This window comes from Rousettus aegyptiacus, unplaced genomic scaffold, assembly GCF_014176215.1.
Source record: "Rousettus aegyptiacus isolate mRouAeg1 unplaced genomic scaffold, mRouAeg1.p scaffold_m13_p_3, whole genome shotgun sequence".
In the NCBI taxonomy this organism is placed as follows: Eukaryota; Metazoa; Chordata; class Mammalia; order Chiroptera; family Pteropodidae; genus Rousettus; species Rousettus aegyptiacus.
In genome coordinates, this window is record NW_023416306.1 from 56,346,856 (window position 1) to 56,491,034 (window position 144,179).

Below are 144,179 nucleotides of genomic sequence, written 5' to 3' on the forward strand. Positions count from 1 at the left end.
AGTCATTGAATAGGGTACCATGCTTCCCCCAAATAAGTAAGAATTAAAGACACAATCCATAGGCAAAAAAAAAAAAAAAAAAAAATCTCATTATTGCTGGCTTGTTTAACCCTTGGAACTGATCACATTTAAAGCAGCAATTTACCTGATAACCTTCATCAACTTCATTACTCCAATCATTCATTCTAAAACTATTCTTATCTGCATATCATGGCAACTTTCTCAAAATCTTAGAAAAATATGTCCCTATGACCTAGCTTTTGTCTGTAGGTTGGCACCTACTCCAATTCCATGCAAAGAAAAGACCAGAGTCATCACTACATCTGTACTTAAAGTATACAGGAGAAAAGTTCCCAGGATACAGCTTCATCAGCATAACATCAGATATAGATTAACACTGATATAATTTTCAAGAAAATAACATTATTTTTGCATGTGTTGGTACTAGCTGTAGTTTTCTACTTTGACTTCTCCACTGATACCTTTAAAAGAGGGAGGACAAAAGTTTCCACTGAATTGTACATTTCAGGTGTCATGTATTGATATTATTAAGAAAAGGATAATTGATGTCAGAATTTTTAAGAAATCAATTTATATACTTTGACAGAAAAACAAATTACTGGACTTACTACATAGTCTTAAGTTTGAGCCCTTATCTGTAGACCCATTCTGGGTCTCAATTTCTACATTTTAAAATGAGTGGGTTTAACTAGGTATCTCTGAAATCCCATCTAAGTCCAACATCCCAAGATTGCTAAAGACTTCTGATGAGATGGAATGATTTTTTTAAGAAATTACTAATCATGAACCCCTCCCATGAGCCCCTAGTTTCTTATATACTTAATTCCCATCATTTGCTGAGAGATCAAAGAAACAGTGTTCATACAATAACTGATATTCCAAAATTTATTGATACCTAATTTTGAAAGGCATTGAGACATAATTCCCATTTAAAGACTTGAGTTGTAAAACAAACTATCTTATGGCCTTAATAGAGCTCCTTTATAAACTGTTTTCCCTCTCCCTGGGTGTGCACTATTGATGTAGTCTGCGATCTAGCTAACTAAGTGCATGGGCACATAGAAATAATAGTGGGCATGGATCGATTCTACTGTTTTCTTGAAATCTTGGATTTACCTTACTTTCCTATTTTTATAAATAATTTATCATTGCACTCTGTTGAAAACTAATTCATCAGTAGTAAGCATTCATTAAGATTTGTCTGAGGAGGTCAGGGAGCAGGGAGGAAAAGGAAGAAGAGGAGGAAAAAAGGAAGGGGAACAGAAGAAAGAACAATCACACATTTGTGCATTGCTGGTGAGAATGTAAAATGGCACAACCCTCATGGAAAATAGCATGGAAGTTCATCAAAAATTTAATTCATAGGATTACCAGATGATCCATCCATTTCATTTCTGGGTATATATGCAAAAGAATTGAAATTAAGGAATCAAACAGTCATTCATACACCAATGTTCATAGCATCATTATTCAAAATGGCCAAAAAAGTGGATGAACAAATAAATAGATAAACAAAATGAGGTATATCCATATAATATTATTCACACTTTTTTAAAACATGAAATTCTGGCACATGCTAAAATATGGATAAACCTTGAAGACATTATACTAAGTGAAATAAGCCACTCACAGGACAAATACAATATGATTACACTTACATGAGGCACCTAGAGTAATCAAGTTCACAGAGACAGAAAATAAAGTAGTGGTTTCCAAGGGCTGAGAGGAGGGAGTAATGGGAAGTTATTGTTTTAAGGTCCAAAGTTTAGTTTGAGACAATGAAAAAATTTGGGAAAGAATGGCGGTAATCGTTACACAATGTGAATATATTTAATACCACAGAACTGGTACACCTAAAAATGGTTAAAATGGTCAACCAAAAAATATATTCACAGCAGTATCAAAGTTTTCTTATGATTCATTTTTATTCCCCTCATCTGGGAAATGCACACTCTATTTCAATGTTACCCCATGCCAGGAATTGTCAGGAAATAAATGTGATGTTCCAAACAATTCCCCCATGGTTTTAAAAAGAGATGAAGGAAAAGAAACAGCTGGTTTAAAAGCAGTCATCGAATCCTCCACGTGAGTCCCACGAATGGACTCGGCACACACATTTAAATGAAATGAAAACAGGTACTAGAACCAAGCCAACTCTCCCAATAGAATGGGAATATTTATTTTTAAGGTTATTGCCAATTCCATATGAGCTTTTGGTTTCAAAATACTGTTAGATTCAAAAAGAAAGAGGACCTCAGACCTGGATTAGCAGTCAACAACAGAGTTGAATGACAATGAGATAACATAGAAACTGGAATTTGAAATTCTGCTACAAAATGGTCCTGGATCAAATTAATTATCCAGCTAAACCAAAAAGAAAAAAATTCTACCATGCTATTAAGAATAAAGGCAATGTGGAGATAAATTATCCAGATTGCTTTTCATATTGATTAAATTGCCTTATTGAGTATGAAACTCTGCTCATTTTGTTTACGGCCAAAGGCTAACAAAATCACAGGATGTCAGAAGAGAAGGGACGATATCATGTTACTCCATCACACCATTTTGGAGATAAGAGCTGACAGATTTTAAATGACTTGCTTAAAGATATAGAGCAGAGTCCAAATAGGACCCGTCTTTCAATCTCCTACCTAGTTCATTCCACATCACACATTTAAATAACTACACCAAAGATTAATATTGGGAAAATAAAAATCATGTTCAAATGCAAAAGAAGAAGATTGTGCTTCCTTTATTTAGTTATTTTGCTAATACATAATGCTAATACATTTAATGAAAAATAGTTCTAAAATGTAGTATTATGGCACACAGAAAAAAAATGATATAATGCTTGAGTGTTTATCTATAAATGATAGTCTCTGTACACAGACTTTTTGAGGATTCATTGTTTTTCAATGTTGATATTTTACACCCTTTGTTTAAAAGTCAATTGGAAAGGAAGACATAATGAAGTCTTTAATGTCTGGGATTTTGATTTTTGCATTTAGTAACATATTTATTGTGAATATACAATCGAATACAGAATCCTCTTTAAAATTTTTTCTTTAGAGCAGCCATGAATTAATAGACACCCATTTTTAACTCATTTTACTAAAGTTTTCCAATTTCCCTAAGGCATTTAAAGAGTCTATAGAAAGGGTAAGAGTGAGACTGTGTGTTACCTCGAAACTCTACACTATGTTTTTTAAATGTTTGATAATGCCTGTTACCATTATAAATTCTCTTGAAAATGAAAATAAGACTACCTAGAGAATAACTGGTTTACCTCAAACATTGTTTAAAAATATAATGCTCGAGCTGGCCAGAAAATATCAGAGAACAGAGCACTCTAGCTGGCTTACTCCCAAAATTACTGTGATATTCACATTGTCTGTGGATCCTCACTAGGTGGAGCACAGACATGGAATCTTTTACGATCAAATCTGAAAGGATCTTCAACATAGTGATCATCGCCCTTATTTTAAAAAAGAAATAACATTCGTAATTTCACAGCTAATCAGTAACAGCCCAAGGACTAAAATCTAGCCCTTTTGGCTCCCAAGACAGATTCAGTCGTTTCCCAAAACATCTCATTTTCTCATTAAAAAACAATTATAGATTAAAAAGTCTTACAAGGTGGGCAATATGTTTGCACTATAGGCAAATTCTTTTAAATACTAATTTCATAGAAAATCTGACAAGAATCAATTACAAAAAAATGTTTTTAGTAAAGTACATTTGATGTCATAGAAAAGGATAACAAAAAAAATTTTAATCTGATCGGTATAATCTGGCTTCATTTGTCACATTTAGATAAGTCTTGCACCTGACATAGAATAGCTGGATATTTAGAAAATGTGAATATTTAAATAAAATACCTCATAACCTTAAAATACCTGCTGTTTGCTAAAACTCAACAAGAACTAGCTTGAGTAGTTAAATTGGAATACATTAATTTCTGGCATTAAAGCTTTTTTCTCAGACTTTTCCATCTCTGTTCCTCTTTTTTGATTCTGTTCTTTAGTTTTTTTCTCCAGTGGCTCGAAGACTTTTCCTCTATCATACAACACTCTCCCTTTTTACCTCCTTTCCTTCCCATTCTACTGTTGCAAACAAGTCTACAAAGTATCCTTTAATCTTCCAAGAACCTTTCCAACAATGGAATTTTCCTCGTTTGTGGGGTGGCTGCCAAATCTTGCCACTACCAAATCTTGCATGCTGCGCATCCAGGTTCCTGCTGAACATCCCTGTTGTCCCCCCCCCATCCCCCTTCCCCCATGATTTCTTCCCTGGACACAAGCCACTGCTTCCCATGTAAATTGCCTTCAGCCAGGGCAAGCAACAACTGGACCAACGAACAAACCTAAACGTGTCTGTTTGTAGAGCTAAGACATCAGCCATGTCAGGAAATGTGGTGAGTCAGAAAATCCATCTATGTTATTGACTTCCAGTGGGTGGCTGAAAGGAATATTTTTGAGTGTTTAATAGGTACCAGCTACAGAGTTTTGACAACAACTCTGTAAATAGGTATTTTCAATATTTTACAGTTGTAGAAACTGGGGTTCAGAGGTCCTAGAGTATCTAATTTGGGCTAGTCTCTTTAAATGGAACTAGAACACCACTGACAATTATAAGACTTGCAGAGCATTTCAGTTAGGGGTAAAGTTCCCACTAGCAGCGTTAGTCAGAGCCACCTCCTGTCTGCTATCCATGAGAATGCCTTATTCCTCTTCCTCTCTTCTTTCCCGATTCTCTGATCCCCTTTTTGATTCATTTTTCCACTCAAGATATTCACCACAGGCTCCCTTGTCTGTTAAACTTTTCTGGTTAGACCATTGTAGACATTCTTCCATGGGAAACTGATACCATTATTCGCATCCCACCTTTCAAAGTTGTGTTAGCTAAGAAATCATGAAACTGGCCTACCTGTTAGCTAATACATGTCAAATTCCCTTGACTTTGTTTTCATGTTTACTTTAAACACATAAATCCCACTATCGACAAGATGTAACTCTTAAGATATCTCTTTAAAAACCACATGCAGGATCTTCAAAAATTATTTTATATACTTCTAAAATTTTAAATAACTTAGATTGTAGAAATAAAAATAAAAAGTAAATGGGATTTAAAGCAAACTCATTCCATTTGGTGACAATTCTTTTAGAAAAATTATGTATAAAACTCTATTTTTCCATTACTACATTTAAAAAAAAAAAAGAAAACTACCATAAATGTGTAGGTAAAGTGAAGAAGTCTGTATTCTGCATTACCAGATGACTTCGAACCTCCTTAAAAATCTGTGTTATTGACTTAAAGTTTTTTTTAAAGACTTTATGAAAACAAATATTAGAATGAGCAATAAAGACGTTCATATTTATCCACAACTCACACTGCTTTCAGTATAGACTAAACTGATGGCCCATCTTGCAGGTGTTTCAACATAGGCTTAGTGAAACGTGTTACTGTGGGTAAAGGAAATGGGTAGAGAATTTTATATTAATAAGCAAAACTTTCAACAGACTGATATAGTCACCTGGTGAGAGAGAAAGTGCAATAATTTCCAACTTATCATTAAAGACTCCCTGCAAACACAACCAGATATGAAGGTATATGCACAGTATTGACTCTAATCTTAAAAGCATAGCACGGAAGTATCAGGTTGAATCACATAAAACTGTCGTTTTAAATGTCTAAACTATCAAATACCACGCTTATATTTAAATATAAATAAATCAATAAATACATGAAAGAAAAGGAATAACCTCTTCCCCACAATACAATGCCATTCAATAAAAGGAATGCAAATGATAGGGTTAGAAAATCAATTGATAGGTGAAAGTTTGGCGAGGACCAAGATATTTATATAATCTTAAAGTATCTCGCCACAAATTCCTTATTAATTGTAAAGGGTAAAATGGTAACTTTAGAGTGGAGAAAGCAAATATCGCCTTTGCCCGTGACGGAAGCTAACATCACCAACTCTAGGACAAATTGACATAATCTGCCTACTGATAGGATGCACTGAGAAGGATAAATCATCACTTATTATATTTCTTATAAAAAGCATAACCTGAATCTAATCATAAGGAAATATCAGACACATCCAAATTGCTAATCATTCTACAAAACAACTAGCCTGAACTCTTAAAAAGTGACAAGGTTAAAAGAGACAAAGAAATGCTGAATAACCATTTGAATTTAGGTTACAGAGATATAAATACAGTATGACTCTGCGTTGGATTCCAGATCAGGAAAAAAATTGTTATAAAGGATATTATTGAGACAATTAACAACATATGAATTTGGACTGGGAGTTAAATAATAGCATTGTATCAATATTAAATTTTCTGATTTTATAATGGTACTGTGCTTATGTAAAAGAATGTCCTTGTTCCTAAAAAAATACAAACTATAGCATTTAGAGGTAAGAAAGCACAATGTCCCTAATTTACTCTTAATTCAAGAAATATATAAATTTATGTAAATATAGAGAGAAAGTGATAAAGTAAATGGGGCAGAATAGAAATAATTCATGATTATATGTCAAAATAAGTTATAAAGAAGTTTTTAAAAGTTTAGTTACACACAATCACATATAGCTCAATCCTCATGTACATGTTTATCAACATAATTAATTAGAAACCACAAGTTAGAAACTAGAAATAATGTATGAAAGCGATGCAATTAAAAGTATCAAGATCTCAGTATGTGAGCCTGGATAAAATTCAAATCAATATATGAGCATGCTGAATATATTGTCAATAGTTGACATTCTCACAGAAGATATTGCATTCTTGAAATCATATCCTTTCAATAGCTTTTTGGCCCAAGACACAACACAGGAAATTATCCGAGTCGGTCGAGTGGGACATCCTTGAATGAGCAGTCACATCATTACTGATATTGCATCTCACTTTTTACTTGAGTTCATGGCATGGAAAAGTAATTCATCTCCCTGAATGTTTCATAAGAAAAACAGAACTCTTCAAATTCTTTTTTAAGTAATCCTGGAGCAACAGTAAATTCTGTATCCAAAATTTGAAAGGAGCTTTTTACAACTTGAAATCCTACTGTTGAAGTGTACCCTGTGAATTATTTTCACATAACTAAGAGTAGAATAATGTCACCCTCCCCCCAAAAAAACAACTTGGGGCACAGTCCTACACTGTCAAGCAACATCAAATTATTCAATCAGCATTGTACCTATCGGTGTGGTCTTCCTCATAAACAGGATCCCCACTCGCTTCACCATATGGCAAAAAAAGACTCAGGATGGAGCCACTGCTTCATCATAAAATTGTTTCTGAAATAATAATTCATTCTGAAGATGGGTTTAATAATACACATATCCATGGGGGAAAAAAAAATAGGATTTTAATCTAACCATAGCAGTAATGCATTTTTTCCTATAAATTTCAAAAATTAAAAAGACAAAAATAAAAACACCCATAATCTAAGCCTGCAAAGATAATGTCATTGTTAAAATTTTGAAATGTTTCATACTAGCATAAATCTGTCCATCTCCCCAGCCATCTATTTTTATAAACAAAATAAGTGCATTGTATATACGGTTTCTATATTGTTGTTTTTCCAACTATAAGAATTTTATTATTTTATTGCATTATTTTTACATATTCTTGTCATGCCCACTCAACTGGAAAGTGCGACGTTATTTCCAAAACACAGAAAAACATCTGACCGATGGCGGAGATATTTTAAGGCTATTTCTCAAGTTTTGTTTACCTGTGGGCAAGTCCTAAATTGAACATCAGTGTTAAGACTACAAAGGAACCACATGACTTCCTCCTTCTTCCAGCAAGACCACACTGATTCCTACTGCTAGAGAACACACCGTAACTCTATCAGGACTCCCACTTTCTCTGCTTGGTCTCTCTTGGCTCATAATCTCAATTTTGTGATAAGACTTTCTACGATACATTTTTCTCTGTACCAAGCCCGCTGACCTGTATGAGCATTCCCTCTATCCATTAGCCCTTGCCACTAAACAAACTACCCACACCACAACTGGCTCCAGCCTTCTTTCCAACATCATCTCACACCTGTCTGTATCTCAAACACGTCACTTTGCTCTAGAGATTGTTGCTTGAACAACCAATTGCTCTCCCACCTTCACATCTTCAAGTCATTGCTGCCTCCCAGAATATCCTTTGTTTTTTTCTCTGTAAGTTGAAATTAGACAGATAGATCTTCATCACCTTCCCTCATCCTCCCAGTCGGAATTATTTTTCCTTCCTCTCCTCTCCTAAAACACATTGTTATAACTCAATTAATGCATTTTTTTCTTTCAAGCTATTGTTATGTGTTTTTGTTTTGTTTTTTAATATTTCATTCTTTAAAGAGAGAAACCTTCTTAAGGGTATAGCTAGATTTTAGTCTTTGCTATTTTTATGAAATTTTAAAATAGCATTCTGATCATATTAAAGTTTGTGTAATGAATGAACAGGTAAACTAAAACAGAAAAATATTAAAAGGCTTTGAGCTAAGTAAGTAATCAAAATATGGAAAATCTGGTTCACTATGGGCTAAGTTAATTATTCAGAATACCAAAAACGGCTGAGATATTTATGCAACTTTAGGTTTTAAAGGGAAGACAAGCCTCAGCATATATTAATTTTGTTCAAAATTACAACAATTTCCAGAAATAATATTGGCACAGGAGACATCAATCTTTTCAAACTTTTGTATTGGCTCCATCTACCATTTATATCCTTTACTCTCCAATGCCCCTATATAGGAATGGCTATAAAATATGCAAAATGAAAAACATGGAGTATATTTATTTAAAATTAAGAGCCTCAGGATAGTGATAGAAGAGCATTAAAACAAGCACAAGGCTCTTCTAAGCACAGGACCCCGTGCAAATACGTATGTTACATGTTCGCAAAGCCAGTGCTGTCTGTGTAAAATCTATAGTTTTTCATTCTTTCCATTGACTTAAAAACCAAAGATGCTCAAAGTGAATACTAATTTCCTAATAAACTCTCACAACAAATGGAACAGAAAGAAGAGCCAAGAATTTTAAAATTATTTTCAGACCTATTATCCAAGTTTCTTTCCTGTTCTGTGCACAGAATGCTCTGGATTATATTACTTTTTCAAGTCTACTTTCGAATTTTTTTTTCCAGGTCCCCAATCACGCAACAAAATGCTTGCAAACTTTTTCCAAAAGGAGAATGAGGGATGCTTTGTTACATTCCAGTCTCAGTTGATGAATGTTTGACTTATTTTGTTAGGGATCCTGTTCAACTAAGTTTTCACTGTATTTGAAAAAAGCCTGGGGCAGGGGCGGGGGAGGGGCGGAGGGGGGCTTGTTTCTCAGACTATCTCAGTCTCCAACACAAGAAATTCCCTTTTGCAAAATATTCAGATTCATTGAACGGACTCTGGCTTTATAAGGCTCATTATTTTAGAAAGCATTTCATCTCCAGCAACCTGAGCCTTTCAGTGGGGTAGGGATGAGGAGGAAAGTAGTAGGGAGGGAGGAAGAGGAAGACCAAGGCCAACAGGAGAGCCAGCCAGAGGTATGCTGGGTTATAATTAATGGCATGAGGTTACTACTTGCAGCTGACATCACTTACAGTAAAAGGTCAGTCTCCTGCTGCAGTTTGCATTTACTGATTTGGAAGGGAGTCTGCTGCAGTCTCCCTTTTCCCCACTCCCTCCAGTTGGCTGTCTAACTGATCCTTTGCATTCCATTCTTTATTCCAACAAAGATTCTTTTTCACCCTTTACACAAACACACACTCACTCCCACAGATGTATGTGGACTCAAAGACAGAGGATATTCCCAATGCCTATATAGCCAGGGGAACCATAGTTTTTAGATGCTTCTGCCATGTTCCCTTGTTCAGTGACATTTGGAAGGATGAAGGGGGCAAGCTAGAGAAAGCCTTACAGAACATTTGGACTGTCTAGCAAAGAGCAATTCCAGTGTCAAAATCATTTTATCTGAAGTATTCAGCCTTGAGGAATCTCTTCCTCAGGTGGAAATGGAAATAGGAAAATGAGGGTGGATGTAAGGTGAGGAAGCAGCCAGCTGGAAAAAATCCTGGGGTCCTATATGCTGTCAGGGCTGGTGCAGACATATCCTCTGCGGAGGAAGGTATTGCAGGAGAGTGGAGATTTCTCTCATCACAGTGAGCTTGCCTCACCAGGCTCCACTCCCATCTGAAACCAATGCAACGCTAGAAGAGGAACATGCTTGCAGATGTTAGTCCCCTAGGGACTCTTTTAGATGCCCTTTCACTGGAAGGTGTAGATACCTTTCTGATGTACTTCGTGCCCAGCCAACATCCTCCACTGGATGCCCTACCACCTACAGCTCTCCAGGACTCCCTCCTTATTCAAAGCTCCTCATCATCTCTCCCACTAGTTCCAAAATTTGATCACTCACGTACCATCCTTCGTGACTTTTTACGTTTCCAGTTAACACTGATGCCATCATTCCCTTAACATTTTTCTTTTACTGCCTCATTTTTTTAAAGTTAAATACATGCATTTTTAATGGAAACTTTTCATCACTACAAAATAGAAAACATATCACTGACAAACAACAGAAGAGAATACTTGAGGAAATAGTAGGCTAGAATAATAATAATTTTAAAAAAGCACTCATTCAGTGACCTCCCCAAACTCTCTTACTTAACATCTATGATACTGTACCCCTTTTGGGGAAGCACTATTCTTACCTGGGCCAGCTGGCTCATCTAATCCGTTTATCTGGAGTGAGGTATATCCACCAGTATGTCTTTACCTAGCATGCTTCCCTAATAACAGCTGCATATTCCAAGATACCTTTGTGGTCGATACAGAGAAAAAGTCAAAATTCGCAGAATTAAGCCATTTAGTTCCTGTGACTGGTAAGCTCCACCTCTCTTCTCCAAGCTGTACTCTTAAAGACCAAAGAATGACGGAAATAATTAATATATCTCAGATGCTGAGTGAGGCCAGTGGAAAATACATTTTGGATCTGACAAGTTTCTGCGAAATCTACTTATAAGTAAGGACCCTGGCTATGCAACCTGTCCATCAATATCGGCTTTTCATTTATTCCACAAACACCTAGAGTTCAAATGAGGACTCAGGCACAACACCTGAGATTTCAGTAGAAATTCAAAATGAGAACTCACGGCTTAGCAGAGGAAGAACTGGGCATAGGGATTCCCAAATCTCTTCAGTTTTGTCATTTCTGATGACCTTCGAAGATAGAAAACAACAAAAAAAGAAAGATCATTTCAAAGTTCAATTCACATGCAATCTTGAGATTTGAAATTCAAGTCTCCAGTGCAGTGCCCAGATTCCTGATACAATGGTAGTCAACACACTGATACCAAGAATAGTCTATCCCTGTTCTGAGCATCGGGGCCCTGTCAGGGGCAGGGGCATCTGCCTGATAGATTGCTCACGGTCAGGAAAGGTGGCTGCACACATGTATGGGATACACAAGGTGGCTCGTAAAACTTATGAGTCATGTTCTGTGCTGTGACCTGGGTGAAGGATGGTTCAGCTTCAGTGGAGGGATAATTAAAAACAATTAAGTGTTGCTGGAGAGATGGCAGAATTAGGCTCAGACTTCAGGGATATGCAAACCTGGTCCAGAAGAGGGTCAGAAACCTAAATACCACACCTTATTTACATAAGAAAAAAAAAAGATTATTGAGCCATGGGCAATCCTGCATATTAACTAGCTAGTACTACCACAAAGTCTCATCTAAGTGAGTCTGAAAACCACTGTCGCCCTACTACAGTTCCAAGGTGCTGGATGGCCTGCCTCTTGGAGGCACAGCCTGTGTTCCTTCACTGTATTCCCAGACAATTTCTAGGCAACAGAAAAGAGAGTAATTTGCACCTATTACTGCATTCCTTTCTCTGATTTTTTGGCCATCACCTTAAGAGGAGCACAAGGGAATAAAAATAAAGGGCGCAAAAAAAGTAGGCTGAAGGAGAATGAGCAGAGACAATATTTAAGGACAGACAGTTCTAGGTAGAAACACAAGAGGCACTAGATTCTAGAGTTAGGGTGGAACAGAGCCAGGAGAATCCTGCAAAGGCAAGGAGTGGGTGCTGCTTTAAAATGAGAGCTAAAATAAACAATACATTGCCTTGGTTTCTTAGGAAACTGGAAATAATAATACTCAGAAGGTGCCTGCAGGCACCTCGTAGGTGGTCAATAAAAGCATCTCTACAGTTATTTATAATTACCATTTTGTTACTCTTTCTATTGCAACCTACTTGATAAGTTTGAGTCCTCTTGTAACCAAAACCACAGTCCTTTTCTTCGGGGGCAGGAGTAATTATTATCACGTCATCCCCTTCAGAATGAGATAAAGAAAAGGAAGGCCTGAATTAAGATTAGATATGCACAAATCTTTGTAGAAAGCAAGAAAGTAGGGATTCTGGCTACCTGGGTTCTTCACTGCTTGCATCCCCGAAGGAAATCAAGAGCAAAGATTTTACACACATGGTGCTAGTTATTCTCCGTCAGCACCTGCTTAAGTTTAAGGAGTTTAAGGTGGGGGAGACCAGGGAGTTTGTATATCACAGCCGTCAGAATATATCTCATGTTGTATTCCTTCAGACTAAGGAAAGCAAAAGAATTCATGCAGCTCCACCCAAGATACCTCAAAGAACTTCAAAAGCTTTTTAAAACTGTCAACAGAGAATAGAACTTTTGTCTTATAAGCATAAATGAATTTCCTTCTGAAATAAAGAGGAGTAGTCTTACAAGGGGAAGGTATACACAATGTGAATTATATATGGATCTATGAGAGTACCAATAGGGTCATACATAAGGCAAAAGAAAGCCTATGAGAATAGATAGATGGGTCTGTGTCTATAGATTGAAGGAAACGTCTAGAGATAAAGTCACTTTTGAATTTCTCTTATCTTAAAGGGGGAAAAAAGGGAAAGCACAACACAATTCATCAATGACCAAGCTCTCCTAACTTTACCTAAATATTTCTCCAATTCATCCATTTCTATCTTTTGCTGTCAACATTCTACACAAAATTTCAATTAATTCTTTCATGTCTCACTACAAATGCTTCCTAACTGGTCTCTCAACATTCTTATTACACTTTTAACCCACTTTCCACATGCCTGTTGCAGTGATACATTAAAAATTAAAACCCAGTCATTTCACACCCTTGATTAAAACCCTTTTCAGACATTTCATGGTTCTTAGACTAAAGGCCAAAAGGCTTCACAAGACACCATGAGCCAGGTCCTGTCTACATCATCAGCTTCATCTCACCCCCTTTATCCTCACTCGCTGGGCTGGATCTGGATGCTGGAGCTACACAGGACCGCCCCACTTAACCAGGATCTCTATTTCCCTAATCCCCTCACCTACATTCACTTATGCAATGATGCCTTTTTGACCCTGGTCAGGTCCTCCAAAATGCACCTTGTACTTTGCTTTTCATAACATGTATCCCAATTTAAAGTAACTAATTATAAAATTAATTATTCAATGTCTATTTTCTCCTATGAAGTAAAAAAAAAAGCAATCTTAAAAGACTACATACTGTATGATTCCAATTATATGGCTTTCTGGAAAAAGTAAAACTATGGAGATAGTGGTTTCCGGGATCTGGGGGTAGAGAGAAGAATATACAGAGCATGTAGGATTTTTAGGACAAACTACTCTGCATGATACTATAATCGTGGATACATATCATTATACATTTGTCTAAACCTATAGAACACACAACACCAAGAGTGAACCACCATGTGAACAATGATGAGGATGTGTCAACGCAGGTTCATCAATTGTAACAAATGTGCCACTCTGGTGGGGGAAGTTAATCATGGGGGAGGCTATGCATGTGTGGGGACAGAGATTACATGTGATTTTTTTGTGAACTTAATTCTGCTGTGAACTTAAGACTGCACTAACAGATTTTACAAATAAATAAATTGAAAAATAAGGTTGCTTTGTCACGGGTAGAGGAATATGAAAGCTAGCATCTTACCTTTCCGGAAAGACCTCACCACCTAGCCGTCTTGGTACCGCTGGGTATCTTTTGAAAAATTCTTTCAAACTCACCGTGATTGTACATTGAAAAACACTGTAAAAACATACAGAATGAATGATTTGGATCTGTGTTACTAGCAGGTCACTTCAAGAGCAGGTTTCTAAAGGTTTTGCTTGGGGAGCCAGTGCATTCACTTTGGGGACTTAACAGTTAGAGAACTCCAGGCTTGAGAGGTCCCTCCCACTCCAAGATTCACATCTGCTACTTTAAAAGTCTGCAATATTGTTATTTTCTAACTTAACTATGGCTGGGAGTTTGAATACAGTGTCAAACATTTTGATATTTGTCCATCCTTTCATCTCCCAGGGTAAAGAGCTTGTTTTGTTAGGGAACGCTCATCTGCCAGAAGTCACTGGTCTGATAATTGTACTCCTATTGAGATCCTAGACCTGCCATTCTATTCCCCACTTTCAATTTCGGTGTGTGGTTTTTTTGTTGTTGTTGTTTTTTATGAGTTTTTTTTTTTTTTTTTTGGCAGGGGGGGAGACAATATTAACTTTTCACTTAACTGCTGGAAATCGCAAGGAGAAGACAACTGCAGCTTAAAGCAGTGAAACAAAGAAAAAGAGGAAAAACAATAAGGAAAAATCTCCATTGCTGAGGGTCGTTTTTTGTTTGTATTTTTGCTTTTTTTAAGGGAGAAAAAGATTTCGTATTTCATAACAGAGACCATTACAATGATGTAGTCCCAAACAATGAAAACCTTGTGTTTTATTAAAATGAAAAGGCTTGCTCAAGGCCTCCATTACTCATTTCCTGATAGCATGGCAAAACTTCAAGTTTGCAAAGACTCAAGTAGCTACAATCAAACTTTCCCTGGTAGCAGCTGATAACACAGCACTTTCCAGAAATCCATTTTGTAGACCGTGCAGCTCAGCTCTTTTTAGGTCTCTGAGAGGCTGAACTCTGCACAAAAGGGGTGGAACACAGAAAGCCTGGAGATACTTTGTGCCAGGAGAGTCTCTCCCCCTATTTCAGGGTGAGAACTGATGAGGGATTCAATAGATGGGTGAAGAAGTAACCATCATAACATGAAGGTCAATATTTCAGTACCTCCATCCTTCCACTCAAAAGAACTGGGACACAGCCACCCCCAAGCCATTCACCCTGTTCAACATCCCAGTCAACCAGAAGGCCGGCGTTCAGAGATACAGAGGAAGACGTCAGGTAGCAAACAGCAAACCTTATGCCAGTTCCTCATTTAAGCTGGAGAACAGGCACCTGGTCTTCATTAACATTGCTGCTGTAGTTAATGCGTTGCAGGTGTGAAAGTGTGTGGCTGAAATCTGACAAAACACCTGTCTTTTGTGGCACCATTAGATCTGCCTAGTGTGGGACACGACCCCCTCGGGTGTGCTTTCTCCTGCCTTGAAAGCCACAGTAAGCATTGTCCTGTAATTACAAAATCAGAGTCATCATTGCGGGAAGAATTCCTTAACAAATTATACCTAATTAGTCTGAAATTACCTTTAATTCATGGTGAAACCATAGGCTTAACTGTGTTCTATAACACCTTCCTTTTTATCTTTATGCAAATATGATTATACACTATCAAACTGGCACCACCAGGCATAAAAAACAGCTGCAGCTAGTTCTTTGGTTACTAAATGGGAACTGGACGGGTGCCATTGATTATGTTTTCTGGAATGCTGCATCAAAAAAATAATAATATCAGCCAGTTCCTTCCCTGCGAACTCCAGTTTTCTTCCCCACCCACAGGATCCTAATTGAAAGCTGTGAGATTGATCTCCCTTGCCCAACCCCCCACCCCCTCACCATATTGTCTGTGGACACATGTGTACATCTTGCTGCCGCCCAATCTTTTAGAATGCCATTAAGTGTCAAAACATGTCTTGTTTAATTTCTGATCACAGCATCATATCGTATGGCTTCCCATTCCCCTCTTAGATCTTTACATACCTTCTGATTCAATGTTCTTTAGTTTATGCGCTTTGACTTTGAATGTTACTTACACAGGAGACACTGATCTAAGACCTTTATATATATTCCCTCGTTTAATCCTGGCTACAAACCTAGGCACTAGGACTGCTAATATCATCTCCATTTTGCAGACGAAGAAAACAAAGCATAGAGAGGTTATGTATCTTGCGTGAGGTCAGACAGCCAGAAGAAACAGAGTTCTGATTCTCACCCAAGCCATCTGTCTCTAGTTTGCTCTTATTCACCATAATATGCATTCCCAATGATGCCCATGGTCTCTCCAGTTGATGCTAATCATTTTCACTTCTCAACCTACCACTTGTAGGAAATTTTTTCCAGTTGGCATGTAAAGGTATAAAGTATCACTCTCATCAAAGGAAGAAATTGCTAGCTCCTCACTTGGGTCCATATAATTTGTGTAGTGCTGTAATTATATTTCCTCCTCCAATCCCAATGAAAGCATTTTCAGAACCAAAGTCTGTTTCTATCAAATTCAAAACCAAACAATGCTGAGTGTTATCACTGGTGTACACATGTATGAATATGTATATATATACATATATGCACATATATAATATTTTAATTGAATCACACTTGGGTAACTTTCTAGTGTGACGAATTTTTTGAGATGCTTTTTCAAATTAAACTAGAGTTTAAGTCCTCAGAAAGCAATTAAAAATATAAAATACTTCTTTAGATTTTAAGATCTACACCTTCTTCCTCTACTCTCTGGATAAATTCCTTAGAAAGTCACCTTTGGCCTTGAAATAGTCATTCCCATCCTACAAACAATGACAGCCCATATTATTCCTGACTTCATCCCAAACCCAGGTTCTCTAAAGATTATGCACTTTAAAAAAGAAACCCAGACTAAATCTAGGTTATTTCCAACAAGCTTTGCTTTTGCAAGTAAAAAAAAAAGATTAATTTCTTGAACAATTTCAGGCATGGTATGCAAAGCCAAACACATATCAGGTGCAGACGTTGTACCAGGCACCTCTGTAGGAGGTCTTGACACTCCCCTGGAATGCGGTGGTGAACTGGTTAAAAAAATAATTACAACAGGACCAGCAATAAGGTTTTGGCTGAATACTACTTTTGTTCAGTATCAATCAATTAAAATAAAAGCATTTGCTTGATGGTTGTTCATAACAGATATCCAGCCCCATCTGTGGCTATTTTATTTATGGCACTGCTGTTCTCCGCCAACAAAACAAGTTGGCTAAAAATCAGATTTTAGAATCTTAATCAGAATCAAAACATTGTCTTCTCTTTTAACGCCTCCATTCAAGTTCATGTTACTGCCATGTCGAAAACGGAATCTGCTTTCTGGAGGCCGACTCTCACTCCTGCACCATGGTAATCTACACAGCCGGCCCACAGCTGCGGGATGAGCTGTATTTCTTTACAGTATTTTTATTAGGCTGATTCCCACAAGTTTAAGGACATTGTAATTGGAGACACTTCAGGGTCACATTAGAAGAGCCCAATAAAATAAGAGGAGGAAAATGAACTCTTCTAACCCCTTTCCATGAAGTTTAGAATTTTCAACTCATTTCAAAGCAGAGGATGTCCCTTTCCACATCTTTCAAGTTTTGTAAACATGCAAGTGCTACTGGCTTCCTTTTAATCAGTAAGGGCCACCAGCTTATGTTTATTATTCCTAATTATTAGACCCTCCACATGAGAACATTACTGCTGACAATTTATATTAGTAATGACTCAACCTGATTGGTCAGTGATGTAATCCCTTCCTTCTTTTTTCACACTCCTAATGTTTATGATCATCTATAACCGTCACACTTTGGTGTGCCATGTTTTTTCCCAAAATAATTTTCTGGGACACCGATTAACAAATTGGAATTACTATAACCATGGTTAGGTCTACTTGATGCTGAAACATCCGGTTGGAAATGGGAGAATTTGGGTCCAACATCGGGATGTTTGAGCTGCATGAGGCCAAACATCTGGATGTTCCCAAATATTTTTTTTCAAATATTTGGAAACATCACAGATTTCCATTCATGTAGACAAAACATCCAGATGATTAACTGAATGCTTCTCTTTTCATCGGAATATTTGGCCACTGAATTTTCTTTGAATCCTCTAGGGCAGCAATCCCCAACCTTTTTGGCACCAGGGATGGTGCTCCTATGAGAATCTAATGCTTGATGATCTGAGGTGGAGCTGAAGTAGTGTTCTAGCTCTGGGGAGCGGCTGCAAATACAGATGAAGCTTCACTCGCCCCCTCACCCTGCCACTCACCTCCTGCTGTGCAATCCAGTACCTAACAAGCTGTGGACTAGTACTGGCCCAGGGGTTGGGAAACCCTACTCTAGGTAAAAATACTCATCTAGCTATTATACACAGACATTACTGCACCAAAATAAAGAGGAAATACATCCTAGAGCTCTAAGGCAAATCTTTATAGTTTTTCAATAATTGTCAATAACTTTCCAATAATTTTACTACTCTGAAATACAAATTACCTACAGAAGGAAAAACTTTCATTGAAACAAAAAAACTTCACAGGGCAGCAACAGGGCAGCATATCCTAAAATCTAGGAAATAAAGTGTTCGTGTTGAATTTGAGAAGGAAATTTCTTTTCCAGTTTTCACACCTCTCAAAAGTTTTTCGTTTGTTTGTTTTTACCACTAAAAGTAATTTTTTAAGGTTCGTGTCTCTGTACTCCTTTCCCAGGATTGCTTGCTCTTTTTGCCTACCCTCCCTTCCCTTCACCCCTCAATTAATTGTCTTGCGTCTAGAGACTGACAAAGCTGGTCTAGAAGGTGAGTATATTAAAACATTCAATGCACTGATTAAATGATGTTAGCTCAAAATTGTAGCAATATGTAAACTAAAGAAAATGCAACATTTAAAAAAATAGCATCTACCCCAGAAATTGGTAGCCACGTTAGAATATGTGAGCTCTCCCTAAAATTGTATATAAACATTTACATAAATATGCATTTTATGGTGAAAAGGAAGAGTGTCTAGAGATTTCATCTCAAGGACTGTTTTTCAATGAGCACCTTCTTAATGGGCATATTTTAAATACTTTTTAAAATTATTTGTGAGTTGTGAGAATACATGCCACTTATTGTATGGAGTTGAATGTGATGAATTCCAGCAATATTTTATTCTCCCTGTTGGACTCAATTCAAAGATAACATGAAAATAATTCATAGATAGCAAAGACATTTTATATGTAGTCACCCACAGTATTTATTCCCTCTTAGCCATGGGTTGGCAGACTGCAAGAAACCGGTATCCACTCAAGCTTGTGAAGGACAGTTTAAGGAATCAGAGTAATCTCTTGGAAACAGATTGCAGGGAATATAACCAGGGCCAACAAGGGACCAGAACCAGGACCTGTAAAGTCCTGAGGCCTAAAGGGAGCAACTCTTTCCTGTTTCTCTGAGACCACATGGTCATTCATCTCTCTACCCTCTGTACTGTTCTTCAACTCATCTCATCTCTCTGTGCCTTGTTTTCCTCACAGATAAAATGGGAAGATCGATAGTATCTACCTTAAAGGTTTGATGTGCCTATGAATGAGTTCATTCATATAGGATACTTAAAAGGCCTATCACATAATGAGCATACGATAAATGGCATACGTCGTTGTTACTGATTATCTTTTTGCAAACCAACTCTCTTGCTTGCTCAGTGCAAATGAATTCTGAATAGCCACACTCAAATGAGAGCCCACAGCTCCCTAGGTTTGTCTGTTTGTATGATTCTTATCCTCACAGTTAAGTGACTGGTGATTCTGAATCCCAATCTGAGATCTTCAGGAGAGAGGACTTAATGAGCCCAGCTTGACATGTTGACAAGCCCTGGCCTTGTCAGCTCAGGGGTCCCACTCACTCATTCATGAACTGCCTGGGTAAACTCCTAGGGAAAGGAGAGTGGGCAGGGAGAAAATAGATGACATTCCTAAAACAGATATCAAAATTTTTACTTATTTCATCACATATCTTTGAAATCTAAAGTTAGAACATATAGCATACAAAAATTTTTCAATCTCTACTCTCTACTCAAAAAAAAATTGATTTGTAATATTATGGCATATACTTTATGCGTATTTTACACATATATTTACACTTCTTCAAATGTAAAATTATACCCTGCATTTTGTCTGCAGTCATCTTTTTTCCACTTAATATACTGTGCACTTTTTCCATGTTACTATTTCTCTACAATATTTTTTTAGGGCAGGATAGGATTTGATTAAATATAAAATATAAAACAATAGCCTTTTCTTAAACATTTAGATTATTTCAATTTTATCACTTGTAACCTATGCTCTAACATAGCTTCTTTTGCATAAATCATTATACATATCATTTTTCTTTATTTTTAATTAAATAAGAAATAAATGTAATCATGGTCATTTTATTTTCTGTTCTTAATTTAGTAGATTACCTAGGAGGTTGTCTATTTTAATTTTTCAAAATAATACCTCTTGGATTTATTTATCAATCTATCAATCATTTAGGCAGGCTTTAATGGGAGTCAAGTTGAGTGAGTTAAGGATACAAGTCAAGGACATATTAAGATTCAAGGATATAATAAGGATGTCTATTGAGTGCGTGTGTGTGTGTGTGTGTGTGTGTGTGTGTGTGTTTTAAACGAAACCAATGATGCGTTCTTCTGGCCACATCAAACTTTTGGGCACTGCAAACTGACTCTGCAAGAAGGAAACCTTTTAGCTATGTCGTCTACCCACTTATAGAGTGCAAAGTTCAGTATATGACTAATAACTCAATATTGTCAGTTATACCACCAGGACCTTTATTTATTTATTTTCCCTATTACATGCATCAGGTAGAGAGGTCTAATATTCTCACGACTATAGTATCTAACCATTTCTCTCTCTTTTTTTTTTTTTTTGGACATTTCCTGCATTATCTATTTCAATTATACTTTTAGAACTTATACATTCATTGCACATTGAAATTTTAAATACTTACATTGACTTTCTTTACCCTATTTATTATTACTCAACTTAAATTCTCCTCAGTCTTATACTAATATTGCTAACCATGTTTTGTGTCTGAACTTGTCTGAGATATTATTGCCCAAAGTTTTACTTTTTTACTTTATTGAGTAACTTAACACAGGAAAAATTATTATGCTGCTTTAATTCTCTCTGCCTTCTTTGTTCTTCTTCTGCTCAGGATTTAAACCATTTACACTAATCAGAACTGATCAGTTTTGCTAATAAAGAAAAATTTCCAAAAAGTTTAACAATTACTCTCACACAAATACAGAAATGAACACGTGTTAATGTTATTTAACTCATGAGGGAACCAGGCAGATGTCATAACCGGTTCTAAAGAGAATCTGAAGAACAGACACATTTATAGATCAGAAATATTGGCAAGAATGTGCAAATAAAGGCAAATTGTTGTTGTTGTTGTTGTTTTTTGAAGGGGACCAGGAAGACAGTTTGACCAGGTTAGGACAGAACTTCTGTGTTTATAGACAAGACTTAATTTGCATTGCTATCAGTCACCTACGACTTAAAGTTGTAAAATAAATAAAAGATAATGAGAGGCAAGAATTAAATATACTAGAAGTGTGTGCTATTAGGAAACAAGGAATAGTTTTCCAGTAATGCATATATTTCCCTACAGTTTTCTTCTGTCACTCTGATGTTTTCTGGTTTTTAATCCTTCCTTGGTTTTTTCTTTGTTTTCTATTTTATTCAAGTTATATTTCTCCCTCTCTCTCCTCTGGTTATTTATAAGAAATTAACCTCCCACTTGTTGTTATATTTTTCAGCTGTTTAATAATTTATTTTTCTCTAATTATTAACTTTAGATAGAAACAGATTTCTAAGATGAGAAAATGACGACTTTTATTTCTTCCTATCAATTTTTGTGTTATAGTCCAGGATTTGAGGTCTAGATTCTTGCTGTCAAATAATCACTCTTATTTTAAAATATATACATTTTTAGAATTAACATTTTAGTTTCCTTAATTTACCATAGTAATATTTATATTTTTATGATATTGGCTATCATCTTTTTATATTTCATTAGTTATTTATTCTTTACACTGTGTGTGTGTGTGTGTGTATTCATCTCTTAGTTGTTAGGAAGACTTTGTGTATGTTTTTAAAAGAAAGTATACATATAATTTATGCTTTGTGAGTCCTTACGTATCCAATCAGATTTTCTATACTTTCATATGTGAATAAAACATAGCTATAGTATAGAAATCTTCAGTTACAATCTTTTCTCCCTTTAAAACTCTCAGGAAAACATTTCCTAGTCCTCTAGTATTTCTTACTGCAAAGGAAAAATCTGATGCTAGATATTTTGAGTTGTTTTTTTTTTTCTTTTGTAGATGACCTGTCTTTCCTGCCTAGAAGCTGTCAGATTGGTTTTTTGTTTTTTTTTTTTCTCCTCCTGAAGTTGAAGACTTTTATCAGATACAACTATTTGTTGGGTTATTTTCACTAATATTTTCTAGTATTTGTTGAGCTTATTTAGTTTGTAATTCCAGAACTTTATTCACTAGCCCAGCCAAGTGTTACTTAATTTTTAAAAAATATTGCTTCCCTTCTATTTATTCTGACAGCCCTTTCAGTAACACTCACTCTCTATAAGAAAGATCTTAGTAATATATCCTCCAAATTACTTACCTCATTTCTGATTGTCCTTATTTCTTTGTCATTTACCTCTGCATTCTGGGAGATTTTTATCAAGCATATATTCTATACTTAATTTGATTTACTATAGTGCTATCTCTCTTATTGCATTTTTGAACTATTCTTAAATGTTTATTTTAAAATAGTTTTTTTTTTTTTTACAACTCATTTGGAACTTCTGCTTGCCTTTTAAACCAGTTCCAATTTCAAATCTGTTTATTGTATTATCACTTCATCTTACAAGTTTTATTTTATAGAATCTATGTTTTTTCCAATATTTGCAAGACCACTAAGTAGTTTATAAAATATATTTCTGTTTTCTTCAATAATTATTTTAAAATGTGATTTTCTGTATAAGTAGTATGATCCTAGTTGTCTCTGTGTGTGTGTGTGTGTGTGTGTGTGTGTGTTGTGTGTGTGTGTGTGTGTGTGAGAGAGAGAGAGAGAGAGAGGGAGAGAGAGAGAGAGAGAGAGAGAGAGAGAGACCTAAAACTGGAAAACAAGAATAAAATGAACCATTAAGATAATTTGTACTATTCAACTCTAGAAAATATCATAAGATAATTATTCCAGGTACTTCTAAAAACAGTATTGAAAGGAAAAGTTAAAAACAAGAGAAATGGTTGAAATCCTTTAGCAAGGATTTCTTCTGACATTGCATTTATTCAGCCAAGAACCTTTTCCTAACCTAGAGTACCCTCCCTAGGAAGATTATCTCCCTGGGGAAACAAAAACTGTGAAAATCCAGAGTCAGGGTCCTCAAACAGAGCTGAGAGTAAAGGTGAGATATCATTCTGAAAATGTGATTGGGGATCCAAACAAACAATACGTATTGAGCTATGAGACCTCCAGTGCTGAAGCAAGAGATGAGAGACTTTCTCCTTAAAAATGGCTCCCCCCAAAAGACCTTCAGATAATGACGCTCACAGGCCACCAGCTGACTGACTGGCCCCTGCATATACAAATTCCAATCTTCTTTTTAAATATGAACATAAGGTCAAAGTTCACCACACATTTGAGAAAAGGCTCTAACAGGAAAGACAAGCCAAAATAAATAAAATACACTTAGAGGAAACAAAGACAATGCAGTGAGCAAAAAAAAAAGTTTGAAAAATTAAAGAATAGTTGTATTAATAGTCTCAAAGTAATCAGAGAAGATTTTTCCAACATGAAATAATAACACACTGGCTTTTTTTAAAGGAATTCTCAGGGAACAATTAAATAAAAATGTTTTATAAAAGAAGAGATGATAACCAAGGAAATCTCCAGAAAGTGAAGCAAACAAGATGGAAAATCAGTAGAAAATAAATTAATAAAATCAGAGAAGGGAGTCCCAGAGTTCCAACATCAAAATAATAGGAATTCAAGGAGGAAAATTAAAAAATTATAAAGAACAAGAAATTATCAAAATAAATAAATAAATAAAATTTGCCATATCTAAAAAAAAGAAAGAAAAAATGGGTTTCTTGATTACAAAGTTCCAAGTGCCCAGCATAATAAACAGACCTACTACAAGGACTATCTGTGAAATTTTAAGATACTTAAGATAAAGAAAACGGCCTAAAGGTCCCAAAAGGGAAATAACAGGTCACTGCAAAAGGATGGAGAATGAGAATGGCATTTGACTTAGCAACATAGGAAGCTAAATGATAAGAAAGTGAGATCTTCCAAGTTCTGCTGGCAGTTATTTCCAAGTCTGCATCCTGTTTCCAGTCAAATTATATATTAAATGTCAAAGCAGAATAAGGATAGTTTTAAGTGGTCAAATTCTCAAAAAATGTTCCTCTAATACTCCTTTTTTTTTTTTTTTTTTTTTTTTTTTTGCAGGAAGCTGTTTGTGGATGGGCTCCATTAAAACAAAGGACTAAACCACAAAAGAGGAAAATATAGAAATCGGGAAACTGGAAGTTCCATACAGTTAAAGACTAGGGTAATATTGAAAATGGTAAAGGGGGATTCCAGGATGACAATTGTGTGGGAAGCCTAGATGGGGGCAGGAGCCTAGAGTGCCCAGAAGCTATAAGCCAAAATTGTTTAACTATAATAATGAATTTACTTCTAAACTTGGAGAATTTAGCAATAAACTACTTAAAGGTACATAGAGACCAAGCAAACAAGGAGAAAAAGGAAATTATTAACTCTGGCCAAAACAAAAAGTTGCTTAAGAAAGGAAATGATAAAAATGATACAAAGGAAATGGTACAAAAGTGGCTCAACTGTGGACATTTATATAATCATCATAATGTAAATACTAGTTCATAAAGTGTTGATATAATTTTAATGAGAGATGTGGGGGAAAAAATATTTCCTATAATAGGAAATATTATCTAAACTTAAAAAGTTTACAGCATAATCGTATTTGTTAAATTTGGGTGTAGCTACTAAGAGTCATAAATGATTTCCTCAGAGGAATGAGAACTGGTGTTGAGGAGAAGGAGACTTGCACTATAAGTCTTTCAGCTGACTTTTAAAACTGTTACAAAATATATTACTTTGATAAAAGTTTAAATTTATAATAAAGGAAAGCCAAAAGGAACACACTCAGAATATGTTCTTTCTTTAGATTATTTAACTATGTGCTCATTTCCTTATGATTAAGAATTATTTACAGGATCCTTTTTTTTTTTTCTAGTTTTTCATATTGAAATAGTAAAAAGCCTATTAAGGACTTACGGTATGCCCTTAGAAATATGGTGGGAGATTCTTCTTGGCTTGTGGTTAGAGGACACCTTTAAGACTCCCAGGTGATGGGCTTGAAGGACATAGGAGCAGAGATGAGGTTTGAAAATGCTTGGGGAGAAGGTGCAGGTGGGGGTAGGGTGTTTCAACACAGAGGATTTCTTCTCTATTCCTAATGAAACTGCTATTTTGAGGTTAGACCAGCTATGGGGCAGCTTTCTTCCAAGAGCAGGAATGATCCAGGAGCAGTTGTGGTGAAAGAGAGTTCCTTTGCCGTCTTTGTCAGCTATTAGCTTCCAGTGCCCTGAAGTTCACAGGCCTAGCCCACAGCTCTCACCACACCACAGAAGAAACATGTCCTCTAGGGAAGCTGCTCCTCTGTAATCATTGCCATTACAGGAGCCAGCATTTGATGTAACTTCCCACCTCCATGAATCTCCAGGTCACATTTCTCCATGCAGCTCCCTGCTGCATCAATTAAAGTCATTTCAACCTCAGGAAATGATTTTTCCAGAATCACTGCCACCAGTGCTTCTGGAGGCTTCTGCTCAGGTCATCCAACCACCTACAACTCTTACCTCAATTCTGCTGACAGTTGGTGGGAAGAGGGCCCCAAATGCTGCTTTCTCCATCATTCTTCACCCTTCCCAGTCTCTCCAAGTTCTAAAGTTGTGCATAAGGTCCAAGATTTCTTCGCCTTGTTTCTATCAAAGTCACAAAACTCCCTTGTAGATAGTATTCCAACACCGGGTAGGGAAGTAGTTCCTTTGCTTTGACCTCCACTAAATAGAATAGAAACTCTGGCTCTATTCCATGCTGTCAATGCTGAAGAACATTTCTTCATGAATTTTTAAATTTTCTAGATCTTTTCCACAGAGGGATTTCTAAATATTTGTCGGCAAAAAATCAGAAGATGCTTGGTGTCTATTAGAATTAGGTTCAGTTGCATGTTGCAGAAAATCCAAAACAAGATTACTTAAACAAGATAAAAATTTATTCTTCTTTCTCATGAAGAAATCAGAAGGTGGAAATCCCAAGCTGATATAGTGGCTCCTGTTTTCTCAATGCTTTTCCATCTGTAAAAAGTAGTGTTTGTACTCATAATCCAAAATGGCTGCCAGGATTCCACATATCAAATCTGTGTTCTAGGTCAGAGAATAGAGAAAGAAGCCAGTAACTTGCCATTCCCTTTAAATGACATTCTTTAGCACCCAATGCTGAGGACATCTTATTGGCCTGAGTTTAGCCATATGGCTTCCCTGGGCTACCAGGATAGCTGAGAACACAGGAGTCACCAAAATTCCTTAGAGATGAAATGAAAGATTTATAAACTCTAATTTATCAAGAGATAAGACCACAAAATAAAATCAGATAATATAAAGAAATGCAAAAAAGAGAATGGGTGGAAAACATGTTTCCACAGAAAACTAAGCTTCCAATTCCAGTGTCTTTTCTTTTGAACCTAAGTATACTCATGCCAGAACAAAACAGTAACCCCTAAATAAGTTAACATTTGAATAAGCAATCATAGTTTGCTCAATATGTATTTAAATTAGTATATTACATAATTTCTATCAAACTTCATTCTCAATGTTGGAACAACTTAATACCTCCCAGGCCTGAGTAAAAATCTTGGCACAGGTAGAAATCTAAAAGTTTAGTAAATTTATACTAAATGAACAGTTGACTAAATGGAAATCATATATATATATGATAAACAATAATTTATATATAAATATTATATGTATTTTTATATAATGTCTGTTGACATCATGACTTGAATCAAATAAATTGCCATGCACTAGCTATCAAGTGTTTATGAAGTTTCTATTGTACACAGGATATAGTGATGGATAGCAACAAAATATGAGAATAGAATGCATGGATCATGCTATCCTAGATTTTAAAACTGGGTTATCTGTAGAACTCTTTAAAAACCAATCTCATGAGGCAAATATTATTACCACTCTTATCTTCTACCACCAAATCTCTGAGATGAGTGCCAACAACCAGACATGAACCAATATATTACATAGTTCAGTGGAAATGGAGGAAGTACAAGAAATATAGTCTGTTTGCTAGGCATTGTTCATTTTTGACCAGCATCCATACATTCTGATAAAACTTTAATCTCATAGTATAAGCTAACTACAGTGACCTTTTAATACAGCACAGTCATAGTTACTTTTCTTAGTATGATGATGCTCATTCCACGTCACAAGACATTTACAATGGTTCCCAGTGAGAGCAAATGATAAAGTTTTACAACATAGGTTAAATTTCTCTCTGAGTAAAGTATTCTCCTTCCCTTGATGTATATACTTCTTTGCACTCTTGACATAGCATCTATTTCCTCACTGATCCTGACAACATCCCAGAGAGCTCAAGGCTTGAGTCTGAACACCATCGTTGAACAGCATCACCTCAGCTCTGAGACGAACCTCACAGATTCACAGTCTCTTTTCTGCCAATTTAAAGAGCTAGAGGACAAAGATAGGAACTGAAACATCAGAATAAGTGAGCCAGGGAGCCTGAGTCATCACCATTTTCACATGTGGCCAGAGTGAGCAACACCCTCATCTGGCCCATATGACAGCCTAAGTTCAACATATGGGTCAACCACACTCTAGAAATGGTTTCTGCCACTCCTTTGGCCTGATACTTTGATTGCATTGTGGTTGCTTTAAAAGCCCTAATGCAGAGCTCTGTGGATTCTTCTCTTTACTATGTGGTCTGAGCTGGGTAGAGGGGAGGAGACGCTGGAAAGAAAAATTGCCCAGTGCACCATGACAGCTGTATAATTAAGCAAGGCAGGCCAGCACTTACGGCATTTGTCATTCAGCAATTGTTCGCACTCCAGGTTCTATAGCCAGGTGCTATGAACAATGAGGTGAGGTTAATGTCTTCATGTGTCCTAACCCGGCGAACATTCAAGCTCAAATAGGCTTGGCAGAAACAGGAAGAAAAAAATTATTTAGGCTTTTATTTTCTTAGTGTTCACTGGTCTATAGGCTGTAAAAATTAAATGTGCTTTGTTAGGAACTTTTAAACATTACTAAAAAAAAACATATTCAACAAAAGGAGCACTCTAGGAGAGATTTGTGGATTTCTCTCCAAAATTTGAGGTTCGAGATGCATGACTCTAATTATAAAAAGTGGGATTTAATGCCAACTAATGGATGGTGGACTAGCGGAATGAAGTCTGTGCAAGAGCTCATAAAGCAATCTTGGTCTTTTCTGGCTTCCATTTATCCAGAAAAAAATGATAACCTTTCCTATTTTTAAAGAGATAAAATACCTAAAAACATCTGGCTATTTTGCTATTTGTTAAATATTATTTAAAATTTCTTTATCTTAAGCCAGTACTTATCTCCTCTTCTGGGTGTACACAAAGGTGAGAGAGAAAAACACTAAAGATTACCGTGGGGCTTCCATAAGCCTTGCCTCCACCTGGCCCCTCCCCCATGATTGTTCATGCTTCTGACAATGTACTATTTCCCCTTGAACCATGATCTCCTAGGACACTTGGTACACAAAGGAGAAGTTATTCCCTCAGTTTCTCAGAGTTCAAATTCAATCAATTCATATCTGCACCCCAATTCCTTTTGGCCCTAAACCATATTGTCTATTGGACTTGTTTTTAATTTGTTTTCTTTAACAATGATCCACCCTAATATGGCTTACTAGTAGGAATCAGGTTTTTTCCCCTCCCATTTTTGCCTTCTTTTACTATCAGGATCCCCCATTATGCATTCGTGCTCTAGACTTTACTGAATACCATGTAAGAATTCCATACTTTAATTATATTTGTAGCTAAATAATTATAATGTTATTTACAAAGCCTAAATACATTGTAATTATTTAGGCTTTTAATCTACAATTGACTTCTATTTTGAGAATCAATCCAGCCTACCCTCTTATCTAAAGAAGTTGTCTCTTCTTCACCCTAAGAGATAGGCTCACAGCAGCCTTTGTTTTTCCTATGGGACCCCAAACCCATCTCCCTTTCTTATCCCTCACCCCCCAAGGCTAATTGGCATCAGATCACAGGCTGACAATCAGATTCTTTCACCAGGGAATTTGGAAGGGAATTGAGGATGCTAGAAAATCTGAGATGGTATCTGGAACTGGTTTAAATGAACTTGGACTGTGGGGTAGCCATGTGCATAAAGCAGCACAAATCACCTGTCTATTGAGAGGAATGAGAAAGTGTGAATAGAGAATATGACACAAGAGGCATGTGGCCTTGGAGCAAAATAAGACCAGGGGACTAGGTCTTGACTGCATTCCAGTTCTCTGGGGGCCAACCACCCTTCTTACACCTATGTTCTGCGAGATTCTCATCTGATCTAATAATAACTTCTAAGGTTTCACTAATTTAACTTAAGTTAATTTGAGGGGGATAGTGTTGCTTTTTTTGACATGGAGGTGAGTTTTATTTTTTGAAAGTTTCCAAAGAGGAAATTTTATTTGTTTTGGAAATGCCCTGATGAACTGCTTGGATCAAAAGGTGAGATCCCAGGACATGGCAGGTGTAAAGACAACAAAGGAGAACACTTAACTGCACGAACAGGTTTTTTTTTTTTTCTTCTGAAAGAGAGGAGATAAAAAGAAGGAACAAGCAGAGGAAGAATAAAAACAGCTATTAAGATGGCTGAAGGCTGAAAGACTTCACAGAGCCCATTGAAAACTCCTTGCTGGTAGAACTGTTAAGGCCATTTTAAGTACAGTGATGTCTAATGTTCAATTTAAAATCCTTATCTATGACCATGCCACCTTGAACAAGCCCAGTTCCTTCTGATATCTGATCTCAGAAGCTAAGCAGGGTCAGACCTGGTTAGTACTTGGATGAGAGACCACCTAGGAAGACCAAGTACTGTAAGCATAAAATATAAAAAATTGCTGTAGGCATAAAAAATAAGAGATTATAAAATGACAGAGTCCTTACAATCTGTGAGGTCAACCAAGGATTGCCTTGCCTAAATATATATTAAAATAATAAAATAAAATAAAATTCTTTGTGGCCACAATGGCAAACACTCCTTTGTCTACATCTTACTCTCCTATCTTCTCCACCTATGTATCTTTTGTTTGCATGTGAATTTTTGTTAAAATTAAGCCATGGGCCAAGTTTCACATCTGTTTATTAAGATATAGCATTGAAATAACATATGAGGGAACAGGAGAACAGATATAGAGGTGGGTATGATTTTCTGGTCTAGCTATTCAGTTTCTACATAGTGTGAAATAAGGATTAAAGACCATCTTCTTAAAACACAAGAAACCGTAAATCCTATTTTTAACCTGGCACCTGCATTGCCTAAACAACTCCAAGAACCTTGCCTCAAGTATAGCCTCTCTTCTGCCTGTAAATTTATTTGGTTTGCAAACTTTTTATGCATGTCTAGATTTGATTCAAGTCCTTTTGGATATGCAAATCTATGTTGAATCTAAAAGCAATGCTCCAAACACATTACTTGAAAAGTTTTTGAAGACTTCAGGTGTAATTTAAGCAAGATGAAGACTGCATTTGAAACAAAATTACTCAATGACTCCATGAACTTGGAGCAAAGATATATGAGAATTGAGATTTCATTAAAAAAAAAAAAAGAATATTTTACTTTCCAAAAAGATTCACCCTAGCTTTCCTTTAAATAGCATACTCATCTAATGCCTTTAAAATATAATTTTGTTTTACAAAATTGATTTTCAAGTAACTTTTCAGGAATCCATCTATTGACTACAGAGAAGTAAATCTGTTATGTAAAGTACTTAAGTATGTTAAGGAATAATCCCAGCCCATTAGTTCTTAGCTTATATTGTGGGTATTTGTGTTTGTTTTATAGCTTTTTCCCCTCTTTGATTTACATTTACGAGACAGTCAAGGAGAGATGATGTGAGATGGTTTTTATTTTTATGAGCAAATGGAACCGCACCAACCACAAGTAGCAGAATACTGTCGTGACTGAATTATGTAAGTCTCCCCAGCGGAGTGAAAATTAAAAGAGAATTTTGTTTCTACCTTCACTTATTATGCTGAAGTCATGCCCTAAGGATGTCTACTGGACAGTTCAATTATATATACAAAGTTGTGGTTGCACCTACAGTTGCTCATGTTACCAACATGACTTGAAACCAATTTAAATACATTAAAATTCAGTTAAGCTTTAGAGAATACATTTGTGGTTATATGCTGGCAACCAATATGATCCTAATTAGTCATCCTAAAATAATGAAGAATGGCCTAAATCACCTCTTTCATGACTTCATGAGAATATATCATGAGAGTATTGAGCCGATATGTAGGTATGCTCACCTTTCTGAAAATAATGGTAGTGCTCAATGCTATGTCATATTTGCTTCCAGTTATCTAAAGCTCTGCATGAACATATTTAATTGAGTCACTAAATATAACCTCATCACTATTGCTATCCCATCTTGTCTACACACACACACACACACACACACACACACACACACACACACTCATACACCACCTCTATTTCTTATATACAAATTGGCAGCATATGAGCCAAACCCAGACCACAAACGAGCTTTGGATGATTTGTATGTTAGAAAGCTCATTGTTATAAAAGCCTGTGAAGTAACATTTGAAAACTAAGAGATTTCAAATAGTAATTTGCATTTCTAACTCCTCTTGAAAAAAAATCTGGCAACACTTGGCCGGAATTCTGCATGGCAGCAATCAGCTGGAGCTGAGATGCAAAGTCCCTGTGGTTGGGGTAGAAGTTCTGTTGGATTTGCTGTAGTCCCCACTGTACTCCATTATCTTTCACCCAGCCCATAACACACATTCAGGTTCCTAGCCTCAATTGAGAATGTGGGTTTGTAGCTGCTGTCCTCCAATGTTTCCCTTTCCTGTGCCTTCTGAAAGCACCTTTGCTTTTCACTTACTAAAAGCTAAGCTGCTTCAATCAGAGAACTTCAGGAAATGTGAGTCCCCATTTTCACTTTCTGTATTTATAGAAACCCAAAAAGGTATTCCTATATAGAAGCCTTAAAACACAGGTATGCAGCACTTTAACAACACAGATTCTAATCATAAACATATTTACGAATCTTTCTCATGCGATACAGGTCTTCATCTACCTAACTGGTTTTAATCCAATTGATTAAAAAGGTAACAAAATTGTTTAAAATAACTCTCTTTTGGGACATAACATATACCTTAGCATTTGGTTTGAAAAGCTTTGTCAATCTATAGCCATGCCACCCTGAACAAGCCTAATCCCATTTTACCTTGGAAGCTAAGCAGGGTTGGGCCTGGTTAGTACTTGGATGGGAGGCCACCTAGGAAGACCAGGTGCTGTAGGCCTAAAAAATAAAAGAAATAAGGGAGTGTAAGCTTACAAGGTCCTTGCAATCTGTGAGGTCAACCAAGGGTCGCCTTGCCTAAAAAAAAAAAAAAAAAAAAAAAGCTTTGTGTTTTTTTAAGTGTAACAAAAGGTTAAAAAGTTGATTTGAAATATGTAAAAGAAAGTCTGTATTAACAATGGTGCCGGTGATGTTGGAAAATGAAGGCTATTATTCTTAGGGAAAACTCAATGTAATCAAATGTTTGATACAGTCAGTTATGCTAAAGTGTTCTAACTATACACTTATAGCTACAAAACACCTTTTACCATCGATATTCCTGGACCAAATATGATAATATTAATAACTTTATTATTGTGCCTCTGAAATGTATAATCCCGAATCCTATCTTTTCCCATTTAAGTAATTGTTCTATAATATATGATTTCCAGAGACTTCTCCTATTGCTCCTTAGCAAGACATACTGTATTGGGAGATATGGTTTGCACCACGAAAATATTTTTACTCCAATTAAGGGTTGTAATATTTTATATTGAGATTTCTCTGATATATTCAAAGTATGCCTTATAGAGAACATTTTGTTTTTATAGAACTTTTCAGGTTCTTATGTACTTAGTAAAGAGCAACTAAATAACACAGTACTATCTGAAAGTTCCAAGTCCCCTGGACGCCACCTCCTTGGTTCTCATCAGACATATTATGGAATGTACCATCGATATCCTATTTCAAATAAGAGAAGTAAGATTCTAAGTCATTTGCTGTGTTCATAAGTCAAATTAATGAAAGAAACAGATTATCTGGATTGAAGACAAATATTTAGTTCTTCATCTTGATTACCTCCAGATCCATAACTCTTTTGAAACTATTTTAAAATCAATTTGTCTACATTGAAGGGCTGTTATGGAAAAAAAAAAATAGATTGATTGGGGGGAAAAAACATGGGCTTTGAAGACAAATTGGCTTGGAACAGAATCCCAGCTGTGTGAGTCTGATCTCTTTAAGTGTCAGTGTTCTCAGCTGTAAAATAGGTGTGATGATGCTTATTAATTTTGGCAAGATTTAAATAAGACCAAATGCTTGTTAAATTTCTCTGTTATAGCAGACTGACCTTATCCCTAAGTCAGTATTTAGAGTAGTTACCTACTACTCAGTAGTTACCCTAACTCGCTGATTCTCAAATTTGAGCATGCATCAGAATCACCTGGAGGGCTTGTTAAAATGCACATTACTAGGTCCCATCCCAAGAGTTTGATTCAGTGGCTGTGGAATGAGGCCTGAGAATTTGAATTTCTAATGAGTTCCTAGGTCATGCTAATGCATTCAAGGCACCCACTTTGAGAACTACCGCTTTAACACTATCTAAATTACCTAGTATGATGCCTGGTAAAGCAGATCATCAAAAAAGTCATCATTATTTCATTATTTACAGAAATCCTTTGGGCAGACACAAAATTACTTACAGGTCTTCAAAAGGAATTCTAATATAAGTAAGGGTAAAACAGTAATAACAGATATTATATTCAGTAAAACATAAATTTGGCAAAATAAGTTATTACTTGCCCAAAGCAATACAGTGACTTCACCATTGTTTTCTATTTCTGTTTCTATAGGTAATTTTGTGATTTCCCAATTCCGGCGATTCAATGGAACTCATAAAAGGTAGATCCATCTATTTTACTAAATATAGTCCCTTGATATAGATGATACTTGATTGCTTTTATATTATGTGAGTGCATGAATAACTCTGGCATTCAGAAATAATAATACTCTTCTTTCCTAGATCAAATCAGAAAGCTGTGTACATTAAAATGAGTTAAAAAGAAAGAAAACCTGCATGTCTAAAATTAAAGTATGACTAATGCATTGGGGAAATTGTTTAACAGTTCATCCTGGTAAAATTATTACTTCTGTAGCTATGCCAAGGTTAGTGTCAGGTTAGGTTATCTGAAATTCAAGTGCCAGATGTGTGTGTGCATGTGTGTGTGTGTGTGGACATGGGTGTGTATGTGTGTACATGAGCTCCCCTCTGGAGAGTTTTAGACACTTCCAGGCATGGCTTTACAGAAAGTTTTCCTTACAGAGACTTATGTTCAGTACTCTTTGGGTAATTTTTTTGTCTTCCTCATTCTTTCCCTATCTTCTCTTGACACTCTTTGTTGAGCTGACTACTGTTTTTTCTCCAACCCACTAGGTTTTCAATAAGTTTCCTGTCGTGCATTGGGATAGAGTGTTCATGGAAAATGGCTTTGCCTCGGTGATGTAAGCCAGCTCCCTCCCGCCTTTTTCTTTTTTTAAATAGACAAGTAACAAAGTACTTACATTGCAAGAATTTACTCCAGAAGACTTCAAACCATTGGCTGACCTTTTATAGTTTAATCTCAGCATTGATTTCATAACTGGTGCTCAAAACAGAAAAGGTGCACAGAGAGAGATGTGCTCTTGAAAAGACATTTAGAGCCTTTCATTTTAAGATTTCAAAAGCACTAACCAACATACTCAAATTCCCCTAAAATACATATGGGGAACTAGTAACTATGATCTAAAAAGGACTTTGAGGAATTAGAGCCAAGAATGGTTCAATAACTAGTTATGAAGGAAGGAAGATTAAAATAAAAAATTTCCCAGGAGCCTGTAATTTGGAAGAAAACCTTGAGAGCTCAACTAGTTCATTCTCCAGTCTCCAGATAGGACTCTCAATTTTGAAAAATACTATTTTGGCTCCTATGTCAAATTATCTGATTGGTGGTGCTTACGCAAAATGACAACAATCTTACCTAACACAGATGCACTATTTAAAGGGCTTTACAAGTACTAATTCATTAAAGCCTTATAACAAACTTGTGACTGAAGTACTATTATCATTCCTACCTTCCATTTGAGGAAGCCGGGGTTCAGAGGTTAATTAACTTGTCCAAGATCACATAGTATGTGAGTGGCAGAGCCGAGATTTAAACTGAAGATTGAGACACTTATAGTGGAAGTCTCCTGGGGCAGTGGGGAAATGATTCCCCAAATATTCCCCAAATTGCATCATTGGGAAAAAAATAAAATACATTTAAATAAGCCTAAATCCCTAGTCAGATCTCTTTTTACTTGATTGGTAATCAAATTTCTTTCTAGTCTCCAGGAGAGATTCCTGAGAAGCTATGACACAAACAAAGCCAACTACCTAGAATCAGCTATGTTTCTCCTAGATGACTAGTCAACCTTTTCACCTCATAATCCTAGGTCCTAAATTAAGGCAAGAACTAGAGACCACCATGTCTTCTGGCCACTGCCCTCGGATTCTTACTTCTGGGTCTTACAGCTCTGGTGGTCCAGGAGCACAGAGAGAAAGCCACAAAGAAGAAAAAACTATGAACTTTGTTCTTCCAACCAAAACACCTCCCTAGCTCCATTGTGTGATCTGAAAATTCAGTTTAGAACTTTTCAAATACCAGAAAATTTCTTCCTGAGTTTAGAATAATGAGGAAGGTGTTATGTCAGCAAAGAAAACTGGTACAGAGATTAATCATCATGTTCTCTGAGATCATTTGCATAACTCAGAGTATACAATGAGACCTACGGCTGAGTTCAGGTCCTGCCTTTGACATGTGAATCATTAAAGAAATCACTTGTATCCATTCCTTTATTCCACACATATTTATTGAGGGTCTAGGCCAGGCTGGGTGCTAAGATGGTTAAAATACAATACTCATCCTTGAGGAGTTCTGAGCTTAGACCTCTCTGTGCCTTGTTTTCTTCCAGTTGAAAATAATTACCCTCCCCCACACACACTTCTTCCTAAAGGTGTCACACAGATTTCTGAGATACGAAAAATGAGGGACAGTTTCTTCAAAGCCCCAATCCTTAGAAAAGCAAACTTTGCCGCCACAGTACACAACACCCGCTCCACAATGCTCCCTGCCAAGTAGCTGGCCAAGACACAGACTCAGCAGGAGCACTGGTGTCTCCAACTAATGGCCCACTATAATTCCTCTCTTCCCTGAACACTTTTAAACTTTTTTTCTGGAGTCAACCCAAGCTCGGCAGAATTTCCAGATCCGTGGAAGTGCAGCATGCAAGCAGCCCATTTCCTGACAATGCTGCAAAGCTTCAGGGAACACATTTTGTTATTTCCACGTTTATGAGTTGAGCCGAAGCCCTGAGCCCGACTCCTGACCAGGCAGCCCCCCACCTGGAAGCGCTGCAAGGCTGTGGGGAGAGGGGAGGGGAGAAACACTCTAATCAAAGGAAAGAGCATGCGCGGAAAAGTTAATAAAAATAAATGTTCCGATGGCTGCCTAGACAGAAACACTAGCATCCAAGGGGTCTTTAAAGGGGACTGAGGTGTGAAGATCATTTTCTGAGCCCTAGTCAAGGCTCTTCCCATGATAATGGTCTGGCATTAGTGCAAAGAAAGCAAAGTTTTGAGCAATGTGGCCAAACTAAACAGCACATTCTCTAAATTAACACTTTCTTTCTTAAAGCAACCTGAAAAATGAGGCAAAGAGACTATACAGTATTTTAACAATAATTAAACTGTTCAGCCCTTATATACGTGACATTGTGCTAGGCACTATGAACAGTTCGAAGATAAATATAACCAAGAAACAAATTATTTTTGAATGACACAAAGGTGTCAGATACTGTGTTAGCTATCAGAAATGCAAAGACAGATAAGACTTGGTTCCAGCTCTTGAAGGAGTTTTTAATCTAGTTTTAGAGAAATCATAGGAAAAAGAAAGCTGACCATGTTGACTGGTGGTATTTAAGAATAAGAAGTTTTTAGCTTTATTATCTTTTTTTCTATTTTCTTGAAAAACATCCTCAATTGGTTTAAGTAGTTTGTCAAGAATAGAATATGTCTTTTGTTGACAAGATAATTAAAAAAGAAGGAGCTTATTTCATGCCCAAACTGTAACTAAAATCTTTAAATAGAAGAAAACAAAATTTTTAAAGGTGAGTCAAAAATAAACTGGAAAAATACCAGTTTGTATTGATAGTCACTGTATGGCTGGTGCTATCAATATAGCTGATACTTTCATATGTTCCTGACAGTACAACTCCCCACGTTCCAGTTTCAAGGAATTATTATGGACCAGCCACTTCCCTAGAACTAACTGAGAGGAACCAGAGCAAAGCCAGACCTTGGACGACTCTCTCTCTCTTTCTTTCTAATATAGTCTCGATGAAAAGATGGAGGAATAAAAGGAGCTGGATTCTATGGGAGTACCACATGAGGAATACAGGTTAATTTCTCCTTTCTTCATTACAAAAGGGTCCTACAGTACTTCTTCCTAGTGGGAGAGGAATCTCTTGCAGGAAGCTATTATGCAGCTCATTGCTGGGGGCAACAGCTGGTATGGTGTGGAGGAGGGATTATCTGGAAACGGAGTTCTCAAGTCAGGAAAGCGTGGAGCAGGAAGCCTCTGCAGAGTCCTCTGAAGAGTCACATATGCAACCCACCAGAGAACAAACATTCAGATATCTGCAACATGGGGATACCATCAGTGGACGCCGTGATTAAACAACCCCGCCAAGGAGATGTCTGCCTCCTCATCCCACCTCCACACTCTGGCAATAAATGGGTAGGACAGAGAAGAGGAAGTATTATGGTGATCTTATAATTTGTTGTATAAGCCAGGACAAATTTGAGAATGAATGAAATTGCTATTAATAACTATACTAAGACAACAGGTACAAACCAAACTTTCCCTGAAAAACTGAGATGTATGATCCCCTTGAGGGTGAGGGCAGGTGCATCTACAGAGAAACTCTGGCCTCCTACCATCCTCGCTACAACTGCATCCACTTCGCTATAAATAGGCTTTATCTATCAAGGGGGAAGAGAAGAGAAAGAACTTCAAAGAAAGTTTGAGACTGAAGTTTAAAAGTAAACAGACTGAGCCTCAAGTATTAGAATGAGATTTCTCTAAGGAAAAAACGTGGCTGAAACTGATAGGACTTATCCAAGATAGAGTTAAGGGAGCTGCACCCATAGGGAAAGGAGATTTTCAACACAACACTATTGGAGAACTGGGGGAAAAAAATCACTTTCCGGTTTTCACCAAGAGATTGAGACTTTAGTAAATTTTGACACATAGCAAAACACACAAAAAAAGAACACTTATTGGCCTACTAGGCCAGCATATGGAGTCTAAAGAAATATAAAATACACTGATAAATATGAGGACACCATTTCATGAGAAATAAACAGCATTATTTTCTCAAAAATGAATGAGACATAAACGTGTAAAACACACAGAAAAAGTACACAAGCCAGTAAATAGGTTTAAAATCTGGCTTTCTCTGTTTCTCACTGGGGGATCTTGCATGAGAGCTTTAACCCCTCTGAGTTTCCATTTCAATGCCTGTAAAATGAGAAGCATATAGCCAACTCAGAGAGTTATAAAGTTATATAAAAGCATTTAGAAAGATGCTTGACAACAAGAGCTAGTTGTGTCGTGTTCAATAAAGGCCTGTTTTCAGCTTCATCTCTTCTACTTCCCTATTATAAAACCCCAGAGTTCTTTGGAGAATAAAACGATGTACTTAAAAGTACTTAGCATAGGACCTAGCACAATACATATTGGTTCCCTTCTACTGACTCAGGTTGCTGAGTTACTGTACAGTTTGACTTGTGCTCAAGCTCTGTACCATATCCATTCTATGTGTCCCTATATGGGCTAAGACATTTGAACCAAACTTGTGAATGTCTGTGTGGACTATGGGACAGAGAGAGGAGAAAGCTGCATGTTCTCAGAAATTATTCTTCAATGCTCACATCTGTTCCCTCAATCCAGAAAAGGAAACAGGCGAAAAGGATTTAGACTCAGGAATGGAAAGGACCAGCTCTTATGGGATTCATGGAATAGGAGATTAATACATGCTTTCTTCTTCTAACAAAATCCCAGGCACAGGCAAAACTGGTTCAAAATAGAATCAGTCTGAGCATATCAAGGGAAAATAAGGTTAAACAAACAAGCAAAGATACAACATTCAACCAGAGAACTAGATGGGGAAGAGATAAATCCACCTTCTTGGTACTGGAGTTGGGTGTGGATTGATGGATTAATGGTACAGAAAGGAGTCTGAACTCTCGTGTTCACCAGAGCATCCTTTGGACATTCCCCAGCAAAATATATTTGATACTGAGCAGTGGCCATTCATCTAGTTTTCCAATAACATGCATTGGGCAACTACTATGAGCCAGAAACTGTACCAGGTGTTTCACATACTTTGGCACATTTCAGTACATATATGGCTCTGTAAGGAGAGAAGAAATAAAATGGTTGGTTCTACCAAGGTAGGACTGAAAGAAGCAGCATGTCCTAAAAGAAAGACTAGTAACTAGTTATAACATTAAAAGGTGACAAAGCTTGGATTCATTAATAACCATCTTATGAGAAAAATGACACTGCCCAATTCACATGTTCATTCTTATTCTAAGGGTGTTGTGGGTACTACCTAGTTAAGGTTTAGTACTGTAATGAACATTTAATGACCCAAACTGAGCAATATCATTTGCCTCCACAGTATTTGTATATCAATGGTGGGAGTAGGGTAGAATCATAGGTCATTATAAGGTATACCTAGCCTTCAGTAATTCTCACTTAGAAGACGATGCCACCCCATTAGTAAGGTTGATAAAAGTGTGGGGATCTTTTTGTCAGCAAAAGTAAAACAGAATTACCTCTAGCAATTAGTAGGCCAGGGCTAATAAGGTTAAAAGTCATGTGATTCACAGATCTGTCCCAAAGAAGAGAGGGTCAAGAGAGAAGAACCACGCATTGCTTTAAAAACTGACAATACACCTCATGTTAGGAACTTTATATATGCTCTAATTTAATCTTTAATACAATCTATAAACTCTTCCACCAAATATATCAATAGATTCCCCACTGAAATATTTTTCTCAGTCTTAATCAGCATTCATCACCAGACTCTACAATAGATGAGGCATGTCTCTCAAATCGGTGCCCAAAGTTGACTGAGAAAGGATTTCACAGACCATTTAGATCATCTTTTTAAGAATTTAAGGGGAATCATCTACTCTCATCATTATTTCATAACACAAGAAATACTGAAACATCAAACAGGCAAGAAGAATATAATCTCAGAATGAAAGATGATCAATACTGAATACATTTAGCATGATGAAAAGCTCATTGGGTTATTTCAGTGTTTCTCACTCTAGCACAGAGCCCTGACAAACTCATCATGTCCATGTTTGATCTGGGGATCAGCAATTGGTAACCACTGACCTAAACATCTTGGGCAATTTGATCTTGGCAAGACTACTTCCTAAAGAACAGGGCAAAAAGTCAAAGACTACTTCCTGGTTCAGAACAGCAGAAAGGTCCCAAACCAGTGTCTCTGAGCAAAAGAGAGGGAGTTGATGGGAATGACAAAAGGCAAAAAGCAAGTAGCCATCTCTGGGGAAAATAAAAAGGGCATCTAAGGTTTCTTGGAGCTTCCCTCAGCTTTTTAATGAGATTATTGGAATCAGAAACCTATCCTCTGTAAAATTCTCACCTTAGCAGTACCATTGTCTTCTTTCTACCCTTTGTTAAAAGTTTAAAGGCTTTGTCTCGGAGTCAGTCTTCTGTAATATCTGTCAGTTTTTCTTCCTTTCATTCAGCCCCTTTGTTTCTCTCTCCTCCTCCTCCCCTGACATAATAGTAACATTTACTTAGCCATTTTGTAGTAGTCTTCTGGCTCACCAGTAGCTCCTTACAACTCACTCTGCAGTTTAGTAAAAACAGTCAAGGTGACCACAGTTGGAGTAGAAGATAACAGCAGAAGAATGGAAGGTTTGTGGTTTGGGGAGTAAGTAGGGAAAGCATGGTTTTGAATCCTAGCTATGAGTGCTTCTTGGTGGGCATTATTTAACCTCTGAGCCTCAGCTTCCCCATCTGCAAGAAGTGTTTAGCAATAACCAAATCACTGGGATGAAGAGAAAATAAAACTGTATATAGCTAGCATAAGTTGCGTTCAAGAAATGCTAGTTTCTTCTTTACCTTCCTTTTCCCATTCTTCTGGACTTTTCAGAAATGTTCTGCCATTTGCCTGTTTTGTAGGTCTTTCCTAGTCATTTAATTTATTCATATCCTGCCATTATATGTTCATTGTGACAGAAGATAGGCAGACCAGAGATTCAACCAAGACCACTCGTTTGCATAAATAATTTTCAAGCATAACTAACAACTCAAAGCCTGCTTCTTCTTGCCTTTCAGATATTCTCCCAGATGGAAAACCCTCAGCTTCATCTCAGCATCCTAAATAGCCAATTGGCAAGGGAGCATCCATCCAACTGGAAGCTGAATAGAAGAGGATTCAATATGATTTTATCTGGATTAATGTGATTTGGGTTTTTTGGAGGGAGGTGCTTTAGGGTTTTGGAGGATTTTGGATAAAAACTCATTTAAAACAAGTACCAATTAATTCAATGTAAGGGAACTAATTCTTTTCTTTCTGCCTATGTTTCTTTAAATGAAAAACAGTAGATCAATACACAGTTCTTATAGAGAGGCAGTAAATCCTGGGAATTAGCCAGTCTGTGTAATTTTAAATTCCAGCTCTGCCATTTACTATGTGACTGTGTAAATTATTCAATTTCTCTGTGCCTCAGTTTCCTCACCTGTAGCATACAATAATAGTATTTACCTATAGACTCACTGTGAGGAATAGAAAGTCAATACAAGTTAAGGGTTTAGGACATTGTCTGGTGCACAGTAGGTGCTAAGAGATTATCACTATTATTTAGCACTAGTTTTTCAATGAATAATTAATGAGTACCTACTAAGTGTTAGGCACAGCTCCAGTAATTATGAAATATTAAAAAATGGATTACCATCTCTTCTTTGCTTTCAAGGATCTTGTAATTGGGAAATAATGGAACTATTAAAGATTATTTATCACTTAAAGCATTCCCCACAGGCAAGTGGTATAATTATTATTATCATTATTTTGCACATGAATACTAGGAGGTTCAACATTAAATGTCTTGCTCAATGTCACTTAACTAAAGAGCTTCAAACCATCACAGTTTCCAGGATTTTGGACTCCAGAACCCCATGCTATCTCGCTTCCAGCACATCATGGCTCAGAAAATGTATTAGAGAATGTCTCGCTTTTCTTATTCTTTTTAAGAATTTCCTTTTGCCTAATATTTCAAGTGAATCATAGCAGTTATGCAGAGAGGATTATTTATTTCCAATTATGTGGGGCTCAGTAGCCCAAGGCATTCTTCTACTTCAAGAAGGAGAACCTGGAAACACAGACATTGCCTCATCTGGAACCACTGTCAGCCTTCCTTGCCCACACTGAGTCTGGAACTGCAATCAACTCTCTAAAAGAACATTAAAAGCTTTGGATCAATATTGAGATTGAAAAATTGAGGCTTTAAATGATTTCTATCTATGGGAACAAGTGTATTTATTGATGATGACAGAAGAAAACACTGCTGATAACAGAGTCGAAATTCATGCCCTGCTTTTTTTGGTTTCTCCAACATAGGCTTTTACCATTATAACCACCCCAGTGTCTAGCGCAGTGCTGGCACATAGTAAATGCTCATTAAAATGTTGTTGGCTAAATGAATGGCTGTATCCTATACAAACTGTTGAAAAAAATCCTTAAAAGTCTATTTTTGACACTTATTAAAATGAAAAACATGGTCAACATTTATGAATACTTTGTAGAATTACAATGGTTAATCCTAAACTTCTTTCCTTTCTTCTTTTAACTTTGAAGAGAGAAGAAGTATGGCACAACTGAAAAAGCACTGGACTAAGTGTTGGCAAGCCCGGGTTTCAATCCAAGCATATGACTGTTATTTTGTGACATGGAACACATTAAGACACCCCATCCAGATCTTGGTTTTTCTATTTTATCAAGTGCAAGAGCTGAATTAGGTTTGTTCAGCTTTCATAAGCCATTCAAATATAACTTTTATATTCGTATAACCTAAAAAATTAAGATAAAAAAAAATGTATGATGAAAGTGACAGTTAAGCAAACATTGTCCTGTGTATACCACTATGCCTTTACAGGCAACTTTCTTTCTAGAGCTTGTCCCACCCTACCTGAGGTCCTCAGCCATTAAAGCCTACCTTTGACAAAAGTTTTGGTTTTACATTAGTTATCAATTGCTACATTACAAATTACCCCGCAACTTAGAGGCTTAAAACAACAAACACTTAGAGTTTCACACTTTCTGTTGGTCAAGAATCTGGGCACAACTTAGCTAAGTGCCTCTGGCTTGGGGTCTCTCAAGAAGTTGTAATCATGCTGTTGGCTAGCGTTGCAGTCATGTCAGGCTCAACTGAGGCTGAAGAATCTGCTTCTAAGCTCACTCATTTGGCTGTTTCCAGGCCACAGTGTCTTGCTACATGGATCTCTCCATAAGCTGTGTGAGTGTCCTTATGACATGGCAGCTGGTGGTCTGAGAGGGAAGACTCAGAGACTCCCCAAGAGAGAAGCCATGGTCATTTGATAATTATTCTTGACAATGACATTCCATCACTTCTGTCTCATTCTGTGTGTTAGAATCAGGTCCACCTCACACTCAAAGAGAGGGGTTTACTCAAGAAAGGCAGGGACTCCTGGGGGCTGTCTTAGAGACAGCCTACCACAGCCAACATTTACTCCTAGTATGAACTTTAGATGTTAGTGTCGACCAAGGTGTCTTATTCTGTTTGGGCCACTGTACCAAAATACCACAGACTTGGAAGCTTATGAATAACAGAGATTTAGTTCTCACAGTTCTGGAGGCTGAAGTCCAAGATCAGGTGCCAGCATGGTTGAGCGAGGGCCTTTTTGAATTGCAGGCTTCTCACTGAATCCTCACATGACAGAAGTGCAGGGAGCTCTCCTTCAGGCTTCTTTTCTAAGGGCATTAATCTCATTCATTGGTCACCTCCCAAAAGGCTCCGCCTCCTAATTCCAACACATTGGACATTAGGATTTCAACCTGTGAATTTTAAGGGGATACAAACATTCAGACAATAGCATAGGGGGTATTCATTTTAACTGTGGGATAACAGTCTCTGTCTACTCTTTGAGGAATATCAAGCAAATTTGTTTCAGGGAAGAATTTAGGTGGTAAGATAGAGACCAAAGTGGGAATGAGGAGGGAAAGGATATGGCTTCCATTAAAAGTGAAACAATAGTCATAGTTATTGAATCCTGCCATATGCCAAGCAATATGGTAAGCACACAGCAGATAGGGTTATATAAAATTTGATCAACTTTCCCAAAGTACGACATATTTGCTTTTGGCTACCTCCTCCAAATCTCCATTGCCCCACAAGAGAATTGACTAAAAACTTTTCTCAACCTATTTGAACACCAGAGGCAGAATATTACAGTGAATGGAACACAGTACACTTGTACTTTCCCAGTCATAAGCGTGTCATTTAAACTTTCTAAATCTGTTTCCTCTTCTAAAAAAAATGATGTCTCACTCAACCTATCTATCATCACAGATATACGATAAAGAGTTGTTTCTGAGAACGGGCTTTAAAAATGAAAGCGCCATCCAAATAGAAGATATTCTGATTATGTGATTTTTCCTGGGCACAATAAGAAAAACAACATTTGACCTCTCCCACTCCTCCAAAGGATACATGCAAACTTCTATTAGTCTTTATAAATTTATAGAAAATATGTCATTATTACTGAAAAGTGTGAGCCTATCAACAATGCACCCTTAGCCAGGATTACTAATTGTGCTATGGTAACAAATAATCCCCAAATCTGTGTTGCTTGAAACCACAAAGCATTATTTGTCTCTCACTCTTTATGTCCATCTCAGACTGACTGATGCTCTGCTCTGTGTCATATCAGTTTGACAGGTCCTGGGCTAATGAAGCAGCCATTGGTCCATGCAGCAGGGAAGGGGAAGGACAAAAACTCACACACTGGCTCTTAAGAGTCCCCTCAGTGACACATAACATTGCATCTTTCACTTCACTGTCCAAGCTGAATCTTATAATGGCCAAGACTAATTTCAGAGGATGAAGAGTCAATCCTCAAATGTGCCCGGGAAGGGAGGAGCCCTGAAAGCATCAGGAGGCAGCACAGTCTTCCGCACTGCCTTCTGAGAAAATAGAGGGTTTGTATTCCAAGCTATGGGAGACAATTAACCTCTGACATGTCTAATATGTAAGCAAAATCCTTCTTATTTATGCATCGTTTAAGTTTTTTCCTGCAAAGTGAGTGATTACACCAAATTATGTTTTATTTTAAAAAACACAAGTTTTATTGGAAATCCCATTACCAACACTTCTTACAATGTGTCTCTAAGTCCTATTTTCACAGAAAGGAGTCTGAAATGGCGCTTTTTGTCCATGTGTGTATGTGTATGTGAGTGTGTTCTTGGGATGCTGGGAAATGAAAAGACATGATTGGCTTAAGGTCAAGTTTAGTCAATGCTTATAAATAATTTTTATTTGCAAGGTTAATAACTTAGCCCCTTCTAATTTAGTGGCACTGAAACTTGTTATAAACTTGTTAGTTCAGTTGTGTCTGTTTTAGATCGGCCTTCAAATCACAGGCTACTCGCACTGCCTCCCCAGGCTTTCTCGACCTTGGATCCCTACCACCATGCTAATCCAAATGAACACTGAAAGGAGCCTCCATTAGTTCTGGCTTCTAGTCTCATCTCTTCCATTAACTAACTGTATTGCTTTGGGAAAGTTGCTTTCTCTCTCCAGGACTTATCTCTAAAATGAGGGAGTTGGCTGGGAGAATTCCAGCTATAACTGCTTATGGTTCTAAGTCAGGCCGTGAAGCCACAGAGAGACACTATGTATGTTTCTTCCTCTTTCCTGAGTTTATCAGCAACTGGAGGAGATATCTCAGCAAATGCATGGCCTCCTAACATACAACAGAATGTCTTTGAAGATAACTTACATTTCAGCACCTCTCAATCTATTATTTCCTCAGATCCCTCCTTGTCAGCTCTGGGGTACAAAACCTCAGCAGTAAAATACAATTTACACGCACTGTACTTTTAATGCCTTGTTTCTTACTTAAAACAAACAGAGTATACACAAAGGTTGAAATTATTTCTCTGATTATACTAACTGCAATTTTATGAGGCTTTGTTGTGGTGCTTATGTTGCTGATTTAACCACCGGTTAAGAAAGTAACTGTTATGGCCTTGAATTGTTTATTCTTCTAAATTTTTTTACAGCCACATATGCAATAATTGATAGATTCAAAAGATTTTGGAAGAGAAGTCTTAAAAAATAAGTTCATATTCATTTATATGATTCTGTTGACATGAGGCCACTGAAGAAAAGATGTTAGTAGAAGAAAAGTGTTTCTTGGATGCCCAAATATAAACAGCTTCCTAACAAGTGGCTTCGAAGACAAGTTAATGTTTTGCTTGGAGATGTCATCAATACCCTGAAAATGGTTGATATCGGATTCAGAGTCTTTCCTGAATTTCTTGAACTCCAATGAGTAACTTGGAAAGTCTCAATATTTCAGAGTCATACACATTTCGATCAAACCCTAGTGACTGAGTAACCTTGAACAAGTTATATTAATTCTCTGAGCCTCAGTTTCTTCATCAACAAAATGAAAAGAATACCTATACAACAAATTATTGTGAATAGTAAAGAAATTAACATAAGTAAAGCTCAGTGTACAATGACTTCACATGACAGATGACCAACATCTTCATCCACACAAAACTATCGGGATGAGATTTTAATATGGGGTGAGGTTTGAAATGTTATACATGTCAACCCATTCCTAGCTCATATCAAAATATTAGGTCAGACACTTAGAGAGTGGGGATGGGGGTGGCGAGAATACTCTGATATAGGCAAATCTGTCTCATGAGTAAAGACAATCATGTATTTGGATTTTACCACAATTTAACTAGAGTGTTTCAAGCTTCCTAACAATCTCTGTGTTAGTAATATTTCTCCATGTTTTTCTTTATTCTCTGACTTTATTGGTTCCATAGCATCCACAGAGCCATCGTGTATAACTAAAGTGGAGAGGGGAAGGATATGAGGCATTCGTTATCTTATGTACCCTACCCTTAGCTTGGCCAGCATGAAAAATAATGCATACATAATTCATTTTATGTTTATAAACAACTTTAGCAATTTATTCTCCAGGATCAAACATTTCATCATCATTCAAATGATAACTCCAAGAAATCCCTCTGGTCACCTATTATATCTAAATTATCTTGTACTTATGGTGTTTTTAAACAGAAATCCTCAGAAGACACTAAACAAAGTAAAATTTCACCCTAACAAAGTTCTATCTATATTTCTACTTAGGACCTAAAAATTACTCTTCCTTAATCTCCATTGGTCAAGTTTATAATTCAATTTTATTTTAATTCCTTTTCTTCAGTTCTTTCCTTAAGTATCTTTATAACTCCCCCCACCCACCACCACCACCATTTTCTAAGAATAGGAACCATGTCTACTTTTCCTGAGTATTATATCTTTTTAAATTGGGGTTTTATTTCCAGGTTTCTCTTCATTTTTGTCCATTAAGATGTCTTACTTCAATGCAGTTATCCCTCTGGTTTGCTTTTTTTTTTCTCCTCTTGCCAAATTCACTTTGGTTTTCTCAGGCCTCAACCAAAAACCACAGAATCTTAGCGCTAGAAGAGCTCTCATGTGTTTTATAGGTTCTTTCTACCAACACCCTGAAAAATTACATAAACTGTGCTTTCTAGCTCTTGATATTTTTAGTATACACCAAATTTGACCCCTCTTCTTCCTGCAAAATAGAAAAAATAAAAGCAAAAACTACTTGCTTAAATATGAGCAGGTAATTTTGATTCTTTGAATTATTTTCTCATCCATGAAATGTGGGTGTTTTGGTTAATGAGCAGTATGGAGGGAAATTGGGAGGAATAAGACACATGGCAAATAAATTCCTTTGCAAGTTCAAAATCTATGGTTAATATATAATGTAATCATTTAACCTATCTAACAGGAATATGAGATATCTGACAGACTTTTTTCTTTTTGTCTAAGTGCCACCTTATAGCTGTGGGCTTGTGGTAATATGGTTGGTACAATTAGAAACCAAAATTAGGAACCAAGCAACCACAAAAGGAAGAGGCTCTGGAACAACTCTAAGCCCTTATCCAGAATGTGCAGCTAAGGACACTGCAAGAGCTCATGCTTTCCTGCACATATGGTCTCCAGTCTGCAACTCTCCAAACAGTGGGCAATCTCCACATACCTCACATGCATACCTGGAAACCTTCATGCTCATTTAACTGAGACTTTTCAACAAATCTCAGAGAAAAAGAAAACTAGATAACCAGTTACTTAACTAAGGTCCATAACTCAACTCATCTTAGGGTGTCATCAACAGTTCTGCTGCCACGATATGCCCTACGAGAAATACCCAAGTGTTTTTCATCAGAACCACTGCTACGAGCTTCTCTGACATTGAGCTATGGACTTTATTGTTATTTTAAAGAAAAATTATTGTTCGACACATGAATTTTAAAACATCTGTTTTCATTCTGAATTCCTTTTTTCCAAAGATATTTCATCAGTAAGAATTACCATTGCAGACCCAGGAATTTGAAAATATTCACAAGCTCATACACAAAAACCAAACAAGTTGTCAAAGTCATGGATTTGGGGATAAAGGAGAAGAGGTTGCAAACTAGTCACAGGTGACCTTACACAAAATATAAAAAGGACACATTGGATTTTTTCTCTCTTTCTATCTAATTGTATAGTGACATGAGGATAAATTCCAAGATTCACCACCAGTTTACAAGTATTTCATTATGACTCCTGGGTTGTCTGAGATATACATCATTATGTTCATCCCCCAGAGAGTGACAGTGAATTAGAGAAACACTTCAGAACCCTAGAGTGCAGAACTCTAGCCCGTTACCCACCAGCGGCACTCAGCTGGGTCAATAATGCTTGCTTTCTAAAAAAATACAGGAATGTGATATTACTCCTTTATTTAAAACAGTCTTTTGAGCTGGTTCGTTTATGTGAATTTCAAAGAAAAACATTGTATTGATGAATTATGTTATAATTAGTGAAATTTCAGGAAGGAAAACAATCAGTACTCATACTTACAGCCACATCACCTGAAATATAACCGTTAGTGTCTAATTTATCAACAATCTGCTAGAGGGATAATATTCTTCTTCTGTATTTTTAGGCAAGCAGTAAGAACACTTGAGCAGTTATTATGTGGCCAGAGATTGATTTATATTTTTATTATATTGCTTCTCACTGCAGTCAAAAAATCTTGAGCAAAATGGGGGAAAGGGTAATTGTAACAGTATAACCTCACTATAAAATATAGAATGCTTTATTTATACAGTTTCTCAATGTGAAGTTCTCTGTGATGTCTAAGATTGATACTGGACTTTCAAGTCAGCCTAAATCACAATTCTCACATAATTACAAAAGGTACATCCTGCGGATTTCAAACTACAAAATCATGGCATAGAACAGAGGGGATAAGATATCTAGGGGATGAAAGCATGTGAAATCATTGTTTTTTCATCATAGCTAATAAGCAAAATATACACCACCCTGATGCCCAGGGTTTCAACTCAAATACTGGTAACCTGTGGGTTTGAAGGATTCCACCAAAATTCAGCTTGGGCCTGATCATGTGTGTCTGATGATATGTTTTAGGCATAGAGCTCCATGGCCGAGGACAAGCTTAACACAAACTAGCCTATACTTTAGAAGGGCATGCCTGCCGGGTTCTTACTGTGCTTATACAAGTCAGGACCGAGTTGAGAGAGTGTCATTTGGTATCACGGTAAGGATAGGAGACAAAGGCTATTTTAAGAACAATATGGTTTTTGGTGATCTCTGTGAAGTTTATGAGTAGTCAGAGAAGAGAACATAAAACTCGCTCTACACATGTAATTAAAATACAGGGTAACTAAATTCATGTGTAAGTAATAGGAGAGCAGAGTGGAGCCAGGGGATCATAATAAGCATCCTGGTTGAAGTGAAAAGCAATTTGTGGTGGGGCTTTCAAATTCCTACTTTAGTGGATAGATTTGGAAAGCTCACGGTTAGTCTTCCTGGCTGGGTAGGTTTACTTTCAGAGCCCTTTCATTTAAAAAAAAAAAAAAAAAAAAAAAAATTCTCTAAAAATAGTAGTTGGGTTTGGTTTGGATTTTTTTCCTGCAAGAGAAATCACACAGTTTTATAAATGAATCACTGTTTCTTGGGAGCAAACAGCTAAGTTCAACAGTAATCAGCATTCCTCTCTTTCATCCATGGAGGGGTGGGGGGGCCGGGTTACTAGGCCTTAAACTCCACCATCTCCCACACTTCCACTGGGCCTATCAAATTCCAAAGCCTATTCTAAATGTGGATTTATGAAATGGAGACAATGGAATGGATGGGGAGGACTTTACAAAACAAAGCAGATGTTACCAACTATTCTGGAGTCTGCAATTCTGTGGGCTGAGCATCTGTATGATGGACTTTGTCCCAGGATAGCGCTGTGCCAGGAAACGCCCATCCCTCCTGTAGAGATGAGATGAGGTGGCTTCACCGTTAACCATGCAACATGTTCCTGCAAACTGGCATACCTCCCACATGAGCAAGACTTGGCACCACATAGAGGTGTTTGACTGTTATTTCTACTAACCTCTATAAAACAGACCCCCCAAAAGCCAAAGATCAAATTTATAAAGTAAGTAGCCATGAGGGAGATAATGAACAGATAAGAACAAAAGATGCTCTACATGGTTTTGTACTGTAAGTGATCTGTAAAAAGAAGACTCATGCAAAAACTCCTAGTCATGGACCATGTCCTCAAGAATCTCAGTACATATTTGGGGGGGAAACAAGCTCTCTTCTTTTTAAGTGAATTATTAGTTTAAAACCATAAACTATATTGAATTCTAGAACAATAGAGTAGAAGAGGCCTTAGTCCTCACTTTGACCAATTTCCCTTTTCCCCTCCTGGGAAAAAACATCCAATGATGTAGAGCAGACAACTTTCAAAACTGTAGACCCACCCTGTGTTCTGGAAGTACAGCATCATGGTTAAGAGAAGCACATGAGTTCTGGAGCAGACAGATCTCATGTCAGATCCCAGCTCTGTCATATTCTAGCTGTCACTTAACTTCTTAAAGTCTCTGTTTCTGTAGCTTTCAGGTCAGGATAATAAGATCGAAGTAAGCCAAGGCTGCTAAGCCATATATGTGGCTCCAGCCCCTGCAAAGGTGACATTAATAAGAAGAAACATGTTTTAATGGGGTGAAATAAGAAGATTCAGGGGTAAAAATGACTTTTAGTGGGTTAGCAAAAAAAAAGAAGAAGAAGAAGAAGAAAAGAAGAAGAAGAAGAAGAAGAAGAAGAGGAGGAGGAGGAGGATGAGGAGGAGGAGGAGGAGGAGGAGGATGAGTAGGAAGAGATAGAATAATACGATCCTCATTCAGACAGTCCTCCTGCCCTCCTCCTACGCAGCCTAAAGAAGAAGAAGAAGAAGAAGAAGAAGAAAACTTCAACTATTCTTGTGCTCAGTTTTCCTCAGAGCCCTGAGTTTTCAGAAGCTGGTCTTCCAAGACCACAGGTGCAAAGAGAAGCTAGAAGGATTGGATTCCAGGGCCACTGAGCCACACAGTTACTCCCTCCCTCATCCAGAACAGTTTTGCATCTTTCTTGTTTACATATTAGGCTTCTGAGTTACATCCCCTTGAAGAAGATATATAGATATCTTTCAACCACCACCCAAAATACTTGTGGAGAAAACAGCACAGAACTGAGTATAAAAGGCTGGGCAGCCTCAGGCAGGTTACTTACCATGTCTGCACCTCATTTCTAAAATGAGAGGTTTGGATCACCAAATCTTCAAGATTTTTTTTTTTTTTTTGGTGCTTTTTTGACAGCCTCACCTCTGTTCCCTAATGCCCAGGACCCCCTTCCCCCATAATGGAAACAAGCACTTTCCTTTCCCTTCCCAAAGGAGATGGATGAATTAGAAGTAGACACAAACCACCCTACCTCTTCCCTTATTGGAAGCTTCAGCTTCTCTCAGGACAACACGCCTCTCTGATCTTAGTGCCCTGAAACATCTTTCCCTGTCACTCACTCCTCCATGCCGGGCTGAAGTTTTTCCTGCCTACCTGTCTTTCCCCTGAGGGTTCTGAAGAAAGGGTAAGGAGGAAAATTCAAGATGAACTAGGTGATTCTCTCTCATCTTTCTAACTCACACTAGTCACTCAAATATTATCCTAGCAAGGAGAAAAAGAAGTGGGGTTTAGTCAGCACATGAGGCAGGTAAAATGGCTTTGAACAAACCTGAAGATGCTTGCCATAAATTGCCTGCTGCCCATGTTCGTTGAGCTCAGAGACTTGAATGATATTGTACACTTTATCTTTATAGCCTCTTTTATGCTAACAGGCCTAGGGGGAGCAGGAAAGGGCAATGTAGTCTGCTAAAAGCTATGCCATTTGATTGCTTCATAATTTCACCATTCATCTAATTTGGAGTACACATTCATGCAACAAACCTGTCTGTCACCCTTAACAAGCTCCTTGGTACAGACCGGAACAATCTCTCTTATTGTAAACAACCTTCTTCGGCAGGGAAAGAAAGCCCAGGACACACTTTTAACACTCACAGATGTAATTGCTTTGGACTTCCCCACCTGCGGTATTGGATTTCTCAATTCCCTGGATGCCTCATCAATGGATATCTTTTAAAACACTTTTTTCCCTATTTTTTCTTCCAAGCTACTTTACATACATTTTTTTAACACCTTCCATGTGCAAACCACCACACTAGAGAATGCAAGAGATCATATCCTGTAAGGTTTGGGCTTTGTTTCTTGGAAAACGGGCCTACTGGAGTAAAGAGAACACATACTTAGGAGTTAAGAAAAATATAGTTTTGACTTTGGTTCTTCCACTCAGTAGCTGTGTGACCTTGGCAAGTTAATCATCCTCTTCCATTTAAGTTTCCTCATTTTCTAAGTGAGGTCCATATATTATCTGATATAAATTGGTAGAAATCAAATAGAATAATATATGTGCATAGACATGATGAACTCCATATATAAAATGAATTAACTACATTTAAGTTTTCATCGATTCTCTGGTCACGCATTCCACCATTCTCCACTCCACTCCCCATCCCAGCCACTCTTTATAAACATACTAACACAGACATATCCCAAGGGAAAGAACAAATGAGAGTCAGAGCAAGAGAGAAGAGTTTACCGTAAAATAAATGTGGATTTCATTTCAATTCTTCAACTGCTTCCCTTTCCTGATTTGTATTATGTAATAGCTGACACAATTGAATTGAAGAAAAGATAAAGTGTAGATCATGCTGCATTTCCATCAATCTGCACATTTTCAAATGGCCATAAGAGTAGAAATGGTTCAAACTGAAGAAAATTCTCAAAAGAGATCTAGCAAGTCACTTGCAGGAAACTTCGGGGATGCCAAATCAAAGCCAACAATGAAAATTGTCTTAAAGTTGACAACCAGATTGATCAATTTGTTCATGGCTTTAACAACTTTCACTTTTTGTTTTGATGTCATAAAAAAATTAGTGCTAGATTGTAGATGCCATAGAGTCATGGACCATTTCTTAATTACAGCCATCAGAAGTGAGTAAACAAGGGAAGAGCCTCTTTCTTGAATGAATGACTGACAAAGTCGATGATAGATGACATGAAAAACATAGTAGGGCCCTGAATAGTTTCTTCATGAAAGTGTTCAATAGTGATGAAATGATGAGTAAAATTATGAAATATGAAGTGGATAAATTATTGAAGAAGGGAAGAGAATAACCAAAGAGTAGTTGAAAAAGCTTGATGTGTTCTGCATAGCTAAGACTGGAGCTAGGTATTTTAAGGAAGTTAAGAAGCTAATAGAGATAAAGATGTGTGTGTGTGTGTGTGTGTGTGTGTGTGTGTGTGTGTGTGTTTTGTTCTGCATTAGATCTACTGGTGACTACATTTACAGAATTACACATCTGTCATTCCTACCAAACCAAGAAGTCCTGGAGTGCAGAGATCTACTACAGAGTCCCATAGCCTAGAGCCAGGCCCAACCTACGGGAAGCATTTAATGATGATGATGATAACAGCAATAAGAAAAATAGCTATTGCAACTAAAAACATTTATTCAGCTCCTACTACATTCCAGACAAACTTCTATCAATTTTATGTAATACATATATAAAGTTCTATCAATTTTATGTAATATATATATATCATTTAATTCTTACAAGATCCCCAGCAGAGATGATATGTATTTTCCAAGATTTGGAGAATCTGGTTTAATATTTTTTTATTTCTTGATAATACTCAATTTCATGTCAGTCCACCTCTCCATTACCAAGGGCCATGTCTGTCTAATTTATATCACAGCTAGTCTCCTATGGGATAGAGAGAGGTCCGTGGCAGAAAGAAAACAACGCTGCCATAGAGGATTGAGAATTCCAACTTTTCTGTCCTGAAGGCTGTGAAGCCAAAATCTTAATGCAACGATATCCCTCCATAGAGTGACTGTGTGTAATTTTTATTTTTTCTTGTGGGCTTATTTATATATCCTAATAACAAACAATAAACATGCATTACTTTTTAAATATGTAAAGAAAAACACTGAGGAACCATTTTTTGAAGGAAGAAATATGCTACAGTACATGACATGAATCTGAATCAACAATAAGATATATGATGCCTGAACACATTACAATCAGTGTCACAAAGGACAGACGAGGGGTAATGTCATTACCAACACTGGCCAAGAGTTACTTGATCTTTCTGTCTAGTTTGTGGCCTGAATTCTCTCAGGCCTGAAAATGGTAATAAAAATGATTTTTAGAAAGAAAAACAGAACTTCTCTAGCAAGGTTAAGAAAGCTGGGATGAAGGAAAATAAGAGGGACAACTTATCATCTGAATTCATGTGTATGAAAATCGTCATAAAAATGACACTGACCAGCTGTTCACCATTCCCATTTAGCACAAAAAAAAGTCTCATATTTCACTGAGAATTTGGTGTTCAACAGCAAAACAACCTTCTTGAAGACACATGTAATAGACACTGAAAGTCCATAGTTCTATGTACCTGGAAATACTTAAAACTAATATAAACAGCCAATTCTTTGGAGGTCTGCATGTAACAGTTTTGCATGGAACCTGACAAGTTAGAATCTTTCAATTATATCCTCGTTCTGATTGACTTAATCTATCCTCCTTAGAGCTAGGATGGGAGATCTTCACGTAGTGCTTCATGTAGCAAAGTAGGATGAGACCTTCCTGTAGTGCCAAACGAGTTTCTTCCAATATATTTTAAAAGTTAATTCAATTGTAACCACATTACTATCTAGGCAACAGATAACCAAAATTTAGGCTCCTCCAAAATGTTCCCTCTGAAAGAAACTATAACAGCAACTACTTTAGAATAATATTGGACCTCTGCTCCTGTCTTTTCTTGTTGGACTGTATTTTAAAAATGGAATTATAATTGTACATGATAGAGTCATTCAACTGGAACCATCAAATTGATATTGCCAAAACCATGGTATTCTGGTTTCCTTTTGGGGAATAAATTAAAAGAACATTCATGTCCCTGCACAAATGAACCCAATAGATCTAGTTTCCTGTATTTCATATTTATTTAGTATTTATTAAATAAATGTTTATTAAATACATCATAATGGGTCAAATATTTGTGTTACTTTACATTGCTTAAAGAGCATCCCTATGTATCATCTTATAAGAGCCCTACAAAACATTGCTAAGCAGGCCCAGAATATTATCATTTTAACGATTCTGAAACTAAGGTATAGAAAAGTTATGTGATTTTCTTGTGCCTACTCAGCTCGTAAGCATTAAAGACAAAAACTGGAGTTACTTCACAATTCTATCCTACAGTCTTCATCTTTTAAATGTTTATAATGTAATTGATAACATACAGTTTTAAAAGGTAAAGATCGTTAATATAAAATAACTCCATATGACAATCAACAGTCATAGGAACCCATATAATCAAGTGGCTAAATAGTGGCATAAGTCACCAGCTATGCTAGAATTTAATTAGCTAAGAAATCAAGATAGCCAGAGGAGTCAAGACTCCTTGATATCCTAAAATATGGATAAAGTTTTATAGACTAAGAAGTGAAGGGAAAAAATCTATCAGGTAAAGAAAATTGCAGAACCACTGAGCAGGTACATCAGGTAGTGGGGTGGGGTTCAGAGGCCATGAAGAGTTAAGCAGGAGCTCAATTTTCACATCAATGGGATGTATAGTGAGATTTGGGAGAACTTGCTAGAATTAATATTGACTGGATGTCTTTGCTCTAGGTACTTTATCAGCCTAATATCACTTATTTCTCAAAATATCATAGATGTGCTTATTATCCCTATTTTCCAGATAGGGAAACTGAGATTTAAGCCATGTTAAGCAGTTTTTCTAAGATCACATGGCTACTATGGTAAATTGAGAGGGAAAAAAAAAAAGCCACAAATTCTACCTGTCCTGGAAAGAATTTCTCTTTTCCAGATGCTTTTACCTCTCCTTCCCAGAAGAAGTACAATCTATTTCTCCATCCTCTGAACCAGGAAGGAACTTCTGGCAGAAATATGGCAGAAATGATATAATAATATGACTCCCAAGGCTAAGTCCTAAGAGAACATGCAACTTTAGTTTTTGTCAACTGAAACTTTACCCTAAGACCACAAGATAAGGCAGCTAGCCTAGCCTCCTGGAGGATAAGAGGCTACACGGAGAAGAACTGAGGTACCACAGCCTATAGGCAGCATATACTGCCAGCTATGAACGAGAATGTCTGGGACTTTCCAGTTCAGACATCCTTCCAGCTAAATGCAGCTACATAAGTGAACCCACGTGAAACCAGCAGAAGAACCAACCAGCCCACACACGACCATGAGAAGAAATAATTCTTATTTTTTGTTTTGTCTTGTTTGCGGGGTGGTATTCTATGCCTAATTCTTTCTATCATACAATGCCACTTCCTGAAATTTTAGGCTAGTGACTTTATCCAACTCTTAATTGGGAAACATTTAAAGTTTTGAGCAATGGAGTGAAATGAAGAGAATATTCCTTAAAACAGTTAAGGTGGCATTCTAAACTTTTAGAAAAGAAACTAGAGGCACTTAGTAAGTGATTATAATAACCAAGCTCTATGTAATGACTATTATAAAGATAGTTCGAACTGAGAATGCTAACTGGCTACCTCAGTATCCATTTCCTCCTTTCTTAGTAATAGAAACCCCAAATTTTTCTAATCGTATGACCATCTGCAATAAAAGTTATCTTTCCAGACCTCCCTTGTAGGTAGTTATGGCCACAAGACTAAGTTACGGCCATTAAATTACACAGAACTGTTATATGGGAGCTTCTTTTGCCTCTCTTTTCCTTGTTCTTTCATACTCCTTCCAATCTGGAGCACAGATATACACAATCATACTCAGCCACCATCTTAGATCATAAGGACAAGGACTACACAGATACAGTAGAGCTGACAAAGGCCTGCATCCCCGATTATCCCACAGTGCCACCATACCAACTCTCTGCTTTTGCATTATTTTTATGTCAGAAAAAGTGAACCATTATCTAGTTAAGCTGCCATTATTTTAGAGCTTCATCATGTGCAAGACAGCTGCTTACTGATAAACTGGTATAGGGAAGATGCAGGAAAGGAAGCATCAGTAGACCGCCGTGTTCACCCAGAAAGAGGAGATGAATATGACATTCATAAGTGGAAGAAGTTTTGAGTGTGGGTGATCAAAAACATGATAGAACTTTTCCTCTCTTATCTATACAGTTCCCACTACACAACCAATACACCAGGTAGCTTTTAAGTCACAGGAATTTGTGCAGTCAGTTTTCTCATTCTGCAGTCTGAACCCCACAAGGACCAGGTCAGAATAGAAGCCCATTCCCAATTGCAGCAAGGTAGGAAAAAGTTCATAATATGTATGTGGTGGCCATTAAGAAGGGTTAGCCAATGTCAACATTTCGGTCCCTCTCTTACCTGAAACAGAGCTGCTCTTATCCCAGACAGAAACACTATAAATCTGTACTATTTAAAAAAAAAAAAAATGTCATTAGGGATAGTGTTTAAGGTGCCTGGGATACATCACTCAACAAGAGACAGAGATTCCTGTCTTCATGAAGCTTACATTCTGGCAGGTAGAAGCTAACAAAGAACTATTAACCTGATATGTAAAGCCAATGACATGGTACGTTAATGATGTATCCTTTGAAAAAGGGGGAGGAAAAGAGCAGGTAAGACAAGGAGTGGCCTCATCAAAGCTAGGATCCATTCAGTGAAAACCATACTTCTCTAGAGCGCCCATTAACTGGAACTTTCAGGGAAAGATCCACACATCCACATCCACAAAAGATGTGTATTTATTCTAGATTAATTTTCAAGAATAATAATAAGTGCATTCACTCTCTTTGGGTTAGTGAGATAGTCTTAGTGGTTGATCTATAAACATGGGTGAGACCCACATATCTCCAAGTATAGAAAAATAAAAAACCCAACAGAACTAACATTACCAAAGATACTGTTTAATAATTAAAATCACATAATAACTATAATCATTTTAATATAACTCATGTTTTTGAGCTCCTTATAATGTGGCACTGTGCTAACTACTTCACAGAAATGGTACTTGAGATAGAGGGACACCTATTGAAGCATATTTTTAAGAACAAAATCAGAAATGTGTTCCTAACAGTCACAAAAGTATGTGTGTGATTTCCCATGTATGTGTGTGTGTACTTGTGTGCCACCCCTGTAAATACAGAGTTATGCTACATGCCCTGGGCACCTAAAAAGTTTGGTAATATTTAGATGTTAGCTAGTTAAAATAGTATTAACCTAAGCCTTTTTGAATATGCTTTGGGGGTGGGGATTAGTTGTGGTATAAATTTATTGGCTGCGATTTAAATGAAAAGAATTACAAAGCACCATAATGTTCATTCTAATCAAGTGATGCTTCAAGATTGAATTTCAGACTGTAAATGTGGTACACACATTTGTCTCTGAATGGGACTTTGAGTCCCAGCTGTTGAAACATTTGTGGGAAGGTGAAAGTTTTGTGGACTAATAGATTCCTGTGGCAGGGAAAGCTTAATGCAGCAAAAGATGTTTTCACTGAAATGACACATCATCTCAGTCTTCATATATACACAGTCTTTCTGGGTACACTTAAACGAAACTTATTCTCCTCAGAAGGTTCTTTGACGGTGGAGAAGATATATCAGGGAAGAAAAAGCAGTTTCTCCTTCTGAAACACAGTGGTTAAATTAGAAAAAGCAGAATTTTGGACAGCTCTCAAAAATCCTAGTTGAGAGTACATCAAAAGATTTTTAGCAATTATTAAATTATCATGAAATATCATCTTTATTTGTGGCATTAGTAAACAAAAATAGACCGATAAGGCTGTTAATAAAGTACTTATTTCTTTAGAAGTCATGCTGGATTAATCTAACCCCAAATCTTTGTAGCATAAATCTAAAGCAATCCAAAATTGTAAGTAACTTGTCAAAAAGTCAAAGAATTAGTTGCTGTAGGATTAGAGTTTAAGTCCAGGATATCTGATTCCAAAATTAGTGTGTTGGACCAGCATCCTTACCAGCATATGCACACGTGCACGCGCGCGCGCACACACACACACACACACACAATACATATTCATACTTATTTACTTTATAGAGTTGATTAACAAAATTACCATTTTTTTCCTATAAACATTTAAGACTCCTACAGTTGATAATTTGTGGACCGTTGTTTCGACAGGCAGCCTCTGCTCCCTGTTCCTTTGATAACAGTACCCAGATTTTTCTCTGAGAAAAAACCTTCTCCCAAACGAACTTCAGGTTGACTTCTACTCCAGCTTTAAGAGCACAATAACTTCAGTCTTGTCCAGAGAACTGCCTTCTCCTGTCCACAGGATTGGTTCATGGTTGCACATGTGAACGAATCTAAGCCAGACCCAGGGAGACATTTTTCTGGGGCTACTAGGAGAAAGACAAGTTCTCTTTCTACCCAGACATGAAACTGAAAGGGACTAATGCAGTCATCATGCCAACATATGGAGTCTAAGAAAGAAGCCAGAATTAGAAAAAGCAGAGATGAATCAAAAATGGAAATGGATGAACTCCTGAGGACATTGGAGTTCCCCAATTCAGCCATGACCAATGCCAGCCCTACTCTTGTCCCACACTTTTCTATGAACTTAAAAAACATTTTTTTATGTAAGTCAATTTGGACTATGTTTTCTAAAAGTCCCAAGTGATACAGTTCTCCCTCTCACACAAGACAGGTTAGGAGAGGGGCAGTCCTGCCTAAATCAGCAGAGCAGGGCTCAGAATCATAACAGAGGCATAGAGCAGAACATGAAATTTCAGGGGCTGACAAGAAAGCTGTACTAAGTCATTCCTGAACCTCAGGCTCCCCACTGTATAATGAAATAAGGGCTCATTCCTCTCTCCGAGGTCTGCATCTTTAGTTCCTGGAGTCTCAGGAAACAGCAGGGAGCTCAAATGTCCTTACTGAGAAGATAAGGAGCAAAATCAAGGGGCAAAAGCTTTGTCTGGCTGCCCAGTACTTACTCACTTACTAACACACTCGCTCTCTCTCTCTCTCTCTCTCTCTCTCTCTCTCTCTCTCTCTCTCTCTCTCTCTCTCTCTCTTTCACACACACACACACACACACACACAAGCAACTTCCCATGATAAAAAAAAAACTTTCAGAGGAGACGCCACGCCTTTCCTGTTTCTCTCTTCTATCTCCAACTTGTACATAGAAAAATATCCCGGCATCATGATGGCTGTAACATAATCCAGGCTAAATGCGGAAATTGCAATGCCGAGGCTGAAATAGACACCACATCCTTAACTCGATCTCATTGAATCTCTTTAAAACAAAATAAGAAAGAGAAGGACAAAGACATATCATACTGAGAAGAATGGTCGCCTAAGTAAACCACCGAGTTTGGTTGGTCTGTCTTTTGTCAGTTTAGGCCCAGACTCTGCCGGCGCTGTCAATGCACTTTTGTTGGAAATTATCACTGTCTACATAAACAAGGCATATCTTTTCACAGCAGCAATCTCACACACACACATACACACACACATACACACACATACACACACACACACACACACACACACACACACACACACACACTAATGCTTCCTGGCTTTTCTATTGCTCTGTTCCAGACAGAAACTAAAAGATTTTGAGGACTTAAAGGGGAAATGCTGTTTCCTAAAATGAGAGAGCATTATCGTACTGCCTTTTCTCCTCCCTTTAGTGTCTGAGACTTCAAACAAAAACCGAGGTAAATAAAAGCCAAGAAGCCAAGGCAATGTCTTGCAAGGGTTAAAACCAGATCAAAATCAAATGGCACGCTTCACCATGTCTTCTGCATGACTGATACTGCAATCGATCTGCAGTGGTTCATTTTCTCTCTGGAATCTCTGCCTACTGAGAACAAACACAAACACATGTGGAACCAATAGGAAGCAGACTAAGGGCCTTAAGAGTCCTGCACCAACCTGTGTCAGAGAGCTCTCACTTAGCAGATGGGGCAATTAATAAAAGAGTCAAACGGTATGACTCTGTCAAGGTGCCTTTAAGTGCTAACAATCCTCTTTTGTCTTCCTACTGTAGAGTACAGATGGATTCCGATTCAGAATAAGAACTGTATTGTGCCACAGTTGACTCTTGTACAGTGCCCCAGTATTAACAGAGGGCCAGGTGTCCTACGTCTCCCAATTTAAAGACAAACATGATACTGGTTCTTTCCCCCAGTAGCATTTTAAGTGCTGATGTGACCACTAATCCAGGGGAAATACAACTTTATAAGTAACTCGGCCCTTCAAAAATATCTGAAAGAAAGGATTTGCCATCAAAGCATTGCCTGTTTATGCACACACCTTTCTGCCCACTGATTCTAATCACAAATATATAAGTCTTGCCCTTCAGCTGACAGCTAGGGTTTACTAAATGCACTTAAGACTGAACTTTTAGCAGGTGCTACTTTATTTTTTAAGATGTAGAAATTGAGGTGTCAGGGTCACGAGTGGTAGTAAGAGGTCATGCAATTCTTTTTGCAAATGTGAGTCTTGGTGTTCTGCTAGATTTCCAGCTTAGTTTGTTGTATTCTGCCACAGTTCTCACCCCTGCCCTCATCTCCTTAAGCCACTGCCATCGCAGACAGTAACCACTTTTCTTCCTCCATGAACCAAGTCCAAAATTTTGGAAATGTGTCTGTCACTCCTAGGGCAGCTGCGTGAAACTGAGAATGTGCTCTGCTTCCCAGGCTGAATGCCAACCCAGAACTATCTGGTTGGCTCCTAGTTTACATGTCAATCTCCCATAATTCTTTTCCCATGAGGAAAAGAGCGCTCTAGATGTTCCATTGTATACTTTTTATCTCTAGACCTTTGTGATGTATGTATGAGATAGACTCCAGGTGACCACTGTCTGTTCAGAAGCCTTCTCTTGGAATGTTCCCTTTGCTCATCAATCAGTAGAACTGGCATCTGGAATAGGCAGATAAAAATAAAACTCATCTCCTCAGACAGTCTATTAGAGATCACAGAATGCTCACTAGATTGTTGTTTGTCATTATTGCTGCTGCTGTGATGTTAGGGAGTGGGCTTCCCTGTGGACTGAAGGTCGAGCATTGATTCACTTTGCTAAAATTATAATCAAATATTTAATTAAATTCAATAAACATGTCTTGAGCTCCAATCCTGCCTGGTCCCAAACTTAAGTTTTAAGGTCAATTCAAACTGAAGTAAGTTTTTAGGCTGAAGGGGAACTTCTAGATTATTTTGCCAAATAACCTACTTCAGAAGTAAATGCCAGAGAGGCCAAGAAATTTGGGAAGTCATAAATCTGGAGACCAAGTCAGGATGAGGCCAAGCTCAGATCTCTTAACTAGACCCGAAGACTCTAGTGTTCTTTATTCCACATTACCCCATCTCCACCTCTTAACAGATGCCATTATACTTTTTGGTTTAATACCCTAAATCTCACCCTTAGACCCTGCCTCTGTGCTTATAGGAAATAAGGAGAAAACCGCTCTGTTCATCCTTCTTTCAAAATAGGTTAAGAACAACTCATCCACGGTTGTTCCGACAGAACCACATCTATTTTTCCCACAGGTAAGGAGAAGGTAAGGAAAAGAAACACCAACTATGATGAGACAAGAGATCACATCTGTTTATAAAAGATGCCATGACAAAACAGTATTTCCACATGAAGAGTAATATAGTATTTGGCTTAACTAACAATAAAATTCTCTCTTGCAAATTATTCACTATCCAATTGCTGCCCTAATCATTAGCTTTCCGCAATTTTCGGAAGAAACTTCTAACACCTTAGCTTAGCACTCTATCTATATATCTGAAAGAATTTCTGCTTCCCACCCTAGCCTCCTCATCTGTACTAGATGGCCTGTACACTAAAACCTGTCTTTCCTTCCTCTATAACAGAGTTCAGAATAGGCATATAACTTAAAAACTACATTTCCCAGCACCCTCAGTAGCTAGGCATGACACGTGATTAAGTCCTGATGTGAGCAAAAAAAAGTGTACCTTAACTTTAAATCAATATGCATGCTCTTTTCCCACTTCTCATGCCCTGCGGCATAGTGGGAAAACAGTTTCAACCAATCAAATGAGGCAACACTCAAGGAAGTAGTGAATCGATGAGATGGAAGGAACCTGGGTCCTTGAATAATCACATAAATCAGAGTTGCTTGACAGCCTAAACTATCCAGATTACTATATAAAAGAGAAATAATATTCTCTATTACTGAAGCCATTTTATGTTTAGATGTCTTTGACATAACAGCCTAGCCTTTACTCTAATACATACCCTTTTGTCATAGGTTGGGTTCCCTAGGAATCAAAATCTGAGACTCTTATATATGCATATAGGAGGTTTATTGAAAGGGGCTCCCAGTATTATGATGGACAAAGGCAGCAGGATTTGGCAAAGGAAGGATTTGAACCACACACAGTGGTGATAGAAGTCACAGGTTATTCTAGAGAAAGCTCTGAATCTGAAATACCCTTTCTCGTTGAGGCAAGTAGACACTTGTATACCACTTAATGACCAATTATTAAATGGAGGTTGCACGTGGAGAATAAAGAGGACTACGAGTAAGGGTACTATCTTTGGCCAAGGAAAATACCTAGCTAGGGTTTCAGTTGATTGCCTAGAGCTACCATATCCAGCAGCTGGGGATGCGTGCCTCAGCCCTGAAGGTGAACCTGAGTAATGCACTCACTTCAGTCTACCTCTGGCATCTTCCAGACCCACTTGCTTCATGTAATAAGCTCTTAGAACGGCAAATCCTGGATTCTGGTTGATCTCTTTCATTAGGGTAACTTAAAGAAGCGAACAAACTTCATCTCCAACCACTGCAGTTGGTCTCAATGTTGCAACTGATTCTCATCATGCCCTTCTTTATCATGTTTTCTAAATTCCCCTTATTCTCAGTTAAAAGCTCTATTAGTCTGGATAGCTCACATGGTAAGGAGACTCAGAACCTCATCCCCAAAAGGTCTGAGTCCCTGATTTCCAAGCTCTTCTGAGACTTTTGCTGCAGCACTTATCCCTTGGGCAAAGGAGTACCAAGAGATGCTCCGTGGATCACTTGAGTACAAAAGATACACTCCTCTGCACTCCTAACATTCCTAACCTCCACCTAATGATGACTCTGTTTTTTGCCTGTCACTTGGCATAAGGAGCCCTAGTGACTAGATGACAACTACAGCCTCAAGTTTAATGAGACTTTGCTGTGCACTTTATGGAAGTGTTCCCTCTTGAAAACCAAGAATTCTAAATACACAGATCTCAGGGCTGCACAGAGAAAAGGTATAAATTTCGCAAGTGAATCACTGAGGTGACAACCAGAGAATCCTAGCCACTTTTGCTTCCACTCACATGTATCCCTGGACTCATGTAAACAAAACATCTCATCATCATTGATGTGAGTGGATAATGTATCGTAGATGGTGCTTTATTCTTACTGGGTATCATCTCTAAAATAGTGCTTCATTTTCTCTAGGCCAAGCTGTATGTCTATCAGGTTGGCAGCTTCTGGGTGTGGTATTCCATAGACAGATCCCACCATATCACTTCCTTTGCTGAAAAGTGTCCTTTGGTCTGACGATGGGATTCTTTGCTGGTGCACCAAACACTATAATGATGACTAAGTCAAACTCACACCTGAATATGTGACATTTCTAGTCAAGATAAATGGTGTCCCTTCCAGAGTACTAAGGTTCCAATGTAATCAACCTGCCACCAATGTCAGCAAAGGATTGTCAGCAGCTTTGATCTGAACAATGTGTTACTGATATATTAGATATTAGACAGAAGTAGCTAGGTCAGCTTTGGTGAGTGGGAGTCCACAGTACTGAGATGATAAAGAGCCTCTTCTTTGTTTCTTCTCCATTCATGAATCCATTGTGTTAAAGTAAGAGCTCACTGATGTCAACTGGTAAAGCCTATTTAGTTCCTTATTGCTTCTTCCTTGGTGGCTGCTTTCTGGAGGCTTTAACATGTGATACAGGGAATCTACTCTTTGTACTCATTTCATAGGTCAATACAAGTCTCTCCGCCAGATCATTTTGTACCACCCTCACTAATATTTTTTGTTCCAAGCCCTTGATTGACCAACCAATCCATTCACTCAATCTGTGAGTATGTATATATTTATTGTCTTAGGCTACTTCTACTACCACATAAAATAGATGAGAAAGTAGACCATTAGACACTGAGTTCATTGGAAGGGGTTCTTCTCACTATGGCCCCAATAAGGTCCCCCTGAATGGGACTATAATGCAGCCACGGTTCATTTTTAATTTGCACTCACATTTTGAGCTGACCCATACATGAACCAAGATTAATCTTATCCTCTTTCAGCTTCTATTGGATACCTGGCATTTCTTTCCAGGCTCCAGATCCAAAATCTGTCTCAAAGTCTGGAGACGAGGCAAGAGAGTTTCCTGAGTTCAGCCTTCTTATCATCCATTCTTGATTTCTTTTGATGGTATACATTGAGCAAAGCTCCTGTTGGCCCTCCATCAATTTTACCCCTAGGGCCACTGTATTCTATCAACCATCTCTATAACCTTTCCACCAAACTGACACTCTAATCTTGCCACTCACTATAGAAATATTGTTACTTATTCAAGTGTCACCACCTGGCCTATATTACTTGGAAAACTATCATCCTTACTGCTCAGTAAATCCAGCTTTCTACTAGCATCCCCTACCATCAGCCGCCACTGAGTTTCTTAATGGTGCCTAAGCCTGTCTCATCAACATATTCCTTAAGTGAAAGCAAATGGGGTGTCCATCAGGCCTTTCTGATGAACATATTCAGCTGACAGCTCTTCCAACCTTAAATAGTACTTTCACTTGAGTATACTCACTTCTCTTGAGTATACTTCCTTTCTTATATCATTTGTGAGGGAACACCAGCTGTGACAGATGTAGTAAGCAAGATCGGACAGAAGAAAACATTAAACTCTGGTACAGCGGCAGCAAAGGCGTCAGAAGTTCATACTGGGAGCTTTTTAAATGGGATGTATATTCAGAATTGCCTACTTTCAAGTAAGGGGAACTGGCCTTTCCACCTGTGTCTTGGATGTATACTGTCCCAAAGGAAGGGGCATGAATTTGGACAAAGTAGCTCCCATTTGGTTGAAGATAATTCCCAGAAGGGGTTCAGCTAAGCTCTTATAGTAATTAACACTCCCAGGACCTGGGAGAATGTGTGTTTCAATCCAAAATTGGGGTCTGGGCTGTATCCCACAGCACCCACTACACCAATATTCAATATACTACACTCTAAGCTGGTCTTTAACATCATACCAAAATTATTCCCTCCTGGCTTTGCACATGTTGCCTTCCATATAGCTCTTCTCCAAATAGACAACTCAAACTTATTCTTCAAAATAGCTCAAATACCTTTTCTGCTGTGTTCCCTGACCTCCCTTTGTCCACTCTGCTTTAATGCCTCTCCTTTATCAATCCCACAGTAACTTATATTATGATTTTATCACATTATATTGGACTGATGATTTAAACCCACATTCAATAGAAAACTCCTTGAGGGAAGGGACAATGTCTTATTCTCTTGATATTGACATGTTGCCTAGCTTATAACAGGCACTCATCCAATGCAATTTATTAAAAGTGTGAGTAAATGAATGAGTTAATAACTAAATGAATGTTCACATACGCTCTCATCTTATTTCCAAAAAGAATGTGAGGCAGCCAAGTTCCAAAAAACCCAACATACTGCAGCTTATGGAATTGTAGCTCAAAATATGCAAAACCTGGCAGAAATGCATGTCTCACTCTATGGAATGGCACACTATTGGGGTATAAATATGAGTCTTGGAAAAACCCTCATTTCAATGCTACAGATGCCCAGATTGGTGACAGCAGGGTATCTTCTCACAAGGACAAGAGATCCCAGCCAATAGCACTTTCAAGAATGTGTAAGCAAAGAGTTAACAGTCTCACAGCTGCCTTTCATTGGAGGTGTTAATGAGGTGACAGGGGGAAAGATTTTAAAATAAAATTGCCTTCACTCATTCCAGTTAAATTCCAGTACAATGGGAAGACATGAACCTCTCTCCACTTATCCTCTCTCTCTACCCCCAATCTAATGAATTCTGACCTTAGCTCTGTGGTTGCATGCCTTAAAATGGTCCACTAAGAACTTGGAACTTCCCACTTGGTTTCCAAACCTCAGGGTGCCTGAGGGAAGTTACTGAAATTCAGTTACCAGAGATACTTGGGTTAGAAAAAATGATTCAAAAAATAACGTGTGGTGAGACAGAGCTGGGATGTCATCTGTGCGAGCAATCAGAAACACAGGCATAAAGTCATTTGAATGTACTTTCTAATTGTTTATTTAGAAATTGTCTGTTTCTGTGGCATAAATCAGAAGTAAAGGACAATATTTTACAGGGAAAGGATTCCTAAGAAACAGTCCTGACAGTCTTTGAGAAAGGTCTCAAACATGGCCAAAAGACCATATAGTCATTCTAGCCACAAGTTTTCAGCATCTCATAGCACCCCTATCCTAGAAAAGTTAGAGATAAAAGGATGATGAAGTAGCTGCATATTGATCTTGGCACCAATGATTTACATTTCTAAGGAAACTACTCCTTCAAGGAAGAGGTGGGTTAACAACACTATGAAACAGAGAGAGGTCAATCTACATCCGCTCTCATTTTATTTCCAAAAAGAATTTGAGGCAGCCAAATTCTGAAAAAGAGAATCTAGGGATTCAGAGAGACATGTATGAGTTGGGCAAGCAATTCGCCTTGCTGAGTCTCCAGATTCTCATCTATCAAGTAGGGCTAATGACCCTAATTCGGTGAATTACTGCAAGGCCTAAATGTGAAAAGATGTAGGAAATATTCACCACAAGGCATAAGAACATTGTCATTATTGTTATTAATAATAATATTATCAATGAGGTGTAACATTTGCCTAGAAATGCTCTATTCATGATATAATACATATGCCATTTGTGTATATAAAATATCTCAGTAGAAGAGGCTATATACTTGATTTTCTCAGGACTAGCTAAAAGCAAATATGAGAGAAAATCCTAGTTGTTCAACCAGGAGGCTTCACTCTGTTGAGAAATTACTTAATCTTTCTGCCTCAGTTTCTCTATCTATAAAATGGGGCTCATAAGATCTGCTTTATAAAATTTCTGTGATTTTTAAACAAGTAAGTAAATATAAAGCAACTAGTGCAGTCCCTGACTCATAGTCAAGACTTTTATTGTGACTATTCTTGGCTTTTTAAATCACTCTCTATCTTATTTCTCTTTATATCTGGGTGCTACTGAAGAAGTCTCTGTTTAGTAAAGGGAAAAAAAAACACTTCAGTCACTAATTATTTGTTCCAATGTCAAACAGCCATCAATATGACCTTACTTTCAAGCAAACAGATTCAGAATTCTTGACTAATGTCTATACCAGCTCCTCACTAACACACGATAGTTAAATTTTTCTCATGGTCATCAAAAATGTTGTAGAGATTAAAAACAGGCCAGGACAGCAGCTACGCAAATAACGTTTAAGCACACTTTTACAGTGAACCTAGATGCTGAGAGGAAAGGATAAGAGGCCTCTAGGCCAGCTGTTTACTTTTCCACTTACACAACGCAAACAGACTCAAAAAAAATCCAATAAAAGCCTAGACTAGCAAAGGACGAACATTATTTTTCTAAAGCATTGATAGACCAGAAAAAAAACTTTTGTCATATTTTAACTTAATATTAAAAGTAGAAGCAGCTCTGTACCTTCTGTTATTTTTTTCCTATAAACCTGCAACTGTTCTAAAAAATAAAGTCTTTTAAAAAATAGAAAAAGAAGAACTGAGTCTTTTAGGCATAATTCGCAAAAAAAAATATAAGTTCAAATTTGCCTTAAATATATTTTTTATTTTTGCACCAAGATGAAATAGTATGTAAATGCATTTTTATGATAAACAGTATCCTTGAAAATAGTAAGAACATTTGAAAAGAATTTGTATACCTAATATTTCACTTTGTCCTCGTAAAATCTTGTGAAACAGGCAAGTTGAGCTTCTTATTCCCCTATCTTAATACAACTGGGACTAAGAGAGATTAATAATAGACCAAGATAACAGCAAATTACAAGGAGATTCAAAATTTCTATCCAAATCTCCTTACTTCTTACTCTTGCATATCACTTGTATTTTAAAGAGAAGGACTATAATACAAGGAATTAGGTACAAACATGTTGGAAGGGCTGGAGAAGCAAAATAGGAGAGAAGTAGCACGAGTATAAAGTAATGAGTATTCTTGTGGTTAGAGTTATTGGAAGGAGAAGAATGAGACTGAAGGAGAGGACAAGATGTTCTTAGCGTCTGGTGGGACATCTTGGTGCCAAATCACCATCCAAATAAATGGTTTCTCAAGGAAACCAATACCAGCATCTTGTGACATTTAACCCGGCCTCTTTATTGATTTTTGTTTTAGAATAAAAATACAAAAAAAAAAAAATTAAACACAGTATCATAGCAACAAAGCATATACAAGATTTCAAGGCATTCCTAAGAAATGCAATCATCTGTGGCCTCCCGCCCCAGCCTGGCGCTGCAATTCCATTTGCTTCCCTGAGTGAGCTGTGGCAGGCCTACATTGGGAAGAAGAACTGGGTTTGACCAAAGCACTTTAAGAAAGTGGGGTCTCTGGATAGACTTTGTTTCAGGAGCATCTTGACTTAGGAGCGATGCAATGTTGGAGGCCTGAATGCTCTTATTGAACCATAAAATAGAAGTACATACCTTCATGGGTGTTAACTCAAGCACAATACTCAAGGGATTCCTGAAATATAAATTATATTTATATGTCAAATAACTTGGATTTGAACAATTATAATTAATATTTATTGAGCTTAACACTTGTCAAATACTTATTAAGTATTTTTATGTTTATGCAGACATCTCATTTAATCCTCACCAAAATGATATGTGGTACTGACTTTTAATATTCCTATTTTAAATATGGAGAAATTAAAGCTAAGAGGTTTAGTGCCTTACCCAAGGCCACACAACTAATGAATGAAGCTGTGGTATGAATCCAAGGTATTTAATTCTAGCAACGCACTCATAACCAGAGCTGTTTTCTTCCATGTTATTGGAAGGGTGACTTTTTTTTTCCATTTCCTGTTTTAAATCCCTCAGTCCTTCTGGGCATATGAAAGACTCGCTGTTGTTTGTCCAAGGAAAGTCATAAAAGATATAAGCCACGATTTGCTTCCTGATCATATTAAACTCATATGCATCCCGTCAATTATATAATTATAGTTTTTTACACCAAGCAGTGAGTCACCTTTTGTTTTTTTCTTATATACAGTGCATCATTTTTCCCCAAAACATGCATGGGTTATAGCTGGTGCAAGTGACTTGTATAATAGCTATCATTTTATATATTTTGTTTTGTTTTGTTGTTGGTTTTTATTTCTGGCTTTATTGTTGATTTCTGGTAGAAACCCAGTCCTATAGCATCATTATAAGGGAACTTAGAATACCATTTACAAATTCACCTGGTGTTAACTAAAGACTTTATAAAAAGACACTGATATAAAACTAGAAAAAGAATAAGATAGGCTATGAAGATGAAATTCCAGGGTTTGATTGATTTCAATCAGCTTCATGGATTTTTTTTTGTTTTGATGTTTTCATTTTTTGTTTTACTTTTTCCATGTATGTTTCTTTGTATGGTATATTTAAAAAGATAATCCATTTATTAACATTTTGCTATACAAAAGGATCCATAATTCCAACTCAAGGTCATTACAGTGGTAATTACTATTGTGCTCTGCCAATGAATTTGTTACTTAGAAATTCTTACACTCTCCAGTCATAGCTGATGGACATAAATTTGGAAAAATCCTATCAAGAAAGAAAAGAGAAATTTAGTAATGGGAACATGCCATCTTCCATTTGATAGAGGACATTTGCCAAAGCAAGATAAGTAAGCTAACCAGAATTTCAACACCTCCTAGGTGTTAGGAGTTTTCACCTTTATTACTAATGTGCAAGTCCTCCTCTTTCACCTCCTAAACTCTTGCCAGCGCTGAGACCTACGCAGCAGCAACTGGGAAGCTACTATGCTGCTCTCGAAAGATAATCACCATTTGCACAGTTAAGTGTTTGGCACAGCTGTGGATTCGGGAGCACTGAAGGGCTCTGAAAATGTAATATTTTAATCATTGCTTCTAAAAACATATGTTTAAATTGCATTTTCCAGCTAAGGAGTGGTCTCAGCTATCATCCATATCTCACTCACAAAGAAAACTTCTCAGGCCAACTTGGCAGCCTCAAGCAATTCGGTTGATCTGGAAATCTTTCAGCTCCCCAGTTAGCATTCTCCATGTCCAAATCCAGGTGCCAAAACTTTTACTAAGCGATAGAACTACTGCTTAACTGCCTCTCTCACCTGCTACTGTCACTGAGACATAACTACTACTATGTTTAGAGCTACTTCAGGAAAAGAATCGTCAAGCCATATGTTGCACAGTAACTGCTACATGTCCCTCAGCTTTTTCAGTTAGTGCAACTCCGCAATTTTTCACCCAGCAGCCACTCTGAGCCCATTAGGTGGATCAGTTAAACCAGAAATTTAGCTCAAGACTAACAGTACTTATGGTAACCATATACCTAGAGTGATCACACATTTGCATTGCCCGAGACAGTTCTTGTCTGTGCCAATTGTCAAAGCATAATTATCAGCTTCTGCCAATTTCTACGCACAAAACTGTACCGGTATGAATGCCTGTATGGCCACCCTGATTATACCTATAAAGGATCAAGGGACCAGGATGAACATATCTTAAGCCAAAACATCTGTACTAATAAGCTCCATAGCTCACCTCACCTTCTTCCTGGTAGTTGCCAGCAATTACAGTATTAAAACTTCAAACCATAACATGTTTTACCTCCAGTTTCTATCACAGAGTCTAACACAAAGGGTAGTAACATTATAATTTTGTGAGATGAATAATGTCAAATTAGAAGGCATATCAACTCATTCATACAATTCAAAATTATTGATTGTATCCCTACTGTTTGGAGGCACTATGCTGGGAACTGGGGGTGTACCACAAAGCAGGTAAATTACCACCCTCAAAGAGACTTCGGTGTCATAGGGAAAACTCATTTAAGATATAAATTTAGTAATATAAGTGGCATAACATCATGTACTGTAGGAGTGTAAAAAAGGGCCAACTAACCCAGCCTTGAGAAATGTGGGGATACTTCTTGGAAAATGTGGCATATAACTAAAGGAAAGGACATGAGATTGATGACGGTTCTTGTCGACATTTTATGCTCAAAGTCACATTAAGAGAACGGAAAGTCTCCAGTGTGACTATAATGAAGATGAAAGGATGAACAACAGGCTTGCAGTGAGGATGTAGAGAAGCACAGACAAGGTCACATATGTCATTAAGGACACTAGCCTTTATTCAGGGGCAATGTAGAATAGGAACCAAGCCTTACACAGAAAAGTGACTTGATCAGATTTGACATTAGAATGATCACTCTGGCTACAATATTATGATTATAAAAAATCACTAAGTATTTTTTATTCTTAGGTAGAGAAGGGAACATTGTGTTTTATTTGAATGTGTTGAGTCATCTATGGAGAACATTCTCCTTGATAAAGTCAACCATGACTCAATAGTGAGGCACTCTGGGTTCATTTTCTAGTCCCAGGGTTTAATTTGCTGGTATCTTTGGCCAAACCACCCTAGGCTTACTGGGACCTCAATTTCCTTGTCTATAAAGTATGTATTCACCTTTTACAGAGGCCTATCTGAGGAACTGCTATTGAAAAGCAGACAACTTAGGGGTAAAAAAGTTACCAAAATGCTTAATAAGTCCGAATAACAGCCAAGAAAGATAAAATGTGTGTGTCAAATGTTCAAGGGTGCCATGGAAGGGTTTCAACTTTAAGATTTAATGATCCGAAGGCTCATTGTTACTAGGGCTGTTTGCCTCGACTAAATTTGAGGCTTGGGTGGCAGTCCTGCTCCTCAATGAAGAGAAAACAATCTAAAACCATCTCTGCTCAAAGACATGGCTCTGAACCTAGACTTGGTCTCACTTTCATAAGAACCCTCTTTTGAATCTGCTGAGTGCAGCACACAACTTATAAAATCACATTCTGAAACTAATCTCTGGAAGAAAATAATGTGCTATTTAAATGATTAAAAAATAAAAGAATTGGATGTGAAAAGGTGAGAAAGATCACTAAATCTCTTTACTAACCTCTTCAGATACTGCAAAACACCAAACTCTAGATTTAAATAAAAGAGTTATTGATAATAATAACCTTCATTCATCAAGTACTGGTTATATGTAAATTGCTATTCTAAATATTTTGCAAACATTAGCTCATTTGTTCCAGAGAGTTATATTAATTCCTATATCTTATTTCTTAATACTTGAGTTCAGAGAAGTTAAATCTTGCCCATCTATAAAGTGACAGAGCTTGAATTACAACCCAGGTTGGTACAAACCTCTGTTTATTCTCATTGCTTCTGCACTGCTCCACTAAAAACTATTAAAAGGCCTATGGTACTGCCATCTTTTTGTTGGGGTCCAGTTTTCTCAACCCTAACCAACCCTGCTGCTCATATCATCACTGGCATATGAAGTTGCTGTTTCCAAAATGAGAGTCAGTCAAGATAGGAAGGTAATTTATTTTAGTGAATGTGTGTCAGTGGCACTATTTTTAAAAAGTACATCGTGACAACTTGCACATCACATAAAATCCTTTCATTTGGGTCGTGCCAATATGACCCTAAAAAAGAGTGAGTGATCTGTCCCTTTGTACGTGTTCCATCAAGAGCACCTGTCAGCAGTCAATGGTTAACAGCATATTAAACAATGTAAGAAAAATCTAGGTACTTTTCTGAGAAATAGATCCAACATGAGAGAAAAGAAATATTGAAATAAGCCCCTTTGGAGTATATATTGGTAAATCCTACAGTTTCTGCTTGTCATACCACAAACCAAAAGATTGATTGTGAGGGTTGTATCAAGTAGTACTTTTTACATCAACAGTATCCTGAGTTTTAAAACTGAGCTCCATGCAAGTTCTGCAATTATACTTCACAGATTCTGTAAAAATATGATTCAAATTTATTGAAAAATATATTTCTTAAGTTATTCTAAGACAACTTAAAAACAACATGCATGTTCAAATGCACACATTCACACATAAACACACACACAGACATGCTGAACTCCTTCTATATTCAGCTATCTAGTTAACATCAGTCTTAACTATGTTTGCAAAATCAAACTCCTAATCTTTTCTACCCTGCCCTCAAATTTGTTCCACCTACAGTCCTCCACAATTCAATAGGGGCAATCCATCCATCCAGTGGCATAGTGTATTTCCTGATTCTCCTCTTCCCTCACATCTCACATCCAAATCCCCAATAAAATGACCACTTCACATCACCTCTACTGCCTTCATCCTATATAAGTCATCAGCATCTCTCACTTGGAGTATTGTAATACCTTCCTAATTGGTCTTCTTTTGTCTCACTTTTCGATTACACTCTATTCTCACCTCAGCAGGCAATGATGCTTTTAAAACTAAGTCAGATTATGTCTCTCGGATTGTTTCTCTCAAAATCTTCCAAAAGTGTCTCATCTTATTTTGAGAAAAGCCAAAGCCCCTTCAAAGACCTACAAGAGCTCACCAACTTCCATCCTCTTTGCCTGGCTGAACTTACCTTCTATGCCTCTTGCCCTTTATCACTCCACTGCATCCACACAGGTCTCCTTACAACAATGTTGCTCAGACATTAAAGGCATGCTTGAGGTTTTCTCTGCTTGCTCTTCCCCAAAGATCAGGTGCTTCAGGTCTTTGCTCAGGGAAGCCTTCCCTAACCACACAATTAAAATTGCAGTCTCTCACTTCAATCCTAGAACTTTCTGTTGCCTGCATTATTTTTCTCCACAACACTTATCACTACCTGAAAGATGATATATTTAGAATATACCTATTTATTGACTGCCTCTTTAACTAGAATGTAAGTTTCATAAGACAGAGATGTAGAATTCTCTTATTCTACTGCTGCATTGCCCAGAATAGTATGTGACACATACAGGCATTCAATAAATATTCATGGAAAGTATAAAAGCAAGCAGGGTAAAGACATAGTACAACAGCAATGGGTATATGAGCACATAACTATTTCAATGGGGTGTCAGAAAGGATTCCTTGAAGAAGTAACCCTTGAACCTGAGTACTGAGTACAGGCCAGCTATGCAAATATCAGGCAACAAAATATTCCATGTGTGTAGAAATCATTAAAGATGAGTTTGACAAGTTCAAAGAACAAAAAGGAAGGACTAAACAGGTAGACCATGGTAAAAAAAAAAAAAAAAGTGGAGCATTCAGTTTTATGATGTATTATAGAATGACACACTTAAAACCTGTATAATTGTATTAACCAATGTCATTCCAAGAAATTAAATAAAATTGGATGCAACTATTTGACAGACCTGGAGTAGTTACTGTCTACTGGTAATGTTTGCACTATAAATGAAAGAAAAATGTGTCCTCACATTTTCTATCCGTTCAATTGTGGCAGCTAAGTTTGAATGGAGGAATACAGGAGAAAAACAGAGTAACAGAGATAAAAACATGAACAGAGAAAGTTTGCAACAGTGAAGACTCAATTTTACTGAAAAAGGTAGGAGAGGGTCTAAAATTTGAGTTTAAAAGCAATTAGAAAGTTCATGGAGGTTGACAGGAGCTATATCATGTAGGCTGTAAGGAAAAATTTGAAATTTACCCTTCTGGCAATGGTGAGGCTTTGGAGCATTTAAGCAGAGGAGTGATATGAATTGATTTAGATGTTTAAAGGATTGTTTTTACTCTCTGGATAATGGATATGGGAGCATAGTGAAATGTAGACTGGGAAGATGACTTAGAAGTTACCACAATCTAGGAGAGAAATGACGGTGGATTAGACTCTAAAAAGTACTGAGGGAGCAGTAGTGTTTGGACTCAAGGCATGTATTGGAGGTGGAACAACATTTATTCCAAGTATGCAAGGCTGGTTCAATGTTCAAAAATTAATAAATGTAATCCACCACATCAACAGGCTAAAGAAGAAAACCACATGATCATAATAATAGATGCAAAAGAATCACTTGACAAAATCCAACAACTATCTATGATGCAAAATTGTCAGTTAACTAGAAACAAAGAGAAACTTTCTGAACTTGATATAGAATATCCACCAAAAATCCTACAGTTGACATTATACTCAGTGGTGAGAAACTCAAAGCTTTCCCAGTAAGATCAGGAACAAGTGAAGGAAGGATGTTCTCTCTCACCATTGCTTTTCAACATTGTACTGGAAGTCCTAGGTAATGCAATAAAACAAGAAAATGTAATAAGTGATATATAGATTAGGAAGAAAAAATAAAACTGTCATTATTCACATATATCATGATCATCTTGCAGAAATTGTGAAAGAATCAATGAAATGATTTCTGGAACTAATAAGAAATTATAACAGGGTTATAGGATATGGGTAAAAAAGGTAGCTTCCCTATTTGCCAGTAATGAACAAATGGAATTTGAATTTAAAAACACAATATAATTTATATTAATACCCACTATATATATATACACACACACACTCACACACACACACACTTAGGTATAAATCTAACAAAATATGTATGATATCTATAGAAGAAAAACTACAAAACTCTGATCAGATCTCTGATCAGATCTCTGAACTAAATCAAAGAAGAAGTAAATACATAGAGAGATATTCCATGTTCATAGATAGGAAAACTCAATATTGTCAACATGTCAGCTCTTCCCAACTTAATCAATATATCCAATGCAATCTCAATCAAATTCCTAGCAAGCTTTTTTGTAGATATCTACAAAATTTCAAAGTTTATACAGAGAGGCAGAAGACCGAAAATAACCAACACAGAAGAATAGCTGGAGGACTGACATTACCAACCTTCAAGTTCTACTATAAAGCTACAGTAATCGACAGGGTGTAATGTTGATGAAAAAACGAATGAACCAATGAAACAGATTAGAGAGCCCAGAAATAGAACCCCATGAATATAGTCAAGTGATTTTGGATGAAGGAGCAAAGGCAATGCAATGGAGAAAAAAATAGTCTTTTCAACAAATGGTGCTGGAGCAACTAGATATCCACATGCAAAAAAATAAAAACAATCTAGACACAGACCTTATATGCTTCACAAAAATTAACTCAAAATGAATCAGTGACCTAAATGTAAAACACAAAACTCTAAAACTCCTAGAAGATAACTCAAAAGAAAATCTAAATGACTTTGGACTTGGCGATAACTTCAATTCATCTTTGACACAGTGAATTGATGAGATAGACTTCATTTAGAATTAAAAATCTCTGCTCTTGGAAAGACACTGTTAAATGAATAAGACAAACTACAGACTGGGGAAAAAAGTATTTACAAAAGACATATCTGATAAAAGACTATTATCCAAAACAAGAAGATTAAAAAATGGGCCAAAGACCTTAACAGATAACTCACCAAAGAAGATATACAAGTAGCAAATTTGCATTTGAAAAGATGCTCTACATCATAGTCATCAGGGAACTGCAAATTAAATCAATAATGATATATCACTATACATCTATTAACTGGCCAAAATCCAGAACATTAACAATACTAAAGGCTGGTGAGGGTGTGGAGGCACAGGAACTCATATTCATTGCTGGTGGAAATGCAAAATGGTACAGCCACCTTGGAAAACAGTTTGGCAGTTTCTTACAAACCTAAGCATGTTCTTACCAAACAATCTAGCAACTGTGCTTCTTGGTATTTTACCCAAAGGCATTGAAACAGGTCTACACAAAATCCTGCACACAAACACTTTATTTATAATTGGCAAAATTGAAAACAACTAAGCTGTCCCTTAGTGGGTGAGTGCATAACTGTGGAATATTATTCAGCACTAAAAAGAAATGATCTGCCAAGCTATGAAAAGACATGCAGGAACAACAAATGCATGTTACTAAGTAAAAGAAGCCAGTCTAAAAAGACCACATATTATATGATTCCAACTATATGATATTCAAGAGAAGGCAAAACTATGTAGACAATTAGAAGACCAGTGGTTGCCAGGGGTTAGTGAAGATGAAGAGATAAATAGGCAGAGTATAGAGGATTTTTAGGGCACTGAAACTACCCTGTATGTCTTTATAATGGTGGATACATGTCATCATAAATTTATCAAAACCTATAGAATGTACAACATTCTATGAACTTTAGTAGAAACTCAGGGCTCTGGTTGATAATGATGTATCAATGTAGGTTTGTCAATTATAAATGGACCACTCTGATGGGAGATATTGATAATGGGGAAGATAGGTATATGGGAAATTTTATCTTCTGCTCAATTTTGCTGTGAACCTAAAACTGTTCTAAAAATTTAAGTCTGTTTTTAAAAAATGAAGGACAGAGACAAAGTAAGGATGACACCTAGATATTTGGCCTGAGCAACTGGAAGCATGGTGGTGACAAATACTATGAGAGACAGATATCTGGGAGTAGGGCAGGAGTTACATTTTATAAATTACAGATTTTAACTCTTGAAGACCAAGAATACATCATAATTATATGATGCCAATTTACTTTTTCTTATCTAGACTTTGAAATAACATTTCTCCTTCTATCTTTGTGCATATACTTGAATTGCTCTAAATTCTTCTGCATATCTACTCATACAGATAAGTAAACTCTGCTAGAGATAAATACCCAAGATGTGCTCACATTAAGAAGGAAACCCAGACTAGGGAAAGAAGAGAAATGTCAGAGGAGAGGTTATGCGTTCAATGCTATAATCCCTGTACCAAACTCCAGACTACATCATGGAAGAGGAGATATATACAGAAGTCCCCAGATAGGTTTAAGGACCTGAAACACAGACACTTGCTGTCCCTTCCCTCAGTGGGACCAAAATTCATGAAGGGAGGGGACCAGGAAGGCAGGCTACAAATAATCTAGAAGGGCATTGGAATGCCCACCCACATTTATCATCATGCCAAAGTAGTTAGTTCAAAAAAATGTTTCCCATGTGCTGGAGAAGGACATAATGATGGAGAGAAGGGAGGGAGAGTTAGAGAGGTGAGAGAGAAGCTGAGCCTAGAGAAGCCTTGTAGACAGGACTACAAGTGGATGACCTGCATGAGTCAGCAACCACTGCCCAGATAAGAACACCCGTATCTAGGGATAATTGGTGTGAATGGCAGACTATCTCCCCACCCTGCCTAGGCACTATATATAAGCACCCAGGAAATACAGCACAGAGAAAAGACCTTGAATTACCTAAAATTTATATCATGCCTCCTGGAGCAATAGAAGGCTGGAAGTACCAAATAAGTCCAGTTATTGAAAAAGAAAGTTACGTTTTTTGCATGCCTAATTATGTGGAAAGCCTTCTACGTGCTGTGTATAAATGGTTTTAGTGTCTACTGAAAGACATGGTTGTGGTTCTCTGTTTTGACTGACAAGAAATGTGAGTAGTTCCTCTGCTCAGATTATTCATGATCAGCTTCAAAACAAAACCTTCCTACTGCTCTCCTTTTAGTCTTCTAGCTCAGTTTATTTAAAGCGTATCTTGAAAATTGCAAGGTAATTTTTTTAAAGTTATAATCTGCAACTTTTTAATACACTGCAAACAAAATAAAGTGTAGATAGAAGATGCTAAAGTGAGTATAAGCCTGCCATTGTAATCTAACTGCTGATTAATTTATGTTCATCCTAAGTTCATGTTTTTCATCAAATGACTTTTTAACAATTTGTATGCATTTAAACTTATAAAATACTTATTTTTAAAAGCGCTTTTAACATTTTTAGATTTTATAAATTGAAATTATTTGAAAATGACGTTTTAGAAACAGACTATTGCTGAAAATATTTGCAAGCTATTTCTATGGTAATAAAATTTTTCATTTTAAAAACAATATTTTGGAAATGTCTCTCATTATATAAACTGTCTATATATGTCATTATTTATACATACTAGCTTAATACTTCTAATACCTATTTTGTGTGTGTTTTTGTTAACAATATTTAATAAGAGATCTATCCTCCTAACACAATTTAAGTGTACAATACATTACTGTTGACTCTATGTACAATGTCACAGAGCAGATTTCTAGAGCTTATTTATCTTGCTTAACTGAAACTTTATGCCTGTCGACTAATAACTTCCCATTTCTCCCTCCCCCAAGCCCCAGTAACCACTATTTCAATCCTTGATTTCATGAATTTGACTACTTCAAGTAACTCATCTAAGTGGAACCATTCAGTGCTTGCTTTTCTCTGTCTGGCTTACTTCACTTAGTGTAACGTCCTCAAGGTCCATCCATGCTGTCTCATATTGAAAATGTTCCTTCTTTTTTAAGACTGAATAGTAGTCCATTGTATGTATATACCACATTTTCTTTATCCATTCATCTGTCTATATATATTTATATTGTTCTCACATCTTAGCTGTTTCGAATAGTGCTATAATAAACATAAGAGGGCTAATATCTCTTCAAGATCTTGATTCTAATTCTTTTTATAAATATCCAGAAGTAAGTTTGCTGGATCATATTATAGTTCTATTTTTAATTTTTTGAGAGACCTCCATAGTGAAAAATGATACATTGCTGCTCTGTGTAAGTACCAGTACTAAGAATCTACATTTATTATTCCTTTTAATCTTCCTCTTGACTCTTTGTGCCAGATCCTATTGTTACTTCCATTATAACATTTGAGAAAACTGAGACTTAAATAACTTGGCCTAAGTCACACAGGTAAAATTGATGGAGCTACTTGACTTCAAAGTCTGAACCCTTAACTACTACACAGTTTTTCAATGATCTCTCAAAATCTAATTCATGAGAAATAAATGAAAGTCAGTGAAAGAAGTCTAAACACCAATTTAAGAATATGAGACATGTGATCTTGAGTCACTTTAGAAAATACGGGACCTTTATCGATAGCATTTTAAGAATTAGTTCCTCCCCACCCCCGTCTCCTCGGCTGTAGTGATCTGACACAGATTGCTGTACAACAAAATCTTCTCACACTTGGCCATCAGCAGGATCTAAGTTTCTCATGGAATAACCAATAATGTAACCACCGAAGTGATGAAGAATTTTGAGATGCCAGAAATAAACTGAGAATTCCCCTTTACTACAGCACAGTTGGAGGAGAAAAACTAGTTATTACCAGAAATAGGCTAGCTCAAGAGAAACTGGTTGTGACTCACACATAACCTTCTGCATGTGGGACCATCCTCACAGTAGGGTGCACAGACCTGGGTGCACTGTATCCACAGCATCCATTCTAACAGTGTTTTCATCAGCATCTATACATCTCCAGATGTAACCAACAGGTCTCAACTTCTTTATGGCAAGGTACCTTGACAAATCCTGGCACACAGAAGCTGTGTGGCAAAAGAACAGATACCAGGTAATGCCATGTGCAGATAATGAACTTTGGATACAGATAATTTAGAGTAAGTTACTCTGAGTAGTTCTCTCTATCTATAAACTGCATGTAGCATTGCTTTTTACTGAGAATTACACGATATATGTAACTCTCTTGTTTTCCTCAAAACTAAATTTCTCTCTCCCAAACTTCAGACTTATATATCTATCCTCCTACTCAATAAACCACTCATATAGCTAATGGATATTTCAAATTCAATATGATTAAAAGTGAACTTTGAGTCTCCTCCAAAAATTGTGCTATATCTGTGAATTTCACAATATAGGTTGATGATAATTCATGCCAAAAATACTGGAATCATTCCTAACTCCACTTTTACTCTGACAGCCCTTGCCCCAACCCCTCAAGAAATCCTGTCAGCATTATTTGTAAATTATATCCAGAAGCTGACCACTTCTCACTCCCTCCACTACTATCTGAGCTGCCATCGTCCCTCTCCTGCGTTATTACCATAGCCTCCTAATAGGTTCCTCTAATTTCTACCTTTCCTAACTTCAGTCTGTTTTCAGCACAGCATTCAGAATCATAGTTTGGAAACACAGATCCGACCATATCCCTTCTTCGCTCAAAACCGTGCAATGCTTCCCTCATTTCACTCTCAATGAATGACCTATGAGGCTATATATAACCTGCATTGCCCTCCCCCTCCCCCTTACATCCTTCCAGCCATACTGGGAATTTTCAGCCACACTCCCACCCTAGGGCCTTGCTTCACCTACAGACTTTGCTTGGGAAGCTGTTCCCTAAATATCATGGCTAACTTCCTAACACCCTTAAGTCTTTGACCCAATATCACCTTCTCAGTAAGGCCCTCCCTGACCACTCTATCTAATCCACTAAACTTCTCAGCCCTCTGCATTCTTAATCTGCACTACATTGATCTACTTTTTGTTTTTTCTACATTTGCTACCTCTGAATTTATGTATTTATCTTTTCTTTTTTTTTAATTTTCTTATTCCCCTGCTAGAATGTAAGCTCCTAGAGATCAGAGTCTAGGTCTGCATTGTTCCTGATAAATCTCAAGCATGTATAATAGCACAAAGTAGGTATTCAATAAACATTAGCTGAGTAATTAAAACAATTTGATAATACAGTTTAACACAGTAAATATTACCTTCCTTCTCCATTCATTGTCTAATGAAGGTTGGGCCATTTGCCAAAAACAAAACAAAACAAAAAAAACAGTGAAGAATCCTTAAATCACTCTGAGTTGCCATAAGAGCAGGATCTAGAAGCCTCTTGATTCCTGAGCAAGCAAGACCTTGAGACAAATCAGATACCTTCACACTGTAGTAAAATAACAAAATGTCTGATAATGTGACAAGTGGTTGGGAAACATGAGCACTCTCATACCTAGCGAAATTGTAAATACATATGTACCCTTTGACCCATCAATTACATATCTAGAAAATTTTCCTACAGACATATTCACATAGGTCTTAAGAAGATTATTCTATCCAACAGTGTTTTAATAGCCAAAGATTGGAAACGACCTAAATATCCATTGGTAGGAGATTGGTTCGATAAGCTATAAGATACTGGTAATGGAATATTCTGCAGTCATGATGACAACAAAGCAGATTTATATCTACAGATATGAATTAATATCCTGGTGAAAAAATAAAGCACTATGCATTATAAACTACCATCTGTATATAAACGATACAAATGGAATGTCTCTGGAGAAATAAATAAAAATATGGGTAACAAATGTTATCTCAAGAGAGGAAAACTGGGCTCCAGGAAATGGTATTTGTAATAGAGACCTTTGCACTATGTACCCTCCTGCACTGTTTGAATCTTTTACCAAATGGAAATGCTACTTCTTTGAATTAATAACTTTGAAAATTCACATCTCCTATGAATACAAATTATTTTGAAGAGTCACTCATTTCTGGAAGGTTCTTAGGGTCAATATTTACTTTTTCAAATTTATCCTCTCTACTTCTATAAAACTAGTCCTGTTGTGGTTTATTTCTACTACCATGAATTACACGTTATTAGAATGGAAGTGATTTATTATTTTCACCTTCACTATTTTTAGTTTGCAAATGCGATCTTGACTCTGATGTTTCTGCTACTGATAATAACCTTGATTGGATCAGGAGCTGGTCTACAATACACTGGACAGGTCAAGAGACCCTCTGGGACAACAACACTCTATTTTTTCTAGTTACTCTTCCTAATCTTGTGGAGGAAAAAATGAAAAATCAAACCACAAGCATGTCAAGACAGAATGCTTCAGAAGCATGGAAATTACTTTGGGAGTTGAGATGTCATGGATTTTAATCTTTATTTCCAGGCCTCTGATGATCTCACCCAAAACTGTCCTGACCCCGCCTGGGCCTCTAGTTTCCTGTTTGCAAAGTAAAAATTTTACACCTCCTAAGCTCACACAAACACTGTAAGGTAATGAGCATAATTGCCAAATATGATACTACTATTTCTCAATCTCAACAACAAATGTGCCAAAACAGTAGCAGGAAACCACATGCCTTTGAAAACAAAGCTAAAAAAAAAAAAAAAAAAAAACTTAAAGGTCAAGAATTACAGCACCGACTCCCACTCACTTTAGTCTTTACTTTCTCAAAGGATGATGTCACTGAAAAACTGTGGATTTGGAATCTCACGAATCAAAGTGTAGACCTCTAAATGGAGAGGCCCTTTAAACCAGGGACTTAGTATCATTTTTGTTGTCTTCTCAGTGCTTCCAGCAGTACCTGAATTTAGCGTCCCTCAGAAATTCTCATCAGGCTACCTTACTCATGTGCATGGCTTTAATAACCACTGCTACATAGATTCTCATAATTATGTTTCTCTAAGCCAGACTTCTCATTTAAACTCCAGACATATGCATGCAAATTAGCATTTCATCTTAGATGTCTAGATGTCCGAAAGATATCTTAGAAGTCTATATCTTACAATACATCCAAATCCATTGTTACAAATGTCCACCTCAAACGTAATCATCATTCATAGTTCCTTTTACAAATGATGGCCCTATCATCCAGCGAACTTTGCAGGCAAAATTCCTAGAGTCATCTGTGTCATCTTCCTCTTCCTTGTCTGCGTATCCAATCCATCAACGAGTCCTTCCACTTGAACCACCTAAATAGTTTTCTAATCCATCCCCTTTTCTCCATCATGCTCCCACCACTATTCTTGCCCTAGGCTGACTATGCTGTCACTAGAGCTATTACAAGAGTCTCCTGCCTGGTTTGAAATCATCTACTCTTGTCTTTCTTTCTCCTGTCTGCTCTCCACATCACAAAGAGTGATCATGTCTTGCTCATGCCCAAGTCATGAATGGATTCAACTGTTTCTAGGATAAAGACAGAAACAGAGAGGCTTGGTATCTCTAGCTTTAAACCTCACACAAACAGACACACACACTCACACACACACACACACACACACACACACACACACACACACACACTTCAGCCACACTGAAATCTTCCAGTCTTTCTCCCTTGCCTTGCTCCTCTGTGCTACAAGGCCAATAGTCTGTTGATGGACATTTAGGTTGCTTCCAAATCTTGGCTATTGTAAATAGTGCTGCCATGAATATTGAAGTGCATAGATCTTTACAAATTATCATTTCTTTGGATAAATACCCAAAAGTGCAATTGCTGGGTCAAAAGGTATATTCATTTTTAATTTTTTGAGAAACCTCCAGACTGTTTCCCATAGTGTCTATACCAATTTGCAAACCCACCAACAATATATGAAGGTACCCTTTTCTTTGCATCCTCGCCAATACTTGTTATTTTTTTATTTATTGATAATAGCTACTCTGACAAGTGTGAGGTGATATCTCATTGTAGCTTTAATTTACATTTCTCTGATGATTAGCAACCTTGAGCATCTTTTCATATGTCTATTAATCATCTGTATTTCCTCTTTGGAGAAGTATCTATTCAGGTCTTCTGCCCATTTTTTAAATGGATTGTTGTTGAGTAGGTTGTGGTTGTTTTGCTTGTATTTTTTCACTCATCTAAGTATCTCTAAGACAGATCGGATGAAAATAAGAGCTTGGTAGATTTTTGATCATCACTGTGTCTCTACTGCTTGAGTCACAAAGATACTTGAGGAACATTTGTTTATGAGTGTTTCAATGAATACATTTTTATAGGAAAATTGATAACCAAGCATTTATACACACTTTGCATGATCCCTAGCAAACAGCTCAAAACTTTCAAGTGAAATGTATTCATCTATTAACTAGATATTAAAAATAACTGATTTACCTGGTTTGGAGAAAGACTGAATAAGTTTGTATCATAAAATGTTTAGCCCTGTGCCTGAAAAATATTCTTAGCAACAGATTTCAGTTCTCTCCTCCTTGATCTCTCATCTGGTAGATTAAGTAATAAAAAATTATCTCTTCAATAAATAAATAAGTGATTTATCAAAGACACAAGATCTGCTAAGATAATTTAGTGTTTCAAGTAGCTGGAGTGACAAAAAATATAAAAAACAAGATTCCCAAGCTTTTGTGGAGGTGACAAGGACTGAAAAATACAAAGTAGAAATATGAAATAATATGAGTTCCACAACAGTGAAATCAAACAAAATAAACTTTTTCACAAATCCATGGAGGATTAATTGCCAAATAAGCTAAAAGTACCGTGAGATCGGGGAAGAGAAAAATCATTCAAGTTGGAGGTGGTGGGACTCGGGCAGAGCCTTTTAGAATGGATAAAATAGTGCTGCGTAAAGAATTAAGTGAGTGGGGGGAGGGGGTTAGCTAGCTCTGGTTAGATGTAAGAACAAAGAGAAGATTATTCCAAAAACAATGAGGAGCCATATTGCCTGGGGCAGGGGAGTCAGAGTAAATAAGGCTAAGGGTAGTTAAGAACCAGGTATATGAAGTTTTGAATACCAAGGTATAAAATTTTGACTTTGAACAGTGTCTCTGGCACTCTATCCACTGAGCCTCTCCAAATCACAGGTTACTCGCAAGACCCACACAGAAAGAGAAGGGGCATGGGCCCCCCGATGGGATGTTCACATGAAGAACTACAGACCAGGAAACCTTTTGTGAATTACCTCTAAGTATTTTGATTCATGAGATGAGTCTGGGCAGCCTATTCCACCACCTTCACTAGCTCCCCCCGTCCCACCTCCGCATTTCCGCATGTTGCTCAGCAATCCTCGGAATACATGAAACAAGAGATAATTAGTCTTCCTGCAAAGTTAAGAAGAGAAGTTTAATATATATATATATATATATATATATATATATATATATATATATATATATATATATATAGTGTTATGTGTTCACAAGAGTAGACTTCTTCCTGTAGACATGGGGAATTTCCAAGTGAATGCAACCTGGAAAAAAAAACTATCAATTTCATCATCGGCCTTCAATGAGCTACTGTTTTACTGACTGAGCATATAATAATATGATCTGTGCACCTTTCTATGTTCAATCACTTGGCTTTTCTGAGATTCCACCACATGAGCAAAATCGAGCACAATCTCATAAGCCTGCCATCCCTCTTCTCCCTGGTGGGAGAAGAGTTCCCTTCACCCATTGCCTTTTGTGAACAACAGCAATAGCTCTTGCTATTGGCCTAGTGGCCACCTGACCACAGGAATCCTTTCAGATGGATCCAACTCCTTTACCTGAAAGTGCAGTTTAGACTGCCAACACCATCCACCACCTCCCTAGACTAGGTCAGGCCCACCTGAATTATGTTTACATAGCCCCCTAAACTTTTTTTTCATAGTGTTTATTAGAGTTCACAATTGTATATTTTATGCATTGTATTTGTAATGTTTATCTTCCATAGAAGCAGAAGTATTGGGTTCTGCTCACCACTGCATCCTCAGTATTGATCCCAGCACCAAACATATAAGTGATACTCAATAGATATTTATGGATGAATGGACGGATGGATGGACGGACAGACAGACGGAAGAAAGGTAAGAGGGACAGATTAGCCAGGAACTCCCTTTTCAACTGGCTCCTTTAATATCTCTCCCCACTCTTTCTTCTTAGAGTAATTCACAAAATCCTTTAAGGGCAACTACTGATTATAAATCCATCACTATTGGTAATTTTCAGAGATCGAGGGAGAGGCAGATCTTGAAAAGAGGATTAAAGCCTAATATACGCCTAAATGGGGCATCATCAAACTATTAAATGACAGGACTAAATTTTAATTTTAGTCCTATCAAAAGACTCGACTAAATTTTAAGGAGTGTGTGTGTGTGTGTATGTGTGTGCATGAGCTCACATATATGTGTTTCTCATGGATTAGTTAGAACAAGGACTATTCAATTTCAAAATAACCTAATAATAAAAATAGGATAATAAAAACAAATTGCTGTGAGACTAAGTAAGGTATTGGGAAGGTACTGGGTGAGTGAGGGAAGGTGTAATATGTGTGTGAGTCCTTTGAAGAAGCTGGCATTTAAACTGGACTTTGAAGAGTGAGCGGTGGACTGAGTGGAGAGAAGGAGAAGAAAATCATGTAGCAGAGGAAACAATACAGTAAGGCCCAGGGATATGGAAGGGCCTGATGAATGAGAAAATGGGGAAAGGTCTGGAAAGACTGGAAAGGAAAATATAAATTGGACATTGTCGGAGACTGAACCAGAGAGATAAATTCTCTTCTAAATATTCCCTATGGGGACTGAAATAAAGAATGAAGAGGGCAGGACCTGGATAAATTCAGGGAAGAAATGTGATAGAGGACAATGCACAGGTTTAAGGGTCTCAAACACAGAAGCTTAAATGTCTGTTTTTCTACTACCTAATGTTGCCACACTGAGTAACTTTATTTAATCTAAGCCTGCTTCATCATCTGAAAAAAAACAATATAATATCTGTCTCAAAAATCTGCAATAGGACCAAATGCAAACACATATGCAAAATCCAGCATATAGCTGGGCTTTGAAAAATGTTCATTTTCTTTTCCTTGTGACTTTCATGTCACTTCCTTTAACCATTTCTGATCTCTCCTCACACTACCTGACTCAAACCCAGTTCCCCCAAATGACGAGTGTTAGCTTTGGCTGGTCATAATTTCTTTGGATGGCTCCTTTTTTGCCTGATTTTTGCATGATGTCTGATTCAAGCCATCTTCCCAGATCTCTACATATCTGCATGTCCCTATCCCTCAGATAAAAGCATTATCAGAAGGCTTGGATGTTCTGTTAGTAATTGCCAAGTTCAGCACCTGCGTTCTTTTCCTTTTCACCTCCTGCCCAACCCATAGTCTCCCTAATTCTTACCTCAACTAACCATTCAAACTTCCACGTCAGTAGATGGAAAACAAGAAGGTGTGAGGCTCCCTGGGAGCCTGGCTATTGTTTGAGGGAACTGGAAGCCATGGTGCTCAGAGCTTCCACACTCCCTCCTCAACCCGCACCCTGCTTCCTGTCAATCATCCTGGAACACTGAGTGCTGGGCCAACAATTTTGTCCACAGGATGTTTGTTTGCAGGCACTGCCTTCCAAGTCTCAAAGCTCAAGACTTCCGCTGACAATCCAAACACCAAAATGAGAAAGGGGGGAAAACCCTTGGGCAGTTCTTTTAATACCTAATAAGGTCTATTTATATTCAAAAATAGCAACAGGTTATCTCAGCTTGCAGAAGCTGAAGAGGCTAGGAAGCCTGAACTTTAAAATCCTGAGCCTCTGGGAAGTTGAAGTACAGGTTTCCGAGAACGGACACCAAAAGCATGTCCTTACAGCACCTTTAGCATATTTCATGGTCAGCTTCCATAAATATCAACTCCTGTTTTTATGGGCACGCTGGACCACTCAGAGGGTAAATGCCTGGCTACTAAGCCACGAAGCAAAAATATATGTAAAACACATGTACATAGAAATTCAAGGTGATCAACCAAAGTTGTGGGATAAGTCCAACAACCTGAGGTCACTGGGTAAATTTCTGCAAACCTTTCAGAGTTTGTACATTCTAAGAAGTGTTTGAGACTCTAATGATTCTATATGAAACAATTATATTTGAAAAAATGACTTTAAAATACTATGATATGTGTGCTCAGGAAGCAGATAAGAGTTCTCCTGCATGTTATTAATATAAAGATCCCCCAATTGTCTTTCTGAGTCATTCAGTAGTTTACTTGAGAATCCTTGGCATGTTTATTCCTACAGTTTCTATATAATTACCAAACAGAAATTCTGAACCTCAGTGTATTTACCAAACTACCACTTAAAATCTTTGTATCACTTGGGAATTAACATCGTCTCTCTGAGGCTAGTTATTTTTGCCTATGAAAATGCATCATTATAAAACATTTATTAGATGGTAGTGAAGGTAAAATGAGATCAAGTGTGAAAGGTGCCTGGCATGTAATTGGTGCTCAATAAATTAGAAAATAGAAAAGTAGGAGGAATTTGAGAGGCAGTCCCAGGACTGGCTTTAAAATGGTTCCAACTGCCACTTTCACCATCTCAGGGAAGTATTAAGAAGGACCCAGCAGTAGTGCTGGTACATTAAAGAAAGTCACAGAGGACTTAGATTGGGACAGTTTTGAGATAAGACAGATTAAGATGATTCAAAAATGCATTATCTAAAGCATTCTAAGTTCAGGAATCATTTGTCAAATGGGTTATAAGTTCATGAGCAGAATCAAGAACAAAAAGCAATGTGTGCCAGTTGATCCCTGCAACATTAACGTGCACCTGCAGAGGAGTGTTACTAGAAAACAGGACTCACAGTCCCACAGAGGAGGAGTTTGCACTGGTCATACCTGGGGGAGGCCCCAAGTTATGATGACTTGGAAGGCTTAAGATACCCCATGTTTTGAAACCATTTGTTCAAGTTCTAGCCAGATTTCCATACAGTGCTCAGCTCAGCTGCTCCAACGGAGAGTTAATTCCCAGGTTATTACCAGGGAATACACACACACATACACACTTTTAGGAGTTTTAAAAAGAAATCTTTAAAAAATAGAATGGGAGTTTGTGGAAGGCTTACTAAACCAAGCCACTAAACATTCAGAATCAGTGGACTATATACAAAGAAAAATATATGTTGTTTTACTCATTAAAATAATGCTGATTACAATTAATTTTACCATTTTATATGTATTAAAATGGCAAATATTTTTAAAAACAGCATCAACCACCAGAGTACTGAAGAATATAAGGATGAGATTGAAACAAACTCAATACTGTATATTGTAAAAGTCTATACTTATATACAGTATAGACTTTCTAAACCAATATGAAAATATATAGCAAGATTATTAAAATAGGTTCTTGATTTTTGACATAGTATTGCCAGTTACAGGATATCTGTCCTAACCTAACAAAGGAAAGAGAAGTATGGCTGAAGCCTCATAGTCAGCGTTGCTTACCATATCATTATTTATAAGAACATTTCTATTAAAAATGGAAATACTGTAAATGTCCTATAATAAGGAAATAGTTAAGTATACTGTAATATTATCATATATTATAGAGCCATTAGAAATCATGTTTTCAAAGAACATTTAAAATGACGTCGAAAAATAATAATGATTTAAAGTAACCTGGGAAATCAAGTGGGTTATTGTACATTGTCTCAAACGCACCCTGTATTTTCCGAATTTTCTTCAGTGAGCATAGCTTTCTTTTATATTTAGACAACAAGCCATACACAGTAATACCAGCATAAAACCTAGACTATTAAAATGACCTATAGCAATATCATTAGCAACAGTATTTTTGAAAGCCAATTACACTTTCCTTTATAATTTACAATTAATTAGAACATCCAGTTAGAGGCCCAAAAGATTTTAATATGAAAAAAAAACTATTTCTTTTTGTTTGTTTGTTTAGGGTGAGGAGGAGGTCCCATGTTGCTTTATCTAAGCAAACTGTAGTGCCCTTAAAGCCATATGAGAGATATACTTCTTCATAGCTGCAAAGGAAACATTTGTAGAACAGAAAACCCCAAAAATTAGGATATATTCTTAGTCATAGTAGAATGGAAAGCACATGAAATATTTAAAACATGGAGTTGAGATTTCATTTTAAAATACTTTAATTGCCGGTACAGAGCCATTCGCTTTTATTTCAGAGCTTAGTAGATTAGCAACAATGGGCGGGAAAGCAGGGGAAGTTGGACAGGAGGGAAAGAATAGAGGGAAAAAAAGAACAACAGTCACTGGAAGTGAAAATAGTTCCTAACAAACAGCGAGAAGAAATTAAGTTTTGTTTTTGCATAATTGGGTTTTGTTTCTTACATAAGTTTTGGTGCTGTGATATGTGGCACGTTTTGTACTGTATGTTCTCTTGGAAAAGCCAAACAGAAACCAGTCATCATGGTTTCGGGAGAGCGAGGCCTCCCCTTTCTCATGTTTCAACGATGCAGTCTCCACTCGGGCTGGGGAGCATATCATATATCATAAATCACTCTCTGATAGATATTTGGCAGGCAGTCAGCACCCCAGGCTATGCAACAACGTACAGTATGGAAAAATTTTAAGGTGGAATCTTGATTTTGTAACTTAAAGACTTAATAGTACCTCAAAACATTTTACTACTTCCTGGTACACACACAAAAAGCCAAGAAAGCGGAATTCTCCATATGGTTTTCGGTTTTATAGGATATATACGCAATAAGCCATACAACTGTAAACCTGGAGGCATTCTCTTGCTGTTGTTAATTCAACTCCAGTGAAAATGAAAAAATAAAATTAGAGAGTTTGGTCCCTACCCAGCCCCTGAAAGAGTCAAATCACCAGGAACTTCCAGAATCTGCTTTTTAACTCTCCATCCCCCCACAGCTAACTATTCAACACCTTCTTAGAAACTGGGGGAGCAGCAGGACTAGGAGATTGGGGACAGATTTTATTGTAAGATAATAACATGCTGTCAGAGGGACTGTCAGGGATTTCAACAGGAAGGCTTATAAGTTGATGAGAGTCATAGAAACCGCAATAGAGTCTTTCTCCCGATTCCGGGCCCAAATCCGAGTTTTTGAGGGCCTCTGAGCATGCACTCCCACCTTCTCAAATGTTGCAAACCACTTCAAACTCACAAGTTCTTCTTCAGGAGCCTCTTTCAACAGATCAGGCATTTTTTGAAATTGCAGACTGCTTTTAACCCCTAAGTCACATCATCTCAGCAGACACTAGGGGCCCACTGAACATGGCAGCTCCCAACAAAGCCACCGCCACAAAGCCAGAAGAGCCTTTCTGTGCACGGAGGGGTTAACTCCACGGTACTGGGACGTGCCTGAATGTTCTCAGTGTTCTCAGGCTGAGTAATTCTTAGAAGGGCTAAATAGAAATGGGGATATGCAGACTGTGAGGAGTGGCATTGAGCTCTCTGTGAAAAACAATGCGTGGAAAAGCAAAAGAAAGAAACTGAATGAACCCTTTTCCAAGTTTAAAATAAATACTTCTTTTTTGTGTTGTTGTTGTTGTTGTTCACAAATTAGCCATAGTTGGGTCAGGCTAAATATAAAACTTTCAATGTAGTTTATCTAAACTTTTTCTGTCCAATCTCAATTTAAGGAAGAAAACTAAAATTTAGACAAAATGGTGGGGGGGGTGACGTTAAGAGGTTATAAATATATGTATGCCGATTCAGAAATAATTTACACGCTAAATGAATTCTACCATTTTCACCCCCCACCTTGTCACCAATCAATTCTTAAGATTCTATTACTTTCCATTAATGACTGGCTCAGACTTGGTACTGATGAATTCATAAGCTTACTACTTCCTTCACAGTCAATTGAGAACTCACCTGTAGTTGGCCATCAAGTTCAACACTTGACCTCCTAAACATTCTAGGAGAAACAAAGAAAAACTTTTTTCAGAAAGCTCTAGGGCATGATCTAGCTCAAGCCTGCCACAGCTTACAGTCCTTCAGTCATCTTGGCTTCTCCACCTCTTAATTCAGTGCTCTACAACCTGGCCTGAGAAGCTTTTAAAAATTCCAAAGCCCAGGCTACATCGAAGACCAATTACATCAGAGAGTTTCTGTGGGTGGAATGGAGGCATCAATAGGAATATTTTTTTAAGCTTCCCATGCAACTGCATGTGCAGACAAAGTAAAAACCACTGCTCTGACTGTCGTTTCTACGTCCAGTCTTTCTCTCCTCTAATCAGTGATTTCGCTGAAGTTGAGCAAGGTTTCTAAGTAACACATATGGCCATGTTTTTTCCCTGTTTAGTAGTCCTTAAGAGTTCCTTAATGCCTACGGGAAACTATCCAAATACCTTAGCATGACAATCAAGGCTAGCTGGCCTCCTTTCCCTCTCTAGTTACACTTCCTGCCAGTTCCTGCTGCCACACTCACCAATCCAGTCACACAGAACTACCCGAATCCCTGTGTGCACCATTCTCTCACACATCCTAGCCTTTTCCTTTGGGCTGGAAAATCTTCTTTCTCCCTGCCCAGGACCTTTTCAGATCCTTCTCATTTGATTTTATATTTAAGTCAGGTGTTTCTCTTTGGCAAGTCCTGTCTCCCAACAATCCCAGGTTGCTCTCTACCACTCGTAAGCCTCCCAAATCCTTGATTTATCTTGAGTACAGGTAGACAAGTTGCCCGTCATGAGTATTCTCTCCAAATCATTTGTTTTTTCTCCCACCAGATTGTGAACTGTTGGGAGCAAAGTAGATGCCTTGTCCACCATTGTGCCTTTGGTGCATTATTCGGCACCTGGCCCATGGTAGGAGGACAGAATGAACAAGGGCTAGTTGGTCCAAGCCAGCTCTACTCAAATAGCCTCACTGTCCAATTCACAGTTATACTATTCCTGGATAGTATAACAATACCCTAAATATTGAAATTGTTTTAATAAAATCCACCCTAGTTTTCCTATGGTACATACAAATGGTCAGCATTCTATAGCTCCAATAAATTGACACTGACAGGTAGCTATGAAAGGGCATCAGATTTGATGTCAGAAGTCAAAGGGTCTTGCAGGTTACATTTTCAGAAGAAAAAGATCTCTGCTGAATACATGTAGTCGAATAATGTTTCTGGTTTTCAAGACTTCTAACTAACCTATTTCACTGACACTCATTGAAAAAGATAGAAAATAACTAACAAGTCATAGTCTTCATTTGTGATAGCCTGGGGTTCAGCAAAGTTGATGTAAAGATAAATTAAATCCTATTATTAATTTTGAAAGTCCTGCTGGTCATAACCATACACTTCCTTCCCAAGGAGAAGGTGAGCGGTGGTTAGTTGAAAAAATGGAATTTCCCAAGGTAACTTACTGAAAGCACAAAGCTAAGCTGGTAGGAGACACCACTGCTCATCAGAAGAGAGAGAAAGGAAGAAAAGAAGAGAAAGAAGGAAAACAGTGAAAGGAAAATTAAGGGGGTAGAAATGAAAGAGGTTTTAAAGGTAAGATGTGGAGAAGACAGAAAAAAAAGAGGAAAGGAAACCAAAAAGTAAATAATCTCCCTCCTTTCCCTAGTGAGTATTTTATTCTCATTTTACAGATAAGAAAAATGCAACACAAAGCAGTTAACACGCTTCCACAAAGCTGTGTATCTACAAAGTAATAAAAAGAAAAAGAGGAAAGAACAAGGTGGAAATTCTGAAGAGTGAAAATGTGTAAGGATGAGGGTAAAAAGGGATGCATAAGAGAAGGGAAGTGAAAGAAAAGCAGGCAGAAAAGGCCAAGAATTTAATTTAAAAACATAGACTGTAGCACTGATGTTTCCCAGACATTTAGCATGAACCCCATGCTGTCCTGGGACCACACCAGTCTGGCCTTTCTCTGAATATATGGACCTTTCTTGGGCCAGAGCCCAGGAGCTCATCTGCCACCTGGACAGGTTGTATTCTTACTCTGTGGAATTTCAGAAACAGTTTCAGGGAACAAATTCTGTGTTCCTGGCTAACCCCTCAGTAGACCATGGAGAATGTGAAAAGGCAGAAGATACACAAGGCCAAAGAACCTGTACTTCTCTTGTGCCCTGGACCTCAACTTAGAGAAAGAATGGCCAGGCAATGTCTCGAGGCTCGTCTAACTGTGACAAGATGTCTTTGTAACCCCCATTTCCATACCCCAAGCACACACTGAGAAGTTAGTTCTCTAGAAATTGCAAACCAACTAAAATGTGCTTAGTCATCATTGTTGCTTTGGATTTTTTGATGTATGTTTGTCAATTCTGAATGCTAATGTTGAATTTGAGGAATACTATTTCTTCTCTTCTGTTCTGACATGTTGACATGCAAGGATCACAGCTTCAGAGAGAATCTGACCAGCTGGAGAAGAACAATAAATTCGAGCTGGAGGTGAGCAACCCACAAATTTCTCACATTCCTCTTTTCACTTATCAGCCATCATTTTTCAACAGATTCACATAATGTGCCAGCCTGAACCCACAGAGCTCCGAAACTACAGCTCTTTGCTATGGGAATGTTACTAAAACAACAAAAACAAGTTGTAACCAAGTACTGAGTTATATCAGGCATTGTGAGGCTACTAATAATATCTGCTCTAACACTAATAACAAATTTTATATAGCATTCAACATTTCACAGATGGCTTTTACATATGGTATTTAATTTCATTGTCATTAGCAACCCTAAGTGGTAGGTGGGACAAATATTTTTCACCGTGCCTAGATAAACAACCTGAGGTCCAGATAGGTTAGGATGTTTGTCCAAGTTCATATGATTATTAAGAGGAAAACATGAAAATGAAAATTCTATTCCTAAGTCTGGTGTTCTTTCCACTATATTACAGATTTTAGTGCATTTATCTCACTTTTGAGAAAAATGCTTCTCTATAATTCTTTATTTGTTTTTCAAATCACACTTGAACAGATAATTGGAAAACATCTTTGTTCAAGCTAAACATTGCCATTTTCTTCAGGCAGAATGGTCTGAAGACCAACATAAAAAGACAGAGATGTGGAGAAAAGACCCTAAGACATTTGCTTCCCAAGAGGGCTCAGCAGGGACTGTCCCCAGTTTCCAGGCAGAAAATTCAATCAAGGGCATCTAACCTGCAGGTCTTTCACTTTTATTTATTTATTTTTTTTTAAAAAAAAAAGGTATTTAAGTACATTTCCTGAGACATGGTTGTTATTGTCATGTAGGAAAAGTATTTCTAAACTTATTATGAGCTGACCCTGTCAGATAATCCTAAGGTTACTCCTTTCCAACCTTGGAAAGAAGTAAATAGTTCTTTTTCTTTCTTTCTTTCTTTTTTAACTGTTTTTCTTTTTATTTTCATCATTGATATTTGGTGACCACATGTGTTTGGCTTATTTTTTAAATTGGGTTTATAATTCTTGAAAAAGTATATCTCCCAGGAATGCATCAGCTGTTAAAACATGTAGTTTTTGTTCATGCACATTTTGTTCATGCATAACATATTTTAATCATTTCAGTTTAAGTCCTGTTTAAGAACAGCATTTCACTGTTATAAAAAAAAAAAAACTACCTGGGTTTCCTCCATAAAACTAGGATGGAGTAATTAGGCAAGGACCTGAAGTGTGCATGCCAATGAATTACGGTTAGTGTACAACTTCTTCCATACGCCACCATTTAGTGAATTCCTTCAGGACAAGGACAGTGCTTTATCCACTTCACGGAGGCAAAATGAAGCTAAACAATCTGAGTTCCAGCTTGACTCTGTCACTGGGTTTGAGCTCAGTTAAGTTGTAGAACTTCTTTGGAACACATTTTCCTCAGCTGGAACATCAATTTTGCCCAAGTAGTGTGAAGACTGAGTAAAATAATGAATATAATAATCTGGAACAGCTTCCAATCAAAATGGCAGAGTAGGTAAACACTGTGCATGCCTCCTCTCATGACAACATCAAAATCACAACTAAATTATAGAGCAATCAACTTGGAGAACAATCTGAAGACTAGGTTAACAGAAGGATATAACTAAAATTATAAAGAAAATGCCACATCGAAACTGGGAAAAGAGGTGGAGATGCAAAATTAGTGGTTGAGAATCAGGAGAAATATCTCAGCAGAAGTCCCCTCTGAGGAGCGAGGAGTCCCAGATCTATATGGGGCTCTTTAGCTCAGAGCACCAGTGCCAGGAAGAGGAGCCCTCACAACATCTAGCTGTGAAAATCAGCAGGGATTCCACCTGAATGGGTGAGACAGAGGGATGCTGGAAACCCAGGCAACCTCTCAAAAGTCCCACACATGAACTTACTCTCTCACAAGCACTCACCCTAAGCTCTGGCAAGGAAAAAGCAGCTCAAAAGGCACCATAGACATACAGGGAGAAACAGAGTTGCAATGGTTTCAGGGAGGGGGCTAGAGGGTCAGCCACCATTGTCCCTGTCTTGAGCCCTCCTTCCATCTAGCTGGCAGGCAGGCAGGCACCATCCGTCCTGTGTTGAGCTTGTTCCCACACAGCCAAATCTGATCCTGCATTGGCCTGGTGAACATCACTCCCCCCACCCTGGTGACATGTTGAGACCTTGCTTCACACAACTCACACACCACAGGAGGCTCTTTCAGTGGTGGGCTAAATAACATGCTACAAAACAATGAATGGGTTAACAATTAGATCAATGAAAAAAATCAAAAGATACCTTGAGACAAAAGAAAATAAAAACACAAATACTCAAAATCTCTGGGACACAGAGAAGCAGTTCTATGAGGGAAATTCATAGCAATACAGGTTTACCTTAAAAAAAAAAAGAAAAGAAAAGAAAAAAGAAAAATTTCAAATAAACTATCTAACCTTACAACTAAAAGAACTAGAGAAACAAGAGCAAAGTACCACATGAGGAGAAGGAAAGACATAATAAAGATGAGAGGGGAACTAAATGAAATAGAGTCTAAAACAACTATACGAAATATCAGTGAAACCAAGAGCTGGTTCTTTGAAAAGACAAAATGGATAACCTTTAACTTATCAAGAAAAAAAGGGAGTACCCAAATAAATAAAATCAGAAATGAAAGAGGATAGTTTACAACTACACCATAGAAATACAAAGAATTATAAGAAAATACTACAAACACTTATATGCCAACAAATTGGACAATCTGGAAGAAATGGTTAAGTTCCTAAAAACATACAATCTTCCAAGACTGAATCAAGAAGAAAAAGAAAATATGTACAAACTGATTACTAACAAAATTGAATCAGTAATAAAAAACTCCCAACAAAGTCCTGGAATAAATGGCTTCACAAGTGAATTGTACCAAACATTTAAAGAAGCATTAATGCTTATCCTTCTCAAATTAGTCCAAAAAATTCATGAGGGAAGATTTCCAAGCTCATTTTATGTGGCTAGCATTACCCTAATTCGAAACCCAGATAAAGACATTACAAAAAATGAAAATTATAGGCCAATATCCCTGATAAATATAGATACAAAAATTCTTGACAAAATATTAGCTAACTGAATTCAGCAATACATTAAAAAGACTATACATCACAATCAGATAGGATTTATTCCTGGGATACAAGTTTGGTTCAATATCTTCAAATTGATTAATGGGATACACCATTTAAACAAAATGGTTAAATATCATATGATTATATCAATACATGTACAAAAATAATTCAAAAAATCCAACAACCATTTATAATCAAAACTCTCAGCAAGGTGAAAACAGAGGGAACATCCCTCAACATACTAAAGGCCATATATGACGAACCCACAGCAAACATCATACTCAATGAGGAAAAGTTAAAAGTGTTTTCCTTAAGATCAGGAACAAGACAAGAATGTCCACTTTCATTACTTTTATTCAACATAGTATTGGAAGTCCTAGCCACAGCTATCAGACAAGAAAAAGATATAAAAGACATCCAGATTGGAAAGGAAGAAGTGAACCATCATTATTTGCAGGTGATATAATACTATATATGGAGAAAACCTTACAGATTTCATCAAAAAATATTAGAATTGATAAATAATTTCACTAAAGTAACAGGATACCAAATTAATATTCAGAAAACAGTTGCATTTTATATACCAATAACAAATATCAGAAAGAAAAATTAAGAAAATAATTCCATGTCCAACTGCATAAAAATAAATAAAATACCTAGTAATAAATTTAACCAAGATAGTAAAAGACCTATACTCAGAAAATTATGACATTGAAGAAAGAAATTTAAGAAGATATAAATAAATGGAAGCTTATACCATGCTCATGGATAGAAAGATTAACATTGTTAAAATGTACATACTATCCAAAGCTATGTATAGATTCAATAAAATCCCTATCAAAATATGAATGCATTTTCCATAGAACTAGAATCCAACAATTTACATGGACACAAAAGTCCCCGAAAGCCAGCAATCTTGAGAAAGAAGAACAAAATTGGAGGTATTGTGCTACCTAATATCAAACTATACTACAAGGCAATAGTAATCAAAACAGCATGGTACTGGCCTAAGGACAGACACATAGATCAATTAAAAAGCATAGAAAGCTCAGAGATAAACCCACACCTATTCAGTCAATTAATCTATGACAAACTGTCAAGAATATACAATGAGGTAAAGACAGTGTCTTTAATAAATGGTGCTGGGAAAACTGGACAGATTCATGCAAAAAAAGAAGCAACTAGACCACTCTCCTACACCATGTATAAGAATAAACTAAAACTGGATTCAGGACTTAAATATAAGATCTGAAACCATAAAAATCCTGGAAGAAAACATAGGCAGAAAACTCTTTGACACTGTTCCTAGTAATATTTTTTTCTATATGTGTCCTTAGACAAGGGAAACAAAAGAAAACATAAACAAATGAGACTATGTCAAACTAAAAAGTTTTTGCACAACAAAAGGAAACTATCAACAAAATGAAAAGATAACCCGCAAAATTAGAGAAGATATTCACCAATAATACATCTGATAAGTGGTTAATATCCAAAAATGTATGAAGACTTCATACAACTTAATGCTAAAAAAAAAAGTCCAATTAAAAAATGGGCAAAGGACCCGAATAAGCAGTTCTCCAAAGAGGACATACAGATGGCCAATAGACATATGAAATGCTGCTCAACATCACTAATCATCAGAGAAATGCAAACTAAAACCACAATGAAATATCATATCACACCTGTCAGAATGGCTATCATCAATATATCAACAAACAAGTGTTGACAAGGATGTGGAGAAAAAGGAACCCTTCTACACAGTTGGTGGAATTGCAAATTGGTGCAGTCACTAAGGAAAATAGTATGGACTACCTTATGATCTTGCAATTCCACTTCTTGGTATTTATCTGAAATAATCCAAAATTCTATTTCAAAAAGATATATGCACCCTTATGTTCACTGCAGTATTATTTACAATAGCCAAGATATGGAAGCAATCTAAATGTCCATTAATAGACAATTGGATAAAGTAGAGGTGGTACATATATACAATGAAATATTACTCAGCCATTAAAAAAAGAATGAAAGCTTAACTACTTGAGACAGTATGAGTGGACCTAGAGGGTATTACACTAAGTGAAATAAGTCAGAGAAAGATAAATACCATATGATTTCATATATATGTGGAACCCACCCCCCCCAAAAAAAAACAAAATAAACAAACAAAAAAACAGAAACAGACTCATTGATACAGAGAACAAACTGATTGCTGCCAGATGGAAGAGAGGTTGGAGGACTTGGATGAAAAAGTGAAAGAATTAAGAAGTACAAATTGGCAGTTACAAAATAGTCATAGGGAAGTAAAGTACAGCATAGGTAAATAGTCGACATTATTATAATAACTATGTATGGTGCCAGGTGGGTACTAGACTTATCAAAGATCACTTCATAAGTTATATAAATGTCTAACCACTATACTGTACACCTGAAACTAATATAATATTGAATGTCAACTGTAATTGAAAAATGTTAAAATTTAAAAAAACCTGGCACAGAGAAAGCACTCAATAAATATTAGCTCCCTGTCCCATTATTCATCTTAGTAACCCCACACTGTGAACACTCAATCATTTATTTGCCAATGCTCTGAGTATATCAAACTCCTGCTTTGAAAATTTTTATCTTTTAATTTATAAGGAAAAATGATTTTAAAAATAAGGCCAGAGGATACTAAATGCAATAATGAACTGTAGGATGAAGAATTGTGGGCAGGAAGCAGTATGGGGCACAACTTCAAGTTCAAAAGGTTCTAGATACAGGAAGTGGATTGTTACCATCTTGGGTAGGTTTTTGCTTTTGTTTTTGCTTTTGTTTTATGTCATAAAATGAAAGTATAAAGCATAAAGTAAATGACATCAAATGACCTTATGACTCACGGCTCTTCATACCTTGAAAGTATCTCCTTTCACACAGATCCATTATGTAATTAGCACCACATATTTAAGACAAAATGCTTCAAATTATTTTTTCCACAGCATGCGTAATGTTTGAAAAATTAGGAACAATGTAAACTTCCAATAACAAGAGTACGATGATAAAAATTGTAAGGACCCACACAATGAAACACTGTATGACCATTATGAGGCAGGCCTATATTTACTGACATGGAAAAATGTTCATAAGACTAAATGAAAAATTCAAGTTACAAATACAAACTCATACATATAAAATGAACACTTTTTTCCAATATATTTATTGGTAAATTTGCACAACATTTCTGGTAGATTACATGCAATGGATTTTTCTCTGGGTGGTAGATATAGGATGAATTAACTTCTTTTTTTTTCTTCATTGTTTTCTACTTTGTCAATTAATAGTTTCTTGGGTTATTAAAAAAAGAAGGAAAGAGGCACATAATTATTTTTAAGTAATTAAATATTTGTTTACATCTTCTCACTCTTGGTCACTGCTCTAAAATAAGGCCATCTAAATTGAATAATCTGAAGAAATCTATTTTAGTCAGTAGCATTTCATTCTGTCCCCTAAATATATATTTGAAACTTTATATTAGCTTTTATAAGGGGGAAAATAAATGGTGCCTCCCAAACATAAAATATATTCAAAATTTTGAGTTTTTAATTATAGTTTTTTTGCATTAACTCTGCTCTTTGTGACATAATTTATAGAGAACTGCTAAGATTTTATTGTACTATTTGCAGAGATACACTAGCTAGTGAAGTTATGAAACTACTAAACCTTAAGCATCATTTATACACAAAACATTAAAAAGTTCAAAACCATATAAATATGTTTAAATAGTAGCTACAAAATGTAATTATAATCCCTATAGAAACAAAAATCTATGTCTAAAATTAGAGTTATCCTATACAAATAGGTAAGGCCTATCTAACTAAAAAAAGATAATTTCTATATTGCATAAATGTTTCCAGAATATAGGAAAAAATGGAAGCTTCCCAGATCAATCAAAAAATCTAGCATCTTTATTTCTAAATGTTTAAGGATATTTATGAAAATGTAGTGAGAAAGACTTGGAAGGAAATACTCCAACTAGAGATTAACCTCATTTATGTATAGAAAGGAAAAAATTGTTAATAAAGTGTAAAAAATCTAAACCAGCATTGTATGAAGACAATTACAGTAGGTTTTTCTCAGAAATGCAAGGATAGTTCAACATCAGGAAATCTATTACTATAATTCCACAAAGTTGATAGATCAAAGTAAAAATTTTAAAATTACCTAAAAAGTAGATACAAATTATTTAATTTAGGAAGAAAGTATTTTTTCAAAACCTCAAGAAAAAAGATACATAAATAAAACTGCCTTATAATGCAAGATTACACAATTAGATCAATGAAATAGAGAGTTCTAGAGACAAACCAATATATCAATGGTTATTTAATATATACAATATTAATCCACAACAATGGAAAGAACTAAGTCGTTAAACAAAATCATGTTGAAATAATTTGCTATTTATGGGCCATGTATTATGGAGGGAAAATTAAGTTATACTCCTAATTCCTATGATGCCCAAAAATAAATTCTAGATGGCTTAAAAATAAAACCTTAACAAAACAATAAAAGTATTAAGAAAGCATATAGGAAAACGTTAACATTTTATAGAAATCATAAAGAACGAAAATAATAAAACATTAAAATTTTTATGATATTAATAAATTAAAATATGTGTACTTAGGTTACAAAAGTATTTGCAACATATATAAAAGACAAGGGTTAAAAATCCATAAAACATAAAAAGATGGTGCAAGTCAATAAGAGATAATTAAACCAATAGAAAATGGATGAATAATATGAACAGGTGATTCACAGAAGAAATACAAAGATAAAAACAAAGCACTTATAAAAATATGTTCCACTTTACCGTTAACCAATGAGTTACTTTTTCACTCATAAAATTAGCCAAAATTTAAATACTCATCATGTGCAGTGTTGATGAAGGTGGAGGGGAAAAGATATTTCATATTTTGTTGCTGGGAGCATAATTTAGAAAAAGTAAACTCTGCCTTTGGAATTTAATTAAGCAATACTTACCTAATTACATATAATAACTATTTAGTAGATCAATTGCATTCTTAGAAATCCTTACTATAAAAATATTCTCATGTATTACAGAACCCAAAACAACTATCAATTAGTTGAAGTATTTTTAATAACATTAATAGTATTCCTAACCTATGGAATAATATGCAACAATAAAAAAGAGTAAAGTAGGTTTTTATTTATTACTCTTTAATGATCTGCAAGACATGTTATTTTTTTTTAAGCAAGTTTGCAGACCACAAAGTATGATATAATTATTTGGGGAGGGTGGGGGGACTCCAAATATTTGTGTAAATACATGGAGAAAGATGAAGTGAGCTGTAATCCAAACTCTTTATACAAGAACAAGAAGTTGGAGATGGACAGGTGAAGAAAACTTCAGCCACCAGCTTGACCCTATCACATATTTCATTGGCAGAGTCAAGATATTAAAACACAGTAATTAATAAACAGAAATCATTACATTAGTCTTGTTTCTAGTTCCCTGTTATTTGCTCAAATCATATTTGTAAACTTTAAAGTTTACTTATAAAAGATTTCAATAATAACACTTCAGGTCTATAAAATGCTTTACAGTTCACAAAGTACTTTGTTGTTTATTATTGTCTTTGGTCATGAAAACTGAGCAAGTATTACTACTTCCATTTTCCTGGTAATGCAGCAGGATTAAAATGGATTATCTAAAATCACAGAGTTAGGGGAGTATTAAATCCTTGCTTCTTGATCCTGCTCCATTCCTATTATACAACACCAGCGTGAAGCTCATTGAGTGAAAATACTGTAGTTAACAGACTATTACATACTGTGAGTCAATCTTAGATGCAGCAGAAGGAATATAATTATTGAAGAGCACAAAGTCACCAATGAACAATTCTACATGTAACATTGTCCCAGAGCATGAGGCTAGCAATAGTGGGAACTTTATTTTTCCAGTGCCCAAAAATTTAAGTGCTTTGCCCAATATTACACAGCTCATTAAAAGCAGAGTCAGGTCTAGAACCTAAGCTCTTCTAAGTCTAATCATCTCTTCCCTCCACCAGTCTACTTTTGTCTTTCTATCACACTCCTGCCAGACGGTTCATCTTTATATTTGGTATCTGGGGCATTGCAGATAAAGAATATATAATCAGAGATTGATGATATATGAGGTCTCAGTTCCTGGCCCTTCTCAACAGCATTCAAACTTCATTTAAAATGTGAGAGATTATGATAAACTTTATCCCTATGGCATAGATATAGAGCCCATGATTAAAAGGAGCCTAGGACTGAAAAGGGCTAAGAGAAAACTGATTCCAGCAGATTTATATTTTAGATGAAGGAATGGAAGCCTAAGGAAGTAAAGTGCTTTTTTCCATGTTCATTCAGGAAGTGTCATACAGTTGCAAAATACTGTTCTCCTCCCATTTTCCCGTCCTGTCTCAGAGATTAGCAAATTTCACCAAGCATAGGAAATTGCAGAAAGAGCTAAGAGAGGAGAGGATGTTCTCCTGTAAACTAGGAAAAAAGGAAAATCTAAGTTTGAAAAACTGTGAAGAAAGGACTTAAAAGCAGAACTAATGAGATTAAATTGGTATTTTAAATCTAGTTTCACAACCTTTATTTCACCACTGAAGTTTAGTACATTTATTTAGAGTTTGAATCTGTTATCTAACTCATTTTCCTTTTTCTACTATTGTATACGTATTTTTTTTATTCCTTCTTGCCTTCTTTTGGATTAGTTTACTATTTTATGTCCCCCTTAATTAGCTTTTGGTTATATAATCTTTTACTCTTTTAGAAAGTGTGCCCTAGAATTATAAGAAAGTGTGCCCTAGATTTATAGGAATCTAGAGTAAATAAGTATTTGTACCCCATTTGAAACAATAGGTCTTTAAACACTTTAACTACAATTGCCCTTTTTATACCTTTTGGTTATTGTGTTTATGTATTTTCACTCTTCACATATTTTAAATTCCAAAGACATGTTAATATATTGATTAAGTTTATTCAACAATGTACCATTTCTATTTCCATTTTTCTTTATGAAAATCTCCCCCAAAACTCCTCTTCATATTTCTTCCTGTATAGGACTACTAGCAAGAGTTTCTGAAAGTTGTTGTTTATTAGTAAATTTATTTATTTTGCCTTCGCTGTTGAAATTAATTCTTGGTGGATATAGAATTCTAGGTAGAAATTTATTTTCTTCCAGTACTTTAAAAATTTATATTCCTTTGGCTTTCACCTTTTCTATTAAAATGTCAGACATGTTGTCATTGCTCATTTGCATATAATGTGTCTTTTTATCAGCTGCCTTTAAGATTTTTGTTTGTCTTTGGTTTTCATCAGTTTTACTACAATGTACCTAGATGGATTTTCCTTTACATTTATCCTGCTTGAGGTATGAAATACTTCTTGAATTTGGGTTTGATAACTTTCATCAATTTTCGAAAATTCTCAGATATTATCTCTTCAGATGTCATGTATGTCTTCATGCTTTTTTTTCTGTTAGTTGTTATTTTTTTCTCTTAATGCTTTAAGTCTGGATAGTTTTTAATAAAAAGCTGCTGTGGAATTCAAGAAGACCCATACCAAAACACATCATAATTAAAATGCCAAAGGTCAAAGACAAAGAGAGAATCTTAAAAGTGGCAAGAGAAAGGCAGCTAGTTACTTACAAAGGTACCCCCATAAGAATGTCTGCTGATTTTTCAGTGGAAACTTTGCAGGGCAGAAGAGACTGGCAAGAAATATTTAAAGTTATAAAAAACAATAATTATATCCATGAATATTCTACCCAGCAGGGCTTTCGATTAAAATGGAAAGTAAGAAAAAGAGACAGGAAAAGCTTAAGAAATTCATCACCAACAAGCCAGTATTACAAGAAATGTTAAAGGGACTTCTGTAAAAAGAGAAGGGGCAAAAAAGAAAGAAGAAAAAAATACAAATGATAAAATGGCAGTAACTATGTACATATCAGTAATCACTTGAAATATAAATGGACTAAATGCTCGAATCAAAAGGCATGGGGTAGCTGAATGAATAACAAAACAAAACCCATGCATATGCCATCTACAAGAGACCCACTTCAGATCAAATGACACTCACAGACTGAAAGTAAAGGGATAGAAAAAGATATTTTATGCAAATGTAAATGAAAATAAAATCCAGGGTAGCAATACTTATATAAGATAAAATAGACTTTTAAACAAAGGCTATAATAAGAGACAAAAAAGGAGCATTACATAATGATAAAGGGATCAATAAATTAAGAGAACACAACCCTAGTAAACATATATGCACCTAACATAGGAGCATCCACAGACATAAAGCAATAATTGACTGACATAAAAGGAGAAATAAACAGTAATATACTAATAGCAGGAGACTTTAGCACATTATTGACACTAATGGAAAGAATGGGCCTAACAAGAAAACAATGGACCTAAAAGACACACTAGACCACATGGATTTAATAGATATTTTCAGAGCATTTTACCCCAAAGCGGCAAAATATATATTCTTCTCAAGTGTGCATGGAACATTTTCCAGGATTGACCACATGTTAGGACACAAAACAAGTCTCAATAAATTTAAGCAGATGGAATTCATATCAATTGTCTTCCCCAATCACAACGGTATGAAATTAGAAATCAACTACAAGAAAAGAATTAGAAAATACACCAACAAATGGAGGCTTAATAACATGCTAATAAATGGGTTATCAATGATATCAAGGAAGACATCAAAAGATACCTAGAGACAAAAGAAAATGAAAACACAACAACTCAAAATCAATGGGACATAGCAAAAGCAGTCTTAAGAGGGAAATTCATAGCAATATAGGCCTAACTCAAGAAACAAGAAAAAGCTCAAATAAACAATCTAACCCTACGATAAAAAAAAAAAAAAAAAACTAGAAAAAGAACAGCAAACAAAGCCCAAAGTGAATAGAAGGAAGGAAGTAATAAAGATCAGAGCAGAAATAAATGAAATAGAGTCTAGAAAAACAATACAAAAGATTAATGAAACCAAGAGCTCTTTCTTTGAAAGAATAAACAAAATTGACAGACTCTCAGCCAGATTCATCAAGGTAAAAAGAAAGAGGACTCAAAAAAATAAATCAGAAATGAAAGAAGAAAAATAACTATGGCTACACAGAAATACAAAAGATCATAAGAAAATACTATGAGCAATTATATGCCAACAAATTGGACAATCTGGAAGAAATGGACGCATTCCTAGAAACATACTATCTCCCAAGACTGAGTCAAGAAGAAACAGAAAATCTGAACTGACCAATTAGGATCAATGAAATAGAATCAGTAAACAGAAACCTCCCAAGAAACAAAACTCCTGAAACAAATGGTTTCATAGTCAAATTTTACAAAAAATTCAAAGAAGAATTAACACCTATTCTTCTCAAACTATTACAAAAAATTCAAGAAGAGGGAAACCTTACTAACTTCTTTTATGAGGCCACCATTACCTTGATTCCAAAACCAGACAAAGGCATTACAATAGAAGAAAACTATAGGTTAATATGTCTTACGAACTCTCATGCAAAAATCTTCAACAAAATATTAGCAAACCAAATTCAGCAATACATTAAAATATCATACACCATGATCAAGTTAGATTTAATCCTGGGATGTAAGGTTGGTACAATATCCACAAATCAATTAATGTAATACACCACATTAACAAATCGAAAGATAAAAATTATATGATCATATCAACAGATGCAAAAAATAGTTTGACAAAATCCAGCATCCTTTTATGATAAAAACTCTCACCAAAGTGGAAATAGAGGGAACATACCTCAACATAATAAAGGCTATGTATGACAGACAGACAGCTAACATCATACTCAATGGGGAAAGTCTAAAAGCATTTTTCTTAAGATCAGGAAGACAAGGATGTCCACTTTCACCACTCCTCTTCAACATTGTATTGGAAGTCTTAGCCACAGAAATCAGACAAGAAAGAGAAATAAAAGATATCCGAATTGGAAAAGAAGGAGTAGAAATAATGAATTCAGTAAAGTAGTAGGTTACAAAGTAAATATTCAGAAGTCAGTGGCATTTTTATAGACCAATGATGAACTTTGGGATAGAAAAAAATAAGAAAACAATCCCTTTTACTATTGCATCAAACACTGTAAAATACCTGGGAATCAAATTAACAAGGAAGTAAAAAACGTGCTCTCAGAAAATTATGTCATTAAAAAAAAATTGAAGAAGATGCAAATAAATGGAAGTATATGCCGTGCTCATGAATAGGAAGAATCGACGTCATTAAAATGGCCATACTACCCAAAGAAATCTATAGATCCAATACAATCTCTATAAAAATACCAATGGCATTTTTCAGAAAGCTAGAATAAATAATCCTAAAATTTACATGGAACCTAAAATTTATATAAAATTGTAAAAGACCCTGAATAGCCATGGCAATCTTGAAAAAGAAGAACGAAGTTGGAGATATCACACTACTTGATGTCAAATTATACTTCAAGTCTACAGAAATCAAAAGAGCATGGTACTGACATAAAAACAGATACATTGATCAATGGAAGAGAATAGAGATCCCAGAAATAAATCCATGCTTATACACTCACTTAATATATGACAAAGGAGGCAAGAATATACAATGGACTAAAGACAGTCTGTTCAATAAATGGTGCTTGGAAAACTGGATGGGTACAAAAAAAAAAAAAAAGAAAGAATAGAAACTGGACTGCCTCTTACACTGTATATAAGAATAGACTCAAAATGAATTAAACACTTAAATATAAGACCCAAAACAATAAAACTTCTAGATATTGCTAACGGTAATTTCTTTTTGGATATATCTCCCAGGCAAGGGAAACAAAAGAAAAAATAAACAAATGGGACTACATCAAACTAAAAAGTTTTTGTACAGCAAAGGAAACCTTCAACAGAACAAAAAGACAACTGACTGTTTGGAAGAAGATATTCAGTAATGATACATCTGATAAGAGGTTAATATCCAAAATATAAAATGAACTCATACAATTCAGCCACACAAAAACAAATAATCCAATTAAAAAAAAGAGCAGAAGACCTGAACAGATACTTCTCCAAAGAGAAAATATAAATGTCTAATAGACACATGAAAAGATACTCAAGGTTACTAATTATCAGAGAAATGAAATGAGATATCACCTCATACATGTCAGAATGGCTATCATCAATAAATCAAAGAATGAGTGTTGGCAAGAATGTGGAGAAAAGGAACCTATCATACACTGTTAGTTGGATTGCAAACTGGTACAGCTGCTATGGAAAACAGTCTGGAAGTTTCTTGAAAAATTAATAACCTATATACCTTTTGACCTAGCAATTGCGTTTTTGGGTATTTATCCAAAGAAAACCAAAACAATAATTTGTAAAGATCTATGCACCCCAATATTCATGGCAGCACAATTTACAATAGCCAAGATATGGAAGCAACCTCAATGTCTATCAAAAGACAATAGGATAAAGAAATTATAAATATAATAGTTATATATACAATTCATATATACAATGAAATATTACTCGGCCATTAAAAAAGATGAAGTCCTACCATTTGCAATGACATGGATGGTCCTAGAGATTAATATACTGAGTGAAATAAGTCAGACAAAGACAAATACCATATGATTTCACTTATAAGTGGAATCTAAGGAACAAAAAGAACAAACTAACCAAAAACTGACTCACAAATATAGAGGACAATTTGGTAACAGAAGGGATGAGGAGTTGGGGGGGCTGGGAGAATGGGGTGAAGGGTTAAAGAAGTACAAATTAGTAGTTAATAGATGGTCATGGGGATGGGGAGCACAGCATAGGGAATGCAGTGGCATTAACATACTGGCTAGGTGGAAACCAGAAGAACAGGCAATTAAAGGGATCATTTTATAAACTATACAAATGTCTAATCAATGTACTGTGTACTTGAAACGAATTAAAAAATAAACATTTAAAAAATTAATAAATGTTGGGACCTAAATAAATAAAGAAAGAAAATTTAAAAAGCAGCTATATCCAATCTGCTGTTAAGTCAATCTCATGAGGTCTTTATTTCAGTACTGTATTTTTACTTCTATAACTTCTATTTCATTCTTTTTATAGAGTTTACTGTTGAAATTATCACATTATTATCTTTTAAAAAACATATTAATCATAGTTATTTTAATGTCTGATAACGTGAATATTTTGATCAACTGTGGGTATATTTTTATTGGCTGTTTTTACTCCTAGTTTCATTTGGCCCTGTTTTATGGCCTATTTTTTCATTTTTTGTTTGAATCTCATAAAAACTGTAGAGGGCCTGAATTTACCTTTAGCTTCTGTTGAGCAGGTAGAATAGAGTATAGCTCCTTTGTCTAATCAAATATGAATTAGACCATCAGGTGTCCCAGCTGAAAGCCTGGAATATTCACCAGTGACCTCTCTTCCTTGGCAGAACCTGAACTTGAAGTTTTAGCTCCATATCACCTTGAGACTTCTAAGAGTTCTCTTTGGTTCCTTGGCACTTCTATATTCTGAGAAGCTTGGCACCTCAATTCCTGGCTGTTTTCATAGCCAGGAATTTCATAGAATTTCAGTTTTTGTCTTCCAACCTCTGAAAGAGGACTGAAAGCTCTGATCGACATCTCTGACTCTTAACAGATGCTCTGTGTTGGCTTCTTTGCCTCTCAGCCCATGCCCTTTATAAATTAAGGGGGAAACGTCTAAAATACCAACCTTACCTCAATGTGTTTATCTTTTTTATGGGATTTTGGTCCCTCAAATCTTGGCTGCCTCAGTAATTCTTTGACACATTAAAACAGAATTTTAAAAAACTTGATATAGGTTCTCTAGTTGTTCTCACTCAAAAGTCTGATCTGCTATGAGATATTCAATTATTATTGGAAGCAAAACTCCTATATAATGTGAGAGGAATACCATACTACTTTTTGTGCAAGCCCTAAATACAAATTTGGTTAATTTTTTTAAATACATTTTCTGAAACTACACATATGAAACAATTACCTTGAACACACATACAAATAAGCCCAAGTATAACTGCTGAAATCGGAAAAAGGTCTGTGGATTATACCACTATTAGACACCTGGTTTGGACACTGTATTATAGTTATACAAAAAGTCACTTTATGGGAGGCAGAATGAAGTCTCAGTTACCCAAGTTACAAAGTTAGTAAAGTAGACAAGTTTAGTGTAGAATTCTTCACTGTTTTTTTTTCCTTTAATAACAAGAGTAATATTTTTTATTTTTAATAAAATCAGAGTATTGCAGAAATGAATAACATTAGAAATTAGACTCATTCAAGTACTATCACACAGAGGAAACCACTGTTACCGATACAATGCATCTTCGTCTGACTTCATATGAATAATTGTGATTTATTGTATAATTTTCAAGTAAAAGTTCCTAATTATTTTTTTGACTTTTTAATTTCTTTAGCTTCTTAAAATAGACTCAGGATTTATTTTAAATTTAGAATTCTCAGGACACGAAACTCTCTTTTACATATTTTCTTTTTAATATTATTTTAAATCTCCAAATACTCAAATCCTTTCTTATAAGTGAACTTTAATCGATTATTTACTAAGAGGGTTTTCAACTACATGTGCAGAGATTTAATGTTGTCACTTCTGTCTTTGTTTAACACAAATGTATATCAAGTTACACTTTATGTTTCTTGTTCTTGTATGTATTTACACCCACTCTTTTCTTGTGTCCATTATAAATATGCTAGACAGTCTATGGAAAATTCATATAAGAAGACTATGTCTCCCTGGACATTTCTTGGCAACTCCCAATAAATATCTAACTTATTTCAAATTTAAATTAAAAAACACATTTTCCAAAAACTCCTGAAAGAAACTTCATCGATGAGAAATGCCAGTTTTGATCAAAATGCATCCTCGTCACATTATAGAATAAACGTTTAAACAATCCACCTAGACGACATTCACTTTACAACATTTAAGGTATTCTTCATCTAGACTTAAGAAAGAAGCATTTTTCTTTGCCGTCTAAACACGTGAAATTATGCCAAGAGGGAAAATAGGCTATAGGCCCTTTGAAATATATTTTTAAGGAAAATAGACTGTGTGAAGTATACTGATTTTACAGATTGGTTATTTGCAAGCATGCCAATTCTACTGCAGTGATTTCCTTTAGCCCATTAGAGAAAAGTTATAGTATAATCTTCTGAATTTATGGTATCATCTGAGAAGGGATATTCTGTGACTATGAAAAGTTATAGTAGTTTGAGGCTAAAGGGAGTTGGGGCAAGTAGTATGATTATGCTTTCCTTCATGAATCAATTCCAGATGTTGCCATTAGATTCTTTGAGGGTAGAAAGGGAAAAAAATCAGTGCTAGAGAAACCAGAGAGATAATCTAACTGAATCTTCTCCTTTTACAGAGGGAGAAACTAAGGCTTAGGTAGTCTGCAAAAATCATACAGTCAGATAGGAAGAGATTTGGGTTTAGAACCCATGTCTGTTATCTAACTGAATAATATTCTAATTATTGATTCTCATAGACAAGAGTAATCAGCAAGTGCACAGAGAGCTTTGAGATAAATAGCTCTTTTTCTCCTTCCACTACTAGCACAGAATATTAATACTTATCTGTGACATTTCAAATCCTGTATTATATAAATGCCCAAATAACAGAAAATGATGAAATGAGAGTTTGGTAGATATGTTAGTGGATTAACTAGAAAAGACCTAGATCCTTTGATAAGAATACAACCAGAAATATACTGATTAGTTATACTGTAATTAATCTTCTTTTAAATGGAATAACCTCTAAAATTTGACTCTTAACTTTCTCTAATAGAAGAGTATCAAGTATGTCTAACATAAAGCTGCTACTCACATAAATTGTTCCAAAAACAAAACTGTCACTGATGTCACTGTATCATTCTTCACATATCAAATTAAATTATTTTGCCTCATTTTTTATTGAATACTATATCGTGATATATTGATTCAATTTTTGTTTAATTGTGGACATTGGTGATGGCTCTTCAATCTAACTCTTTTATGACAGCTGCTTTACAAACAGTCCTCCCTTCTTCTTCCCTTCCAAAGGGACTACGGACAACCAGAAGTCCTCAAACAGCTTGGAAGACACAATGTGCATTTCATGAAAACCAATGCTGGAGTTTTGCATTCTAGCAGAATAGACAAGTGAGAGGAGAAACATGAGGGTTGTGGAGGAGAAACATGAGGAGGCAAAATCTCTGTATAGAGGACTATAATTCTTTTCAATTGGGTTATAAATTGCCCACTAACTCTAACACAGAGATTCTAAAATGTAGATTATATCTAAAAATTTCTATTATCATCTCATTGCTTCATCTGAAGCAACTCATTAAAGATGAAAAGCAAATGTACAAAGAGCTTAATCTAAAGGAATATATTGCAGTTCTACTTTGCAACTCCATGCCTCAATTTCCTCATCTGTTAAATGGTGATAATAATAATCTATGTATTTTTAGTTTAGATTCAAAGCAATGCATGTAAAAGAACTGTTGAACAATAAGTGGACTGTTGTGGCTTTGTTACACTGTTGTTGTGTTGTTGTTAATAGCAGCCTCTCATCTCATAATCATAAACAAGCTATTTTAAAACTATGCTCCTTGTTAACATTTTCTTATTAACAATAATAGTTAGAGTCTTCATTTCTGAACATAGCATGGCAGAGAACAACAATAAGCATATAAAAATCTGCAATTCAGAATGCCCAAGAGAAACAGAATATCTGGATGTTAGGCTTTTAAAAAAGTGTAGGAGATTGACTGATAGTTCATAAATTAGCATTAATCTAAAATGATCCTATTAAATCCAAAAGAAACCAAACCTTTATAGCTCACATGAGATCGAGTATGAGAGACTTTGATAATAATAAATAAGTTAATACACATCTAGAGAATGTTAGAACTCTATCTACACAGAGAGTGCCATACTTATCAGCAAAGACAAAATCAATATTTAAAGCAAGATCTCTAAGAAGCAACTGCCTCTTTTGACCAAATGTCTTAATCTGCTCTAAATCCAGGTATCTAAAGTGAAAGCTAATACATATAGCTGAATGAATGCATTTGCTAGAGAGAACTCTTTCTCTCTCTCAGGTCAGAGAGAATCTTAGCTCACAGGTAAAATGGTCACAAAGTGCACAGTAGGCCTTATGAAATGGTTACCTATTGCATACCATCAAACTGATCTTTAAAATTTCAAAATGACATATGTATTAGCGAGAAATATGTCAGTAGACAATTTTAAGCACTGACCAAGGAAAGTTTTGCCTGATGAGTTTTTTTTTTTTTTTTCCTTCAGGACTTTCCCTGAAATAGGTGGCAAGGCCATTTGCCTTCTAAATAAGCTGGAAACTGTCCTTTCCTGAGTTTTTCTCCTGAGGCCTCAGGAGAAAAAGGGCTTAGGAAGCAGGTTCAAGTCTATGATCTTTCTGTGCTCTTGTGAATGAACAAAGGGCCAATAGATTCTTATCTGTTAGGAAGAAATGGTGATTGAAGGTGCCCAGTAGTCAACGGCCAGCTAGATCTCATTTCCATGTGTAGCCATGTTAGGACCTAGCAATGCCACTGTCATTTACTCCCCCTGCTCTTCCTGATAATCAAAGGAGCGTTTTATCCAAACTAAGTTAATAAGGACCCGAAGAGTATATAGTTTTAGGAAACTTGATATCAAGATCTTTAATCTATGAGAAAAAAGGAGGCACAGAGCCCCTTTGGGAAAAAAAAAGTCCTCTAGAGAGAGAGCTCACTGAGAAAGGATGTCTTTTTCCTTTATCTTTTCTTTTTCTTTTTTTTCTTTTTTCTTTTTTCTTTCTTTCTTTTTTTTTTTTTTTTTCATAGTACAGATTTACAGAAAGAGACAAAATCCAACTCTGGCAAATTAAATCAATCAGGAGTGCATGTATGTCTTACAGGACAGGCTAGCATATTTTGTGGAAAAGATTTTAGAAGAGAAAGTGGATCCAGCACATTTTTTAAAAAGAACATTGCCTTTACAGCCCAAATTATTTAAACTTCTCTAGCAATCTAAAGTATTTATCCAAGCATGTGTCCTTTCACACTATTTTGTTACCTCTAGGAAAAAACGCAATATTAACATTATTTTTGGAAAAGATATTAAGAGCTTTTAAGAGGTCTCACAGATGCTGGTGTGTTTTGCTGAATGATCTAAATGGAAAAGAATCAGCATCACAATTTATAAATTAAATTCTCTGTTTGTATCCTTTGACTAAACTAGATTTCACTACATATCACTTAAGGAACCGTAGAGAAAAGCAGCAGGCAAAACATAGTCGACCTTTCACTGAATCTTCTGCAACTATATGTTTGTCTGAGGCAGTTAACTAGTGTGAAGTGGAGTTGGATTAATCTCCAAACTATAACATCCCTCTCAGGTATAGGGCCCTGGAGTATTGTTTACTGTTCTCATACACTAGATAGTAGTTCTCAACAGGACAGGTATTAGACCATCTGTTAACATTACTCCAAATATACATAGTAAAATAAAAATTAAAGGAACTACAGATCATTAGATTACATACTTCTTCACCACAAAAGATATTACTTGCTAATATAGTCTTCTAAAATAAACAGAAGAGATAATTAAAACTAATAAGACATTGAGACCCTCTTTACAACTACATATTTCCATTTTAGATAATATCAATTGACTCTGCTTTGAAATCTGGAGTGATTTATATCATTTTATATTTCCCCTAAACTCCCAAATTTCCACTGCCCAACTTTCACTGCTTTTGTTCATTTTACTAGGTAAGTGTTTATAACTCCCATATTCTTTCTGCAATTGTTATTCTCTTGGTTGTCTCATCGTAGTTTCATATTTAAATGAATGGAGTGTTTATCACCTGTTTTTACCACAGATGGTATATTCCTAAATTCTTCTGTCTCATCTTTTTCAAAGTAATCTTACTATTAATTTTTTCAAGAAGGGCTTATGGGTGCCATGTCTCCTGCATTTGTTCATGTTTGAGAATATCTGGAGTAATCTTTACATCCGAAGAACAGCATCTTGCTTGATAAGATCATTTCTCTCTGAATTTGATAGGCATTTATTCATTGTTTTCATATTGATTGTTATACATAATAACAAATGTCCTTTGATGAACAGGATGCCCTTTCAAGGAAATTTTCTTTTATTACACTTATAAATACTTTTCCATTTCTATTTGCTGTGCTCTTAACTTTAGAAACAGAGATAGTCATTTTGTTGAAAAGTCTTAAATGTCTTCTATAACATTCATCTCTATTTTAATTGTTTTAATCTCTTTATCTTTTTTCTCTGAATTCCCTGAAAATGTCTCAAGGCTTCTCTACAAGTAGCCAATTTAATTTCTTGTTCAGATCCTTTTTAACAACATGAAGAAATTATTTGAACTTATGACTTCATAAAAGCAATAGAAAGGATTAATTGGTAAGAGCTAATGCCACCCAAAAGAAAGGACCATATCCTATCCAGTTAACTAAAAAATATATGAATGTCTCATTATATGAAGATAATTTATAGTGGAAAATTCTCTTAAAGTGAATACACTTAAAACAAGAACTTGACTTAAATTTAAATGAAGATAAATTTGTCTTATGTTTGGATTATAATCTGTTAATTCTTAAAGTAGAAAAGGGTCAAGTGTTGGAGTATAGGGGGATCTTTTTTTTGTTTTTGTTTTTGTTTTTGACAAAATCGTATGGTTGCTTGTTAAAGCATTCTTACTCTCACAGTTGAATGAAATGATCATAAGACCATTTCATTTGTAGAAAAATATTAAACAGCTTCATCAGTTTTTCCAAGGTCTTCTCTTAACCCTTTGATATGTAAGTCATCGTCTTCCAACATAATTTTTATATCACTCTCCATTTTGATTTTCTGTTCTTCAAATGTCAACTGATCTAGAGCTTCTTGATATTCAAATATTGTGTTTAGAGTGATTCTCCAATATCATTCTTATGAAATACCATACCACTTACAAAGCATTTTATTTGACCTCACGATCAATTTTTATCATATTTTGATTTTACTGCTAGATGCTGTAAGAGAATAACCAATCCACACATCACTGTGAAATATGCTGTTGTTAATGTTTGAATGAAGGCAAATGTTACACATGTTGAGTTTGTGACTATTTTTATTTTCCATTTCCCTATACAACTTATAATTCCAGGAACTAATTAATAGATTCACTTGTTGTTTAGACACTTGTTAAAGACAGTAAGGAAGACTTTATTCAAGAGGAACTATTGAGATGGGAGCTTGCAACAGGAGAGATTGAGTTTAACATACAACAATGGCAAGTGGAGATTTATGGCCGAGCGGTGGGATGGGTGTGGGGTTCAGTGAATGCAAAATTACCAAGAAGAAATATCTAGGCTAGAGGGATTCTTACAAGACCAACTCAGAATGATTCTTGCTGAAGGTAGACCAAGGAGATAATCAGATACCATGAGTGGAAGATTTTCACTAAACCAATTCAGCTGCATTCATGTCTGTGTCACTATCCCATAGGACTCATCCTTTCTTGAAATAAGGGCTATTGACCAGTTTCAGACTTCTCAGTCTCCCTAACTGAAACTACTGAGTCTTCCTCTATTTGCTAGTTTATAAATCCACACCATTCTGAATCCTCCAAGGGCATTTCCTGATCCATGGTAAAAGTGTCCTGTTGGCTCTCTCTGCAAAATATTCCTTTTCCCATGCTGCTGTGGAGCTTAGAGTTTTACAAACTTCTCTGAATTTAGGTGGGAAGGCTACCTTCAGGCTGATGGCCACCAGAAAGACAACCCCATTTCTCAGAATTCCTTTCTTGTGGTTGGCTATTGCCTGACTGACTCCCTCTATCGGAGATCCCCTGGAAACAAGGGAACCAACATTCTTCTTCTTACTGCCTTGCTAATGATCTCCTTTTTAACTTTTTCATGTCTATGTATGTGTGGTTTCCTCTGGGCCAATTGGATTAAAATCGAGAGAGCGTGAATCTAGCTTGTACTAAGTCTACTATCAGCAAAGGGAAGCGTAATAGCTCTTTTCTAGAGGACATCTTCATGCAGGAAAAAAAAAACATATATATATATGTGTATATATATATACACACACACACACACACACACACACACACACATACAGAGAGAGAGAGAGAGAGAGAGATAGAGAAAGATACCATGGCCAGGATGACATAGAATGAGTTGTTCTTGTTGGTGTATTATTACCATTTTTAAAACATATTCATTTACATTGTATGCAAAGTATAAGATCCCCAAAACACAACAGATGAAGTCTTTGTAGACATTTATACATGGATTCAAATTTGAGTTCCATTTCTCATTAGCTTTGTAAGTATTGCAACTTATTTTTTTGTGCCTCCATTACCACATCCTTAAATTGAAAGTACATTGCCTCCTTTATAAGACCTCCAGGAGGATAAGGGAATATATATATGTAAAGCACTTAGCCGGGACCTTGGAAATGAGTAGACACTTGATAATTAGTGACTATTCTAAAAAACAAACTTGTACATTACTAGGCAAAAAACATTTTCTATAAAGATAAAAGCCTTAAAATCATAACTAGAATTTTCATAATCCCAGTGCAAAATGTAGGCCCTGCTCCAAGTACAGTTGTTTTGAAGACAGGCTGGAAAACAGTTATTTAGTAACATCTCACCTACCTTCGACACAATCCAATGAGCTGGAGCAACAGTAGCTCCTTGAACCCTGGACCTCTTGGGGTTTCATGTTTCCCACCCAATGGACTCCCTCACTTAGGCCTATGGGCAAATACTTAAAAGAGATTAACATCTCACCTTAAGAGGCCTATGACAACCAGCTAACAAATAACCCAATGAATCTTCAATCAGCACCCAGCACCCCCTCCCACTCGACAAAAATTGAAAACAGAAAACAGAAAAAGGATTTTCCCCATAAGAATTCTTGTCTGATATACTACCTTGACCTGCACCTAACAGTTCAAATCAAGAAAATAAGAATCTTTTATGGTTACTGGGAAAATTCATAGTTTATCATATTTTGTCGGCTGGAGAGGAAGAAAAGACTTGGCCAGGTTCCTGGGGGAAAGATAGCCTGTCATATTTGTGGAGATTTATTTATGAAAAAGCACTCAGGATGATACTTTGTGCAACATGCTCCCCTCCTGCTCAGAGCACCATTAGTGCATGGCAAATAGGAGAGGCTTCCAAACTGTCCAGAACTAAAGGTAGAGAAGGGGACCAAAACAACAGGGAGGGGGACACTCTCAGCTGCCATCATTTAAACCTCTTGATTATTTAAACTTGTGCAGAATAATGATTGCATATTTGAAAGTAATACATCTGTTCCTTTCCCTCCCCACCCCCATGTGGTTTTCTAATCCCGAGGTAATTACGTTTTGACAAAAATTTATTGGGACATCTGTTTTTTCCCTTAGATCTGCAGGTCACTGTGCGACTCTAACAGCAGCCCAGCAGAGAGCTGCTCTGGAGAAACCGAGCACAATGGCTGACGAGATCCAGGGCATGCAGTAGGCAGGTTTCAGTTAGAGACAGAAAGGTCAGTCCTCTGGTGCCACCAGCCCACACCTTCTCGTGTGCCATCTTGCTTGGTGCTCTGCACAGATTCTGGCCTAGGAGGGTAAAGGGATCAACAATATGGCAGGGGAGGGAAAGGAGGAGGGCTGGCTGGTAACAGGCTGGCAGTATGCATCAAGATTCATGCATTTTCTAGGTTGGCATCCAATATAAAAGTAATTCATGGAGGGAAGAGGATAGGGATGCAATGCACAGGCCATATGTTTGGAACCCCTGCCCATAATGGCTGGCTGTGGTTACCAGCGTCTGGTGCCACCAACTAGATTAAATTATGGTACCCTACGGAGACACAGAAATCAGAAAGATTTCTGTAACTTCTAGCATTTGATAAAACATGAAATAACCTAGGAAATTTACCCACACATAAAACTTTTCTTAATTATTTTAAAAGCACACTTTACTTCAGTCTACTCTTTTTGGTGGATAAACCACTAAACTTGCTAACTTCTATTTTTTTTTTCACAAATCTCAGCTCCCACAGGAGAGGCCTATATCAGAATTCTATAAGGAATGACTTTTCTCCATAGTTTTCCACCTTTGAGCTCCCATAAGGAAATTTATTTTCCTGAGGTATCCAGCCCAGTATCTTGACCTATTGTTTAAAAAAGTGTCTCAGTGACTTGCCTCTGTGCTGAATGAAACTTTGGAACATTCTGAGAAGTTTCTAACATTAAAAACCTAATTAGAAACTTGAATAACTTAAGTTCCATTTCCCTTTCCTCTGGTTTATTGATTTAAAAAGAATTGTAACCAAGATATTTCACTGTCAAATAGACACCAAATAAAACAACTACTTTCTTTATCCCGAAGAATATCAAACTATCATTATAATGATTATATGTAAATATCAACTTCCGCAAACCAAATTAAGAAAATAAAATATTTCTAAGTATATTAGAGCATTTCTTCCATGAATGGTTAAATGGCATGCTATTTCCTAAATTTCTTTATGAAGTACTGAATAGGAACAAACTCCCAGTTTGCAGATGGAGGGACAAGGAATAAAAGTCATTTCAAAATTCTCCTGTACCAAGGTAGGCACAGAGCTACAAGCTCTGGACCTCAGTTCTAGGTTCCATTCTTTTGATTATCAAAGTATCTAAAGACAAATAATCACATAATAGATTCTGCAGAATAACAGGTAGCTGTGGGAAATAAATAAAAAGAAAGAGATTTTCTCTAGAGTAAGTTTGGAAATACTAAGTTAAAGGAGCTTAAATGGGCCTCTTTAAGTCTAGAAATCTTTAATTTTTTAAGTGAATTACAGAGCTCAAACAGAGTAAAAAACTATGGGGTGTATCTTTGTCGGCTTAGGCTGCTATAATAAAATACCATAATGGGTGGCTTAAATAACAGAAATTTTAAAAAAAAAAAATCTATCTATGGGAGGTAAACACAAAATGTAAATATATATATGCCTTACTGTTAAAATGTACAGGTGAAACTTATTGAATTTCATTAACCAATGTCACCATAAAAATAACCAAATAAACAAACAAACCAGAAATTTATTCGTCATGGTTCTGGAGGCTAGAAGTCTAAGATCGGGGTTCCAGCATGATCAGGTTCTGGTGAAGACTTTCTTCCCAGCTTGCAGACAGCCACCTTCTCTCTGTGTCCTCACCTGGAGGGGCGAGAGGGGCTCTGGTGTCTCCTCTTTTTCTAAGGGCACTAAACCCATCATAGGGGCTCCTCCATCCTCATGACCTCATCTGAACCTAATTACCTACCAAAGACACACCTCCAAATATTCCCAGGGGGTTAAAACTTCAACATGTGAATTTTGGAGAGACACAAATATTCATTCCACCAGAGTGCTACCCAAACTTTTTGACTGCATAACTATGAGGTTTAAGAAATGCTAACCTGGACTCTATTCAGGAATAAACTTTGATGCAATGTGAATATCCTAATTGTATCATGGCACAACACACACAGAAGGTACTCAATTATTTCTGGAATAAATTCTTTCACCCTTTTCACACTATCTATTTTGGTGCCCAAATATGGAAAATGAATTATGATGGCAGCACTAACCAAGGATGAAAAATTATAGAGGACAGGTGTGTATATGTGCGTGTGTGTGTCTGTGTGTGTATGTGTGCATATATCTGTGTGCATGTATCCGTGTGCATGTATCTGCTCATCTGTGTGTGTCTGTGTGTGAGTTGGGGTGGGAGTTAAGCTGAGGAAGGAGGCACCAATCCTCTCCGTTGCTCTTGTAATTAAGACCTCATTTGAACAAAAATTAAGACTTCAGAATTAAACTTCCTAAAAACAATTGTTCTACTCCTGTTTTATTTCACTGCCCAGCCTCACCTAATTTTATTCCCTTTTCTTCCTCATCTTAATTTTCTTGCTTATTTTTTATTATTTTCTTGTGATATTGTATTAGAATAGCATAGTTTATTCATAAATATAAACACAAAACCTATTTCATTGTAATTTTGTTTGTTGTTTGTTTGTTTTTTTCTTTTCTTCCCCTCCAAAGCAGAAAAATATGGTTCATTATACAGAAAAAGAAGAAACTTCCAGGAAAACAAATTTCACCTTCTTTGGTTTAGATCTTGTAGAAATATTTGGAGAGAGAATGGACTTGCACTATTCGTTTAAAAATACCAACCTTAATTAATGTCGGTTCCAGAACCCATGATATTTATCATGCTGTTTCTCCAGATACAATGTTTCTCCCTTCCAGCTTTTCTCATCAAAATCCTAGCCATTCTTTAAGAAACAACTCAGACACCTCTTCCACAGCCTTTCTCAGGTCCCCAGTAAGAACAAACCTCTCCCTGTTTAGTGCTCACACAGCCCTTTTGGCTACCTCACCATGCCTCAGTTTCATATTTCATAAAATGAGAATAATAGAACCACTGCTTCATGGTAAGTCTTTTACATCATAATCTCTCATGCTAAGATTTGGACTTCCCTGTTCCTCAAGACACAGAATGGTTACCAGGAATGTGGTGGGTGTGTAATAAATGACTTAAAACATAACCAGAGAACTACATGTGGCTAGAATAGACCTGCAGATGTAAATGGCAAGGAACACCCCTTCCCCTCATCTTGGAGGCAGTATGGAGATCCATAGAGTACTGGGCTAAAAAACTAGAAAAGTGTGGTTCGAGCCCTGCTTTACCCTCTAAGTAGCTGCTTGACAATAGGAAACTCACAGCACCTCTCTGGACCTCCATGGCCTCATCCTCAAGAAGAAGCAGTTGGGCTGGGTGATCTCCAAGCCCAGTTGGGCTCTGACACTACAGAACTCTTCAACGACCAAACACATAAATGTTTCCTCCCCAAAAAGCAGACGGTTCTGTCCCATCAGAAAACAGCCTGCAGTCTGGAGAGAATGCTTTGTGCACAGGTCCCACATTGACATTTAGGTAAATTACAGATGAAAATCTCTCATGCCCAGATGAAAATAATTTGGACCTTCCCAAGACTATTTTCCCGTCACCGACATATTTACAATCACTGTTTCAATTTTCCCCCCTTAGACGTCATGGGGGCATCTTTTAACAAATACAATATGCACCCAAACCCACCAGCCTGCTCGGAAGGGCTCAGATGCACTCATTAGAGACTGGGGGCTGTGTGCGCGTCTGAGCTCCCTCTGCACACAAAAGCGGCAGCTGGATGGACGGCCTGCCGAGGGGTGAGCAGAGGGCCCTCTGCCAAATGCTGTTCCTTTAATTCACCTAAACGCTGACCTTGAAAAATTGCCCTTTATGGGATGTGATGAGGTGTGAATTCAATCTCCATCCTCACTTGGGTCCTGTCATTTTCTGCACTGTGATTGCCAGTTGTGCCAGACAACATCAACTGGACCAGCAGAGGGGCGGTGAGATTGACAAGGTCCTCTGGGGAAGGCCGACATCAAAAGAACCTGCAAACTCATTTCAGTCATGGGCCTCTCTTGCCATTTTTTTTTTCTGGCTGCAATCATCAAACCAGCAAAGGTTGGTACTGGTTCAGTGACATCACCCGTGCAGCTTAAACTACACCCTCTTTGTTATGCAAAGGGGTGCTCACCTTAAATGAGGTTTGAGAAGATTCTCGATTCATTCTTTTTCCTTACTAAACTCTTGGGCTCCTGACCCAAACCAACTCACTGCAAACTTACTCTCAAAAGGGTGAGAGAAGGGAGCAGGCATTCTGTAATTTTTCTTGTGCTCAACGAATCAAATGCAGTTAATTTAACTTCATCAAATCACTGACAACAGGCGCTGATACAGAGGATGGAAAATATGCGAGGCCAGAGAACAACCCAAATCCTATAGTGTCTATCAGTATTAAAGCCAGATGTTCTAGTGGATATTCAAATTTGATAAAACCCACTAACAATAAAGGCTTCTCCCTGGGATCGGTGGGCCCCAGGGTCCATTCATCAGTATGTGGTTCATGGGGCTGGACACCAGTCCAACGGTAGCATTTAATGCAACACCAGGGCCTCTGTAAAGGCGAAACTCGTCCTCCTTTGTCTGTGGGCTTCTATAGGTTGTTATGGTTTGAACAGATCTGTTTACGCTACACTTGCTATGGCAACGTTTATCTGATATGGACAAAAGGCATTTTAATTCTTGAATTAATAACACTTGAGCCAAGCCTATGATTCAGCAAGAGGTATTCAAACAGTTTAAGTGAAGGCAATGTTTTCTCTGAGGCCAATTAATACAGCAACAAACCTTTGGCTGAAGTGATATGAATGTGCAGCAAGCAAGTTTTCCCCTGTTCTGTAAACCATCACGCTATCTCTGCAGAGAATAAATGGGAAGGTAGAAAGATAAATGCGCATCCTGTTGGCATGAACCTCAAATCAGAGTCTGCAGTTTTTAAGGAGGACCCGCAAAGGTGGCTTTTACTTAGTCTGACAACATGTGTAACCCCACTGTAAAGTGTGAGAGGGACCTGAACACAGAAGTCATGGTGAATTCACCTTCCAAGCTTCCTCTTTGCCCCCTTGACTACTGGAGGGTACCATTGTCCCAGTCCTCCTTCTACCTGCCCCTGAGCTTAGCCCCCACCCAGCCTGGCTCAAGTGACTCGATTTCATGGCAGATTTTTTCTGAGAAGCAGATGTAGCCCCAGGAGCTCAGGTAAATGGCTTTCCTTCCTTCCCTGCAGCTCCCAAACAGACGTTTCCTTTTCTTTCCTCCATTGAAAAATTGCCAGAACCACACTATACTGTACAGCTAACCCAAAAACAGGCAAGGGAGAATGATGTTAATTTAAACTTGTGCCTTATTAAGTAACAAAACCCAGAAATAATGTGATCAAAGCCAAAAGACACAAACTTCTGCCATCTTTCTTGAGATAAAAGGAGTAAAACACCCGTTAAATGAAGGAGCCTTGGACACTTAATAAAAATAGCTAATTAAGTGTTGGAGTAACTTAGCATTTTGCCTCATGAGCCCTGCAATACTCAAGACTAGCCTGTATCCTCTCCAATCTCACTCTTTCCTGCTGTGACTCTGGCCACCACATAATTCTTTTTTCATTCCCTTCATTACGTGCCAGGGACTGCTTTATGCACTGGGAGAATGGCGAGCAGTAGACCTGATCCTCACTCTCGAGTAACTTATACTAGTGGTAGTGGGGTTGGTGAGCAGGATAGGTCAAGCAGGTGTTAAGTGCTAAGATAAAAATAAGTCCTCATAAGAGGAATAAATTGGAGTGGGACAAGACAGGGGCTGCTTGCTGGCCATTCCTCTGAACATGAAATGCCCACGAGAATTTCTCCCTTGAAATGCACCCTTCTCTTGTTTGTGCTAAATCAGTCTATTTTTCATCTCAACACAAGTTTTTCTCTTTTCTTTTTGTACATTTAATCTACAACTATTTCTGGACACTTATTGCATGCCAAATATACAAATATGAAAAAGGCCCAGTGCCCACTCAACCAGAGCCCACCATTTGGTTAGGAAGGCAGACTTACACATCAATAACTCTTGACAGTTATAAAGCTGTGGTTCCCTCATCAGAGCAGCAAGTTTAAAATGCAGATGCATGGAATCCACCCCATATTAGCCAAATGAAAATCTCTAGACCACACAGGGTAACCTATCATCTGTATTTTATTCAACTGCCCTCCTCCCTCAGATTAATTTTAAAGCATAACAAAGATTGAGAGCTACTAATAGCAAGGAAAGAACATTGGGCTTAAGTAAGGGCATTAGTCACTAAAGCTCATTTGGGCAGGCCCAATGCCTTATTTGGTTGGAAATGCTGAGCTTGTCATACAATAGCTAGGCCCAATTATGACTCAATCCAGGGAAAGCAGTAATGACAGAAGATACAAGTTTAAATCCAGGACAAACTTGGTCTAGATTTCGGTACAAGGGAGAAAGTAATATCTCCTCTGATGAATGCTGTATGATTTAAATGAAATAGAATATGGAAGGGCAACTATCATTGTGCTTTGCAGCTGATAGATTCTCTGAAATGGTCAGTTCATTAGCCTCGGCTTCTTTCTGTAGAACTCCTTAACAAACACTGCAATGTGATTTGAATTCCACTACAACTGTCCAGCTTTTTCTCAATGAGCAGGGACATAGGTAAGAGAAAAGCATTTTTACTTCCAACACTAATGATTGGATGTGTTTTTTTTCTTTTTCTCTCTCTCATCTATTTATTTATTTGTTTGTTTGTTTGTTTATTATCTTTTGCCTCCAGCCATTTTAGTGAGAAAGAATGGATAAGACTTGTCACTAGAAGCTGACCATATACACATCGGTAGTCACGAAATCCTAGAAACATATGACTAAGTAAACTCTTTAAGGTCATCTGATCCAACCCTCCAGCCTTTTACATCAGAAACCTGGGGCCCAGAGCCAGTGGCAGACCAGTGGCAGAGCGGAGGCAAAAACCCAGTGAAAGGGTGATTTTCAAGTTTCTCTCTGGAGCTCTTGGTAGTGCATGCAAACGTCCCAGGAATCATGAAGGAGATAGAGAGTGAGCAAAAAAGGAGTCGAGGGATCCACTTCATCTAGAGGAAGTCTGCTTTTTATATTTTTGTACAGTTAAACAACATCCTCAGTATGATTTCATTTAAAGAAACAATTTTGTTATTAAAGATCATTGCAAAGCACTGTAGAATACCATGCTGCAGTTTTCATCACAGGTGGTATTATTTGTTTCCTTCCCACTACTTAATTTCTTGCAACCATTAACAGAAAACAATAAAATAATTTTCAATATTGTTCTTGGAGTCTAGTGTTTGCACAGTATATTCCCATCCAAATGTCCTTCTTCCTCATAAGATTAAAAACACCATGAAACCTTCACTGGAAAACTACAAGACGACAAATGAATACAATGAGACACCATAGGTTTAGGATTACAACTGCTCAGGGGATACTAAAAACCCGAGAAAGGACAATACAATAGGTCCCCCCTTGCTTGCGATTTTACCCATGACCAACCACATTCAAAAATATTAAATAAAAAATTGCAGGAATAAACAATTCATAAGTTTAGATCATATCCCGTTCTGAGTAGCATAATGAAATTTCACCCAGTCCTGCTCCCTCCCACCTGGGTTGTAAATCATCCATTTGCCCAGGTATTCACTCTGTTAGACACACTTAGTAGCCATCTAGGTTATCAGAAAGGGAGAGGAAAGAAGGGAGAAGGGAGAGGGAGAGACATACCACATTCACATAACTTTTATTACAGTATATTGTTATAACAGCTCTATTTTATTATTAGTTATTATTAGTTACTATTGTTAATCTCTTGTTATGTCTAATTTATAAATTAAACTTTATCAAAGGTATGTCTATATAGGAAAAAACATTATATACAAGGTTTTGATACTATTGCGGTTTCAGGCATCCACTGTGGGGCCTTGGAACATATCCCTCATGGATAAGTGGGAACTACTGTGCTCGACTTCTCATACATATTGCTATAGATTAGGGTATGGTTAATTAGCTCTTCATTATTAGAAGTATTTTAAATCTTTTTACAATTAGAAGATTAACTTTTCTAGTTTCCCCTTATGACTTTTTAATCGAAGAATCAGTAAAAATTCTAACTAAGATTAAAGGTATATGTATCAGAGACTGCTACTTCCCTACCAGACATTCTCTTCCCATGACCAAACACCAATTTTATTAAAGGAGGAAATGGGCCCATTCCAATATATGTCCAACCTCCCTTGCAGCTAAGAAATATCATATGAAAGCATTACAATTGATAGGATGCGAATAGACATAACAGAGACTTTCAGAAAATACCTTAAAATAAGGCTTCACACAATTATTTTGCTCTCTATTGAACATAGACATGACGACTGGCTTTCCAGCATTTATCTTGAGAGCATGAGGATAAAAGTTACACCCAACAGATGGTACAGCACAAAGCTAGAAGGGCCCCAAGTTTTTGATGACATCAGGGAGCTGTCATACCATCCTGAGTGTCCATCTCCAAAAGTATTTTACCTGAGAGAAAAATAAAACCCTAATATCTTCCAGTCACTTCTGTTGTTTTGCTTTTCTATTTCTGTTAATAGCAAAAAAAAAAAAAAAAAAAAAAAAAAAAAAAAAATTCATAGTTTAGACAGTAGGCAAGCCAAAGTACTATAAAGAAAACTAAGCCTAATAGTACTTCCTATATAACAGGAAGCCATTGTCTGCCAGAAATCTGCCCAAGAAAGGTGAGATTTGTTCAGGTGAGATTTTCTGACTTTTTAATGTTTTCCAGACCTGAAAGTTTTAAAAAGTGTATATGAACACTAAAGTACATGGGCAGTTATCTAAAGAGAAACATTTTATATCTGCCCAGCTCTGCACAATGAACAGTGCTAGATATAAGATGTCGATGGTTCTATATTCCTGAGAATCAATTCAATAAAAGAAAGTTAAATTTCAAACCATTTTCAAGAGGAGCTTATTGTATATGAAAAGGCCATTTAGGGCACACCACTAACTTAGAGATCATTTTCAGACTTGCCATATGACGGTAACATTAAATGACATCCATTCCTACCACCTCCTTGCTGAGCCTTTGTATCAGCTCTCTTAGGCAATATAGACTAAGAAGCATAAAACCACTGGGTCTCCATTAGGGCTCCCCAAAGCCATGCGCAAGCATAGGAAGTGTGCGTTGAACACATTTGTGTATGTGTCAGGTATAGAAAACAGCAAACTTAAACAGAGCATGTCTTTTGAAGTCCTGAAGTTGACTAATGAGCTGGATGGGGAATGGCACTGAGAGTGCTTTCCTCTGGCTTGTGCGAGACAGAGGCAAGCAGCCAGGCACAGGAAATCCACCCAGCGAGGAACTGGGTGAAAAGGAGGAGATCAATTGGGATCTCAGAGGCAATCGAGCGGAACCATCCGCAGACACAGTGGTAAATTGGAGTGCCAAGAGTGTGCTATCAAATACTGGAAGCACTTCACCCCACAGACCCTCAACAGAGACCCCAAATAGGAACAATCCTGTCCTATGCCCTCCTTGCTAACAGCAACCAACAATGCTGATGGACACATGCAAGACTGTGATTTACCTAACAGCACTGATAATTTCCATAGGCAGACCACACTCTACACTGAGAAAATGAGATATAGATATGTAATGTATCCTATTAGTTAACCAAGGAAAGTGAGGCCTAAGGAGACTAGGTAAGTTGGCCAACATCATGTAGCTCATAAGTGACAGAGCCAATACTCAAATTCGAGGTTGTCTGCCTCCAAAACTCATATTCACGACTCCTTAAACAGAGTTCTCTGAGAGAAAGACTTTCCCAAAATGTGGCCAAATGGCCTTGCTGAAGAGTCATAATTAAAGCAAGAGTCCTGATGCTTTGATGAGAGGTTGGTTTTAACCTTATAAGCAAAGCTTAATTTCCTTGAGCTTATTGAAATACTGAAAATAGTATGTGGATTCCCCTATTTCCACCTTCATGACCCTACAAAGAATGTAAATATCCTAATTTGGCAAACGATGAGCCAGGAAAAATTCACAGGAGATGGGGGTGTGGTTGAGAAGAGTCACTATAACAGAACAGTCAAGCTTTGTTGGTACAGTGTGCCAACCCGTACTTTATTTTTCTAATTATGGCTTGATCTACTATTCAACACCTGTGCTTCCCCATTTCCCAAGGCATCGAGTCCAAATTTCAAACATAGCCAAAACTGCCCTAAGAAAATAATAAAACATCTTTATATACCTTGGTTAGAGTCTAAAATTATTTTCAGGCTATCTTCCCATCCACTGTCCCCACATACCTCACATATCAACTGAAGAAGCCACCAGACAACTCAGTAGTCCCAGAATACAAGGACATTGCCACATACATCTCTTTTTACCACCATCTAAAATGCCCTTCCTCTTTTCCCTGCATGGCAAAATATTACCTGTTCTTAAAGGCCCAGCTCAAATACCCCTTCCTTCCAGGAGCTTCCTTCGAATCAAAAACCTTTACTTCACCCCTTCATTGCCCAAGATGAATCGTCCCAAGAGAGTTTATTGCCCTCTGCATTTTATTTAGGTCTTTTTAACATTCTCCTGTCATTTTACTTATGTGTGTCTATGAGCCAAGTACTATAAGTTATTTATATTTGATTTTCTAGAATCTTGCAAGTGCCTGATACATAGTAGAAGACAAGCAAGACTGAATACCTGGATATATTGTTGTGAGGATTTCAACAGAAATCAAGTTAATAAAATCAGCTTCTAGCTTATGTGATTTGGATGTTTTCTTGGGTTTGTTAGACCCTTACAGAATAAAATATTTTGCAAAAGTCTAATGGAAGAGTTCTAGCATAAATCAAAAGGTAATTCTACATACTTAAAAAGAAAAACTTGCATTCACTTTCTTGTTCACTCTATTTCCACTAGTTTCCTCCAAATGTCTACACTTTCTGTGACATTCAGGGCCTCAGTAATGAGAAATCTTCATTAGCCACATTAGGCTTTTAAATGCTCACAAATCACTAATTCATTATGTCTAACACGGGACTGTTCCTGAGAAAGAATTCTGGGCAAGTTTTCATAATCCTTTCATAATCTAACATCTCTAATAACCAATATTTATTGAGCTCTTATGTTGTGTTGATGTTTTTCTAAGCACTTTCCATGTAGTAACTCACTTAAATGTCAAGGGGCCAAAGCATGGTCCAAGCCTGAAGGTATACACATGGGAAAGAAAAAGGAGTGAGAGTATACAAGGTAGACAATAATACATCCAAAAAATGTCAGCCCCCAAACCCTCAAATATTCACCTGTAATAGTAAGATTATCCAAGTCATTTACTTATTATGTTTATACTTATAAATATGTACTAAAATATTTATATATTATGTCGGAGATTTCCAGCCAAATAATCCAACTGCAGGGGGATGTGGAAAGAGAAATCAACAAACATGAGAAGTATCAAAAGTTAATACTGATTATAGTTGAGTGATGGTACATGTACCACTCTCTAATTCTGTATATATTTGAAAATTCCATTATAAAAAGTTCATTTAAATAAAAACCACATAAACCATAACAACAATGCAATTAATAATAACTCGAGCTGCCCTCTTTAAGGTTGGTGTCCTACCCTGAGAGTCTGTCTGCAGTATTCTTATAGTATTCTTCACAAGTGTTATTTTGTTTACTTGTTTTTAGTCCTACCAAGCTTTAAGCTTTGAAAGATTTACTATTGAATCCTAAGTACAGAGCCCAATGCCTGTGCAGAGTAGGAGCTAAATTAATATTTGTCAAAGAAGGAAGGAAGGAAAGAAGGGAGGGAGGAATGGGGGAAAGAGGGAGAAAGGGAGAAAAGAAAACCATGCCTGTAGCATCTGCATTATCTCTTTTAATTCCAACCACCCCATGAGAAAGTTACCATTACAAAAAATATATATATGCCTTGTTCTAGGTCATCAGCTGAGAAGTCACAAAGTCAGGGTTTTGAAATAATCTGGGTCCACTTGGCATGACTGCGAATGCAGGCATGTACTATACACAAGCTCCCCTGGCACACCTGGTTGGTGCAAAGACTATTTCTCCTCAATAAGGGTAAATATTAAATCACAACCCAACAAAATGTTAATGTGAAAGCTGGCCTAGAATATTAGAATAAGACCCATGTTAGTCTATCTATTATTGAGTTTATTATTTAATGAACTCACTTGGAAAATATATCTAATGGATGGCCCTCCCATCATGTCTAGCATGTCTGCAACATCTACCTGATGTTCAAACCAAATATTAAGTAAATCATTGCCCAATATATGTACTAAATTTACTTCATTCTGATGTGTTTTTGAAGCTATAGTACAAACGCTACGTGAAGTAACAAATACCAAAACAAAACTAAACAAAACAAACAAACAACAACAACAACAAAAACAGAGCAAAGCAGAATCCCTATGACCAGGATAGAGTTATAATAAACAGGGGTCATGCAGATCTCAATTTAAATGCTGCTTCTGCCTTTCTGTAACCATGACTCTTAGAAAAAGAAACTTAACTTCATTGACTCAGTTTCCTGAGCGGTGCCAGTACAAATAATGGCAGCTTAAACCCTTTATTCTAAAAGCTCTTAATTGCATCCAAATAGGAAATGAAGAAGTCACCCCGTCTCTATTTGCAGATGATATGATTCTCTATATAGAAAACCCTAAAGACTCCACAAGAACACTACTAGAAACAATAAGCAAATACAGTAAAGTCTCTGGATACAAAATCAATGTTCAAAAATCCATAACATTCCTATACTCTAATAATTAAGTGTCAGAAAAAGAAGTGGAAAACATAATTCCTTTTGCAATTGAACAAAAAGAATAAAATACCTAGGAATAAATCTAATGAAACATGTGAAGTACCTATATAATGAAAACTATAAAACTCTATTAAAAGAAATTGAAGAAGATACAAAGAAATGGAAAGATATTCTATGTTCTTGGATTGGAAGAATCAACATAGTTAAAATTACCATATTACCTAAAGCATTATACAGATTTAATGTAATCACCATGAAAATCTCATTGGCACTTTTTAAAGAAATAGAACAAAAAGTCATCAGATTTGTATGGAGGCACAAAAGTCCTCAAATTGCCAAAGCCATCCTGAGAAAAAAGAACGAGGCTGGCGGTATCACTCTGCCTGCCTTCAAATTATACTACAAAGTGACAGTTATCAAAACAGCATGGTATTAGCAGAAAAACAGACACATGGACCAGTGTAACAGAATCCAGAGTCCAGAAGTAAACCCATATTTATATGGGAAATAATTTTTGACAAAAAAGCCAAAACATACAGTGGAGAAAGGAAAGCCTCTTCAATAAATGGTGCTGGGAAAACTGGAAAGCCACCTGTAAAAGAATGAAACTAGATTGTTGTCTATCACCACACACCAAAATTAACTCAAAATAGATTAACGACTTGAATATAGGACCTGTTAAATGCATAGAAGAACATATAGGAACTAAACTCAAGGACCTTGGACTTAAAGAGGATTTTATAGATTTGACCTCAAAGCCAAGAGAAGTAAAGGCAAAAATAAATGAATGGGATGCATCAAATTAAAAAGCTTCTGCTCAGCAAAAGAAACTGTCAACAAAGTAAAGAGACAACCATCCAAATGAGAAAATATATTTGCAAGCAACGCCTCCGATAAGGGCCTAATATCCAAAATATACAAAGAACTCATACGACTCAATAACAACAACAACAAAAAACAAACAATCCAATCAAAAAATGGGCAGAGGACCTGAACAGATAGTAACAGGTGTGATACTATCTCACACCTGTTAGAATAGCTATAATCAACAGGACAAGTAACAACAAATGTTGAAGAAGATGTGGAGAAAATGGAACCCTCATATACTGCTGGTGGGGCTGAAAATTGGTATAGCCACTATGGAAAACAGTATGGAGGTTTCTCAAAAAACTAAGAATTGATCTACCATATGATCCAGCAATCCCTCTAATGGGTATTTACCCCAAAGACCTGAAAACCCATATCCAAAAAGATATTTTCACTCTGTTGTTCATAGCAGCATTATTCACAGTGGCCAGGACGTGGAAGCAACTGAATTGTCCCATGATAGATGATTAGCTAAAGAAGCTGTGGTACATATATAAAATGGACTGTTACTCAGCCATAAGAAGAGATGAAATACTGCCATTTGCGATAACATGGATGGACCGCGAAATAATCATGCTAAGCAAAATAAGCCAGACAGAAAAAGTTGAAAATCACATGATATCACTTATATGTGAGATATAAACCTAAAAGCAACAAACAAACAGGACAAACAGAGACTCATTGACATGGACTATAGACTAGTGGTTACCAGAGGATAAGGGGGAGGGAGAGGGGAGACGTAGTCGGGGTAAAGGGGGTCAAATATGTGGTGACAGAAAGAAATCTAACTATGGGAGATGAACACACAGTGTAAATATATATATGGCTTACTATTAAAGTGTACAGCCAAAACTTATTGGATTTCATTAACCAATGTTACCATAAAAATAATTAATTATAAATAAAAATAAAATAAAAGCTCCTTGTTGTAAAATCCTCATTGACATGCGAGATTCTTTTAGATGTGGATTGAATTTATTATCTTACCTTTTTCTGGCCTTGTCAGTTTCCATGTACAGTTGACCCTTGAACAACACGGGTTTGAACTCGCGGGTCTCTCTTACACACGGGTTTTTTTTTCCACTAAATGCAGTCGGCAGTTTGTATCCTTCAGTTTCGCATTCGCAGATTCAAGCAAATGCGGTTGGAAACAATATCTTCACATTCCTAAACACAGATTCCCAGCCACAGATTCTCAATGGTTGAATAACAGGTGCGAAGGACTGGCTGTAGTTATACACGGATTTTCCAGGCCTCTGTGGGAGTGAGCACCCCCACACCTGCACTGTTCAAAGGTCTACTTTGATTCAGCCAGGTGAAAGTCTTTGTTGTAACCAGAATCCAGCTACTCCTTTTTCAACATTCACCATTTTGATTTTCAGGTATTTGAACTAATTGGCCCAGAGATGCCCTTGTGTGCTGCTCATTCATTCCATCTTCCATCTACGAATGTCTCCTTGTAACTTCTAACCCTTAGTCCTAGTTGTGCTCATTGAACCTAACATAGGGAGCCATGTCACTCTTCCATGTGACAGAACTTCAATGTTTGACAGCAATGGGTGATCCAATCTTTCTTGATAATCTTTCCAGATAACATATCACAGTGTGTCATCAACCTCTGTGCCTACACTAAGTTTCATAGTAGCTCTTTAGACTAAAATATAGTTTTCTAAAACTTTCAGGATCACAGTTACATCTTTGCAATGAGAGTAGAAGCTTGGTCAATCATTGGTGTGCAGTCTTATTGTTACATGTGCACTGCATCTGCCTTTTCAGAAAAAGCAGCCTAGATGGGGGAGGCCTCATGGGAGACAAGGTGTCCATCATTATGTGTGATGCTTCCTGTTTGAGCTGACCAGTTGGTAGAAATGGAAGAATTACCCCAGAATGTTTCCTCAACTTATCCTGATATGTTTAATATCCCCTATATCACTCTCTGACTATTGCTCCAGAGAGGAACCAAAGTAATGATTCTTTCTTCTTCTTTTTTTTTTTTAAATGGAAGGCTAGAAATATATTGCTTGAGGAAGATGACCATACGAAATTAGACTATGCTTGTTAGAATAAGGAGTATATAAACTTTAAGGTAAATAGTTTTAAAGCATAACACAGATTTAAAAAACATGAATAATTATCCTTGAGCTTCCATGAGCATTTGGGATCCATCTGGGAAGAATGGTAAACAAAAACAGTTTTCCTTCACAGAGGATGTTCTCACGAACTCAGGCTGGGTCTCAAACACTTATCGCACAGTAGAGTCACCTGGGGAGATTTTAAAACTAGCAAGGCCTATGCCCCCATAAGATTCTAATGTGCAGCCAGGGCTGAGAATCACTGGCATAGAAAGAAACTGGTAGCCTGTAGAACCTGGGGATCATTAGGGACTTGAGAAGCCTCATAGATGGTCACCAGACTCAGCAGAGAGCAGCTAATTCTGCCCATTATCAAAGATGCTTGGTCCTCTTGTCTTCTCAGTTGAATGAACCATTTGTGGCCACAATTAAGTCAGTTGTCACTCGATATGGATTCCAAGCAGGGCAATATCATTTCCTCAGCTTGTTTCTCCCTCATCCTTCTTTGGTTTCCAGATTTCCTCAGAGGCAGCCATAGGACATAACAGTAATGGGGAGATAAAGGCAGCTGTGGTAATAATATTTCCCATTATCGTAGGCCTCCTAAACAATCATCCCTCTTCAAGGACTGGTCTTAGGTGTAGATAGAGCAGCCCTATGATAACAATCACACTGTTGATTTATGAAGTATTTGCACCAAGCTAGAAGCTTTACATATATCATTCTCCAAAAAGATATTATCTTCACTCTACAGATGGAGATATTGAAACTCAAAGTGATTAGGCAACTTGATCAACACACTCATGGCCAGGACCCAAATCTACGTGGCTCTGTAACCCATGTCTTTTTAGGCCGTACTACCGGTCTTTAAATCTTGCCTCCTAAAGAGTTTCTTTCCCCTGTCTTAAAATTAAATGAAGGCCAACACCTCTGAGAAAGTGGAAAGGATGAGGCAGAGGGAGTGATGATGTCAGTCATTCGTGATTCAGTGTGTGTGAAGAGTTTGCTAACTCCCCCGCACTGACTGTAACAAAGAAAGGAGGAAGGAATAGGAGCAAGGCAGAGGGAGGGATCAGCGGGGACACTTGTGAGAACCAGAAGCTGCATGGCGCCAACCACTAAGGAGGGAAGCGGAGCAAGGAGAGGAAAAGGGGTGTCCCAAGAGGTAGGGTAAGGCCAAGGTAAGTGAACATGTACAGACTTCACTTCGTTTTCTCCCCCATAGGACCGCTCCTTCATTTGCACCAGGCAAAACTCATTTAGCTCTTATCAGATTTAAGGAAATATGGAAAGACCAGTAAGTCACAGGCAGTGAACTGATTTCTGGCTTCACAGTATCAATGTCAGAAACCAGGTCAAGGTATTGGTGAGGAGTAGTGGGTGGGCAGGAGTGTGTTTTTGGCCCAAAGGTGTTATAAGTAAGGGGGGGAAAAACAATCTAATTTACTCTCTAATGACTTGGATTCCATTCTTTCTGACCTTAGCTAGAGAAAAAGCCTTTGTCCCAACAATGGGTAAGGCCGGCCCATATAGCTCAAGTTAAACATAAAAGTAAAAAGCCTAACTTTTGGTTTGAACATACAATGTTTGTTCCTGCGATCCAGCTAGGTCCTTCCCCATTCTGCTCTTCTCTTCTCCAAGCAAGGAGAGGCGAGTGCTTGTGCTGACGGAGGACCTCCTTGGAGACCAGATCTGCACATTGATTCTCAGGACCCTCCTTCAGCATAATCAAAAGTCAACTGCAGGAAGCCAGTGGTCAGACGGACTTTCCCACCATACCCAGTCAGCACAACATCAGGTCGGAAGGGTTCTCTGGAAGCCAATATAAACAGAGTCAGGCACATTTTCCCAAGGGATCTGACATCCGGATGGGTTTCTCAGCTTGGCTGCTGCCCACATGCCCATGCGTTGGTTTTCAAATCTTCCTGAAGATAATGACAAGCCTGTTCCTTTAGCAAGGCCCTAGAGTGAGAGTGATCTTGGAAATCAGGGAAGGGGATATGCCCCTCCTTGATATCCTCCTGTTCCCCACCTCTGTTGGGCAGCAAGAGGGAAATATAACAAATTGTGAAGTGAAATGATGTCTGAGGAAGGTGCATTGGAGGAATAAAGACTAGAATACGGTACTAATCAGATAGAAGTTGGAGATTTTTAAGAAACCAAAGTCTGCACTTTGAAATTCCATAGAACGAACTCTTAGGGGGAAGAATATAGCTTCAATCCCTAGGGCTGTCCATAAATTCAGCTACAGAAAGATGGAGATTAGCAAGATATCCAAAACTGATGGCAAGCGCTAGCAACCTTTCTGGTGCTTCTATTATGTATCAGGCAGGCACTGTGGGTCTTATTGTTCCCACCTTACAGATGAGGATGCAGAGGCCTCCATAGCTTTTGTAATTCACCCACAAAGTCCAGCTCTCTCTGCAGGGCATCTGTGTACCCTGTCCGGTTTATCTCTATTGCACCGGAGTTGCTCTTAGGTTCTAGTCAATGAGGACATGCTGAAAGGGCATTAGGTGCCTTGCCCTGTGCAAAGGAAGGAGAAAGCCTGTAGGAAAGAGTAAGCCAGTTTTGCTTCTTCTCGTGTCGTCAGGGCCAATCGTGGTGCTGGCACATGGCTGTTGCCAATAAAGTTTTTTGAGAAAATGAAAATGGTCATCTTAGCCCCAGCTTAAAGTTAAATTATCATCCACAACTTGGAAACCAAGAAGGCCCCTAAAAACTCATGTCTAAGAATCAAAAGTTTGTGCAGTGCCAGGTTATGTGAGATTAACTAATGTTTCACTAATGAATGGATGAATAAATGAATAATTTCTCTCTCAAAAGTGTTTCAAGGCAAGGCTGGGCTACATTCTTATGGCCCCTTCCTGCCAGATTTTCTGTATGTATTTTCATGCCTGTGAGCCTCTGCTTAGAAGTTTTTGGCTTAGAAAAATCAGGCCTGAAGACAAAGCTTAGCCATGTGAAATTAGGCACTTAGTAATTCCTCATTGAAAATCACAGTAATGATGTAAACAAACAAACAAAAAAACTCATATTTTACTCTTTTACCTATACTTCAGTAAACAAACAAAAAATTAAATAAACTCAAATAAGTTTCTGAGATTATTTTTCAGGAAAGAGTACTATAGATATATCTTCTTTAAAAATAAAGTGCATATAATTTTCTGCTTTCAAGACTTATGAGTTCTCTATTTGTGGAAGATACTAAAAATAGTTACATCTGCCATAATATCAGAGCCTTAGAACAGAAGTGTCTGTCCAAACTCACACATAGATCTTTCAAAATATTGCAGATAGTGGGCTCTCTATCATGGCCATGATTAATTTTGTCAGGAGGAGGAGGCCATTTTTGATCCTGAACCCCCACCTGGTTATGCCTCACTGTTGACTTCCTTACTTGCCCACGGCGATATGCGTTGGCTTTGGCATGTGCAGGACCAAGCACCACAATCAATGGAGTCCATTGTTTCACAGCCAGGCACCTGCAGGGCAGGCTCAAACAATGAGGCTATACCAAGAACCCCACCTTTCTCCTCAGGGCATCCACTGTGAAAGAAAACTTGTCGAGGCCTGGAAGCCCACTGGCATCATAATTAGACTGCTTGGCCAACAGTTAACCACCACCATCTCCAGGTGAATACGTGTAGCTCTTTCCAGATCTCAGGTACCTGCAGAGCCATGGGCCAAGGCAGCTTTAGCATCACATCTGTGCTCCCCTTGCCTCGGAATGAATGTTAGGTGTGAAGAATGAAGAGCACTGCAGGGTGCCTGCCCTGTGACTGCTGGGTGTTTTGGCTTTCACAAGGGCACAAGCGCCTTTAGGTCATCCTCAGATCTGTAAGATAATTACGGGTGGAATCTGATAACCTACCTGGACCAGGTCTTAGCCAGAGCCCCAAAACGCCGAATTCCACACCGCAGAAGGCCTTCTTCTTTGGAGGTGGTATTGGTGTGCTATTATGACAATAAATATAACTTAATTTTTAAATGTTTTACAACTTTTAATATCTCTTATCTGTTGGTCGATTTGACTTTAAAGACAACATAAAGGCAATGTCCATGGTTTTTGTAGTCAGGCATACCTGGGCTCCAATCTTGGGTCCACCACACCAAGGATGCACGAAAGTGGAGTAAATTGCTTAATCTCTGAATCTCTCTTTTTTCATCTGCAAAATGAGGATAATTATAGCCAAAATATTACTAAGAATTAAATAAGGTATGTAAAATTTTTAGTACAGGCTCGACCCACAGTAATAGATCCTTAATAAATGGCAGCTATTACCCTATTGTTTTAATATGAGCCCAACGGTAAATAAAAAATATGATGGTTGAATAATTAATCACATACTGAGTTTCAAATGTCTACCCTCATCAAAACTTAATGAGATTTATAATCTTGAAATTGAAATTGATGGCCAAACTTCTATTTCACATAAATCCTAGAAAACAGAGAAGATCACTGGTTATTTTAATCTCTAGTTCTAATTTGGGGTTAAGAAAATTCTAAAATCTTCAAGTTCTATGCTATTCGAAAAAAGATAACCATATGATTTCATTACACCAAATTTTAAGACATATGTTAAGAAATTTAGGCCTGCTAGTTAGATGCTATTTAAATCTTTCCTCACGATTTGAACAAATCACCTCATCTCTTTGTGCCTCAGTTTTCTCATTGGTTAAACAGGAATATTATTAGCACTTACCTTTCATGAGTTTTATAAGGATTAAGTAAGTTAAAGAAGTAAAATCCTTAGCCCAGGGCCTGACTCAGTAATCATTCAACAAATGTTTCCTATGTCCACTCTGTATTACTGCCGACAACACTGTTTCCTTCTTATTTGAAACCTTTCCTGCACTCTTTCATTCTCTATTACGTACTTTTGTCACTGCTATGGGAAAATCTTGATATCGGTGGCTCGGTGGTGATTTCTAACATGTGCTATTAATTTGATTTATTTCTCTATACAAACCTCCTTTAAACTGGATAGAGAATGTGCCCTGAGACTTCTCACCAGAGGGGCAGCCTGTGGGAACAGTGCTACAGAAACAGAAAACGAGGTTTCGGAAAGCAGTGAACCTGGAGCGACCCATGTGGATTTCATTAGCACCAGGCAACATACTCACAATTTAATAAGGACTCCCAGTGAGGACATAAGGTAGAGCAGAACCCAGTTTTGATTTCAGGCTACCCAGGCAAGAGGTCAATGAGAAAATTAATATGATCTCTACCAGGCCCAATGGGTTTCTGCTCTCATAGAGGCGAGATCATTCCAGTACTCTGAATTTTGTGGTACGCCTTTTACCCCAAGCTTAAAACAAATTTGAGTCTTTCCTGCTCAAGGAATTTACTTATATGCGAAGTTTTATAAGAACATAAAAGTTAAATGCAGTTACATGTTTAACCAACTAATCAAAAAATAAGGATAAAATCAGAACTTCTCTGAAAAACTGAAGATACATTTATGTTGTTTTTGTGAAAAACTCACAAATACACAGAAGTCAAGACGATTTAAGAATCTTTCATCTCTACTGTATTTCATTTACTCTAGTTAATTAATTAAAGATTAGCTAATGCTCTGTGACTATCGTGGAGCTAGAATTAAAAGGTAAAATTGATAGGTATATAATGAAATTTTTGTGGTCTTAATCCTTTTACAACTTGTGACACTTCCTTTTTTTCTATTTATCTATTTTTTCCTAATTTATTGATTCCTGCTTTTTCTAGGTTATGCCTCATACATTAAAACATGTGAGTTCATTAAAGGTGATTGCATTCTGGTTTGTGCAGAAACTTTCTTCCAAATGAAGGAAGCGAAGGAGATCATGACTTTTTCCTTTCCTCCTTTCTTCCCTGCCCTTGCTTTCCCTTCCCCTTCCCTTTCCCCTTCCCCTTCTCCTTTCCTTCCCTGCCTGTTAGCAATGAGATAAAGTAAAATTAATTATGCTTATTCTTTGACTTCTTAAGGTGTTTTTCTGAAAACTTCTCTTCAATAAAAAAATCAACAAATATGGGCAGGATATTTCTTAATCTATCTTCTTATTATTATCTAATCTGGACATTAATTTGGAACTGATAACTTTGCTAGATTATAAAACAACCCAGAAAGTTTTCACAAGAAAAAAGGTCATAGTTAAATTAATGAAAAAGTCAAAAGTATGTCCATGTAGTCCCACTTGCACTTTCTTAAAATTCCAGTTTACCTGTAGTTTTGTATGAAATATTAAATAGGAATCAACTCATTCTGGAACGCAAACATCAATTCTTATTCTTGATTTGCCCAGTCTTCTATTTAACAAATATGGCAGTTAAAAAATGGAGATATTTAAGTATTCTGGATAATTTGGTTTAGTGTTGCAAACACTAAGTTATTTACGTGTTCACGTGTTATCACAAATTAGACAAAGGACTACAGTATAAAAGGGTATTGGGCTAAAACTTTACTTAAAACTATTCTAATTTGGGTTTCTTATTACAGTGTTCCATCTTTGGCGCTCCTTTTATATGTTTCTCTGGATAGGTGTACAAAGCCTCTTTCTTTTGTACTAACAGAGAGAATTTTGATTCTAGACCAGTTTGTGAAAACATGAGAAAGAGTAATTGGGAGAAACATATGCGGTCAGTATCAAATAACTTTGCCTTAGCATTCTAAGTCTCTTTCTGAGAAGTCTCTTTTCCCTCTACAACTTGTGGGATGCTGGGCCACTGATAGAGGGTGGTGGGTATGGAGCC

General features: G+C 36.9%; 1 long non-coding RNA gene and 1 pseudogene across 2 annotated transcripts; one reads left to right on the top strand and one right to left on the bottom strand.

Moving 5' to 3' along the window:
• Positions 1–9,785: 9,785 nt before the first annotated feature.
• LOC107517029 lies at positions 9,786–99,627 on the bottom strand. 2 transcript variants are annotated; one of them, XR_004956244.1, is made up of 4 exons: positions 90,064–99,627; positions 44,441–44,650; positions 25,939–26,505; positions 9,786–11,238 (listed from the first exon to the last, which is right to left on the bottom strand). It is a non-coding gene; the product is annotated as an uncharacterized LOC107517029 (long non-coding RNA). The 2 variants fall into 2 exon arrangements; XR_001598418.2 differs by lacking the exon at positions 90,064–99,627 and adding an exon at positions 71,044–75,486.
• Positions 32,578–32,696, top strand: LOC118601211 (annotated as a pseudogene).
• Positions 99,628–144,179: the final 44,552 nt, after the last annotated feature.